Source organism: Notolepis coatsorum, assembly GCF_963971535.1.
Source record: "Notolepis coatsorum genome assembly, chromosome: 18".
In the NCBI taxonomy this organism is placed as follows: Eukaryota; Metazoa; Chordata; class Actinopteri; order Aulopiformes; family Paralepididae; genus Notolepis; species Notolepis coatsorum.
Window position 1 is genome coordinate 13,778,474 of NC_140182.1, and position 144,179 is coordinate 13,922,652.

At 43.6% G+C, this 144,179-nt stretch overlaps 1 protein-coding gene across 1 annotated transcript; it reads left to right on the forward strand.

Moving 5' to 3' along the window:
- Positions 1–77,680: 77,680 nt before the first annotated feature.
- LOC311244841 (ependymin-1-like) lies at positions 77,681–79,470 on the forward strand (the record flags this gene model as incomplete). The annotated part of the gene is made up of 5 exons (XM_084334524.1): positions 77,681–77,761; positions 78,025–78,165; positions 78,549–78,735; positions 79,102–79,207; positions 79,344–79,470. 5 exons carry the CDS (start codon positions 77,681–77,683, stop codon positions 79,468–79,470), a joined length of 642 nt encoding a protein of 213 aa, XP_084190650.1.
- Between the last annotated feature and the right edge of the window lie 64,709 nt (positions 79,471–144,179).

Sequence of the window (144,179 nt, forward strand, 5' to 3'; positions counted from 1 at the left end):
TGGAATTTATTGTGCTTGCATTGGTGTATAACGCTAAACATTTAGTAACGTGCATTTTCAATTATGTAGCCTATTAGCCCGGAATCATTGAATCTCGTTTTTCTGTTATTTGTTATTGTTTGTTGCATTCCAATTCATTGGCACCTGCTCTAAACAATCCAGCCCCCCCGTAGCTCCCCCAATCACAATTATCTGGCGCCGCCGCTGCCGATAAGGTCTTCTTCACAAAAGACATGTGCGTTTCAAGTCAACTCACTTTTATCACTTGTTCAACTTCGCAGTGGTGGAAAGTAAACGAAGTATTTTTACTCAAGTACTGTACAATTTCGAGCTACTTGTGCTTTATGTGATTATGTCATTATTATTATTATTTTTTTTACTAATTTCAAAGGAAATATTGTACTTTTTACTCCACTACATTTATCTGAACCCATCGGTTACTACAGGTAGTTACTTGCCTGTCAACTTCAAGAGGACGTAATCAGAGCAGCATAACTGGACCACATACCACTTTAACATAACCTTTAATCAGAGGAGCATAACTGGACCACATACCACTTTAACATAACCGTTAATCAGAGCAGCATAACTGGACCACATACCACTTTAATATAACCGTTAATCAGAGCAGCATAACTGGACCACATACCACTTTAACATAACCTTTAATCAGAGCAGCAGCACTGGACCACGTACCTCTTTAATATAACTTTTAATCAGAGCAGCATAACTGGACCACATACAGTACTGTACCACTTTAACATAACCTTTAATCAGAGCAGCATAACCTGACCACATACCACTTTAACATAACCTTTAATGAGAGCAGCATAACTGGACCACATACCACTTTAACACAACCTTTAATCAGAGCAGCATAACTGGACCACATACCACGTTAACATAACCTTTAATCAGAGCAGCATAACTGGCTGCTTTTTTTTTATATAACTGGACCACATACCACTTTAACATAACCTTTAATCAGAGGAGCATAACTGGACCACATACCACTTTAACATAACCTTTAATCAGAGCAGCATAACTGGACCACATACCACTTTAACATAACCTTTAACCAGAGCAGCAGAACTGGACCACATACCTCTTTAATATAACTTTTAATCAGAGCAGCATAACTGGACCACATACCACTTTAACACAACCTTTAATCAGAGCAGCAGAACTGGACCACATACCACTTTAACATAACCTTTAATCAGAGCAGCATAACTGGACCACATACCATGTTAACATAACCTTTAATCAGAGCAGCATAACCTGACCACATACCACTTTAACATAACCTTTAATCAGAGCAGCATAACTGGACCACATACCACTTTAACATAACCTTTAATCAGAAGAGCATAACTGGACCACATACCACTTTAACATAACCTTTAATCAGAGCAGCATAACTGGACCACATACCACTTTAACATAACCTTTAATCAGAGCAGCAGAACTGGACCACATACCACTTTAACATAACCTTTAATCAGAGCAGCAGAACTGGACCACATACCTCTTTAATATAACCTTTAATCAGAGCAGCAGAACTGGACCACATACCACTTTAACATAACCTTTAATCAGAGCAGCATAACTGGACCACATACCACTTTAACATAACCTTTAATCAGAGGAGCATAACTGGACGACATACCACTTTAACATAACCTTTAATCAGAGCAGCAGAACTGGACCACATACCTCTTTAATATAACCTTTAATCAGAGCAGCAGAACTGGACCACATACCACTTTAACATAACATTTAATCAGAGCAGCATAACTGGACCACATACCACTTTAACATAACCTTTAATCAGAGGAGCATAACTGGACCACATACTGTACCACTTTAACATGACCTTTAATCAGAGCAGCATAACTGGACCACATACCACTTTAACATAACCTTTAATCAGAGGAGCATAACTGGACCACATACCACTTTTACATCACCTTTAATCAGAGCAGCATAACTGGACCACATACCACTTTAACATAACATTCAAGCAGAGAAGCATAACTGGACCACATACCACTTTAACATAACCTTTAATCAGAGAAGCATAACTGGACCACATACCACTTTAACATAACATTTAATCATAGCCAAGCTCAGGGACCTGGGCTTGAACTATGACCTCTGCCAGTGGGTCTTGGACTTCCTGACTGGCAGACCCCAGGTGGTGAGAGCAGGCAACTGCACCTCCTCATCCATCACCCTCAACATAGGGGCCCCCCAGGGCTGTGTTCTGAGTCCCCTCCTCTACTCCCTGTACACACACGACTGTGTGGCTCAGCGGAGTAGCAATACAATCATCAAATTTGCTGACGACACAGTGGTGGTGGGCCTGATCTCTGCCAACGACGAGAGGGCCTACCTGGAAGAGGTCAAGGTCCTGGCGGGATGGTGCCAGGAAAACAGCCTCTCCCTGAACGTCAGCAAAACAAAGGAGATGATTGTGGACTTCAGGAGGTCGGGGGTCAAGGACTACAGCCCCCTCAGCATCGACGGGGCACCGGTTGAGAGAGTCAACAGCTTTAAGTACCTCGGAGCCTACATATCCGAGGACTTGACATGGACCACACACATTGACAGTGTTGTGAAGAAGGCACGACAACGCCTCTACTTCCTCAGGCGCCTAAGGAAGTTCCAAGTCAGTCAGAAGATCCTTAAGAACTTCTACTCATGTACAATAGAGAGCATCTTGATCGGCAACATCACCTCCTGGTTTGGGAATAGCACTGCACAAGACCGAAGCAGACTACAAAGAGTGACACGTTCAGCCGAACGCACAATTGGAGGGGGGCTCCCCACCCTCCAGAACATTTACAACAAGCGTTGCAAGGGCAAGGCTAAGAGAATCATTAAAGACTCCAGTCACCCGAACAACTGCCTCTTTGAACTGCTGCGGACAGGCAAGCGATACCGGAGTCTCAAGGCGAGCACAGAAAGACTCAGAAGAAGCTTCTATCCCCAGGCCATCAGGCTGCTAAACGAACAATGAATGAACACTACACAACAACAACCACCAAACGCACATAGCACACACATCAACACGCACACACTCACTTTAAACAAACACACTGTAGCACCCACTCCACACACTTTATAGCACACACCCACTTTAAACAAACACACTGTAGCACCCACTCCCCACACTTTATATTAATTGATGAAGGATTGCACTACAACTCGTACACCTTACTGTAAATTGTACCTAAATTGTACCTCATCCCATTTCTGCTTTGCACTAGATAGTACTGTACATTAGTACACTGCATAGTATTGTATATTATATGGTAACTCAGAACATTGTACATATGTCTATACCGAACACTGTGACCTCATTTTCTTCTTCTAAATTACATGCTATACTATGTTATTTGATACTATCTTGTCTAGCACAGTCTCTGGAGCGTAACAGTAAAAAGCATTTTGTATGAAAGTATTCTGTACTTCTGTATGACAACTATTAAAGAAACTTGAACTTGAAACTTGAGAAGCATAACTGGACCACATACCACTTTAACATAACCTTTAATCAGAGCAGCATAACTGGACCACATACAGTACCACTTTAACATAACCTATAGAGGTCAATGGATCGAGGGTTGAATGCACCCAAGCACTGGGATACACAAACATATAGAATATAGAATGCATACTTTTACTTTAGATTAGGGATGTTCGATATTGGCTTTTTTACCGATACCGATATACCGATATTGTCCAACTCTTAATTTCCGATACCGATATCAACCGATACCGATATATGCAGGCCCCCCCCCCCCCAAAAAATGGAATAATTTCAGGTAATTAACATTACATATCTCTTGTTGTGGAATTAACACAACATTATGCATACTTTTAACAATAAATAAAATCAGAATTTGTTCTTACTTGCTTAGTTGCTTGCCTGGGTAAATAAAGGTTATAGAAATGTAAAAAAAAAATAAAAAATTATATATATTCTTTTTGAAAACCGATACAGATATTTTCCGATATCACATTTTAATGCCGATATCGGCCGATAATATCGGACATCCCTACTTTAGATACTTAAGTACATTCAATAGCAAATACTATTACTTAAGTATAATTTTAATGGAGGACTTTTACTTTTACCAGAGTACTCATTTATCTGAGTATTTCTACTTTTACTTAAGTAGAGGGTTGCCAGGTATCTCCTGGGCCTTTCTGTATGGAGTTTTCTGTATGGAGTTCTGTATGTATGGAGTTCTGTATGCGTCCCTGGCGAAGACGGACAAGAGCACTTGGATTGGTCCCCGGGCGCTGCCCCACGCCGCAACCCATGCCTGCTCTCGGCTTCCCTTGGGGGGGGGGGGGGGAGGACGACGGGATAATAATAACTTAATTTGTATTCAGATTCAGATTCCTTTATTAAGCTATATGTGTAACCACATTGGTAATTGTCACAGAGATACAGTGTATGCATTTTTCCATACATTTTCTTTTCACATAACAACAAGACACAGGACAAATACAGTACAGTGCAGGATTTATCATTTGAATAAGTATATATATATATATATATATATAAGGTATGTAAAGTGCAGTGCAGAGTTCCAGGTCAGTCCCAGTGCAGAATTCTTGCCAGTGTCATTGATATTATTGTGCCAGTGTCACTTGGGGGTGGAGGGGGGGGGGGGTCCTGAGTCATTGATCAGCCTGGCGGCTGAGGGGAAGAAACTTAGTCTATGACGAGCTTTCACAGCCTTTCTATAGCACCTTTCATACAGGGGATTGCAGTTCAAAGTGATTTACATCAGTAAGAAATAAGACATAAATTCAGTGTAAAACAAGGAGCAAGAGCAAAGGTTAAAGTGGGATAAAATAATGCAGATATATATATATATCAGAACCTCACGTTCCAATAGGCTTCTTGAATTTCTGTAATCTGTTACAAAACAACAAAACGGTTATAGTATGCACCCAGCGGATAGTGGAGCGTAAAGATAAGAGTAAAAATAAGTCAAATAATAGCAAGGGTAAAATGAGCAGACATATACAATCACAGTTTTTCACATTAGGATCTAACATCCCAACAGGCCACCTTGTTTATGGTTTGATTCAGTTTTAGTAGAATATAAAAAACATGAATGATGAAATGAGCACATAAAGTGCAGACATACTATAAAATCACAGTTTCTTTACAGTGCAATAAAATAGTTCTGGATTACTGATGTACACTTCAAAGTCTTTACCTTCTGTTTGGTATCCACAGTTTAAAACCTGACAGTCTTCCCTCTTGTTTGATACCCACTTTGACCCTTAGAACCTCCCACTCAGGGATGGGTCAAGCGCAGAGACCCAAAATAAATGTGTGTGTGTGTTCTTATGTGTCGCCCATCGCATGTGTGTGTTTGCTGCATGACTACGTTGCAATGTGTGCTACGAATAATGACTTCTTCAAGTCCAGTTTAAGCTTAATCTTAAACATTTCCTGTGTTTTTGGAAACGCTGTGATTTACATGACTGCCACGTGTTGCTTTACTGTCCATCTGTCATTTTTCATACTATCACATGTGAAACTTTGGCTTTTACATTATTAAATCAAATGTATTATATAATAATAATGCAGGATAATGGAGGAGGGCCCGACAACACACGTTAATTTGTAAGGCCCGACAACACATGTTAATGTCCCCATGGGCCGGACACGTCTTCTTTAAACAAGTCAAGAAGAAACATCACAATGAATCAAGAACAAAACAAAAACACCATGAAGTCCAAAACATTTAAAATAAATTAAATAAATGAATGCAACACTCCCAGACATACCCCACGCGAAGGTAAGGAAAAACTCACTAAAACCTAGCAATAGGAAAACATGCACCACAAGCAATGTGGAGGAGAGAAACCTTAGAATGGCCGTTCAAGGGGGGATCTCCCTTCTTAGATGTCGGTGATAGTAGTGTTGCAATAAAACAGGCGAAAACTGTTGGTAAGTATGCACACATACGTGTAATGAAACACAAATAAGTGCATGCAATAGCAACTGAACATTTTGACAGATTGAAAATAGAGCGGATGGCAGATCCATTTGAGGTATGGGGGGCGGCGTAGAGAGGGTCGCATCCTCCCGGTCATCATCACGGGACGTCCACCACTCCGGTCATCACCACGAGACAGACAGCCAATCACAGGGATGACGGGACAGGCGTTAGACAGTTATATGTTATTATCACACATAGTGCCATTCGTCACGATCGCACAGGATAATAGTGAAAAGTTCCATGCGCTTCATGGAAACTGAAGTTGAACATTTCTCACATCAGATCGATGTGTCTTTTCTTGTGAGGGGATCAGGCGATCGACCGCTTGCCTGGCGAAATTGGTTGAAGCGTCGCTTATCGATAAAGTCAAGGGGGCTCGTCTCCAGCGTGTTCTTCTGTTCATATTTCATGCAGCACCTAACAGAGATTGGATTGTGCAGACCACTACGTTGTTGTACCTTGTACAATGCCCCAGCACAGTCTGCATACCTTCCATGCTGCTACACACGCACACAGAGTAGGCCAACAACAGATCGATCAGGGCCTGTGACCTTTCTGTGAATTCATAGTCTACGGATCACAATGTGTGCGCGCCGCTGGTGAATTTCCAACTCAAGTTTTGTGGGTTTCATACCACAGTTCAGCCTCATTCAAGAATCACTCAAGGGGTACTAGATGTAAATTTGGAGCGGCAGGTGGTGTGTGCTGTGTGTGTTTGTGTGTGCGTGCGTGAATGTGCTCGTGTGTCGGTGATCTCGTGGGACATGTTTGCAGGGACAAGCGCTGAGTAGAGAGGGAACGAGAAAGTAAGCTTGTCGTTATTCTGCGAGTTGCTGGAGGGGCCGCTTGGGCTGTCACTGAGACTAGACTGACCCGCTGCACCCAGCTGTGATGCCTCTGGCTGGGGCTGAAAACCCTCCCTCTTCCCCTCCTACCGTATGTGCTCTCTCTTTCTTTTCTCCTTCATCTTACTCAAGGATTTCTTATGTGCCTAGTTATTATTTTAACTGTCCTACTTTAAAGGATCGATCCTGAATCTCCGGTGTCGCTGGCAGTCTTAGTTATGCCAAAACATGCAGCAAACAAATTGATTAAAGGATACGTGTTTGTTCGGACGTGTTTTGAGACGCTTCTCAGCGATGACCCACAAAATCTGCCAACGCAGATTTATTATATATCTCACTGTGTGCTTTAGATTGCTTCCAAACTCTTTGATGTCTGAATTAGCAAGTAAATATAGTAATTTTTTCCCTAGGAGAGACACAATAAGAGGCATTTCCTTTTTTTTTCTTTTTACTTTATTTTTTAGAGTTTATCGCTTTTCTGGTCAAGCATGACCGACAGAAACAGGTTGAATGGGATGTAGAGTAGGGGAAGACACTCTGAGAAAATACGGCGGGTCCGGGAATCGAACTCGTGTACCCCAGATCCGTGACGAGCACAGTTGTCCCCGACGCAGAAATGGCGCCGAGGTACTCGGTGAGCTACGGGAGCTCGCCCGAGGCATTTCCTTTCTAACCAAAGACAGATTCTGATCAACTGTAAATGAGCAGCTATTTAAAGGAATAGTTCAGATAGTTTTTTTTTAAGATTAGGTTGTATGAAATACTTTCCAGTAGTGTATAGGTGAAGCAAAGCTATTCGCTATTTAACGTATATTTAAAGCTATTACCGAGTCCCGTGGTGCAAGTTCTGGCTGAGTTCCGAGCAAGCTGGGAAGCTTCAGACAGGCAGCAAACGGCAGAAATAGGATCACAAAACGCGGGGAAAAAAGGTTTAATCCACATCACAACAAAACCATGGTCCTCCATCTTGAAACAGCTGCATTACCGGTGAAACGGCACCAGTGCATAATAATACACCAGCCTTTTCTAAACTAAATTAGTGCCAAGTGATTGCAGGATCCATAGTGGTGGAGGATGACTTTGTGTTAGAAATAGGAAACCCTTTTGCCTGCATGTTTTGGTTTGGATTCAAACCTTTTTGGTGTCAAGACCTGTTTGCTTTCGGTTAGCTCGGAACCCGAAAAGCAAACTGTCCCTTTAAAGCTCCTCAACATAAGGCTACCCGTATGATGTACTGTAGGGCATTGATTATCATCCTTTTGCATGTGGAGAACCCCCAAATACCCCAAAGTCAGCGGACCCCCTGTTTGATTTTGTCACAGGGAACTTCATCTGAGCAGATTTTTGTTGTTATACTGTATGATTATGTCCAGAATTCCATGTATAATTGTGTTGAGGTTGATTCCCATGGAGAAAGTAAAACCTATGCTTAGAATAATCACTCTTAAATCCTCTCACTGGGCAAACTTTTACTGAAATAGTTACATTTGACAACCGTATTCCACATTCTTCTTGGGCCCCCTGGAACGGCCGCAGGGACCCCTGGAGGTACCCAGACCCCACATTGACCCTCACTGCTATTGGTATAGGGCTACTACTACTGTATGTGCATGAGTGTACCTGTGGGGGCAGGATGCCTAGAGCAAGGCCGACCTGTAACTGAAAGATCCCGCTAGTTAGAGCCCCAATTTGTATTCCAGCTGGTGACCGGAAGAGCTATATCTATTTAGCCTCCATCTCTGCCGACGTGCCCTTGAGCAAGGCAATTAACCTCCAAACTAGCCCCGGAGTCATTGCGCTATATGGCTAACCCTGACGGAATGCATACATGTAAGGTGTAGGGGGGGGGCTCTGTGTAACCTACGCGTGTTTAGGAGGGATATTTCGCCTCGTGTTTAAACGATGATAAAGTAATCCTCCTCTTCGGCGCGTTCCCTCCTCGTATGACAGCGCGATGCGTCGACGTGAGTCCGCGCAGAGGGCACACCTGCTGATAGGCTGTCTTATTAATCACAGATTACTCAACCTTTTCGCTGGGGTCGCGGGCGTGCCCTATAGGCCCTCTCCGAGGGATTCTTGTCACTGTACCTAGGCCGCATGTCCACCACACGACCACCCCCCCCCCACCCCACCCCCCGCCGTGGGCCTGGGACCGGCCGCCGCTGACACCCACATCCATCACCCAGACTGCAGGTCTGCACTCCAACTAGTCCCATTCTGGAAGCTCAGCTGCCGGGGCGACAGGCTCGACCCGCCCGCCTGCCTGCCTGGGTGTCTGGGAGGGAGAAGGGAAGATGTATGCTGCCCAGCGGTGTGCGATCTATTAACATGTCATCTGCGGCGTCCAACGACGGACGATCCACGGCGGGCATATTTTCCTCCTCTCTGCAATTTGCGTGGGTAGAATAGCATTATGCATAAATGTTTTCTGTCCGTGTGCGGCTTGGATATGGATGAGTCTGATGTATTTAGTATTTTGTAAACGTCTTGGAAAGTACTATGAACTAGCCTAAAGATTATTATCAGTCTAATGTGAAGACTATTATAGTGCTAAATACGTCGGATAAACATATTACATCCATATTACCAGGGAATGGCTATGTTATTATCTCTTAAATGTATGTAAATCTGGTGCGCCACTGCGCCACGGGATATTAGCCCCCATACATTTAATTTCCATAAATTTATGCCATTCCCCTTTTGCCAATATGGGAATGTTATTAGCGTTCCTTTTTTTTTCTTTTTGGATCAACTTTCTCAAAACCTCCCTACTAGTGAGGATGACCGGACAGAAGTTCTCCACCCCTCCTATCATGAACTTCACGAGAGCAACGCGCGAATAAACAAAACGTCCCAAGAGGTGAGAGTTGGAGAAGAAGAGACAGGAAGCAAGAAGCAGAGACATCAGAGTATCTTTTCATTTAAGTAAAAGAAATAAATAAAAAAAATCATCTGGAATCACCCGTGCACTCCCCCCCGTGGAATTGAACGAGGAAAACCGATCACAGTCCGACTTGGGATGACGGGATGGGAAGCGCAGAGACAACATGTTATTCCTGTGTGTCGCCCGTCGCATGTGTGTGTCGCTGCACGACTACGTTGCAATGTGTGCAATGAATAAAGACTTCTTCAAAGTCCAGTTTAATCTTAATCAATCACACGGCATCCTGTGGAGGTGGTGACAGAGCTGTCATCATTAGATAGGGCTGTACGTTGCGTCGCTGAAGCAAGGAGAGAGGTTGTAACAAGCGAATGGTAAACATGTCGTCCCCGACCAGTGATGCAGCCCCCCTTCCCCCCCTTGGATCAGTCAGTGACAACAATTTCAACGTGGTAATCATTTGGGGAGGGAAAGCTGATCCTAGACCAGGGGAGGGGGGCCTTTATGGCTACATTCACACTGCAGGCCTTAGTGCTCAATTCTGATTTATTGCTCAGAATCAGACTATTTTTGCTGATCAGGCTTTAAAAAATATTTGCACTGTAAATAAACGTTTCTCTCATTTTAATGTAGTGCTAGACTATTTGTATTATCATATACCGGTAATAATCAGATATGATAGCCTTGGTAATACGGAGATAATCGTTTTTTAACTTTGCAACCTAACTAGCTGTAGATTTCTTTGTATTTTTAAGTTTGCTATATAAATACAATGAATTATCATTTTGTATTATTAGTAGGCTAGTAGCAAGTTGTGATATATGCAATTATATCCACTCTGTCTATACTTCCTTGTGTTAAAACGCCACCTTGTATAATAACCGAGCACACGTCTTCACATTGTATTGTCTGTAGTTAGGATGTCTTCCCTTGACGTCCATAAAATAATAGTAAATATAGTTCCAAATGAAAGTCCAACCGATGTCCTGGTCGTGTTTTTAATAAAGTACAATAACATTTGTATTGGTATTAATTCATCTATTTGATCCATAATAAGATCATAAAAGGTTAGCGCTAATCATTGCTAATAATGCATTGCGCCAGTCATGGTTGTCACTTGCAATGCTAAGATATATAGCATTGAATGTGATTTGACCGCTTAAAAGTTGTCAGGTTGAAAATGAATCCACCTCGCACAGGTGCAATGCGAATCAGTGAACCGATATGCAGGCACTTGTATAATGGTTTCACAGGAAGTGATTAATAAATTGTCATAAAACAACAATAAGGCTATGCATCTGTTAGAACATGTGAATAATTAAACCACAATTTAAACAAGTAGCATGTGTGAGTTATTAAGCAAAACACATTAGAATAGATCCATACACCCCCCCCATTATTAAATTATTAAATCTGTACTTTGTAACACTCAAATTGAGGGGGAGAGGTCATTCATGCTTTTTAAAGATTATTTTATTGGGCATTTCTGCTCTAAATGGTAAATACAATTATAAATTGTGCATTTATATAGTGCTTTTATCCAAAGCGCTTTGCAAATTTGTTCCTCACATTTGACCCATTCGCTCACACATTCACACACCGACGGCGGAGGCAACCATGCAAGGAGCCAACCTGCTCATCGGGAGAAATTAGGGGTTAACCGTTAAGTGTCTTGCTCAAGGACACTTCGACACGCTGACCGAGAGGAGTGGGAATCGAACCGAGAACCTTCTGATTACCAGACGACGCCACTGCTCTATTGGACACTGCTCAATGACAGGGAATACATGTTATGTGGAAGAGAGGGTGGATGGCTGAACAGTATCATGGGCCTGGGTGAATGCATTATTTGTAGGGGCCTCTTTTTGCTAACGTTAATCATTTCATACGGCCACTCTTCACTACTGGCAGGGGACTATGGGTGTAGCTGCAATAGCAGCAGGAGAGAAGCACCTGCATTATCTCACATTAATTAATTCATTAATTATAAGCTACAGTGATACGCAGCATTTGGTCCCTTTGTCGCAAACACGCGGCTACCAAAGAACATTGTTACAACCGTTAAATCAAATAAAAAATAACAATAACAGACAATGGCGTGGCCAAAACCCCTCCTAGTCAAATACCTGGATGCTTTGAAAGGAAAACTTAATTTAGGTCACAGCCTCCCCCCTGGTAAAGAGGATCTTCTGGCTGCTGTTTCTAGAACAGATTGTGTTGGGATTTCAATGGGACGCTTCCATAGCAATAGAGATTAGGCAATTAACCTTGATGTCACTGTAATTATTAAGACACTTTAGCAAAAATGAATTAATTTCCCAAAAGGTGCCGGAGAACTGAGCATTCTTCCGCTCCGGCAGAGAGGGATATAGAGAGAGAGGGACAGAGAGAGAGAGAGAGGGAGAGAGAGAGAGAGAGAGAGGGAGAGAGGGAGAGAGGGAGAGAGGGAGAGAGGGAGAGAGGGAGAGAGAGAGAGAGAGAGAGAGAGAGAGAGAGAGAGAGAGAGAGAGAGAGAGAGAGAGAGAGAGAACACTGTAACGGCTAATTCGAGAGTAAACAAAAAGCAACAGGGAGGGGGAGGGGGGTCCGTCTACTCTTTTTTTTGTCGGCGCAACCCAGGAATTCGTAGGATTGAGGAGCGATAAGAATGGAGTTCTCTTAATTATGCGGAAGCCGATACACTCAGGCCTGCCGTGATCGGTTTCTCTCGCCGTCAAAGGGCTCCAGGTGACAGGTGTAACCAAACAGCACCTGGGTCCTCCTCCTCCATCAAAGGGCTCCAGATATAACAGGTGTAACCAAACAGCACCTGGGTCCTCCTCCTCCATCAAAGGGCTCCAGATATAACAGGTGTAACCAAACAGCACCTGGGTCCTCCTCCTCCATCAAAGGGCTCCAGATATAACAGGTGTAACCAAACAGCACCTGGGTCCTCCTCCTCCATCAAAGGGCTCCAGATATAACAGGTGTAACCAAACAGCACCCCGGTCCTCCTCCTCCATCAAAGGGCTCCAGGTGACAGGTGTAACCAAACAGCACCCGGTCCTCCTCCTCCATCAAAGGGCTCCAGGTGACAGGTGTAACCAAACAGCACCCGGGTCCTCCTCCTCCATCAAAGGGCTCCAGGTGACAGGTGTAACCAAACAGCACCCGGTCCCTCCTCCTCCATCAAAGGGCTCCAGGTAACAGGTGTAACCAAACAGCACCCGGGTCCTCCTCCTCCATCAAAGGGCTCCAGATATAACAGGTGTAACCAAACAGCACCCGGGTCCTCCTCCTCCATCAAAGGGCTCCAGGTGACAGGTGTAACCAAACAGCACCCGGGTCCTCCTCCTCCATCAAAGGGCTCCAGGTGACAGGTGTAACCAAACAGCACCCGGGTCCTGCTCCTCCATCAAAGGGCTCCAGGTAACAGGTGTAACCAAACAGCACCGGGTCCTCCTCCTCCATCAAAGGGCTCCAGGTAACAGGTGTAACCAAACAGCACCGGGTCCTCCTCCTCCATCAAAGGGCTCCAGATATAACAGGTGTAACCAAGCAGCACCCGCGTCCTCCTCCTCCTCCATCAAAGGGCTCCAGATATAACAGGTGTAACCAAACAGCACCTGGGTCCTCCTCCTCCATCAAAGGGCTCCAGGTAGCAGGTGTAACCAAACAGCACCTGGGTCCTCCTCCTCCATCAAAGGGCTCCAGATATAACAGGTGTAACCAAACAGCACCCATGAGGTCCTCCTCCTCCATCAAAGGGCTCCAGGTAGCAGGTGTAACCAAACAGCACCCGGTCCTCCTCCTCCATCAAAGGGCTCCAGATAACAGGTGTAACCAAACAGCACCCACGAGGTCCTCCTCCTCCATCAAAGGGCTCCAGGTAACAGGTGTAACCAAACAGCACCTGGGTCCTCCTCCTCCATCAAAGGGCTCCAGATATAACAGGTGTAACCAAACAGCAGCCCGGTCCTCCTCCTCCATCAAAGGGCTCCAGGTGACAGGTGTAACCAAACAGCACCCGGGGCCTCCTCCTCCATCAAAGGGCTCCAGATGACAGGTGTAACCAAACAGCACCCGGTCCTCCTCCTCCATCAAAGGGCTCCAGGTGACAGGTGTAACCAAACAGCACCCGGTCCTCCTCCTCCATCAAAGGGCTCCAGGTGACAGGTGTAACCAAACAGCACCCGGGTCGTCCTCCTACAGTTGGGCCTGGGTGTACGTGAAGCGCTGATGAAGTGCGGAGCGTGAAGTTACTTCAAAAGCACTTCACGATCCAACGCAGCACAGACGAGGACCATCGAGGGGCCTGGATAATAATAGCGATAGTAGTAGAGATCTGGCGATAATGGTGAATTAATATTAGATACCGTGTATTTGACAGACACGTTTGAGGGTGGAAGATATACGCACGAGCCCCGTTCCCCGAGTCTCTGTGATACATAATGTATAGTTAAATCAGGCAGATTTACTCATTTGTTAATTATGTTTGAGTGCTCTGGAGATGAACGAAATCAATGTCATCATCGCAGCAACGGGGGTCAAAGATCAAAAGAGATATTATTTTCCCAGGGACCCCTCTCAGGGTGTATGAGTGTGTGTGTGTGCGTGTGCGTGTGCGTGTGCGTGTGCGTGTGCGTGTGTGTGTGTGTGTGTGTGTGTGTGTGTGTGTGTGTGTGTGTGTGTGTGTAAGGGCGGTGGGAGTGTGAACATGAGAGTCTTTGTTGGGGGGGAATACTGTATATGATTATATTATTTCAATTAGTATGCACATTTCAAACTTGAAATGTTTATACAGAGCGTGTCTCTGGTGGCATCAGCCATGAATATATTTTTTAAAACTTTTTTTTATTTATTTATTTATTTTCAATGGAGGAATTCCATGGCATGTTAATTGGAGAGCGGGCTCTCCTGAGTTAACGTTGCTGTGCTTTTTTTTCATTCTAAAACTAGCCGCCCCAGTTATTGCTGAGCAGTTGGCATGTGTATTTGATATTTCTATTTCAATCGTTTCCTTGTGTTTGTAAATCGGCCCATGTGACTCCTCTTCATGATGAAGGGTGGTGATAGAGGATGCTTTCAATAATTACTGCTCAATTTCCAAACTACCCTGCTTAGCCAAAATCCAGGAGTTCTTTGTAAACAATCAACTCAAGTATTTTCTCTCAGTTTTAAATCCACACCAATCTGGATTTAGAGCTATTTCACTATTTTAGCTGTTATATTAGTTACAAATTACATTGTATCTGCATTTGATGATAAGAAGCCACCTTTGTGTGGGTCTGTCGAAAGCATTTGACACAGTTGATCATTATTTGTATTCTTACAAGAATGATGTAATATGTAATGAAGTAGAAAGGTTTGTGACTGGTTTCTGGATTATTTGTTTCATTTATTTGTTGTGTGAAGTCCGGCAATGCCAAATCAGAGTTTGTGCAGATAACAAAGGGTGTTCCGCAGGGTTCCATTTTAGGTCCAGTCCTCTTTACCATTTACATGAATTATATTGTCTCCTAATTGAAAGGTTTATATATGTACTGTATCTATTGTGTGGACGACACATTGTGTATTGTATAGCAGACTCTGTTCAACTAGCCATTGAGAACATGCAGCTTTCTTTTAATGCCCTCCAAAAAGCTCAAATATGAACAAAACTAGAAAATCCCAAAACAGTGACTATACGGTAATCTGCATGTCTGTACTGTAAATGGTTGAAATATCCATTTGATGTCTAGAAAAAGGATTGTTGAATCAACTTTCCTGGCAATTCTGGACTATGGGGATGTAATCTGACATGCTGCTGCCTCCACGCTCAGGCCTTGTTTACCACTCAGTCCTGAGGTTTATTACTTTTTATATTATTAGGTTTGTTGGTCTTCTCTGGCTGACAGGCGCAGTAATCATATCTGTATATTTATAAATCCCTACTTGGTAAATGACCACCTTATATCATCTCTGCTGCTCTGGAACACCGGTCCGCGCCTAACGTGCTCTAGTTCTCCAGGTTCCCCCGAGCTAGAACTGATCTGGGAACACCGGTCCGTGCCTAACATGCTCTAGTTCTCCAGGTTCCCCCGAGCTAGAACTGATCTGGGAACACCGGTCTGCGCCTAACGTGCTCTAGTTCTCCAGGTTCCCCTGAGCTAGAACTGATCTGGGAACACCGGTCCGCGCCTAACGTGCTCTAGTTCTCCAGGTTCCCCCGAGCTAGAACTGATCTGGGAACACCGGTCCGTGCCTAACATGCTCTAGTTCTCCAGGTTCCCCCGAGCTAGAACTGATCTGGGAAGGACTGCTTTTTGTATTGATGCGGCAGAATCATGGAATCTTGGAATCATGACTCTTTTGGACGTTTTAGATTTTTTTATCAATAACCGTCCTACGTCGACTAGTAATTGCTTTCTCTGATGTGCTATTGCATACAGTATGAGCTATTTATTTTTGACTGTGTTGGTGATTATTAGAATTTGTTCTGTTTTCCATATTTCACACAGAATGGCATACTCTATGAAATACCAATCAATATGGAACTTCTCTGCAGGGCATCTGGACAGTGGAGAGATCTAAGCACTCATCTACAGTACCACAGCAGAGACCTAGCTGTGTTAAATTTCCAGCAATGGTACCTCAGCAATGGTCCGTATACGAACACAATATTGGCAGTGTTCACGGGTGGGAAGCCAGTGGGGTATATGAACCTGGGAGTTAGTAATAGCGACTCCTACTGGTCAGTCGGGGTACCTGTTCAGTGGGGGGGGGGATCTGGGGGAGAGATAGCGTGAGCCTCCTGGCTGAAACGAAGCGGCTGGCGACTCCACATGTATCAGAGGGGGCATGTGGTCGTCTACACACCCTCCCCCAATTCGGGATATGGGAGAAAATGAAAAATGAAAAAAAAGAAAAATAATAATAATAATAAGTATTGGGGGTGAAGGTGAGGGGCGGTTCTCTCAATGGTTTCTGGCCCTGGGCTGAAGAGAAAGCCCTGCAGCACCAAGCTACAGTACGTGGCCACATAACAGAGATCTTCTAAGCAGAGTCTTTACTCGGCTGTGTAAGACCGCGCGGCTGCTGCACGGCTGACCCTGGTGTCTGCCCAAGACTAATTGCTCTGTAAATTGGCTCAGCGAGAGGCCGTGGTGTATATCGCAGGCTCAGCCGGCGCTCTGCCGGTGGTTTGCGTCTTCCGTTAATGGGCCGAGGCCAGCGGCAAGGCCGGTAAAGCGGAGGCCTCGTGGGTCAGCTCCAGACAGGTGAGTTCAAACCGGGAGGAGAGGTGAGAGGCGCCTGGCGTTGACCCCCCGCCCCCACGGCCAAAACATGCCGGGGTGCCTCATAAAACATACCCAGCCACAACGCCGGTTTGCCCTCATCCCAAAACCTGAAAATCATCCAGACGGCTGAAAAGAAACAGAAACAATTTATAAAAAAAAGCTTTTCCAACTGATAAAACTGTCTAGATATTTTCAAGCAACAAAGCAACACTGTTGTTCTTTTTCCAACTACATAGGAGTGATTTAAAGTTGATATGTTCAAAAAATGTACATATCATATCTATTGCATATTGTTTTGCATTTTTATTAATTTTAGTTTTGTATATTTTGTATAGTGTTTGGTCTTTATTCTTTAACTTTCTACTGTATCAAGCACAATCTCAGGAGGCTCATACAGATCCAAGCATTTCATTATAATGTACCTTATATATGACAAATAAAACAAAACTTGAACTTGAACTATCCTGTTAGCTGTTCCAATGTAAAAGGTTGCTTAAAAATGTCATACAATATAATATATTTTTTTACAGCGTATAGTGGATCAAATTGTTTGCACTGGATATCTGACCTGGGTCAAATGCCATTTACACATCACTCAGGCGAACTTTAGGTGTTACAAACATTGAATAGGTTGTCAGAAAGGAGATCAGCTTATAGGCCATGTCCGCCCGTACACAGATATTTATACTTCTTTTTAATAAAAATAAAAATGTCCCTCAAATTTCTTTAATAGTTGTCATACAGAAGTACAGAATACTTTTATACAAAATGCTTCTTTCTGTTACGCTCCAGAGACTGTGCTACACAAGATAAGTATGAAATAAAATAGTATAGCAAGTAAAAATAGAAGTCAAAATAGAAGTCACGTACGTAGACACAGTGTTCAGTATATACATATGTACAATTATATACTATAACAATTAGGGATGCTCGATATTGGCTTTTTTACCTATACCGATATTGTCCAACTCTTAATTTCCGATACCGATATCAACCGATATCACATTTTAATGCCGATATCGGCCGATAATATCGGTAGGCCGATAATATCGGACATCCCTGATAACAATGCAAAAACACTCATATGAACTGATCTGATGGTAGTGTGCAGGGAGCTCTCCATGGACCTGATTGCAGAGAAAATGTTTACATTTACATTTAGTCATTTAGCTGACGCTTTCATCCAAAGCCACTTACATATTGTAAACAACAAGTCACCAGGAGGGGCACACCTCTGGCAGCTGAGGGTCAGTGGCATCGTTCATCAAATAATGTCAAACTTGAGTGTTACGCTCTGAGTGCACGGTAGTATAGACATTATTAGCACAATAGGTAGTAGTATAATAGTGAGGTACATAATAGTAAAAAGAAGACGTTTTATCTAAGGGGCACTTTAATTCTGTACACTAGTCAGCTATATTTATAAACACAAGTGCTACTGTACGTTACTGTATGTGCAATACAATGGGGGCCATGACAGCTATGTAAACAGAGGTAAATATTTATTTGAAAATGTAATGTCACACAAATTAGTGGCAATAATTCTCCTAATCGGCACCTCCAGCCAATCACTTGGTGACTGATATCAATGGGGGGTACAGCGGTACTGCTACAACAGCCAACAGAGGTACAGGGGTACTGCTACAACAGCCAACAGAGGTACAGGGGTACTGCTGCAACAGCCAACAGAGGTACAGGGGTACTGCTGCAACATCCAACAGAGGTACAGGGGTACTGCTGCAACAGCCAACAGAGGTACAGGGGTACTGCTGCAACAGCCAACAGAGGTACAGGGGTACTGCTACAACAGCCAACAGAGGTACAGGGGTACTGCTACAACAGCCAACAGAGGTACAGGGGTACTGCTGCAACAGCCAACAGAGGTACAGGGGTACTGCTGCAACAGCCAACAGAGGTACAGGGGTACTGCTGCAACAGCCAACAGAGGTACAGGGGTACTGCTGCAACATCCAACAGAGGTACAGGGGTACTGCTACAACAGAGGTACAGGGGTACTGCTGCAACAGAGGTACATGGGTACTGCTGCAACATCCAACAGAGGTACAGGGGTACTGCTACAACAGAGGTACAGGGGTACTGCTGCAACAGAGGTACAGGGGTACTGCTGCAACAGAGGTACAGGGGTACTGCTGTAACAGAGGTACAGGGGTACTGCTGCAACAGAGGTACAGGGGTACTGCTGCAACAGAGGTACAGGGGTACTGCTGCAACAGAGGTACAGGGGTACTGCTAGAGGTACAAGGGTACTGCTGCAACAGAGGTACAGGGGTACTGCTGCAACAGAGGTACAGGGGTACAGCTGCAACATCCAACAGAGGTACACTGTAAAACATTAAAAAAAAATCACAGGAAATTCACTATTATTTTACAGATTACTTTTGTTTTTCTACTTCAAGTGTAAATGCCATACAAATACAGTAAATTACCTTTTTATCAAAATATTAACGATTAAATAAAGGTTGTAATCTGTAAATGTATTTGATTTTACTCTAATTTGACAGTAAGTATTTGGAAACCATTGATGCCATACATTTACTGTTTTCTTGCAGCTTTTTTTCTTACAGTGTACAGGGGTACTGCTGCAACATCCGACATCAGTGGCTAGTTGTTCAATATCCAATCATATACATGCAAATTTAGCAAGAAACACTTAACAGGGTGGTTCTCTGAACCTGCAGTGGTGTGATAATAATAATAATAATAATCAACTTTATTTGAATAGCACCTTTCATAAGAGAACTGCAGCCAGAAGAAGTGCTTCACAGCAGTGAGGTAGACACAGAATAGACACATAGGCATAACATTTGCATAACATTTGCATAATTATAGACATGGGCATAGACTCTGTGTGTCGTGGGCTTCCACCCAGGAGTCGTCCTGAAGCTCAGAGGTCTCTCCAATTCCTCCTCGTGCACCTATGGGAGACTCTGAAAAAGGCGTGGGCGGGTCTTCCCGCAATCAATCAAAACTCTGCAACACTGTGCCCACTCATCCACCAATCAGTCCATTATCACAGTCTTGGGCACACAGCCATGGGGAAACCATAGGGTCAGTCGATCAAAACGAGACATTTTACAGTCAACAAAAACCACTCAGGAAAATACAATATATATAAACAATATATTCCCGTCAACCTGTGACACTGTGTTAAGAAAGACTACTCTAGTACTGTTCACAGGCTTGCATTTAAAATACAAGAAGCTGCAAACCAATAATCTGTAATTATAGGGGATAAAATAAGCAGCTCTGAGCACTAAGGGCTGTCGCATCATTCGAACCTGGTACAATGTAAAATGTTTGAAATGTAATGATGTGTTTGAATGCTTCTCGACTGCTGGAATGAAGCAGATGTATATTACTGCATGAGACAGTCTACCACTATCTACAAACTATCCAAACTAGATTGTAGACACAACACTTGCTAGTAGGGATGTCCGATATTATCGGCCTACCGATATTATCGGCCGATATCGGCATTAAAATGTGATATCGGAAAATATCGGTATCGGTTTTCAAAAAAAAAATAATATTTTTATTTGTATTTTTTTTTACATTTCTATAACCTTTATTTACCCAGGCAAGCAAGTAAGAACAAATTCAGATTTTATTTATTGTCAAAAGTATGCATAATGTTGTGTTAATTCCACAACAAGAGATATGTAATGTTAATTACCTGAAATTATTCAATTTTTGGGGGGGGGGGGGGGGGGGGGGGGGGAAACCCTGCATATATCGGTATTGGTTGATATCGGTTGATATCGGTATCAGAAATTAAGAGTTGGACAATATCGGTATATCGGTATTGGTAAAAAAGCCAATAATCGAGCATCCCTACTTGCTAGAGAAGCGTATCTGCCATTAAGAACATAAGGATGTCGTTCTTTATCAACTGTGCAAAGTGCAGCTACATCAAAAGGCATGGGACATAATTATGGCATGTTGTAATGCAGGATTATGAATACAAGATACAATACAAAATACAATATACTTCCACACAACCAGGTTGGTGGTATTCATATTCGGTACAGAGTGGTTGAAGCTCTAGATATACATGAAACAGGAACATGGATACATTTACCCGCCTTCCCAGCAATAAATACATAAATACAGCACAACACAACGCGACATAACACACGGAAGAGTCAGGAGCTTGGTTACTGTAAGGGGGAAGGGGGAGAGGGGGGCCAAGGCTGTTGGGAAGAAGCTGTCCTTGAAGCGGGTGGTTTGATTACATAAAAGTTTTAATTCATTTGAACAAACTATTAAACTTGATTTTGGGAAAGGGTACCTACTGTACACTGGTTCAACTATATAGCTCCTAAAAAGGGTCCTATGTTCCCTGGGTCCCATGTTCCCCACTCCTAAAAAAGAGTCCTAAGTTCCCCACTCCTAAAAAAGGTCCTACGTTCCCAGAGAAATGTTGTTCACCTGAAACCAGTGGTGTAGTTGAGTCACTAAATCTCGAGGTCGAGACTCGAGTCCCCAGTGTGCAAGTCAGAGTCCATGTCCAAGTCACCAAAGAAGAGCCTGAGTTGAGTACGAGTCGAGTCCCCATTACCCTAGTCCGAGTCCAAGTCATCGAGGTTGAGTCCACTCAACAGATGTCTGTTGAAGTTTGAGGTTGTCCCGGTCTTCTCTTCAATAGTTTGTTTACCAAACATCTAGCATTGGATCTTGTTGTGTGGGTTTCATAATCAAGACACAAATGGGTCAATATTGAAACAGAAACATAAAAGTTAAGGTAAAACTCATTTTCGGGGAACCGCCATCTTGGAAATATGCTAATTAGGGGTCCAGACACACCCAATTAAAAATATAAGCATTCCAATGTGTTTCTAATGGCCAAGAAACATAATATAGACACCAAGTTTTTATTTGAAGCTCATTTGGTTCAAGCGGCTAGGTGGCGCTCGCCACCAACGCAGGAGATGCTGGGTTCGAGCCCAGCTCTCGGCGTTGCTACCAGTGTTAATTTTGGCAGCTATTTTCATTTTAGTTTTAGTCTTAGTCATGTGTCAAGTGCTCCTTTTTCGTTTTCATCATATTTAGTCATCTTCATTTATTTTTCGTTCAGTCAGTTTTAGTCAACTAAATGTCTGAGCATTTTAGTCTTAGTCAGTTTTTGTCTAAATTTTGTCTTTTTTGTTTTAGTCTAGATTTAGTCGACGAAAACGGATGACATTTTTGTCTATTTTTAGTTAATGGAAAAAAAACTTCAGAAAGTCAGAAATAGTCAACATGGAACATTTTCTGATTTAAATTGCGTATTTATTTTTTAACCTAGGGGAATCTGAGTCGGCGGCACAAGTGATACACAGGAAGTATATGTTGGTGTAGACATGGTCCAATGTATTGTTGCTCCTACAGTATATGTTGGTGTAGACATGGTCCAATGTATTGTTGCTCCTACAGTATATGTTGGTGTAGACATGGTCCAATGTATTGTTGCTCCTACAGTATATGTTGGTGTAGACATGGTCCAATGTATGCATCAAAGAGAGCATTACGGATGTGGTGACGTTGTTTCTGACCAGAGAGATGACGCTGAACTCTGTCTGTCTTCTGTTTGCTGTGTCTTTCCTTTCTCTCTGCTGTGTCTGTCCTCTCTGTCATGTCTGTCCTCTCTCTCTCTGCTGTGTCTGGCAGCGGTTTATTCTATAACAGGATACTGTAAACTAAGTAAACAGAACACACAGTAGTACTAGTAGTAGTACACACTGATTGCAATCTGCTTGCATAAACACATTATATAAAATCACATTCTGAGGTCAGTGTTAAAGTGCCACATGGAAGACGTCTGGTTAGTGGTTAGAGTTAGAGGTGGTCTAGGTCTGGTTAGGGTAACTTAGGGGTAGTTAAGCATTCATTATAATTTATTATTATTATTTAGATAGATGGATGTAAAGGGCTAGACCAACTCTTAACCCCTATCCGGACCTAGACCACCTCTAAGTCACAACCCTAACTTAGGGGTTAAAGTTAGAGGTGGTTTAGGTCTGGTTAGGGGTTAGAGTTAGAGGTGGTCTAGGTCTGGTTATACTGATCCGATACCAGTGCATACATAAAAAAAAAAAATTATATTATATAAATTATAACACTTTTTTTCTTTTCATTTTTACAGCTACTGTTTTATATACTGTTTTTTAGTAATAACTAGAAAGTAATGGTATTTATTCAACAACAGGTGATTGTATAGATTAGTATTAGTATCATTAATTGACAACTAAGCTCAATGAGTTCACCCACGGAATGGTTGTTGGTACATTGGTTCCACACGGACGTTAAACGTTGTTGCGCACTTCCTATCCAGCAGGCTCCGGTTCAGTTAACTCCTAGCAGAGGATCTGTTGTGATTTTTTATGCAAAATAAATATTCAACATTCTCTTTTGAGACCTCAGACTCTTATCATTTGGCACTAAAAGCTAAACATTGTCACCGGTATGGCTGTCTGCATTATGTCATTAATTGTGTGCGAGAGTTCGATCAGTTAGCCACGTTAGCGTGAGCTAGCTTAGCCACTAGCTAACGCGAGCTAGATGGAAATACAAACAATGTAAGTTAACGTTACTGGTGAAAAAGTTATTTAGCTTGGAATACTCCTTTGCCAACTTGCTGTACTTTGCTTGCAGGTCTGCAGCTGGATTATGAATAGTCCCAATTTTAGCCAAGGTAACGTTCAGCTAAAACTAGCTTTTAAAATAGCTCCAGCTAATGCTAATAACACAGAGCTCCCGTCAGCCGTCACACTGTTCTGTCCGGACGATGGCATTAAGAAAAGTTATAATTAGTTTGTCTCGTCTTGTTTTAGTCAACAATATCAACATACATGAAGAGAAATTTCGTCCTGGTTTTTGTAAATTACATTTTTGTGTGCTCAGTTGTGGTCAACGATATTTAATAAACTATTTAGTCTCGTTAGCGTCACATGGTATTCAATAACGTGACGTCACGTCTCGTTGTCGTCATGAAAAAAAACTTCGTTGACGAACATCTTTCGTCATCAATTTAGTCAACAAAATTAACACTGGTTGCTACCAGCTTGGCTGGTCGTTCATACTAATACAATTGGCAGTATTAGGGGGTGGGAAGCAGTATTAGGGGGTGGGAAGCTGGTGGGTGGGGATCGGACGTTGTGGACAGCGACTCCTACAGGTCGGTTGGTGCGCCTGCGCAGTAGAATCAGGAAGCGACGGGGGCGGCGTGTCCCTCCCATGCAGACCCTCGCCGCTGAGAGATCGCGCTGTGCAGGTGAAAAGATGCGACGGCTGCCTCCTCGAGTACCGGAGGGGACATGTGATGCAAGGCTTCGTCCACATTGCAGCCGGCTTGTGGGAGGCATGGCCTAACAACGTTCGAAACAGGGGAGGGTAGAATTGGACGTTACGAAATTGGGGAAGGGAGAAAAATAGAAAATGGGGAGAAAAAGTAGATTAAAAAAAAAGCTCATCTGGTTCAAAAGTTTTAGCCGAAACCTTTTTCGGATGGCGGCCATATTGATTTGGCCACCAGGGCGACCCCGGTGGTCGCTGGCTCGGGCGCCCTGGCTTTTATAATTTTATAACTATTATAATTATTTATCAATGAACAAGTCATCGTCTGCACCTTCCGAATCCGAATGCAGTCAATGCTCAAGTCCAAGTCCTGGACTCAAGTACTTCTACAACACTGCCTGAAACAATGCCATTGGTGCATGTTAAACTCTTGGAGGAAAGTTTATCAGCTACAGGAACAGCTGTGCTCTAGAGTCACTTTCACATACCGTACAGAGCCTGTATGAGGTCAATTGAACAAAAGGGACAGAGAAGAGACGTGCAAAACTTCAGCGCATCATTAACTCATTCAGCGCCACCGCTTAATCCACGAGATGGCGCTAGTGCGCCACCGCTCTAAGTCAATGGGGGGACTGTGAGATTTGCGAGTCCTTAAAATATATCTTATAGTATAGCTATGGGTCTAATACACCCGTCGATTATTATCCATCTAGTCAACATGTACAAAACGGATTGTTTTTTCATAGGTACTTTTTCGTTTTATAGCCTTTTGAATATGAATATCTGAGTAATTCCAGAGAAAGACGGATAATAGCGTTTTAGTGGAATACACTAAACACGTTGTAATTTTTCGCCTGATTATCGTCTCTTCCTGAAATCAACGCTAGATTATCAGTATTATCCTTCCTCGTGCATACATGAAAAGAGCATTGGACCGCGGGGCTTCGCGGGAGCCTCCTCAACACACACACACAGCCACACACACACACACAGCCGCGATCGCGGTAGAAAGACATTAACGATCAAATTTATATATAGTTTTCTTACCTTGTATCTGATGTAATGCAAAAGAAATAATCCAATTATCTCATCGCCATTTGAAGTACTGGGCGCGGAGGTCCGTGCCACGTTCAACAGCATTGCATATTGAGGGGGGGGGGGGGCCTCGCAGATGCTGCATCGGTGTGTCTGCCTACCTCGCCTGAGTATTTAAACCACGCCTGCACGGCTTGGATTGTCCCAGAATAGAAACTAGACCATTCCCAATGGGGTGCAATACCAACTGGAAGGCGTAAGCGGCGGTATTTGCCCTTTTGCGAGCTCAGACCCATTCCCAACGATAACATCAGGCTGGATGGATGAAAATGAATGGATATCGCTAATAAAAGAAATAACGACCAAAACCCGACTATACTCGTGATTGACGCTCAAGCAATGGCGGGTTAACCCGACTATACTCGTGATTGGCGCTGAATGAGTTAACAAGATCTCCAAAATCATAGGGTGTTACCTTCCCTCCCTGGACTCAATCTTCACCTCCCGCACACACCACCCGCGCCAGAAAAATTGCTAAGGACCCCTCACACCCCCTGTTTCAGCCCCTGCCCTCAGGTAGGCCCTTCAAGTCATCCTCTCAAAAACCACCCCGCTTCAAGGACAGCTTCTTCCCAACCACCATTCGGACCCTGAACTCCCTTGGCCCCCCTCTCCCCCTCCCCCCCTTACACTAACCAACCTCCTGACCTGATGGACTGTTTATGTTGTGCTGTGTCGTGCTGTATTTATGTATTTATTGTGTCATGTTGTGCTGTATTATGTTCCTATCCATTTATGGGAAGGGGGGGGGGGTAAATGTATTTATGTTCCAGTTGTATGTATTGTAGAGCTTATTACACTCTGTACCGATCACGAATACCACCAACCTGGTTGTGTGTCAATAAAGGAATCTTGTATCTTGTATCTTGTAAAATGCAGTGCTTGATCAACAAGCATTGTGTCTGCTTCTCCAGTTGCAAAGCGCTTGTCATTTGAACACCCACTGTTGTTCCTGTGGCAGCCTTGTCCTTTTAAAATGAGCAAACAGCGTCTTTAACACAGGCTAATCCCCTCCGCCCCTATTTGGTTCGAACCTACATTGTGCAGAATTTCCCCCAGGGCTGTCACTTTTTCCCCCAAGAATCAAGTTTGAATGAATCCAAAATAGAATAGTTCTTTCTTGAAAACGAATTATAACTTTTATGTAAAAATCCGAATCCTCTATTATAATGTGCCATTCCCCTTAGGTAGCCCCACCTCTCATGATGACAAACAATCACCATCCCTGTCATCAATTCTGTTAGTTTGTAGTCGTGAGAGACTGAGAGAGAGAGAGAGAGAGAGAGAGAGAGAGAGAGAGAGAGAGAGAGAGAGAGAGAGAGAGAGAGAGAGAGAGAGAGGAGAGAGAGAGAGAGAGAGAGGAGAGAGAGAGAGAGAGAGAGAGAGAGAGAGAGAGAGAGGCCTTCCGCACTTGAGAGACGGAGCTGCGGCTACCTGGCAGACAGAAATTATGAAGTCAAGAGAGAGAGCATACCAGGCACCCCTTGTTCCTTGTCACGAAACATGAATGCCACTTTTTGAGCACAAGGCAGTGTTGTAGTCGAGTCACTAAATCTCGAGTCCAAGTCGAGTCTCGAGTCCCCAGTGTCCGAGTCCAAGTCTGAGTCACCAAAGAAGAGCCTGAGTCGAGTCCGAGTCGAGTCCTACCCAAGTCCGAGTCCAATTCATCAAGGTTTAGTCCACTCCACTCTGGCAGTGTCTACATTCAACATAAATGACACAGCGGTCACCATTTCAAAGGGAGTTTATTTACTTTGTGACACAATAGCCAAACAAATGCACTAGCCATCAATAACTTATGCCAAATGATTAGGGCCTATTACAAAATATAAAAAATAAATAACTGTTTTTTTATTTTTTTTATCTACTTTTTCTCCCCCCATTTTTCTATTTTTCTCCCATCCCAATTTCGTATTATCCAATTCTACCCTCCCCTGTCTCGAACGTTGCTAGACTATGCCTCCCACTGGTCGGCTGCAATGTGGACGAAGCCTTGCATCACGTGTCCCCTCCGGTACACGAGGAGGCAGCCGTCGCATCTTTTCACCTGCACAGCGCGATCTCTCAGTGGCGAGGAGTAACGCGTGGGAGGCTCACGCTGCCCCCGATACTTCCTGATTCTGCTGTACAGGCGCACCAACCGACCTGTAGGAGTCGCTGTCCACAACGTCCGATCCCCACCCACCGGCTTTCCCACCCTCTAATACTGCCAATTGTATTAGTATGAACGACCAGCCAAGCCGGAAGCAACGCAGAGAGCTGGGCTCGAACCCAGCATCTCCTGCATTAGTGGTGAGCGCCTTGCCCACTGCGCCACTTAGCCGCCCCAAAATAACTGTATTTATCAACTAACAAGTCAGAGTCCTCGTCTGCACCTTCCAAGTCCGAATGCAGTCAATGCTCGAGTCCAAGTCCAAGTCCGAGTCAACAGTGCACAAGTCCAAGTCGAGTCACAATAAGTCCTGAAAATCAGTCCAGGACTTGAGTACTACAACACTGGCACAAGACACGTTTACATTAGGGGACACTAGGAAGCAGGTAGAAAGAGCGATCTGCTTTCCAATTTAGAATTTGAACATGTCATTACAGTTCAATGATTTAGCTTTTCATCAGGTTCCACTGATATATGAAAACAAAAAGTGATAGCCCCTGATTTCCGCTTTCCCAGCTTCTATAGAGGAGGTTGGGAAGAGGTTACTTCCAGGCACCACGGCGGCTTGGCATGGCGGGACACAGGGACATGCATGTGGGGGAGTGTGAACAGAAGCTGCCATGCTGCCTGGAAGTCTTCCCCAATTCCTCTATAGGAGTTGGACAAGGGGAAAAAACCATTCGAATATCTATTATTGCGCATTATGTAAACAAAATAAATTACCTTTAAGATCAACATACCTACACCAGCATAGAATAATGTATTCTCTATCTCTCTCTCTCTCTCTCAGTGTATGAGGAGAAATTGGTGCTAGATTGAGAAGGGGCGCGAGATAAAATGGATGAAAATTTCCGGTATATAGATCGGACATTCATACACAGCAACGCGCCTCCGAGCAAGGTGTGATAAACATAGAACAATATATTTTCCTTGATATGAAACGGGAAATAGTAATGAAACCATTGGGGACCTGCATGCCGCTTCTGCCTCTATTCATTATTCAATATCTAGAGATTCTACCCTGAGGGATGATTTACAATAAATGTACACTATACTTACACATTTCTACACCCCTCAGGACAAAAATCCTATCGTTAGAGGCTACACGGAAGTGGTATAGGCATATGTTCACGTAAGACCTTTTTTTATAGTCACATAGTCAGTGCTGCTAATGAGATCAGTCAGGTATTGGAACAAGGAAACTATTCACACAGCAGTGTTGTAGTCGAGTCACTAAATCTCGAGTCAAGTCTCGAGTCCCCAGTGTTCGAGTCCGAGTCCAAGTCCAAGTCACCAAAGAAGAGCCTGAAAATCAGTCCAGGACTCAAGTACTACAACACTGTTACACACTGTCTCACACTGTCTCACACTGTCTCACACTGTCTCACACGCACACACACACACACACACACACACACACACACACACACACACACACACACACACACACACACACACACACACACACACATACACACGCGCATAGGCGCCTACGTATAAGAGCAGGCGAAGCGGGTGCTCTACCAGTATTGAACTTGGGGGAGCAAACTTGTCTCTTTGCTCCCTCACTTTTTGATCATTGATATATCCCCCCCCCCCCCCCCCCCCCCCCAATATATAAATATTATCTAACCATAACTACGTAATTTCAATCAAATTAATAATACGCAATGACACTTAATAACAAGTTTTTAAGTTTCCAAAGATTGCGAACCCCCCCCCCCCCCCCCCCCTGCCCCATTATGGTTTGATCCAGTGCCTCCCATCTCCAGCGCGTAGACCTTGGCGCACTCAAAGCCCACAGAGTGTGTCATATTGGTGGCAGGCAGGCAGGCTTTTCCAGTAAGTTGTTCAAATAAAAGGATTATGTTAGACATAAGTTACTATTGAGTGGTAGTAGAACTTCTACGGTTCTACCACGCAATACAATAAAAGTGTTTCACGGTCCCGAATTGCGATCTGGTCATACGGTTTCCTCGAATAAATAATAATAACGTTTCCCTCTCTGGTTGGCGTTAGCTTTAGTGCTAGCCGCTAGCTAACGTTATCTAGATATGTGGTGTGAGCTGGATGACGTTGACTTCATTTGCAAACGTTAACGCTATCTATATGGCAGACGAGCAGGGCCGGATTAACGACGGCCGCGGCCCGTGGGCCTATAGTGACGAGGGGCCTCAATTTTTTTTTTTGAGATCGATGTCATGATTGTGCACTGCAGACTCAGGGAGGAGGCAGAGAAGGAGAGAAAGAGACACAAGATTTACAGGTAATGGAAATATATCTTTTTTCTCTTTCTTATTAAAACTTGGCCTATTTGAAAGGAGATTGATTTAATAAAAATGAATGAGCGAAAAATCAATATACAGTGTATATACAGTATATATATATATTAATATATTATTATTATAGTAATTGGCTATCATACTGCAATATAAACTGAGTTTTATAGTGAAAAGAGCAGCTTTATTGGTCAAGATTGAAGTCAAGTCAAGTCAAGTCAGTTTTATTTGTATAGCACATTTCCAGGCAGCGGCAGCTGACACCAAAGTGCTTCACAAGCAAGTTGATAAAAACAAATTAGTGTGAGGCAAGGTATAAGATTAAAAGAAAGAAAAAAAACCACCCCCTCCAAACCACCCCTTGCCTGTCCAAAAAAAAAAAAAAAAAAAAAAAATTAAATAAAAAAAAAATTAAATAAAAAAAAAACCTTGCACCCCCACTTTCAACTATAACTAGGCGGCCATGCCGACGGTGACACGCGCGCACGCGTGCGCACAATTACTGGATTGGCAACAGTACATTTAAGACAATGATTTACCCATGATCATTCAACACAGCAACATCCTCAAGCTGTTTGTCCGGGCGGCGGGCATACTTGTTTGTAATCCTGTCCCCTCCAGGTTTGCTAAGGAGAATGTCCTCAATCATCTCTACAGTAAGAAAAGCCACAAGGAGAAGCAATTACAGACTACAGCACAACAACAGAGAAAGTTGTGAAATTGGATAGAAGCAGGACTGGAAACATTTGACATCTGAAAGTAACTTTCTGATCGTAAGATTTTAACCTAAAGACAGACCTTTTTATTCTAAAGTCTATCTGGACCAGTTCATTACTGTTCACGGCTCGTTACATACAGCTGGAATTAGAGGTGAGGACACTCAGTGTTATGAACTGTATCATCCTGTTGTAACGTCTGGGCAATCTCATGTGCCCAGACATGAGACAAAGTACCCCAAAATACTACAAAGTACCCCAAAATACCCCAAAGTACCGCAAAGTACTTGATTAGCAGTTATTTTGTAATGTTCATATCATCATCAATAGAGGCTTTTAGTTTGCTTTCTTCAATGATGACTGCCTGTAACATAGCAACCATTATTTTGTGCAAACGGTTGCTATGTACAAAACAACGATTGCTATGTGTTGATTTATGAGAAATATATGAACAAGAACATACAAATTTGGTGTCTTATTATCTAGCTTTTCCGGTGTTTTACCTACTCTGCCACTGTACAGAAATGTGTTATTTTCTTTCTTTTGAAAGTGGTTACCAATGGTTACAGGCAGCCGTCCTGTAAGAGAGAGAGCTGCACAGATGGGGTCTCATTAGCTGCTGGATATATGTCTTTACCTTTTCATCGTTCGGGACTGGAGACAACGAAAGCTTGAATATAACCATCAGATTTAAAGCTGCAATAACTATTTTCTGACAGCATTTTTCACATGTTCAAAACTTCTTATGACCACCTGCTATCAGAAGGTCTCACTGAGTCATGGTGTCCTACTTGATCAACCCTACTATCAGAAGGTCTCACTGAGTCACGGTGTCTTACTGTACTTGATCAACCCTACTATCAGAAGGTCTCACTGAGTCATGGTGTCCTACTGTACTTGATCAACCCTGCTATCAGAAGGTCTCACTGAGTCATGGTGTCCTACTTTATCAACCCTGCTATCAGAAGGTCTCACTGAGTCATGGTGTCCTACTTGATCAACCCTACTATCAGAAGGTCTCACTAAGTCATGGTGTCCTACTTGATCAACCCTACTATCAGAAGGTCTCACTGAGTCACGGTGTCCTACTTGATCAACCCTACTATCAGAAAGTCTCACTGAGTCATGGTGTCCTACTGTACTTGATCAACCCTACTATCAGAAGGTCTCACTGAGTCATGGTGTCCTACTTGATCAACCCTACTATCAGAAGGTCTCACTGAGTCATGGTGTCCTACTTGATCAACCCTACTATCAGAAGGTCTCACTGAGTCATGGTGTCCTACTTGATCAACCCTACTATCAGAAGGTCTCACTGAGTCATGGTGTCCTACTCAATCAACCCTGCTATCAGAAGGTCTCACTGAGTCATGGTGTCCTACTTGATACTATCAGAAGGTCTCACTGAGTCATGGTGTCCTACTTGATCAACCCTGCACCAGTGACCTGTCTGTTGTTAATTCATAATTTATTTTCTTTGGTGACAAAACCTTACCTGTGATTTAGTTACGCCTATTTTATAAACCTATACATCAAAAATCCTGAGTTTTTTCCAAAATCTCTTAATTACATCAATATTGTGCTGTGAAGTATTAGTACCTACAGGCGCCCCTGACCACAATTGGCAATTTTATTTAAATTTTTTGAGGACTGCATACTTTTTTTGCAAGCCAAAATACTATACTTTATACTTATAGATACAATAAAGAAAACAAAGAGTTTTGTTCTTGTGCTTTCAAGAATCCTTCGTTTGTTGCTTGTGTTTGCTGCTTGTGTTTTGAGATCCTTGTTTCGGTTCCATGTCTCCATGTTCTCTGTGCTGTACCTTGTTCTCCCGTGAGTCTACTCCCTTGTCAGTAAGTGTTAGTATTTTTGTTTGTTTCCACCATCTTTGTTTTAGTGTAAAGTTCGTCTCGTTTTGTTAGTATTTATTTGTAGTCAGCTTTTTTTTCCTTGCCTGCTTTGCAGTGTTTTTGTTATGCCTTTGTACATGCTCATTTATGAGTTATTCTTTGTTTTGTAGTTTGCCCTCTGCCGGCCATTGCTGTGCCATCCTTTTGTGCCATCCTTAAAGCATTATACTTTTGACTTCACCCCTGGCTCCTTGTCTCGTTGTTGCCTATTGCCTTCACCTCATCCTGTTCTGCATTTGGGTCCTCCACCAACACTAATCCCTAACACTTTTAGTGCTAATGAAATAGAGTAACATAGGTCTGAACTTGAGTTGTAGAAAAACTTGTTACTCACATTTTTCTGCAGTAGGCTTACGAGGTTAAAGATGTATGATGTGATATTTCTGCAACTTTGAGTATTTGAGTAATGTAGTCAATTATGGTAATAATGTGGTCAGCTAATAAATGGACTTGCTATTAATGTGCTTTTTCTGGATTGTCCTCATCTCACTAGAACTCAGAATACATGCATGTTTTGCTCTAAACCTTAGCTCTGACAGAGCTCTCGATACAAGGAATTACGGGATTCGTTTGTATTTCAGAGAGATGAAGCTGTCAGCAGCAGAAAAACAGACTTGATATCGGGCAAGGACGCTGACCCTGTGAAAAGGGAAGGCATGCCGACCAAAAGCCTGAGAGATGAGAGAGAAAGGACAAGTGAAGACCATTAAGGATCTCACAGAGAGAGAAAGTGCTGGAGGACGTCTCAGAAACAGAGCAGGCGTAGGAAGAGAGTCTGATTATTTCCATGGTTTAATATCAAGCTGTGCTCAATTCTTCTGTTGGTTATGTTCTCCAGTGCCTGAAGTTCTCTTGGTTTTTTTTATTAAAATTTGTTTCCCCTCCTTTTTCCGATTTTTCTCCCATCCCACTGTTAGTCGTTATGCCAATTCCCAACCACGTTCCTGTTTGTTGTGCACCCCCCCTACTGTTGGTCCGGGAGGCCGGAGACTGTCACATGTTTTCCTCTGACACATGTACAGCCAGCCGGCAGCCAGCCTGGCAGCGCAGATTCTCACCGGGAGAGTGTAACGTGTGGAAGGTCACACTACCTTTCTCCAGATCCTACCCTCGCTGTGCAGGCGCCCCGACCGAACTGTAGGGGTCGCTGTCCACAACGCCCAGGACCCACCCACGGCTTCCCTCCCTCTAACTCAGCCAAACGAGTTAGTATAGCGATCAGCCCAAGCCAAGGCAATGCTGACTCTCCGGGAGTCGAGACCGCAGCCTCTTGCATTGGTGACGAGCACAATCTCCGCTACGCCACCTGACCGCCGAAGTTCTCTTGGTTATGAGACTGTCTCACCATTATATTTGCCTGATCTATTGTTTGATCTACTAAGTTTAAAATGTGCCTTGATAAGTCTTCCTGAATGAGATTTACAGATTTGTTGTTTTAAGATAACCAAAGTCCAATTGTTTATGCATGCAATATGAAATGTAATTTAATTTAAAACAGAACGATGAATTGGATTAAACAAATGTATTACTACCTCAATGAATTGTTCTTATTGTTGATGTCCAATCAACTATGTTACCCATGTCAACTAAGTTAACCATGTGTTGACTGTTACCATTACATTTCTTTCTGAAAAAATACTTAAATGTTTGTTAGACTGCAAGCAAATTGTTAAGATGTTTTTAGCTTATACTTAATATCAATATAATTTGATTACAAACATCTTAATGCATGGGGTGTGAGTGTCAGTATTATCAGTAGTGTAACGTGTGCATGAGTGATAGGATGGTGTGTGCGTGTTACAAAGTGCATAACAAGTCAAGTCAAGTCAAATGTATTTATAAAGCATGTATTTATTTCATACACGGAGGCAATCCAAAGTACACAAAACATATATAAAAAGAAGGCACAGTATAAAAAAGAAAGATTCTCTGGAATTAAAAAAGATAAAAAGGAACACAGAAGGGTACAGTATAAAAGCGGTACATTCTCACAAATATATTTTCAGTGCATTAATAAAACAAACAAAACGAAAGAAAAAAGTGCGGTAAAGTGCAGTGGTTTAGCAGCATCAGTTAACACAATCTGCGCCAACAACAAATTAACTCGTTATTGCCCGCCATGCGTTCAGCGCCAGAAAGGAGTTAACTCTTTTGTGATCGTTATTTCGTTTATTCGCTATATCTATTCATAATTCATAGCTGCAGCCTCTGGTATACCCTTCAGACCCTGTCTGAGCTGGCAGATGGTCAACACCGCCCTCTACTGCCTTGCAGAGCTATTGCATCCCATTGGAAATGGGCTGGTGTGTTTTAGGAGCCGATCTGAGCCGTGCGGGCGGGATTTAAATACTCAGGCGAGCCAGGGGCTTACAACGACGGCATGGAATACTAACCCTGCCCGCCCGTCCGTGTGTAACGCTTGGTAATGTCGGGGACATGATCGCTGTGGATAACTGGAATGGCGATCAGATAATTGGATTATTTTTTTTGCATTACATCAGATACCAGGCAAGGACTCCATATATGAAACCTTGCGTTGATCTGATATTTATTTCTACCGCGATCTGTGTGTAGGTGTATGTGCTTATTACCGTTGACTGCGGTGGGGGGAGGGGGGCGAGCGCCCCACTACGAGGGTCATTTCATGTATGCACAACGAGATATAATAATGATAATCTAGCGTTGATTTCAGGATGATTAGATAATCAGACGAAAAATTACAACGTGATGACTGGATTACACTCAAATGCCTTTTTCTCGTCTTTTTCCTGGAATTACTCAAAAGCACCCAAACCATACTCTATTCAAAACGGTATAAAATGGAAATGTACGGATGAAAAAACAATCTGTTTTGGGCATGTTGACTGGAAGCAACTCACTGACAGTCAACAGCGTTATTAGACCCATAGATATAATATAAGATATATTTTAAGCACTCGCAAATGTCGCAGTCTAAAACTATATCCATTGAATAAAGACCTGGCGCTGAAGGGCGATCAGCGCCCCCTGCTGCTGGCGGTCAATGTGTTAACAGCAGAAACAAACATTCTTAAAAATAGGCAGAGTTGGGGCAGAAAGAAAACTGTAAAGAAAACTAAGGCAGCAAAATAATCAACAGGGTTCCTGTGAGGGAGAAGCAGAGAGAGAGAGAATTAGCTACAGCCAGAAGTTTCTAGCCTGGGAACACTGAGGCCCAGGTGTTCCCAGGTGCACTGATGACCCACAAAAAGCCCAGACAGGTGAGTCATAGGCGTACCAGCACCCAGCAGACAGCGGGGGGTCACCACAGTGATCACTTGGGGCCAGTTGCACTAGTTAGACATAGCCCTGTCCACACAAATACGGATATTTAGCAAAACGCACATTTTGTTCTACGTTTGGGCCTTTCATCCACACGTGAACGGCATTTTCGGAAAAGAAAACAGAGATTTTCGAAAACGCATTTTAAAACCCTGCAGTGTGGAGAAGGATTTTTTTTAAACGGAGCCTGAAAATATCCGTTATCCATACGTGTGGACAGGGCCTTAGACCTGGTTGGAAGACTAGGCTGGACGTAAAATGTGCCTTATTAAGCCCTACGCTGAATGAATAACTCATGTTGCACCATCTCTGTGTAGTGTCCTGAACATGTAAATATAATATATAGACAAACTACTAAATAAGGTAGGCCTACGCGGAACAAATATACACATTCTACACAAATACATGCATACATATGTAAGATTCTGATCAAACTGGCCAGTATCACGTCTTCGTCTGTTTGGCCCTCCATCCAATTCCTCTGCGTTGTGTACTTTTAATGGTCCTGACGTCTCCGATACTGGTAGATAAGATCCTTATCTTCCCCCGTTAGTGCAATCCATAAACCATAATACTTCCCCACCTCCGTAAGAATTCGACACTTCGACAACGTGAAATACCTTACAAGGAAAAGCGTGGTTTTATTTCTCTAAACAGAAACCTCAGCTCAGATGTTAACAGATTGTATTGTCCTTGAAGAGTATATTTCTAATGATCTTTCGGTGTGTTCATATTATCGTCCTTTTGCTGTTCAGTCCAATAGTGTTCAGGCCTGTTCGTTAGCCTAAGACCATCCTCGTGGTAGCCGAAGCTACTGGTGATGTGCCATTCTCCCCCCCCCCCCCCCCCTCTCTCTCAATGAGAGGAGAGAGTCTCTTCTGGTTTCTTCCCTCTTAGTCTCAGTCAGATTTTAGTCTGCTCAACACCCGGAAACACTGTTCGACTTATAGATGTTCGTCGTCGCAACGACGGCCCCGCCTTCTGGTTGTCATGCGACGTGTTGTCATGACAACTGCATAACCTTTAACACTAATAAACTCACGTTTCATTAAGATGAACCTCTCTCCCTCCTGGGCCCTGGGAGACAGTACACTCTAATCTCAGATGTTCTTCTAAGGAATTCATAACAAAACCCTCGCTGACGCGGCCTGTGCCTGTGAAATCACTGGTTCCACCACCGTCACCGTCTTCCATGCACATTTCAATCACCGTTTTAGCTGTGGTCATCTCTCCCCAATCTATACATCACATACATTGAAAAAGCACCGTTTTCTCTCAATCCCCCCTTGATTCTTATAACCCCTTCAGAATCATAAATCATTATTTGGTTTTTCAATTAATTATGCCAAAAATAGCCTGTGGTTGAAGCAAACCAACCTCGTCTCTCGTGCACAAGAAACGAAGACGGCCCACGGTCAACCCAGTGATCCTGCTGCCTGATGTCTGTTTGCGCCCCCCTTCGTGCACAAAGGGAACCGAAACCGACCACCAAAACCAACAACATCCAACGACTCATAACCATTGGAGCCCCCCTGTCTGCTCCCAATAATTATATCCTGTTGTTCTACTGTTCTCCCTCTTATCTACCTTCTATATATATATATATATCCTTCTATACATATATCTTATATATGAATCCTCCATTTATATCTCATACTCCTAATCAATGAACACAGGACTTCTCGCTGTTGTCTCGTCTCTCGATCTCCTGATTGACTCTGAAAGGAAGTCCCTGTTTGTTCATGATTCACCGCCCGTGCTCTGTTGTTTCAAAACGCTCTCTAAACAGCGTCTCCGCAGGGAAACCCCCTCCGATGTCCGCCTCGTTCTCCCCTGGGCAAACACCGCCTGCGACCGCTGGACTCCGCCTCGTCGGCCGTCTCCGCCCCGTCGGTCATCTCCGCCCCGTCGGTCATCTCCGCCCTGTCGGTCATCTTGGTTGAGGCTCATCTCCACCGCCGTCGGCCCTCTCTCTCGTCGTGGACGATCTGTGTACCAGGCTGCCGTGCCTGGCCCCTGCGGCTTCCTCCTCCTCCAGTCTGTCTCCTGGCCATCTCCATCGCTGTCGGTGTCATTCCCCCCTTGAAAGCAGAAACACAACACCGGCAGTCTTTCTGTACACTCGACCCTGTGTTTTCTATTAGTCTACCGTGGCTTTGGGCCTGCAGCTCGTTCTCTATATATTTTTTCCTCTGCAAGCCCCTGCCATGGCCACGCCCTTTCAGACTGTTGGACGGTGTGAGTGTCCTACAGCCCATGGCGCTATTTGTTCTCTATTAGTCCCCCACCTTCTCAACACCCATATCTAATCCTACAGGGCTGTTCCCTGTTTTGTTGTCTTCCGGCGTGACACCAGCAGCTAAACGATACCCACTCGGCGCTCTACGTTTGTCCCACGGGTGACCCCCAGCGCGCGCCAGTTCTTTCTGGTGACGTGTCCCCTCAAGACTCTGCCTATTTATTAGGTGTGAGAAGGCCCCACTGGAGATCGAACTCCCTCTTATTTCATAATTAAACTTATTTAATTAACCTGTATATCGATCTTATTATTATGATAATAACATACAACCGAGCATCGCTCTAACATACAACAGAGCAGGTTGGTTCCCTGCTCCTAACTCACATACGTACTCGTACTATCATCTAACATACAACAGAGCTGTCCGTCGCCCTATACCCTACGGGGCTGTCTACCGTCGCCCTGGAGCTGTCACCGTTGCTCTATACCCTACGGCAGCGTTTCCGTTAGCCGGTAATTACCGGTTTTTGACCGGCAAAATCTGTTGAAGTCCGACTTATTTAATATCTCCGGTCTTAATGTCCGGTGAAAATAATTCCCTGAGTCTAAGCACAATTTGATTATTTGAATTGTATTAAAATAGGCTAAAATTAAATAGCCTATGCGATGAACGAAACGATCATTACATTTGTTTCCTCGTTGCTTCTAATAATGACAACGACGTTGTCAGCGAGAGCTTAGTGCTGGGTGTGCGAGTGCATGTGAAGCTGCAGAGCCAGAGAGGCAACGGCACAATGCAGTATTCCATCAGTACTCCAATTCGGCCATTTTCAGCCAATGTTGGGTGGGGGGCGCTGTTGTGCGGTTCCCAGAAAAGAGCCAATAACAGCTGAATGAGCTTCTCTGCAGCGCCATACTCTTTGCAAATAAGTTGTTGCGAGGTGGAGAGAGTCGTCACGCAAACCACGATAATGTTGCCGCCTCTCTGCTTTCTCAGTTCTTCGCTTGATATAATTAATACAAATGTCCAATATAACGGAATTCGTTAGCTCATAAAAATTTGATTATAACAGACTGTTTAGTGTCGGACCGACTGCCCACATACGCGGTCTATTTTAGTTCAAGTCAGCAGCAGCACGGAGTATCGAGGGACTTATTTTATTTGGAATATATTAATTAATGACTGTATACGCAAAAGTAGCCTAGTTTTAAGTAATAATATTATAAATCTACATGCCTTGAGGATGACATTCTTTATTCTAAACTATGACCGGAATTAATCTCATTTGTCCGGTAGATTGAAATCTTGCAGGTCACGGAGACCGACAACAATTTTTTCTAACGGAAACCCTGCCCTACGGGGCTGTCTACCGTCGCCCTGGAGCTGTCACCGTCGCTCTATACCCTACGGGGCTGTCTACCATCGCCCTGGAGCTGTCACCGTCGCTCTATACCCTACGGGGCTGTCTACCGTCGCCCTGGAGCTGTCCCGTCGCTCTATATACCCTACGGGGCTGTCTACCATCGCCCTGGAGCTGTCACCGTCGCTCTATACCCTACGGGGCTGTCTACCGTCGCCCTGGAGCTGTCCCGTCGCTCTATACCACACTTTGAGTTCCTTTACAAAGTTCTACATACACCACCGTGTATACACACAAGCAGTTGGTAATCTTGAAAAAATTAAACTCCTTAATTAACTTAAACTCTAAATATTCCCCTATGGGTAATGGAAACTCCCCAGCACTACCCCCCCCCCCCTCCGCAATTAAACTCCTTAATTGAATTAAACTCTAAATATTCCCCTATGGGTAAGGGAAACTCCCCAGCACTACCCCCCCCCCCCCTCCGCAATTAAACTCCTTAATTGAATTAAACTCTAAATATTCCCCTATGGGTAATGGAAACTCCCCAGCACTACCCCCCCCCCCTCCGCAATTAAACTCCTTAATTGAATTAAACTCTAAATATTCCCCTATGGGTAATGGAAACTCCCCAGCACTACCCCCCCCCCCCCCCCTCCGCCACTAGGTGGCGACCTACTCCTCCATTTGCCTGTATTATCCCACTGCCCCCCTAGATGGCGGCCAAAACTCAGTCTAGAGGATTGTAGGTGACGTGTCACTTCCTGATTCTAAACCCCTCGTGGCTCTGCGGCCATTTTGACTCGGTGCAAATGGCTACTCTCTCAACAAACGGCCGCTGCCCTTCCTTCCAAGGCCTGAAAACACCGCTGTTTTTCCTCTCTTTCCTATCCATTATCAGGGGACGCTTTCTCAGACTAATACTCTTGCCTGATCGGACATAATACACACTGGTACAATCTCCTTTCGACTTTCCTTCTGTTATGAAAACAGTCCCGCCATAACAATTTTTCGATCTGATTCAAGCGCCCCCCCCCCCCCCCCCCCTTTCCTCATCTCGCATTTACCCTCCTTAAACCAAAACTGTGCAGCCTGCCTCGTTTGCTTTTCATTCTCTGTAGATAACACCCTCGATTTTCACCATGGTTCTCTGCTCATATTATTACAGCTGGCATTCTCTCTCTGTGTCAAACTAGAAATGTTTACGTTTACGGATTCACTATCTGTTCGTTTTTATTTGGCTTAAAATCAAAACAACCGTGTGCACAGTGAACTCACATTTTTGATCGGAGCGCTGTTTCCCCTACAGCGCTGGTTCGCCTCCTGACCGCTCGACTCGCCGCTCTCTCCCAGGGCTGACCGGCCTTGCTTCGATCATGATTCTCCCACACATTGATGACTGTTGTCCACTGTCGCCCCATTATTGAAAAAGTCTTTATCCGTTGTTCTTATCTCTTGCAAATCCGGCTGTCATCAACAACCAACTGTTCCCGTTGTTTTAATCTCTTGCAAATCCGGGTCCCAACGGCATCAACTGTAAGATTCTGATCAAACTGGCCAGTATCACGTCTTCGTCTGTTTGGCTCTCCATCCAATTCCTCTGCGTTGTGTACTTTTAATGGTCCTGACGTCTCCGATACTGGTAGATAAGATCCTTATCTTCCCCCGTTAGTGCAATCCATAAACCATAATACTTCCCCACCTCCGTAAGAATTCGACACTTCGACAACGTGAAATACCTTACAAGGAAAAGCGTGGTTTTATTTCTCTAAACAGAAACCTCAGCTCAGATGTTAACAGATTGTATTGTCCTTGAAGAGTATATTTCTAATGATCTTTCGGTGTGTTCATATTATCGTCCTTTTGCTGTTCAGTCCAATAGTGTTCAGGCCTGTTCGTTAGCCTAAGACCATCCTCGTGGTAGCCGAAGCTACTGGTGATGTGCCATTCTCCCCCCCCCCCCCCCCCTCTCACTCTCAATGAGAGGAGAGAGTCTCTTCTGGTTTCTTCCCTCTTAGTCTCAGTCAGATTTTAGTCTGCTCAACACCCGGAAACACTGTTCGACTTATAGATGTTCGTCGTCGCAACGACGGCCCCGCCTTCTGGTTGTCATGCGACGTGTTGTCATGACAACTGCATAACCTTTAACACTAATAAACTCACGTTTCATTAAGATGAACCTCTCTCCCTCCTGGGCCCTGGGAGACAGTACACTCTAATCTCAGATGTTCTTCTAAGGAATTCATAACAAAACCCTCGCTGACGCGGCCTGTGCCTGTGAAATCACTGGTTCCACCACCGTCACCGTCTTCCATGCACATTTCAATCACCGTTTTAGCTGTGGTCATCTCTCCCCAATCTATACATCACATACATTGAAAAAGCACCGTTTTCTCTCACATATTACACTTACAACAAATCGGTACAAACAAACATGCAATAAGTATTTAGAATATAAAAGTTCAAACCCATGTTCAAACCTTCTGTCTAAATACATTCTGTATTGTATACTGTATTATATTACAACAATAGCAAAGCCTTTCACAAAACGGGTGACACGGTGGCCTTTAACACATTGAGTGCCACGGACGCATTTTGTCGTGAGTGCCCCCGACGCTATATAGCGTTTGTTTGTCTTTTTTTTTTATTGGCGATTTGAATTCATATTTCATCAATCGAGCCTTGTGTTAGTGCTGCAGAGTCTCTCTGAGCTCAATTGGGAAGATACCGCCCCCTATCGTCTCTCCCTGTGTAACTGCCCCCCATTACTTTACACTGATGCAGGGGGGGTGGCCAGTTTGCTAAATAAAATTTTCCGTCAAGCCAACTGAAGGATCGATTGTGCTCGCCGGCCCGGAAAACGCGTGGATTATGTATTTACAGGACCCAACACTGTAATCAATAAGCGTGATCGATATTTGGAATGGCGATCAGGAATTGGAATAATCTTTTTTGATAACATCTGATCTCAGGTAAGGAATTTATTTTACCAGTCTTAGGATAATCAGAGCTGTTTTCACAGAGATATAAGCGTTTGCCCTATGTGTGTGTGTGTGTGGCTGTGATCGCTGATGAGGAAATGAGAGAATCGATTTTTCAGCCCGCCTCTATAGCGTGCATAAGTTCACATATACTATCGATAATCTAGCGTTTATTTGAAAACGATTAATAAATAGGCAGAAAAATTACAACGTTTTTGTGTATGCTAGAATATTCCAGTAAATGCCTTTTATCACGGAATCTATATATTTTCCTGAAAAACGAGGGCTTTTCAAAATGCTATAAAACGAAAATGAACCGATTAAAAAACAATCCGTTTCGACAATGTTGACTGCAAACAAGTAATTGATAAACGACAGGCAGATTAGACACATAATTTAAGAGAGAGATTATGCGTTCACAACGCTATCATTGAAGTGGGTCCTGGCATTTAACCATGTTTCCCATGTTAATGGCTGGCACTCAAACTGTTAAGACACATTTCAGGTACGCTACACTGGATGCCTATGGCAGTGGTTAATAAAGAAAAATAACTTCCACATTTCCCAGTGGTAAAGATTATGTAAGGTCATTTGTGTCTTACTTTTGTGTAAAACATGATTGATCTACATGTCAAAACACTGGTTTTGTACTTTAAAACTATCTTGAAGGTTAATTTAGTATACTTTTCTTTACATTTATATTTAGTCATTTAGCTGACGCTTTTATACAAAGCGACTTACATGTTCTGTACGACAAGTCAGCAGGAAGGGTACAACTCTTACTGCTGAGTAACAATGTTCATCAAACAGTGCTGAAACTTGCTGCAGTGTTGAGTGCATAGTAGTAAAGACCAGTGTTGTTGGCCTGGACTGGCCATCTGGCATACCTGGCATTTTCCCAGTGGGCCGACGCATCTTTGGGCCGTTATGATTTGATAAAAAAAAAAAAAAGTATAAAAAAAAATATATAGGGCTGTCAGTTGATCGCTTTAATTAGATTAATTAATTACACAGCAAATTATCGCGTTATGAAAATTAACTCAAAATTAATTACAATTTTTTTTTTTTTTTTTTTTAATATTTTTTTTTATCTCATTCATTCCATAAGAACGTAGAATACACATTACAGACTTTTTTTTATATGGTCCATTTGCATGTTCTTGCTATCTGATTCTAGGGACATCTATGGATCTCAGGGAATGTATTCCCAGTGTCAGAAATACTGTGTCTGTTACTAGGCTTGAGTAAATTGTAATGAACCAAATGAGAATATAAATACAAATATTTATCTTTGACTGTGAATAACACTATGCTCAAATTGACCAGACCTGAAAAATCTAAGCAAATTAATAGATGGAAGATGATTAAACAGAAGGTTTTGTAGATACAGTACTGAATTCTGCCATCCGGACACATGCAATTTGAAATATGATTATAGAATATAGAATATCAGGCATAAAATGGTTATGCGATTAATTAGATTAATTCATTACAAATCCTGTAATTAATTAGATTAATTTTTTTAATCGCCTGACAGCACTATATATTTTTTTTTAAAGTTTGGTCAACGACCGGCCCACTACTAGGCTGGGACAGCGGCCCATTGGTACTGACTGACACTGGGCTGGCCCAATCACATCTCCTACTAAGCACTCCCCCACCAGTCGTGCAGGTACATGACTGGTTAAACCATTAAAAAGTTAATTTCCACGGCAGCCATTTTGGATTTTGGTCTATCACAAATTTTCCCCGCCTTTTAAAAAAATACACCCCGGCTAAATTTGTTTATTAACCCTCCTAGATGACAAATCCATTGAGAAACGAAGTGCCACAGATGACCCATGAATTAGGTCCATATCGTATCATCATATTATTTAAAAAATCATTAGGATAATAGGCTAAGGGTATATATTATAAGGGTTCCCTTGATAAAGAAGCATGAAAAGGCTGTATAATATAAAACAGACCTGTAGCTCAACTGCAAAAACTTTTGATTTGATTTAGATTTGTATTTGGAAATTAAAAACACATCATAAAAACAAATTATCTTGACCAATTTGTATTCCTGAGGATATCACCTAAAAGCATTCATTAAAACACTTATTTCCAAGGTGGTCCTCGATGGAAGACATAAAAACACAGCACATACTGAGTATAGCATACTCAACTGCAAATTTTTGCTCAACTGCAAAAATGTATGCCTACTTATGTATTAGCCTACAGGGAAAAACACATTCACAACAGGCAGCAGAGTTTATTTTCAGCCAAGTATGGTAATAAGGTAACTGTTAGGATATATGTGGTGGATTACTTACTCTTATAACTTATCTGACTGTGGTGGTAGCTCTAGTCTCCACCTACACAAATAGTTTTTGTGCAGTCCATTGATCATGCACCCTCACGTGGTAGGCACATTAACTATAGGTCAAACTCCCCAAACAAACAATTACACTAGGGATGTCCCGATCCGATCATGTGACCGGGATCGGGGGCCGATCATATGATTTTCAGAAGATTGGGATCGGGAAAACAAAATCGGGAAAAAAAAAATATATTTATATAATTTTCTTTTTAATTATTATTCAACAAACATGACCATGTTCACATCTTAAACTCATACTGAGGCTTTAGTTTTGGTTTTAAATTACATATCATCATTAATTTATTTATTGTCACATAGAGCAGAAGAATTTGCCAAAACAAACGGCTGCTTTCACTTTCTTTTTAGCGCCGTAACGTAACGTAGTGCTGTCATCAGATCAGAGAGTGGGAGCCTCGTGTCTGAGTCAAGATGGATAAGCTAACAGATAAAATAGTAAAGGGAGAGCTTTTGAAAAGTTCCCAATGTGTCTGGGAAAGCTGTATTTTCGAAGCATTTGACCGCAGGGAGAACGCTCGAGGAGAGGGGAACAGCGCTGAAGCCATCAACGGTGGATGATGCAATTATTTTCATCCACAGCGCCCGCGAATGAACAGCAAACCGAAGTGGTTCATTTGTTGTTTGTTCTTTGATTTAGCCGGTTGGCAAAAGTTTGTTTGTTCTTGGATTTAGCCGGTTGGCGAAGTTTTGTTAACGTTGTTCAACGCAAGAGTTTTTTGTTGCTGACGTGACCAATGTTCCCTCTAATTTTTTTTCGGTCTGAGCAAACACTCAACCCTCCTGAGCAGACATCAGCAACTACTGAGCAACATACGTCACCTGCCGATTAACCGGTTAGTTGATAAGCGGCGGTTTGTAAAAAATCTGAGAATCTTAATTTCCCTTAATGTCTAACATAAAAATATATACATTTTGCTGATACACAGAGAAATAATACAAAAAGGCATATTATATTCCTTAATCAAATATTTATTTGACCATTGATTGATGATACAGAGCATAGTCCTTACTTTGGCTGGGTTGGCGGCGGCGGTGTGAGTCGTGTCACTAACTTTTGTCTTTTTAGGAGGCTGACTCGTCATTATTTTATTAAGTGAATTATAATGCGACTTCAAGGGTGACCATATTGTGATTTTTTTTAAAGAGGACACTCTGCTTTCAGCCTCAAGATACTTAATCAAAGTTTACTCAAAGATGTCTTATCATTATAATATATTTAAAGTAACCTCCTCTGTATGGATATAAAATTATTGTTTATATTCTTTTATATAACAAAATAATATCTCTCTATAACCAAAGTTACTCAACATGCTGTATTATGCCTAAAGTAATCTATCTGACAAATCGCAAGAAAATAACTAAATCAACCTATGACAAAATAATATATATTTTCAAGTCTTACTGGACAAAATAATTAACAAGAAAAATATGATGTAATGTTCTAAATAATACCTCTTCTGTATTAGAAAACCCAGCTTTAAAAAATATATCTTTATCTTTTCAATGTAATGTAAATTATAAAACAGTAACCTCACAAAGATACTAATTTAAAAGTGCACTATGCAGTTTCAGATTTGTTGCAATTAGTGTACTAAACTAATTTATTACACACATAATCCTTAGAATGATTGTATCATAAGCATCTTATCAAACCAAAACATAATTTTGAAGCATCAAAATAGTTTTAAATGATTTTCTTTCTCTCTCTGTATAGCTGCATTCTTCAATCAATTCGGTCAACTTTGCCATCAAACTCTCGCCTTGCACTGCTTTGTTTGTAATGTTTTGCTGTGTCCATGTGAGCTTTGAGATCGCCAGCACCTTTATTAGACACATAAACATATGGTCAAGCTTTGCACGCGTTGCACTCCGCTTCCAATTAGTCTCGACCGGGATGATAAATTGGAAGTTTTCTCTGCAGTTCATCTGTAATGTACATTTTCGCGTTTGCATTGTGAGGAGCCAGCAATGCTGGTCGGATCTGTCCACTTCCTCATCTGTTGTGTGTGTCTGTGTGAGCGTGCAGTAGCGCTGCCCACAAAGCACTGAAAGCGGGGCTTCTCTTGGTAACGTCACACGCAACAGGGTTAGGTATGGTTAGGGATGTCCCAATCACATTTTTTTGCTCCCGATCCGATCCCGATCATGTAATTTTGAGTATCTACCGATACCGATCTTTCCCGATCCGATCAAAAAAAATCAAAATGTTGACGTTATCCAGGTGAAAAGTTTACTTCATTCAAGCGAGGCATTGCAATCCTTGACATAAATCATTTGATGTATAATTAAATCAAAGGAAATGCGTTTGGGTCTGAGAGTGTGGCTGGTCTGCCGTTCTGATGCTGGATACTATTGGTTTGTTTTGGCAAAATTATTCTGCTCTGTGTGACAATAAATAAATGAATGATGATATGCAATTTAAAACCAAAACTAAAGCCTCGGTATGAGTTTAAGACGTGAACATGGTCATGTTTGTTGAATAAAAATAAATAAAAAAAAAAAAAAAAAAATTTTGCGCGACCGATTTCAGATGTGCGCGGGAGCGTTTTGCCATGTGCGCGCGCGCACGAGCGCACCTTAGGGGGAACATTGGACGTGACGTTCATCAACAGCGAAGTGGTGAGTCCTGATTTACTAAAATGTATTGGCTGCTCGTTTATGAGTGTTTTCGGTATGCTTTTGTGTCATGAATCATGATGACATTCATGTTTTAGTCTGTGTCTGCAGTGTGGGGGCATTTAATTGTTGCTGTTCAGCTGTTGTTAACCACGGAGCTATGTCGTTATTCGCTTTGTGAGGATTATCGTCGGCATTTCAGACCAAAATGGAGCAAATCATTACATAAGTCAAACACCTGTGAATGTATACTAATGTGCAAACAGATTGAAACTTTTAATATTTCTCGTATGAAGCGTATGAAGGGGCTCAGGATGAATGTAATGTGAGCCACCGTGCTCGAGGCGGGGCTATTGAGGCAACACAGGGGCTTGTCTCGCTTCACCAGTTTCTGACAAAAAATTCGTCAAATTGGTTACTAATGTGAAAGATCGGATCGGGAAAGATCGGTATCGGCAGATACTCTAAATCACATGATCGGGATCGGATCGGAGCCAAAAAATGCCAGGGCAGATTTTTGGTCCCAGTCCAGCCCTGGTGTTGTAGTACTCGATTCCAGGACTCTGGACTGATTTTCAGAACTCTGATGACTTGGACTCGGACTAGGGTAGTGGGGACTCGACTCGGGCTCTTCTTTGGTGACTCGGACTCAGACACTGGGGGACTCGAGACTCGACTCGGACTTGAGATTTAGTGACTCGACTACAACACTGGTAAATACATATTAGTAGGAAGAGTGCATGATAGTATAAGACAGTAAGAAGGTTAGTGTTTTCTTTGTTTTTTTTTGTGACAACTTACCTACAAAGGATCCTGTGCAGTTATTAACCCCACAACTGATACCCCAACCAGATGAAAACAAGCAACAAGAAATACTTGACGCAAGTCTGCTGGATATGAGATGAATGTCATCATTTTTATTATCTATGCCAATGGAAAATTTACATTCCCACTTGTGACTCAAATAATTGTCTCATTATCAACAATATTATCATCAACATTAACATAGGACGACACAGCAAATAAAATCAACTCATGAGATTGACATATCCATACAGTCTATATAATACAGCATTTTTTATAGGTAATGTTTTTTTCCTTCATCTCATTTGTTTATCTTGGTAATTAGACGGACGTGTCGATGTTGCTCATTAAATGCTGATATGCTAATGAGGGAGCGCCTCTGTTCGTTTTAACAAACACTAATTATAGTCCCTCATTAGACCCAAGGAATGGATTTCTCTGACATTAAAATTCACAAAGGCCTTTTGAAGATACCCTAGAATAGACGAGGAATCAACCAATGTGTACTGGAGTGCACTGCTACAAAGATAAAATGCACAGAAATAGTACGATGCCTTCTAGTCATGGATCCCTCGGAAATATGGAAGATGAACAAGCCATCAATCAGATCTTCTGATTAAGAGCATTGGGATTGGTGTGTGTGTGTATGTGTGTGTGTGTGTGTGTGTGTGTGTGTGTGTGTGTGTGTGTGTGTGTGTGTGTGTGTGTGTGTGTGTGTGTGTGTGTGTGTGTGTGTGTGTGTGTGTGTGTGTGTATGTGCGTGTGTGCGTGTGTGTGTGTGTGTGTGTGTGTGTGTGTGTGTGTGTGTGTGTGTGTGTGTGTGTGTGTGCGTGTGTGTGTGTGTGTGTGTGTGTGCGTGTGTGTGTGTGTGTGCGTGCGTGCGTGCGTGCATGCGTGTGTGCCGGGGAGTGTGGGACACGAGACTTTGCTTCGGCACTGTGTTTTGAGATAGTAAACAGATCTACTTTTTAACTTTGAAAAGATTACATGTGAACATCTGTCGCACAGCATTAAAATACTGTAAACATGAAACTATTTGCTTTGATCAGAGTACAAAGGAAAAACTTGATTTGAAACTTGGAAGCTTGATTTTTACACATGGAATTATTACGGACATAGACCACTACACACACATCCATCATCCAAAATGTGCCGCTTTTTCTTAGATATCCACACAGAACTTAAACAACTTACGTCATTGGTTGTCAATTGTTTTCGTGTCAGGGATCCCCAAGTTGACACACAATAGGCCAGGGACCCCCATTTCACAAGATTTTGTCCCAGGGACTCCCATCTGAGAAGATATGTGTTGTTGTTAGACAACTGTCTATAATGTACATGATAGGTTGGGAATATAACAAAGGAACGTGAAACCTATGATCAAAATAGTCATTCCTATACATTCTCTCATTGAGCTAACTTCTAGTGAATAAAATGTCAGTAAAATTAAACTATGACTCATTTGTCTGGGGACCCCCCCGGGACCCGCTCAAGGACCCCTGGAGGTCCGTGGACCCCACTTTGAGAACCACTGACTCAGGCGATTTAACCGCTGCATGTCGGTGTGTGCGAAGCAAATAGGATTTAGTCCGTCTCATCTGTGAGCTACTATACTACTGAAGCTACCACTGTAATAATAATAATAATAATAATAATAATAATAATAATAATAATAATAATAATAATAATAATAATAATAATAATAATAATAATACACTTTATTTGTATAGCACTTTTCATACAAAAATTGCAGCTCAAAGTGCTTCACAACAGAAAATGAGCACATAGTTGACAAGTGCAGACATATAAAATCACAGTTTTTCACATTAGGATCTAACATCCCAATAGGCCACCTTGTTTATGGTTTGATTCAGTTTTTAAAATAGACAATAATAAAAAGAGTAAAATAGAATAGACAGAGTAAAATAGTGCAATAGTGCAGTGCAATAAAATAGTAGAATAGAATAGACAGAAACATTATGCAACAATGCAGTGCAATAAAATAGTTCTGGATTACTGTACCGTACTTTTCGGACTATAAGCCGCATCTTTTTTCCCCATTTTTCGACCCTGCGGCTTATATAACGGTGCGGCTTATATGCGACTCGACGTGACCAAACCCGAAAATGTAAAAATCTAAATATTGCTTTTTTGACTGCATTGAAATGTTATTTATCTGTTCCCTTATTTGCTAAACTTAATACAACTTGTAAATGAGTTAATTCTTGTTATTTGTCCGACAGTATTGTGTCCCAATGCTAATTACATATGGTAATTAAACATTAAAACACCTGCGGCTTATAGTCCAGTGCGGCTTATCAGGGACGTGCACAGGACTTTAGAAAGGCAGGTGCCCGTAATCATAAAAGGGCATTAATTATTAAATGTGATGCGAGTGCGCGCAGCGCGCAAGCGCGATTTTTGGGGTTAATACAAGTCTATCATGGTACATTCAGTTTCACCGATAGATGTCACCAAAACTACATAGTGTCCCTTTAATAACACAATATGCGCTCCAGACCAACAGCTGCTGGAGGGAGAGAGAGAGAGAGAGAGAGAGAGAGAGAGAGAGAGAGAGAGAGAGAGAGAGAGAGAGAGAGAGAGAGAGAGAGAGAGAGAGAGAGAGAGAGAGAGAGAGAGAGAGAGAGAGAGAGAGAGAGAGAGAGAGAGAGAATGCTGCGTGTTTTCCTGCACTAGCAGCAGGGAGGGAGGGGCTGGGGAGGGCTGATCTGGCGACGTGTTTCACGAAAATATACAGTGCACTGCAAACCCGACATTTTATTTTGTTGGGCAAATACCTTACCTGATGTGTACTCTTGCTTTGTTTTAGTTGAAATAGTAACTGTAAAAAAAGAGGTCTCGACTCGAGTGTGAGGGCACTGTGAGCTCAACAACAGCTGGATATCAATTTCCTGTTCAGTGCACTGCTGGCCCTGCGCGGTTTACATGTCTCATTGATCATCACACACCCACGTGCTATGCCTATGCGTAAGGCTGGAAGGACCTATTATTTACGAGAGGGGTGGCATTTCTCTCTCTTTCTTTACCTAATATTTAGATTCTATCGTGACATCTTTCATTTGGAAGGGCAGGGCAGTATATATATATATATATATATATGTGCAACAGTAAAAAAAAAAAAAAAAAAAAAAAAAGAGGGTGGCATAAAAAGGGCACTTTCTAATGAGAAATGAAAAAGGCAGGTGCCCGGGCACCCCTTCACCCCTATGTATGCACGTGCCTGCGGCTTATATATGTACACATCATTCAATTTAGCTGCTGCGGCTTATAGTCAGGTGCGGCTTATAGTGCGAAAAGTACGGTAGTTTAAGTCGTCCTTACTGTACCTTCCCTGTTTGGTATCCACAGTTTAAAGCCTGACAGTCTTCCCTCCTGTTTGATACCCACTTTGACCCTATCAACCTCTCTCTCAGGGCGCAGTTGCATGTAGATCACTCCCGTTGCTATCTGCCACTGTATCTTCTCTCGGTGGTGCAGTGGTTAACACTGTCGTCCCACAGCAAGAAGGTCCTTGGTTCGAATCCTGCTCGGGGACCAGGTTGCCGGATTGCCAGGTATACCCAGGTGGGGGTAGCTCCCAGGCCTTTCTGTGAGGAGTTTGCATGATCTCCCCCCGTGCTCCCAAGGCCCAAGGGTTTCCCCTCCCAAAAAAAAAAGAGATAAACCCAATGGAAAAAACATGCAGAACAGATCACTACCGCTGTTGCGTCCCTGACGAAGACGGACAGGAGCACTTGGATCGGTCCCCGGGCACTTCCGGCTGCCAGTTGGGGGGGAAGGACGGCGGGATGGGTCAAGCGCATAGAGGATATTTTTCCTGGGTTTTCCTTGGTCTTCGTTTCCCTGGGTTTTCTTTAGCAGCTAACGTCGTCCCTCTATCTATACACTTTGTGTTCCTCTTTCTAAGTGAAACCAAGAGGTGTTTTTTTTTTTATCCTCTCCAGGATCTACTCAGTCTGGCTTAATTCTGTATCCACCGCGACTCCTATTTTCTCCCCCGCTCCCCCTCTCTCTCTCCCCCCCTCTCCCCCTCGGCTTCAGCTCTATCTTTGGGAGGCTGTCCTCTAGGCTGGATGCACCTGCACATGGCCGCTGGTAATGAAATGTTGTATTTGGCTCTTGCTCTCTCTCTCATCTGGGTTAGCCACGCACTCAACTCTGGGAAATCTGCCTCACTTGCAGGTTTCTCTCCCATTGTTCTGAAAGCTATGGCATTTGCTGAATTGCCTCCATTTATAGTCTTTATTTAACATGGAAAACATATTTCCTCGCATTCGGCGGAACCACGTGTTGGAGCGGACCGATGATCAAAGAACGTGCATCTGGTCGGTTAATCGGGGGTGACAGTGGCTCAGGAGGTAGAGCGCTTGTCTGGTAATCTGGAGGTTCCCGGTTCAATTCCCGCTCCTCCATGGGCAGTGTGTCCAAGTGTCCTTGAGCAAGACACTTAACCCCTAATTGCTCCCGATGAGCAGGTTGGCATCTCACATGGTCGTCTTTGCCGTCGGCGTGTGAATGTGTAAAGCGGTTTGGATAAAAGCGCTAAATAAATGCAGCCATTTACCGTTTACAGTATAATTGCATGACTCATACATACATACAGTATACAATAATCACAAAGCATTAAGAGCGAGAGGCAGAGTGATCTACACACTGACCATAAGCCAGTGGCTCTGGAAAGCTCAGGAACAGAGAGTACAGAGGGGAAGGTGTGCATTTGCTCTGATTAGATTATTAAATAAAATATATTGTCATTATACAGCACAAGTACAGTACAAACTGTTATGTTGTACGTACGTAGTATTTTTTATGTATGTAGAGGTGTAGTAATAAGACTCAGGAAGCAGGTTACTCTTTAGCCTTTTAGTCAAGCATAGCAGGGTACAAGCATGGTCTATCTCATGCAGCGTGGTATAGCAAGGAAGGACTCTTCTTCTTCTCTCCTTCTGTATGCATAACATGGCATTGTATCAACTACGCCCCATGTGGAGACTCTTGGGAGTACAGCTTCAACATGTAATGTTAGAGGACACAACACAAACGAAAATAGGGTTGGCATCCAACCAGAGTGCAAATGTAGCAGTAAAGTGCAATAGTAATATACAATGTACAGGTGATTAAACTGGGTACAAAATATACACATTAGTACTACTGGGTGTAGTGCTAATCAGATGTATGTACAGAGTTGTAGTATTGATATGTACAGTGATACAGGTATAGAGACAGTATGGTAGTGGTCATACTGGCCAGCAGTGTAACTAGTACAAGTAGGATATATAGATATAGTATCTACAGATTATGTAAAAGCACTTATATACAGCATACAGTATACATGCTATCATACAGTGCTACGGGTATATGTATATATACAGTACATATGAGGTAAATATATGAATATTAATGCAAATATAAATATGCAGTATATACAGCACTGTTGTAGCTACATGCTATCATACAGAGTATATGGGTAGGCTATAGTATGAGGTGGGTAGTTAAGATTATCATGATTACTATGATACAGTGTAGGACAGTTGTAGACAGTGAAATCAGTAGGTATACATCGAGAGAGATCTCCCGCAACCCTGACAGAATAGAGATAAGCTGCCCATTTGTCTTATCATTACATTTATCAGTAATGCTAAGAATCCATTTAATCTACCTCCTAACTGACAGTGGGAGCCATGGTTAATGCATAGCCGTATGACCTGGGTGGGCAATTAAGTCTAAGCTGTACATGAAGAGAGAGGGAATAAGCCCTACGGACAGGCTGACGATAATTGAGGCGCAAAGACAGGAATGACTAATGTGGGAGCCGGGGCGAGCAGCAAAGGGGAATTAGATATATACACCCACACACCTCCACTTCCACCGGCTCTCCGATGGCCACTAATCTTATACGCGCTGCACGGTCACGTGGATCTGGTTCAGATGAAGTTGCAGCACCACTAACCGAGAGAGAGGTCCGCACTGGGGGAAATAAGCCTCCAGGGCTTCACTGTGCTCCTCATCCTCTGTGATTTTTTTTCTTCGACGTATGTAATGACTGCAGTGCAGTTGTTGTATGCGATTTTTAACCGCTTCAAATTAATGAATGAATTTGTTCTCAACCTTGAATGGACTTTTCCCTTGAGTATTTTTGTATACGATATATATATCAAACCAAAAACAAATGTTAAGTTCAGTATCAAGGGGAGCTCTAGGAGGTATTTTCCCTTGATTTTGTATATGCTAGATTATATTATGTATATATATACTGTATATATATATTTATATTTATATATATCAAACCAAAACAAAGTATTTTTCCTTGATTTGGTATATGCTAGAATATATATTTAATATACTGTGTGTATATATATATATTAACCCAAAACAAATAAATGTAACAAAGTCCAGTACCAAGAGGGGCTCTTTTGCCTAGAGGTTGCTGTTTGACGCCATTACAGCTACCTTTAAGTTCAAACCAGTTTACACTCTCGTTGGAGGTGGAGGTAGAGCAGCCTCTCGTAACGGTGTATTACAGCGGTGATGCTAACCCTTTCACTACCACGCTAGCAAAGGGTTCTGTATCATAGTCGGTTCCGCTCGGCGTCACTCATGCACTGTCCTCGCACACGTGCACGTGCACTGAATAAAGACCACAATGTACCTTTAATCCCAATATTTGTCTGACCACACCCCTATCAGCTCACCTACATAAGCAGGGGTGTGGTCACCTGCTCTCCTCCTTTCTCGCTTTCACCACAAGGAAGTGCCTCGGTAGATCCCCACTTGACGTGATGTGATGGTAGGAGAAGAGTTGGAAAACGAGATACGTTGACATCATATCTTTATTTTCTCTCTCACTATATTCGAGAAAATACGACGATATTGTCTTCGTACTGGAGTGTCTGGAAGATGATGATCATTCTATAAATCCTCCACCGGTTTTCGTATTGGGAGTTCGCGCCGCTACATGCTTTCCAACTGCAGTCCTTGCTGTGTGCTGGTTGCGGTAAAGGCACAGCTGGACTGTAGGACGCGCCGCTGTTGTGAGAAGCGGTGGGTTCCAGGTTTGGTGAGTTATGTTTTTGCTGGCGAGCTCCACTTGTCTGTTAGTGCTATGGGGGCTAGTTGACAATGTTTATGAAAACCGGCCCCAGACTAGGGTCTTTTGTTCAGCCTCTTAGGCGACGGCGGAAGACCTTGGTCTGAAGCCCATTATAATTAACTAGTGGGCCACGACCAATAACACTGGTGATCCCTGTGTTTTCTGGACGAGTGGTTGTTTCTCTGTCACTGTGAGGCCCCTTCTTTCATAATACAAATGAGAGTATTCCCTCACAAGGAAATATGGGCATGGATGTTCGTTAGCGGAAGATCTGTGTTCAAGTCAGCTACAGGCCAGTTGGGTATTGTGCTGGCTCCGTCGGGTGTTGGTAAAATCACCGTTGTAAAACTGTGTTAACATCTTGTTTCTCTTCTCTCTTAAACAGTGAGAAGGGTTTCAGAACGGCGGCCTGTCTGAGTGATTGTTATATCATTGTGTACAAGTTCAGGTGATAGCTGCTTAGCTTACGTGCTAGTGGTGGCCTACTGTTAGCCAGTCAGCTGTTAGCTGCGGTGCTAGCCTGTTGTGATCACTAGCCTGTTGTGATCAACTGTTACGACCCTGGCTCAAAGGCACGCAACCTATGTGCAAACCAACACCAAAACCCTGTGCTCTAACTCAAAATGCTACTATATCAAGGAACTATTAGTGTAAACCAAAGAACAAGGACTGGAAGAACGTGACAGCTCTTCCTCTAAGCACAGACTCTCTAATGAGTAACACCCTTAAAGCACTCAAGGCAGTTGGCTTCAAACGTTTCTCACTTGCAGTAAGCTCTACCCTGTAGTGTACAGCAAGTTCCAGAAGTTGTTCTTTGGAAAACTTCCCCAACATATCATGAGACGGGTGATCAACAAAGTCCTTGATGGAAGCCATCGTTACTGTACCAGTCACCACAAGCTACTCACTTTACTTCACAGTCACGAAGAACCACTAACGAACCACGAAGAACCACCAAAGAACCATGAAGAACCACTGAAGAACCACTGAAGAACGCTAATGCCAATAATAACAACCATAAAGGGACGCGGTGGAAATGTGTGCCCTACCGAGCGCACCTTTCTAATTTGCAAACAAAAAATAAAATAAAAAAACAACCACCCTGAAATAAATAGACGTGTCATACACGCAGGGTGTCAGGTGCTAACCGGTATGCTAACCAAACACTCACAGCAAATACAACAAACAAATTCAAACAGGTGGCCCTTCTAACCTGATATGACTACTTATGCTTCTACATCTAAACTGCAAACCGGCCCACCACATGTCTACCCTAAGAAACACTAAATCAAGCCCTACCACACTACCTGTGTTTTCTGGCCCCCCTAACCTACCTACCCTTAAACTAATGCCCTGTAGACCTAACCATCTTCAACCACACCTGCTACCAGTCAAAGATCATACTTGACCATCCACCCGTCCAGTACATGATACGGTACCAGACAAGTAGATGGTGCCAATCCCTTCCCTGACTGCCCCAGGAGTATGTGGTGCACAGGAAGCTAACCAACAACCAGAAAATAATGTCCCTATCTACATGTGGTGCCCACTAAACTATATATTTTAACAGCATAAGTAGTCACATCAAATTACAAACAAATAAGGCATACTCACCTGTTTGACGAAAACGGCTCAAGCCCCCACGTTACACAATATGTAACGAACACCACCCAAACCATAATACCATGACACCCCGTGTAACACAAAAAAAAACCACCAAACAAATTTCTAGGGGTCAAATATCCCGGACGAGCGCCCAACTCCCCGGAGAGCCCTAAAACCAAACTTTTACATGGCTCAAGGTGCAATTTATTCTTTTCAATCTGTACAGCTCGCGTGGGAAGTCTCTCTGGGGATTTCCGTCTCCTCTCTATGGGAGGGTGGTGGAATGTAAAAATGTAAAAAAAAATTACCCCCAGCCGTGTAGACTGGGATACATACTGTTGGTGCTTCCTTCTTTTCTTTTAAAAAGAGTTGGAGTTAGGAAGTATCACACCCCTCTTGTCGTTCCCCTGGGCGCCTTGGGGATTCAATGACAGGTCTAAATAACCTGTTCATTGATGTGGTTGTGTCCCGACGCACGCATAGTGCTAGCTCGGGGTGTTCTGTAATCAGGCGACTGACTGGCACGCCTTGGTTGCTTGGGGTTAAAACGGCGTTTTTATAAAGCAACTGGGATGGAGGTTTTTCCTCTTCCGATGACCTGTTTTGGTTGTCGACGGATTCTCGTTCATATCTGGGGGATGATGACGGAATGGATCTGAACATATGTAGAGGGGTCTCACACCCTGGGGGTGGGCCACCGGACTCGGTTCACCCCGAACGTCTGGGTGGCGCCTTCTTTTCAAGTTTAAGATCAACACGCATATCTGCCCCTTCTCCTGGAGTAGGCATGTCGGCGTGGTTAGGGCACGGGACTGGTTCTGGTCACGCTGGTCCGGATCAGTTGAACCCATTGTCCGCCGGGGATGCAGATCTGCTGTTCTGGTACCCTGAGGGACTTGGGCTTTTTTCAGGGGGAAAAATGCCAGGTCGGTCCGGGTGTCACAGGGTTAAGCGCTATGGAGACCCTGGTTGGGTAAATTTTTTACTCAGCACTGTCGTAATGGCTTACGGCCATGCCAACCTGTACACGCTCGATCTCGTCAGATCTCGGCCGCTACACAGGTTGGTCCTGGTTAGTACTTGGTTGGGAGACCGCCTGGGAATACCAAGTACGGTGTGCTTGGGGCTGGTTCTCCATTCTTTTTCGCTCCTCTCTCACGCATGGCGAAGAGGGGCCTGTTGGGGTGGTCTTTGACCTCCTCTGGTGACCCTGTGCTTCCCGTATCACCGGGCCCGGTCCGAAGTAATGTTTCGTCGACCCGTAGGCCTGGGTTAACCCTTTTTTGAAAACTGAAACACTTGTACTGCGGTATGGCCGGTGTATACCTGCAGGTGTGTTTTGGAGTATTTTCTTGAGGGGTTATAGGAACAACCACCGCATTGGGTAACACCAAGGTGGTTGATTCCCTGGTGTGTTGGAGCAGTGTCAACTCCCGGGTTCACCGGTTGAGGGTGCCCCTGCACGTTCATGACGTCTGCCAATCGTGTCAGTCTTCTCTGCCTCAACCCCTCTGGGTGGGTTTTTTTTAAATGGAGGCTTGGTCATGCAACAACGCCAGCATACGCCCCTTCCGCCGGGGCGGCTGTGTTCAGCTGTCCCCTCTGGTGCCTGTCTCGTCCGCAGTCTCCAGGCTAGGGTTAACAGCCTGTTGCCTGGTTTTTTCCCCGGTGCGCTGCCTGCTTCCGTTGGTTAACCTTTTTTGTGTGCTTACGGCCATGCTGACTGCCTGTTCTGCAGGGTCAGTGTGCCAGGCGGTGTACTATTGGGGGGACAGGGCCCGCTCGGCTGAGGGGCCTTTGTCCGAATACGCTGGCGATGTGGGGGGCGGGGTCACTAAGTGCCCACCTGGTGGGGTCTTGATGCTGGCATCATGGACTTCTCCGGGCCCCCATTCCAGGGGGTCCAGTCCCTTTGGTGGGTCTGGGCCTTCCTTCGCGCTCCGTTGCTACGGCCTTGCCAAGGGGTTGGGTTTGCCCTTGACCCCGTGATTCTGGGGGCAGTAACGAGGTTGTTCCCTCCGTTCGTTCCCGGGTGGCATGCGGGTTGTGCGTGTGTGTAGTCGTGGGGTCAGGCCACGGCCTGCTCACCCTGTGCGTTGAGTTGCTTGAGTGCCTCTTCGCACGGTCGGATCCGTCGCCCTCCCGGGAAACCTCCAATAGGGGGGGTGCCCTCCATTAGGGAGGGTCGGGGGGCCTCGGCCCTCCCTGTTCTGATGGTTGTGGGGGGCCTTCAGCGGGGTGTATTTGTCGGCCGGTGGCTCCGCTCGGCCTCCCTATGTGCATGAGTGACGCCGAGCGGAAGCGACTATGATACAGAACGTTAGGTTATGACTATAACCAAGTTCTGTTAATAGTGGTGACGCTCGGCGTCTGACGCCGCTGCAGCCCTTGATCTCACCTTGTGGTGAAAGCTTGGGAAGGAGGAGAGCAGGTGACCACACACCTGCTTATGTAGGTGAGCTGATAGGGGTGTGGTCAGACAAATATTGGGATTAAAGGTACATTGTGGTCTTTATTCAGTGCCCGTGCACGTGTGCGAGGACAGTGCATGAGTGACGCCGAGCGTCACCACTATTAACAGAACTTGGTTATAGTCATAACCTAACGTTAACCATTTCACTGCGACAAGACAGAAGGTTAACCCTTTCACTATCACACGACAACGGGTTAACCCTTTCACTACCACACTACAGACAGTTTGGTAGTGAAAGGGTTAAAGAGAACAGCGTGGTTTTATTTGAAATCCAATACTACATCAGAAACTACATGGTGCACTCTGAGAGAAACACACAAAGTGTACTGTGCCGGTGTTGCTCATGCTGGCATGTAAATACGAGTAGACGCGAGTGGAATGACAACCACATTGTGATGTTTTGTTTTTTTTGGCGCTGGGTTTTTGGCTCCTCTTTGGCTACTGGTTCACACCTGGAGTTCAGGACGGTGAACTGTCACAAGACCAGATGGCTCCTCCATCTATGAACAGCAATTATGTCAGGTCCATCTGCCCACGTCCCGCTCCCTCTTACCGTGGGCCCCGTGCCATACTGGGGGGGGGGGGGGGGGCGCCATGGCCCCCATTGACCCACTTCCAGTCCACTGTTCCTGGGTCGAAGCTCTGACAACAGCCCGTAATATTGCGAGACTTGGATAAATGTGAACAAACCGATTTAGCGATCCATGTATTCTTACAGCCATGTAATTATCGCTTATCGTTAAACATACATGTTATTGTACAGTCGTCAGCTCAGCTGTCACCGTCGTGTTAAAGTACAATCACTATAATTGTCTAGCCAAGCGAGGCTCATGGCAGGGTTAACACGTAAACTCCCACAGTAGCCGCAAATACTTCTATCACAAGGTTGAATTTCATGTTCTTTGCTTCCCTATTACAGTAGTTTGGGTGTACTGTGCTGACAGTGGTTCCACTACCTGTGGGATTTGTGAGGAGCTAGGTGTGATTGGATCACAGCGGGACGGGAGGTGGGATTTAGTGGCAGCAGGAAGACCTGATTGGAATACTCTGCGGAGCCCCTCCCCCGCTGCGATGGGTCTCATTCAGACCCCCAAAAATCTCCCGCCTCTGTCTTTCTACCTGGTGTGATGTCTGCTGACTCACGCACTGTCTCTTCGCTTCTCGCCGTGATCTCTGTGGATTAAACTATTGGATTAACCTAAACTGCGTGTATCACAGACTGCCTTGCTGGTTTTGCTCTGCCAGACTGAGTGAACTACTACTACTACTACTACTACTACTACTACTACTACTACTACTACTACTACTACTACTACTACTACTACTACTACTACTACTACTACTACTACTACTACTACTACTACTACTACTACTACTACTATTACTAACTACTACTACTACACAATTTTTAACTGAGGATTCACAGAAATGGACAAGGCTCATACTATCTATTACCCAGTTGGGGTAATTTAAAGGAAAACACCAACATTTTGCGAAATTACCTTACCGTCTTCTCCAGAGAGAGACAAGAAGTTAGATACCAGTTTCCTCTCTGTGCGTTCAGTAGAAAGCTATCTGGCTGCATGTTACTGTAGCCTAGCTTAGCACAATGAATGGAAGCGAACAGTGACGGGTAGAGTTCGGGAGAGGTGTTAGTTGGACAATGCCTAGGCTACCCGTCACTGTCCACTTCCATTCATTGTGCTAACGTGCAGCCAGATAGCTTTCTACTCAACGCACATAGAGGAAACTGGTATCTATCTTCTTGTCTCTCTCTGGAGAAGACGGTAAGTTAATTTCCCAAATTGTTGGCGTGTTCCTTTAAGCGGTTAGCCCATGTTAGCTGGTGACCGCATTTCCCCTCCCAAACTCAGCCTATGAATATTTGCCTACCTAAACTGCATTTTATGCATCAGGACTGAATCACCAAGCTCTCTACAGTACATGCTGTACAGTATAATAATAATAATAATAATGCAGGACCTCTTTAATAATCGGCATGCAACGAACTGGACATGCAATTGGAGCGGCACACACACACATGCATTGTCTTTTTCTCAGTCGCCGATGCGATAGAGTCTCTGCGCCTAACCCATCCCGTCGTCCTTCCCCCCATGGGCAGCCGGGAGCAGATAGGGCGTCAACGTGAGCCGCGCCCCGGGGACCAATCCAAGTGCTCCTGTCCGTCTTCGTCAAGGACGCCACAGCGTTAGTGATCTGTTGTTGTGCATGTTTTTCCATTGGATTTATCTTATCGGGGGGGAAACCCTTGCGAGCACGGGGAGAACATGCAAACTCCACACAGAAAGGCCTGGGAGATACCCCACCCATGGGTACCTGGCATCATGGAAACCTGGTCCCCAAGCGGGAATCGAACCCTGGACCTTCTTGCTGTGAGGCGACAGTGTTAACCACTACACCACCGTGGAGCTGCAGTATCTGTCCCAAGCAGGATCAAGTCAGCAATCTTTGACGAGATTTGATGGATTAGTTCGAGAAACGTCGGAGCTCAAACACACCGTGCAATTTCCCCCAAACTGAGCCTGATGACCTGAAAAATAGAAAAAACAATATCACTGTTTTCAGATCAATATGTTCAAAATGATGACCTTCATCCCAATCTGATCCCACGTTGAAAAACAATCTCCGTAAATAACATAATCATTGATGGAATCATATAGATGAAAAAGTGGAATTGTGGAAGAACACAGAGTAAAAAAAAAAAAAAAAAAAACGAATCTCAGAACATCTACAATTTGACCCAGATCTGATTGAACTAGAAAAGTGCGCTCAGTCGAGTGGTATGTGTATATTCCTATGCCTGTAGTCAATACATGGCTTTCACAGAATGCTTAGAATGCCCATTCTCCTGGGCATTCTAGAGGATAAAGCATTATATGAACTTTTAATCCTTGGTATCAAACAGAATAATGGATGTATCCAAGGGGGGTCCGGTGGGGGGGGGGGGGGTAGAACGAGCAAGAGCATTTATGTGTTGTATTGTATTGTAATTAATCTGTGTATATCTTTAATCTTTAATCTACATCTATTTTAATTAAAAAAATCGGGCTGTCATTATTGTTAGTATTATGTCGGTAATAGCCCTGTGATTTATAGTGGATTTCTACTGTAAATGTTTGTATGTCATGTCAAAAATAAAAATAAAAAAACATTTGTTCAAAAAAAATAATGCCCATTTTCCCTCCATGTTGGACGAAACAACGGTTGATATGTGCAAAACAATTATTAAACAACTATTATCTAGTCTAACCCAGTCAGACAGTTTGTTCAATGAGCCTGACTCATCCTCTGAACATTGCAGGGTGAACACAAGATAGCACGATAGTAGTTCAACACTCTCTCTCTCTCTCTCTCTCTCTCTCTCTCTCTCTCTCTCTCTCTCTCTCTCTCTCTCTCTCTCTCTCTCTCTCTCTCTCTCTCTCTCTCTCTCTCTCACAGAGCAAACAAACATGCCTACAACAAGAGAGGATGATAATCTGCTGGTGCAATCTGACATTATTGCCGGAGCTTTGACGCGACATGACCTACCGAAGTCAGCCTAATGTATGTTACCCCACTTCTTAGGGACCTGCACTGGCTCCCCATTGCTGCACGTATCCGCTTCAAGGCCCTCGACCTAGCATACCGCGCAGCAAAGGGAATAGCTCCCGGCTACCTCCGGTAAATTATCTCTAACTACACACCCTCAAGACCCCTACACTCTGCATCTTCTGGCCGCCTCAGACCCACTCCTATCCGAACTCCGGAGGGGGGGTCATCAAGGAGAAGCCGGCTATTCTCAGTCCTTGCTCCACAATGGTGGAACAAACTTCCCACCAGTCAGGACAGCCAAAACCTGCACAATGTTCCATCGTCGATTAAAAACACACTTCTTTTTAAACAATATCTGAAGTGAAAAAACAACAACAACCTTGTAACCTTTTACTGTCTTTTACTAGTATGCACTCTCCTACTAAGGAATCAACCTTGCCTATTTACCTACTATGCTAATATACACTCAGGTCTGTAGCACTCAAGTTCAACACTGTTTGCCACTTAGCTGCCAGAGTTGTACCCTTCCTCCTGACTTGTTGTACAGCACTTTTCTGGTCGCTTTGGATAAAATTACAGCTAAATTACTAAATGTAAATGTAAATGTGACGTGTTTGTTTAGGAATGGTTATTTGAAAGTGGCATGATTGTGGCGTGGTTGGTGAAGCAATGTGCCAGTGTTTCCTGGGGAGCGTGTTCCCACAGCCCTACTGTATGTTCCCACAGCCCTATCTTCCCACAGCCCTATGTTCTCACAGCCCTATCTTCCCACAGCCCTATGTTCTCACAGCCCTATGTTCCCATAGCCATATGTTCCCAAAGCCCTATGTTCCCTCAACCCTATGTTCCCAAAGCCCTATGTTCCCACAGCCCTATGTTCCCAAAGCCCTATGTTCCCACATCCCTATGTTCCCCCACAGCCCTATGTTCTTACAGCCCTATGTTCCCACAGCCCTATGTTCCCACAGCCCTATATTCCCACAGCCCTACTGTATGTTCCCACAGCCCTATGTTCCCACAGCCCTATGTTCCCACAACCCTATGTTCCCACAGCCCTATGTTCCCACAGCCATATGTTCCCACAACCCTATGTTCCCACAGCCCTATGTTCCCACAGCTCAATGCTCCCACAGACCCCGTTTCCTGTATGACGGCTGCCTCATAGTCGCCTCGTCTCGGCTCCAGAGTGCACTGGGCCCCAGCTAGAACTATTGCTACAGGCTAGCTGGCCGGGCAGCTTGTGTTAGCTGCCACTCAACTCAGTGAAACAGCTTTTTCACGTGGATACATGCTTGCAGGGCGATCACTTGGAACACAAAATACAATACAAGAGGGATTTATGAACAGATCGGATAACATACGTGATGTGCAGCTAAACATCTGCCTGCTAGCTAGCTGGTTAGTTACCGGTTTGGCTTGGCTGTGCTCTGAAACTGTCATGGTTTTTGCCTTATTTCACCTTTCTGTGAGGGACAGCTGTCTATTTTTGCTTTATTTCACCTCTCTGTGAGGGATATATAGCTGTCAATCCCTGTTCCCTGTGGTTAATTGCCTGGGTCGGCAGGTGTGTGGGCTTGATTGCACCTGATGCAGTGTAGCTGTGCCTATGGCCATGTTGAGTCTATTTAAGTTTGGATCTTGCAGTGTCAACTGCTAATAAATTTTCTTGTGCTGGCTATACGTTTGGTCAGGCTCATTATATTTAAGTGTAATGCTGCTGTCGTATATTTCTAAATGAAAACATGAATAAATGCAAGTGAAATGTACAAGGAAAATGATTAGAAAGACAAATGCTGATTGATAGAAGGGCCATTTAGAGTACCCCATGTGAGTTATTTTTGTGACCCTAGGCTTGAGAGGGAGATCACCCCACACTCAGCCAAATGGAGGACAATCTGGAGGGCAAAAGACTGTTTATGATGTTAATGCACATTCCACTGGTTGGTTAGCAGCTGTGGTTTAGGCCACCTCCAACTGACAAGAGAGGAAATCATTATCGTTGAAACAGGAACCAAACTCAGAATAACCGTTGCATATTTACCCTAAGGAAGGAATTTCAGGTTACAACACGGCAGCTGCTGACGAAGACCCAGAGGTCAGAAAGGTGACACAGACTATTTGGAAATCTCCCCTTACACAGTAGAAGGACACCAGTCACCCATTAACTATAGACTAAGTAACAAGTTAACCAGGAGTAAGACAGAGGTAGTAAATAAGGTTAAAGAAAAAGGTTACTACTAAGAGAACAGACAAACCATCAGCAGGATGGAAACATTTAATAAGGCAATTTCATAGGTTATATGTAGGCATAACTCTTAGAACTACTAGAATAACTTAGTCACAATAAAGAATAAAAACTCTTAAATACTAGAAGGTAAAACTATACAAATATTGGTCACATGATTTAATCAGGAAACAAAGTATTCTATTAAAGGTTCCTAGTTACACTATGTAAACATTTTGTCACAAGCATGAGGATGTATTATTCAGTGAAACGGATCCCCTCATCAAGTAAAGTGTCAGCAGATTCAAACTGTGAAAACCGTTGTCAGAAGACCCAAACGGTTGTGTCAGCCTAAATTGTGTAACATGTGGTCACAGGACACCAGCAGACAAGTTTCTGCTGGAATGTGACCAAAATAAGGCAGGCAGGGACTCGCTCTCTCTCCCCCCCCCTCTCTCTCTCTCTCTCTCTCTCTCTCTGATAAAAAGGGCTGATGGCGACACACTGAAGGAACTCACACCCAGAAGGGACCTGGGGAAGCGCTGACACAGACCCGGACACACACAGGGGACGGACCCCTGAGAGGCGAGCCACACAGAACTCGAGAGCGAGCCTGAGACACAGCGAGAAGGGACCTGGAGCATGGAGACACAGAGCCATTGACACCAGATGACAGAAAACGATCGCTTCGCAGCAGGAGAAGCCTACCACCAAAGGAGAGACGAAAAACGAGCGCTCTCTGCTGAGCACCGATACTCACGGAGACCAGGTTGTCTTGACAACCAGACCAGCGAACCACTAAGAGAGGACTCGGTGTTGTCATGGGAAACCCGAGAGACAACAACACCACCACCGGAGAAACGGCTCTGATCGGCCCTAGCTGATCAGATCATGGACAAAACTGCCACATCAAAGAGACAATTAGATTGAACCAAAGAGACGATGTACTTGTTTTAATTCCTGAGCTGTGGTATTAATAAAACACTGCAGTTGTATTTTGACCATGTTGTCAGCTCCTCTCTTCACTTGAACCGAACATCTAAAATACCTAACCAATGCAGAGGAAAAGGGAAATAGAAAACTATACGATCACAAATAGAGATGAATGAAGCCAAGAAAGATACTTCAATTGGTCCGTGACCCGTGCTGCATTCGACCAGAACCGGTTGACAACGACGGCGGCCACTTCTCAAGGACGCAGAGGGGTTCTCTCCCCCTCATCGATGCTCTCTACGACTGAGGACTGAGGATCGTCACCATTTCGACCGTGACCAGTGGGGATAGGTAAGTAGTATTAATGGCGTTTAAGATTGATAATGGTCGAAGCAGTCTCGCATTTTGGGGTTGCTATTGCATTAGGTGGAAATGAGATGGATCAGGTTATGTTGGTGTTGGAGGAGTACCGGGGTCCAGGTTTCACAACCTGGCTCTGGTCTCAGCCACACACCGGCGCTGCACTTAGGAAGCGTAGGGGTTAGGGGATGTTCAGTTAGGATGCCTATAGTTGGTACAAGGCCAAGTGAGGAGAGGAAATAGATGTCTGTATTTAGTTATATCAGTTTAGGGGATAGGCTAGGGATTAGGTAAGATATTTGAGGGGACCGGCGTAGGAGCAGTAGAATGGAGATTAGTCACAGATAGCGGGAAGTGGGACTGTGCGTGACGTAGTGGTTCATTAAAGGGTAAAGAGGAGTAGTCAGATCTTAAAGAGTAGAATAAGAGAACCGTGGTGAAGTACAGGGGTAGCCTGGTTCCGCGAAGAGAGACAGAGAACAGGGAGATGAGAAGAGGTTAGGGTTCGGGCTAGGATGCTGTAGAAACCACACTTAGAATCGGTGCGACGGAGTAATGGACTTTGGAAGACGTTCCATAAGCGAATTGCCACTTCTAGTCCGACGTCATTTAGGCTCAGATTGGCTAAGGTCGATATCTGAAGAACATCAGCCGCGTGGAGGAATGAGGGAATGTAGAAGACAATGGGCGCTACTAAAACTCTTCACGGGCTACTATACATGAATGGAGTGGGTTTTCTCAGGGGTATAGCAACGCGGACTCAGTAGATATATGAAGCACTTTGGAAGTAGATACTGCACATGTGATTAGAACATAGGAGGATATTGTGTGAAATGGGCAGCAAATGCGTTTAGGATAAATGTGTGCTAATGAATGGTATGCTTATGAATGAGACATTGTTTTGCTGAGTATATGTGTTTGAATGGATGAATGTTAGGAGCTCTGAGTGAATGTCAAGGTATTTTTTGTATTATCATGAACCAGGTGGCCAAGGCTGCAGCGGGGAGAAACCACACCCCTGTCCTGCCAGCATTAGCTGAGCGCGACGGGACTAGCGTGTGGTTGCTGTGTTGCGTTGTCGAGTGAATTGAATGAATGGCATGTGTGATGGAACCTAGATGATGTGAAGTGTGCGTTGAAATTTTTCAAAAACGGTGGTGTGGAAGTCTAAAAGTAATGTAGTAACGATCAAAGAAAACGGGGATTTTGGAGCTGATGACGTCACTAGGAGCGTCGGAGCTTAGTATAGCAGTTTGATATACTGTGTATTTCGGTCAGGCGGGGCCAATCGGGCGAGCGTGCTAGAATAGGGATAATGATATATGTTCTGTGAACGGGGGCTTAATAGGATTAAAGTTATGTTGTGGGGGAAAGCAGGGGTTGTGTAAACGTTGCGATGTGTTGTGCCGCTCGGATCAACAGGTGAATGGGCCATTTAGGAGGAGTGATGTTGGATGCTAAGCTAAGCTGGTGCTAGCGGTACTGAGCTAACGAAGCTAAGATGCTAAGCTACCTGTGCTAACAAAATAGCATGATTGAACTCTCGGGGAATCTCGCGTGTTGCTACTCTTTGCTGGCGCGGGATCTTAGAGAGACGGTGGACAGGGACTTCCGGTGTAGAGGATTCTGGGAATTGTTGTTTTGTGGTTGAGGTGGAACGTCAAGTTGACGTCTTGGGGTGGTTTACGTAATGACGCACTTGCGGGGGAGGGCGTGGGCGCCTCCTACAGGAAGTGGTGAGTGCTGTAGTGCAATGGTGGTGATGGACAAGACGTTCCAGCGGAGGGCGCTGTTGCCTCTTTTATAGTTTCACCTTTACAGGTGGAACGAGGTGCAGTAAACAATAGAGAACAGTTGTGATTATTATAGGTTTTGAAGCGCGGCAATCTGTGGGAATTTGTGAGTTCTTTTTATCGGTTTTTTCTGTTGTTGATGATGGGTGTGTTTACTGGTTTGATTATAGGTCTGTATTTGTTATGGGCCAGGGGTAATGGCGCTGGTGGGATAATATGGGATAGATGTGTGAGTTTGTTTGTGACTTTGGTTGCGTGAAACCCCCCCCCCTTTTTTCCTCTGTCTCTTCCTCCCTCGTTCACACTCTCCCCTTCCTCCTTCCCTCCCTCCCTCCCTGTCCCTCCCTCCCTCTCTCCCTCCTTCCCTCCCTCCCTCCCTCCCTCCTCCACCCCCGCCCCCCTCCGCTCCATCCCTGTCTCCCAGCTTAACTTTGTGAGATGACAGGTGCGCAAGGGGAGTTTTGTATAGGATAGATTGCCTGATTGATTGATAGATTGAAACATTTTATTAACAGATTGTAGAATGGGTACAATACGGTACAGCTCAATACACACAATTGTTAAGGGGATGCAGACCAGAGAGAGACTTTCGTCTTGTTTACATCAGGGTCCCCCATTTTCAATTCATCATGGGCGTGGAGTATTGGTTATATTAAAATTGGTTATATTGGTTATATTAGAATAATGTTACTTGCTAGAATAGGATTGCGTAAGGGTAAATAGGATATTCATGGTTATTTTGGAGCCCTCCCCCCCTCCCTCTATGTCTCTCCATGCGGACTCTTTTAGTCTGATTGAAGTTAAGGTTGATTTAAGTTAAAGTTGGCAGCAGATGATGGTGATAGTGTTTGAAGTCCTGTGGGTAAACGGGACCAGGCAATACGGGGTATTCTGCTGATTGAGTGTAGACGGTTTTGGTAATAGTTAATGTTGCATTGTGTGCCCCCCCCCCCCCTTTCCTCCCCTCAGTCCCTGGATCCCTGTATCCCTCCCTCCTTTTTTCTTTTCCCTTCGCCCCTCCTCTGTCTCTCCTTGTATTTCGCCATCCCTAGATTGCGGCGTGTGTTGGGGGCATTTGGTTGTAGGTTTATTTGAACTACGTTGTTATTGTGTATGTGAGGTAGGTACCGGATGGGCGCTGGCCTGTCTGGGTGCAGGTGGTGGTAGGATGATTTGTGATATTCTTGGGGTGATAAGGCTTGGGATGTTTCCGTTCAGGTTCGAAACTGAAGGGAGGACGCTTTGGGCTGTGAGTTGACGGTTCTTTGTGTATTCAGGGAACTGGAGGAATATTGCGGTGGCATAGTGCGGGTGTCCATGGATTTATTAACGTGGCCAGCTGTGCTATGTGTCGGTCAGGGTTTTAGTGATCTAAGTTGCTAAAAGTTTATTGTTTTCCCTGATTGGTGGTTGGTAGCAGTAGCAACACTGATTAATTTTTATTAAGTGTTGTGAGGGGGTACAAGTGTGTGTAAGGAGTGAATGAAATTGATGTTGTATGAGGAGTGAAGCGAAAGCGAATAATACATTTAGTCAATACGCTAATCGGACATTTAAAAGTAAGAAATAAGGTTAGGATGAACAGATTCATCAAGCAAAGAGAGGTTAGAATCAGATGAAGGACCAGGTTTACAAAGGATTATTAGACAATGGATAGGAAGGGGATTAATGATTATATTTCCCAGGAAATCAGGTGGAGAGAGCACACAGGGGATTGGAAACCTCCAGTGTTCCTGTTGAGGGAACGGACAAAAAACAAGATAAGCTGTATCGTTATTTTTTCAAACAAATCACACTGTGTCTCTCTAAATATATTAGTATAGTGTTGCCCGACATTTCCAATGCATAACGGAGAGTGGGAATAATAGGGAAATGCCACTGTATTAAGTCTGGATGTTTTTGCTTTCTTTCTGTACAGGTGCTCGGCCGGACAGGAGCTCTGGACGATTTCCATAAGCCAACTAGGGAAACGGCTGTGTTTAGCCTTGGTATAAGTATGAATGATAAGCCAGTTATCAATCCTTGTCTGCGCAGTAGAAATTTGACAGTGTGAGTGTTTTAACTCAAGTAAGTAGAAAATAGTGTAAGACGGAGAAACTTGTTTTTTCAAACGGTGATTACAGGAGTGGTTGAAAGTGGAGTGAATGACAGTGACATAGGGAGTTCACTTTAGTGGAACATTGATAGGAATAACTGAAGCGTTAGATGCAATAACAATAGAATAACAACAACAACAATATGGAGAAGGGCCTTAGTGATCGGGCCATTGGGGGGAGAAGGCCGAGAGCCTCTGCAGACATTTCCCAGATAGACTTTACCAGTGATAATCTGATTGATTGGAATATGGACTTCTCTCATGTGACCAGTACGACAGAAGGACTTGAAATGTTGACTTTGGTTCCGATACAGGGGAGTGAACCAGTGACAACGGTGTTACTCCAACCAGAACCGATTCAAGCTGGAGTGTCCATTGCAGGCGACTGCGGTTTAACCCAGGGGCAGAAAAAGAGACTGAGGTTACAGCAGTCCCACGAAGTCCACTCTGGCCGGATGGCTGGAACTGAGACCGACAGCAGGTATGGAATACACGAACAGTTTCTACAGCCCACCCGTTTCCCATGTCCACCCTGCCCTCAGCACCAAAGCCAAGATGAGAGGCGGAGCCCAACGATGGGAAGTCAAACCGCCAGTGCTGAGATGGGGGAAGAGGCAGCATACTATAGACGACAGAGAGCGTTTGTGACAGCGTTCAAACAACACGAGGCAGTTCATCGAGATCTGATGAAGACACAGCTGGAGATCGGTCAAGCCGCACACGAGACTCAGAGATTGGAACGAGAACTGGCAAGAAAGGCTGCGCTGCTAGAAGCGACAGCTGTTGAGATCATGCTTCGGGCGTCTGACCTAGGCCGCCGTGATCAAAGAGTGCCCTGTGCTCCGTTGCCCGGACAGGGAACTGGGCCGCGACAGGGTGAACAGAACCGCAGGAGGGGTGAGTTTCCAGGCCCCTCCCAACAAGAGAAGGCCCGAGGAGAGGCAGCAGAAAAGGACAGGTATGCCCCTCTCTCCTCCAGGCAACAGGACATGCGACCAGAGGACAGGAGAGGGGTGGACCTGGCGAGGACGGTGGGAGGCCAGCCGAGAGACTGTGGGAGTCGTGGTAAACTGGGTAAACTGGAACCCCTGGGATGGCCGGCGTCGGCTGTGTGCTGGGATTGTGGGGAGGTTGGCCATTTCGCTCGGTCATGTGACAAAGGGTGGCGGACTCAGCGAACGTCCAGTAAGAAGCGAGAGTCCAAACAGGGTTGCTGGGAATGTGGAGAGTTGGGACATTTTCAGAGGGGGTGTCTGCATAGGTCATAGGTTAATTAAGAGTAAAGCGGAAATGCACAAACAGCCTTTTGGGTGCTCGAGTAAATAGAGTTATTGATAAAGTAAAATGGAAATGAGACTGATTAGAATAAGGATAGAGATGAGGATACATAGATAAGGTTTGATTAGGTGTGCGAGTTACTAAAATGGTTTGGAAGACTAACCAGGGTAAGTTGGGGCTATAGAGGGATGAAGTAACTGGGAAAATTGCATGGATTAATCTAAACTAACAAAATTTATGGTTTTAGACAGGAACAATGGAACATATAATATTAGACAGAGTTAGAAACAAAGGACTATTTATAGTAGTGATTACAATACTTGATCAAAGGGTGGTCAAAGTTGAATTAAGGAATTAAAAAAAAAAAAAAAAAAAAAAAATATATAGAAAACCACAATTATTATTTCATTACTTATTTTATTTCTTTTTGGATTTCTAATTTTGCTGTCTTAGTTTTGCGGGGGTATTTATGCCTCTAGATGATTGTTAAGTTCTGTTTGATGGGTGTGTAGCATGTAGGCACTCACAATTTTTTTTGTTAATTTGTTTGTTTTTGTTTGGTACTCTAATAGTTATAGGAACTGGCTGGCTGGGGGAGTTCTCTCGCCGGTCAGGGATAGCAGGTGGTGGTGACACAGCGAGGCTGGTAGGAGGTCTGATATAATGAGCTGGAAACTGGGAATGGACGGGAGCTGGTTCATGGTTTGTTTTCCGCTCATTAAGAGTCCAGATGTAGAATCTGGAGGGTTGTGTCACTTTTTGGGTTATGATAAGTGTTGGGGAAACATATTTCTCTGTCTATAGAAAGCTCTGTAGGTTTTTGGTCGCAAATTGGCCGAAATAGTGTTCATGTAGGGTGCAGACATGTGAATTTGATGATTGACTTATGGAAGACTCTGCACCGGCTTGTTGAAAGCTGGCGGAGTGTGTGTGATGTGTGTTTAAAGGGACTGTGGTTTGTTGACCATGCACATAGGTTCTGTTGGTGATTGGCCTCGTCTAGAGCTGACTGTCCGGACCGAGGAGCTGTCGGGAAACAAGGTATTTGAAAGTGAAATAATGGTTATTCCACTGTCAAGGGTGGAAGTGGTAGTTGTGTTGATCTTGAGATATTGAATCTAGTAAAACAGTACAGCACAAAAAGAAATGAGACAAAGATGATTTGATTGAATGCTAACGTAAGAAGCTGTGAAATACATAGATAATTAATTGGAGAAAAATGTATTGTCAGAATGCAGAACAGTAGAGAATGTATCTGCGAAAATAAAAGTTTCCAATCTATTGTGTGTTTTGTAAATAATAATCCAAAATGCAAAAAGGACAGAGGGAAAATCGTTTCCTTCTGTGGAGAATCGGAGCAGTACCAGAGACCTGCATACAACGAAGAAAGAGGCGGTGATTAGCACAAGATACAACAAGAAGAAAACGGTCAAAAACGAGTTAGCAGTAAAGGCCTTAGGAGGTTGGAATAGGGATAACTGACAGGGATGAAAGCGAAGAATAATTGAGGCCTCAGTGGTCTTTTCAAGGAGAAGAAATAATTTATGTTGCTTGTTTGAATTTCCCTCAAATGTTTAGAGAGTTAATCTTTTAGTGGTGTGATGTATTAATCTTTTCTTGCAGAGTCCATTACACAAAATAGACATTTAAGCTAATTACATGGATAAAATAGTCTAAACAAAAAAGCTATTATTGAAAGAGTGTTTCTTGTAAAAACAGGAACAGCTTTCTTAGACTGGATGTCATAATAATAACTGATAATGTGTATAAACTGTGAAAGGAGGAAAAGGTAGGTGAAATGATGATTTTGTAACTGTACAGATGGAAAAGGGTTTTGTAGTTCGATTTGGGTCAATTTTTGATTTTTTTTGAAATTTTGAAAAATATTAGCAAAAATTATGATTATGATTTTTAACATGTTTAATTTAGAAAATTAATGTTGTATAGTGGGTTATTAAACCCCCTAAGGGTGGATTGTCGTATATTTCTAAATGAAAACATGAATAAATGCAAGTGAAATGTACAAGGAAAATGATTAGAAAGACAAATGCTGATTGATAGAAGGGCCATTTAGAGTACCCCATGTGAGTTATTTTTGTGACCCTAGGCTTGAGAGGGAGATCACCCCGCACTCAGCCAAATGGAGGACAATCTGGAGGGCAAAAGACTGTTTATGATGTTAATGCACATTCCACTGGTTGGTTAGCAGCTGTGGTTTAGGCCACCTCCAACTGACAAGAGAGGAAATCATTATCGTTGAAACAGGAACCAAACTCAGAATAACCGTTGCATATTTACCCTAAGGAAGGAATTTCAGGTTACAACACGGCAGCTGCTGACGAAGACCCAGAGGTCAGAAAGGTGACACAGACTATTTGGAAATCTCCCCTTACACAGTAGAAGGACACCAGTCACCCATTAACTATAGACTAAGTAACAAGTTAACCAGGAGTAAGACAGAGGTAGTAAATAAGGTTAAAGAAAAAGGTTACTACTAAGAGAACAGACAAACCATCAGCAGGATGGAAACATTTAATAAGGCAATTTCATAGGTTATATGTAGGCATAACTCTTAGAACTACTAGAATAACTTAGTCACAATAAAGAATAAAAACTCTTAAATACTAGAAGGTAAAACTATACAAATATTGGTCACATGATTTAATCAGGAAACAAAGTATTCTATTAAAGGTTCCTAGTTACACTATGTAAACATTTTGTCACAAGCATGAGGATGTATTATTCAGTGAAACGGATCCCCTCATCAAGTAAAGTGTCAGCAGATTCAAACTGTGAAAACCGTTGTCAGAAGACCCAAACGGTTGTGTCAGCCTAAATTGTGTAACATGTGGTCACAGGACACCAGCAGACAAGTTTCTGCTGGAATGTGACCAAAATAAGGCAGGCAGGGACTCGCTCTCTCTCCCCCCCCCTCTCTCTCTCTCTCTCTCTCTCTCTCTGATAAAAAGGGCTGATGGCGACACACTGAAGGAACTCACACCCAGAAGGGACCTGGGGAAGCGCTGACACAGACCCGGACACACACAGGGGACGGACCCCTGAGAGGCGAGCCACACAGAACTCGAGAGCGAGCCTGAGACACAGCGAGAAGGGACCTGGAGCATGGAGACACAGAGCCATTGACACCAGATGACAGAAAACGATCGCTTCGCAGCAGGAGAAGCCTACCACCAAAGGAGAGACGAAAAACGAGCGCTCTCTGCTGAGCACCGATACTCACGGAGACCAGGTTGTCTTGACAACCAGACCAGCGAACCACTAAGAGAGGACTCTGTGTTGTCATGGGAAACCCGAGAGACAACAACACCACCACCGGAGAAACGGCTCTGATCGGCCCTAGCTGATCAGATCATGGACAAAACTGCCACATCAAAGAGACAATTAGATTGAACCAAGGAGACGATGTACTTGTTTTAATTCCTGAGCTGTGGTATTAATAAAACACCGCAGTTGTATTTTGACCATGTTGTCAGCTCCTCTCTTCACTTGAACCGAACATCTAAAATACCTAACCAATGCAGAGGAAAAGGGAAATAGAAAACTATACGATCACAAATAGAGATGAATGAAGCCAAGAAAGATACTTCACTGCCCTATTCAGCATTTAGCCTTCTTTTGTAGCCATCTTGTTTTCGGCTACTGGCTTAGTTTACACTTTACTTTATAGAGGCTGAGTCCTTTATGGTAGTGTTTTCTTTTGTTCTTTTGGAACCTTGGTGGAGGTTTATTGTTTTATGTTTTCAATATAAACTCTGGTTTTAGGAGTTGCCTTTGTGGCGTATTTATTCTTTCTACAATACCTCTTTAATGAGTGTTGTCATGTTTTTTTGGACTTTACTTATTTTCTTAAATACTCACTTTGAGGCTTTCACCTGTAAAGGTTGTTTTGTGTTGTTTATTTTTCCCCTTCTCCTAAAACGTCTGTGTAAGCAGTTTTGTGGTTATTCGTTTGACGTATAACTTGTCGTTCTATTGGATTCTATTATATATTATTATTGTATTATGCACATCGTTGCGGGCAAGACCACCCGCATTTCATTGTATACTTGTATGCCGTGACAAATAAAACTCTTGACTTGACTTGACTTGACTTTAAGAGTCCCTATTATCTGCTAATGACCCACACACACACCCACAGCCCTCACAGAAACCCGGAACGAGGCTAACAGCCTTTATCCAGGAAACACTGCCTCCTCACTTCCCCCGACCCCTTGTCTTCACACTATGCCATCTTTCAAGTTGTGTGTAGTGCTGAAGCCCTGACAATGCTATGTTAAAAGCAAATTTTAGCTACATTATGTATTTGTAATCTTGAGGTTCCCGGTTCGATTCCCACTCCTCCCGGGCAGCGTGCTGAGGTGTCCTTGAGGTGTCCTTGAGCAAGACACTTAACCCCTAATTGCGCCCGATGAGCAGGTTGGCACCTTGCATGGTTGCCTTTGCCATCGGTGTGTGAATGTGTGAGTGAATGGGTAAAATGTGAGGAACAAATTGTAAAGCACTTTGGGTAAAAGCACTATATAAATGCAGCCATTTACCATTTAATCTTCAAGTGCAGGTGTGTCCAGACTCATGCTGCTCTTGGCTTCTTACCAGAGTCATATGGATAACTAGTGGTATCTCTCGGGCCTGAGGAGGTCATCTGTTACGGCGCGACACTGTGAAGGGCCCACCCAGGTGGCCAGCATATTCGGGCCGATTCCGGCTACGGGTCGGCACACTCGGCTCAGTCCCGGCACGTCACGCCAAAGCTGAGCCGGCTCTGGCCCGGTAATAGTTGATTATTGTGATTACTATTATGATTACTGTTCGCATCACTCGAAAGTCTCTTTCTTCTTCTTCACCAAATGGGTTGGGAGTAGCATAGCGGCTTGGAGGTGAAATGCAGCCTATTCTACAACATTAATTACTTGGTTCTTTTAAAAAGTGAAAAGAAAAATATGATCTATTAACAATTTATTTAGGTAACATAAATAATACTAATTCGTACATAAAAATGTGTACATTTGAGAGACCGCCACAGGGGTTGTTGACTATGGGGGCCCAGACTCTATCTATGGGGGCCAAGCCGCCATTGTGCCCCCATAACTCGAACCCTGACTACAATGTTTGAGAAACTACAATAGTTGACACAGAATGTTTGAAAAAACACAGAGCCAAAGCACAGTCAGGGTTTTGTCAACTGTTACGTTCCAGCATGTGGTTGTTGTATGTTGTTTGTGTCTCCCCTCCTCTCTCTCTCTCTCTCTCTCTCTCTCTCTCTCTCTCTCTCTCTCTCTCTCTCTCTCTCTCTCTCTCTCTCTCTCTCTCTCTCTCTCTCTCTACCTGCTAATCTGATCCGGGTTCCTGTCATCAATCAAGAGACCAATTGGAAACCAGCCAGTCATCCCAGCCATCAATCATATCACCAGTTAACCAATCGGAAGCCCTCCCCTTGTTTTAAAATCCATGTGGCACTTCCTGTTTCTCCTCTTCTTTTTGACTCTGTTGCTGTGGGCTAAATGTAGGTATGTGACTTTAGTTAGCCAACTTGGTAAAAGTGTCCGTGTGTGTTGGGAATTGGAGCAGGTAAGGGGCCAAATGCATTTGGTGCTGCACGTAGGGATAGTATTGTGTAGACACACTAGGTCAGGACTTGGGAGTGATGCCACTCATTGTATGTTTTGGACATATGTTTGGTTAGTTAGTGTAGGTAGTGAGGAGTAGTTTTTATTTTACCGTTTGTGTATAGGTAGATAAGAGATTCCTTAGTTAGTTTTGTTTTTTGTTTAGTTTTACTCTGTTCATTCCTTTGGCATCATTCAAGCTCCTTTTTCATACCCCCCTTCCCCTTGGGTTGTGTGTCTCAAATCCACCATTGTCATTGTATATTAGTCTTGTGTTCGTTATATAAAGGCACAATATTTTCTTTCACCTAAACTTGTGGGCATTGCTTTATTTTTCCTTTCATTTATCACAACACAATTATCATTTGTTATTCACCCCTTCCCCTTGACATATGGGGTTGTAACATAAAAATAATTTTTGAGTTTGTTTGTCAACTCCAATTGTGTTCTCTGAATAGTGATCATCTCCACTCAAGAAAGATGTATGCAGCTGTCGCCACCTTCATCTTCATGTGTATCGGTGCCACCACCCTTGCAGACCACCAGCCTTGCCGTAATGATGTTTGGTTTCAACTTGTGTGTAATTTGTAATGCTTAGTTTGCTGTATCTTGTATGTATACATGTATAGCTACCTACAGCTATCTCAGGTATTCTTGAAAAATAATTCATCTTTTCTTCTAGATTCACCCAGTATGACAGGAATATTGTCAGTGGTGAGTTTCCCTATTTGGAATTCCAAACCAGATATTGACAGTCTTGATCTTAACTCTTTAAAAAAAAAAATTTTAATGCTTTTTATCAAATTCCCTCCCTTGTGTTTCAGTTTAACTTGAGGGCTGGGAAAAATACAGCTGGTAATTATACGTACGATCATGTGGCCAAGAAGCTCCGGCTCAAATCTTATGAGCACTACAACGTCAACAACCTTACACTGAGTTTGGATGTGCTGATGTTTTTCAAAGAGGTAATGCTTAAATATGTATATGTATATCCACATATCTCTGTACATACCTGTATATAATCCTTTTTAGATATCTGTACAACTTACCTACTCTTACTAGTTACGCTGCTGGCCAGAAGCCTATGACTTACTACCGTAGTGGCTTTATACAGTACCTGTATTACTGTACATATTGCTACAACTCTGTACATCTGATCAGCACTATTAATCGGTAGTACTAATTTATATATTTTATACCCAGTTGAATCACCTGTGTATTGTATTGTATTACTATTGCGCTTTACTTTTACATTCGCACTCTAGATGGACTCTTTTCGTTGTGCTGTATGATCGAATTATTATATTTGTGTTTCTCAGAAATTCTGTCTGACCATTATCCCCGGCAGGGGTTTTTCTATGTGATCGACGGCAGTAACCAGACCTGTGAGAAGAGATCTCTGCAGTCAGGCCTGCATCCTCTGGAGATTCCCTCCGATGCCAATATGTTTGCCGAAATGTATTTGGGGAGTCCAACCATTGCAGAGGACGGGCTTAAACTCTCCATATGGACGGGGGCAGTTCCAGAGGCCACCGGTAAGACGAGGCACATTGAATCATTCAGGTGAAACACCACAGGAGTCCGTTTTAAAGTGAGTAACATTCACCAAAGGGCACTACGTTTGAATATTGTGTTTTATTCATAGCTAAAGACGGAGTGATGTATAACGTTGATTGATCCTCTAAATGGTTTGAGTTTAATAAACTGTCGTTATGTTAACTGCTTTAAAAACAATTAAGCAATACAATTAATCGACAACTATGATTCTTTGTCTGGAGGTTTCAGATGCCAACAACAGACAATTTGATCGATTTCTTCTCAGACAAGTGATGGGAGACTTGACAATAGATCAACAGTGAAACAGATCAGTGATAATGTGTTTCTTTGTCGTGTTGTTTCAGCTACTTATTCCATGTCTGTAAGCGTGGGATGCTTGCCTCTCAGCACACTCTATATCTATAAAGGAAACACACTCAATATCTATAAAGGAAACGCACTCACTATCAGGTTTGTTTTTTGTAATTATTACCAGGAATATTATTGGAACAATTGTTTCCAGGATCCGCTGGGCTGCTGTAATAGTCAGTCCAGGAGAAACGGGTTGTATTGTCTGCCCCAACGGTAACCTATGTCTCTCACACAGCAACTTGAACACCGAGACTGGTATTAAGGACCCCGCTCTCCTCACCCTGCCACCTTTCTGCGAGGGCGTAGCTTTGGAGGAGACACCTGAGGGGACGGTGAACAGTTTCTACAACCTCTTCACCTAGAAGGAACCTCACCAGCATGTCCCTCCTTCTTAAATCTTGAGTGTTTTGCATGATACCTTTGGTGTGTCATACACACTACCCTGTGAAGAGATGGAATGTGAATGAATAAATTGGCACTGCTTCAAAACCTGTAAGTTAAAATCAACCAAGAAGTCTTCCTGTTTTTGTATTTTCTTCAAAATTAAGACAATATATTCCTTTATTGATCCCCTTGGGGAAATTCTGAGTCATTGCAGCCTGTAGGAGGGGGGGGGGTACAGGTATTGGATAGAAAAAAGACATACCGGAAAATATAGGAAATATAAAAGTACGAGTTAAACTGTGTAAACAATATAATTAACTCTAAATAGAAAAATAAAACTGTGCAGATGAGGGTCTGCCCCAATAAATATAGGCAATGCAAATCTGAATATATATATACTATGAGTAAGAGTGCTTATTCCCTAAAGTAAAGGATTATCGGTAAAATGTGTACCCTCTGCCCTTACCAGACTGTCCCAGTCTTTAACTCGTTTTGTGTTTACAGTTGTTTTAGCGTATCTCAGCCTAATTTTATAGTCGTTGATGAAGATGTTTTGTCATTTGTATTCACCCGTGAGAAAACAACTACTAAAACCAGCCAAACAGGAGTAGCGTATATATTTATAAAAAAAACATCAAAAAACATGACCAGTCCCAAGTCCTAACCTTTTGAGTTTCGAGTCCTAAACAAGTCAGAATGCGCGCTTCATCAAATGTAGTACCCTTGCAGTGCCACAACCATTTCATGGATAGGCAGGTAGTACTGTACTGTGTGCTTTCTGGGCTGTTCTCACTCACAGCAGAAACTGTACTACAGGGACATGGTAATGATGTCTGTGAACTCCTTCATTCTAGAGCAGGGAGGGGCAACTGGCGGCCCGCGGGCCGCATGCGGCCCTCACCGACGTTCCATGCGGCCCCAGGCCAATAAAAAAAAAAAAAAAAAAAAGTATAATATTTTTTTGTATTGTATTCGACTAAGAAGAGTTGGCAGTCAACTATGGCTCCTTTCGATCGATTAGTTGACTAATAGGGGTCAGCCCTAGTGTGCACATATTCAACGCTGTTGAAAGTGCCGTGCAGCAATATGGGGGTTTTGATAAACTGTCGGCTGTTGTTACCGATGGATTCGCCGGGCTTCTAAGGCAGAGTGGCGTTGAGTGTCCAATACTGCACTGCACTATACATCAGGTAAGTTCGCTAACATAATTTCCATCTATTGTGCATCACTATAATGACCAATGCGAGTCGAGTGTAGTCAAATTATATGAGTCGTTAAATCGTTTTTTTTTTTTTTTTTATCTGATATAGGAGGCTCTCTGTGCCAAGAAGCTTGAATACAGCCATGTTATGGATTTGGTTACCAAGGTTACCAATCTAATTCGTGGAGGCAACAGGTCACTAAACCATAGAAAGTTTGTCTCCTTTTTGGAAGAGATGGACACTGATTATGGCGACTTGCAGCTACACACAGAAATCCGATGGCTGAGCCGTCGGAAAGTACAGGAGCGACATTGAAACACTGCAAATGCAATTCAATGATCGGTTTGAAGATTTCAACGGCATGCAGTCACGGATAGCGCTGTTTGCCGGCCCCCTCACCGCTACGGTGTCAGAGCAGCCCCCACCGTTGCAGCTTGAACTGTGCGAGCTACAGTCAGATCCTTTTTTTCAAGCAAAGAGAAATGAGAGGGGAATTTCGTTTTGGAAACTGCTACCTGAGCCCCGCTTCCCACTCCTCAGGGACTTTGCCCTCTCTATGGCCAGTATGTTTGGGAGCACATACATACGTGAGAGCAATTTCTCAAACATGAAGCACATCAAGTCAAAGGAGAGAAACAGGCTGTCGGATGAAACATTATTTCATCTGATACAGATTGCATGCACAAACATTGAAGTTGACATTCCTGCTATTGTGCGCCAAATGGAGAGACCACAAGTGTCTCATTAATGACAGGGGGGGGAGGAGATGATGAAGAGGTGTAGAGGGGAGGAAGGAGATGATGAAGAGGTGTAGAGAGGGGGGGGGAGAGATGATGAAGAGGTGTAGAGAGGGGGGGAGATGATGGAGAGGTGTAGAGAGGGGACCATTATTATTATTATTATTATAACCATTATTGACCCACTGTGGGGCGAGGGTGAATGTCATGCCAGTTTGATAAAGGGTCAATGGGAGGCATGTAGTATTGCACTTTACTTTACTTGCACTTTACTTGTTTACTTTTGTAGTGTTCAGATAACACTAATAACACAAACACAAAGCAGCATTCCTGCTGCATTTCACTACAACAGTAAATCAAAAGTGCAATAATAAATGATTTTGTTAAATGTATAAACTTGTATCCTGCTACTAAACAAAACATTCCTGAGTGCTTCATATCCATAACATGCATTTCAGTGTTATAATGTTTTGTTTAGTAGCAGGATAAAAGTTTATACATTTAACAAAATCATTTATTATTGCACTTTTGATTTACTGTTGTAGTGAAATGCAGCAGGAATGCTGCTTTGTGTTTGTTGAGCAGTGGGCTTTAAGTTCATACATTTATTTTATTAGAAGCCTTAATTATAATTGATCATTTTTGTATATATTTGGGGTTACAGCAATACTTTTAAATTCAGCTGTTTATAAATTCATAAAGTTGAAATTGCATTACTAAATGCATTTGAAATGGAATAAAAACAAAGTTACAACACATTATAATTGTTTATATACCTTATTTATCACATCTGTGACTATTATGGGCTATTTGAGTGATGGGGTACTACTGGCGGGACTGCCGATAAACAATGCGGCCCCCCAGATTGATTGTGGACATTTTGTGGCCCTCACCATATACAAAGTTGCCCACCCCTGTTCTAGAGGGTGTGTTCTCCTAGTATCAGCCTCCTGCTGTCTGGATTCCAGAGCAAGAACACCCGTAACAGACCCTTCTAATAGAGCACCATGCTCTTCATCGAATCCACAACCCGTGTACAGATGAGTTGGGTCAAGAGCAGGCTCCAGTTGCTCATTCTCTCACCATTTCTCACAGAGGCATTGTCCAACTATACACCTCTCCCGAATGCTAACCGGCACTGTCCGCTTCCATTCATTGTGCTAAGCTAGGCTAACGTGCAGCCAGATAGCATTCTACTGAACGCACAGAGCGGAAACTGGTATCTATCTTGTCTCTCTCTGGAGAAGACCATAAGCTAATTTCCCAAAATGTTGGGGTGTTCCTTTAAGGTTGAGGCAGTGCCAGCTGGCACATCATTCAGCAGAAGTTTGTTGTATCGTCCAGCGATTGGTTCCAAAGTTTTCACCATAGCATCAACAACTACTGCTGTGTTTCTTGTCATCTTGAAGCAGATCAGAGGGAGGCTGGTCACTTCTGGACTCCTCTTTCAGGATCTTCACTAGGTTTGCCTTGGTACCAGTTCTCATACTGCCATATTCCTGGGGGAAAGGGATTGGGGGCCACTTCACTCATGGTTGCCTATGAAGTCGACAATGTTGATTTCTCCACCACTGGCACCACTCCTGCACAGAAGGGTGGTACCTTCATTGCTCTTGCCAGGTGTAGAAGTGTTGTTGCTTCTTTGGTGTGTTGTTTTGTGTGTGGAAGGTGTTACGCTTCACACTACTGGTCTCCTTCTTGCAGCAGGGTGGATTATCCCTGCTTCGTGGGAACGGTTGCTGGCAGTCACAAGGTAGCTGGACACAGTAGAGCTCCGTCTGACTGCACCCTCGTCTTTGGGCCTGGAGCGTCAACCTGGGACCCGGTAGTGGGAGTGAATGGGGCCCGGGATTTACCAACCTGGTTTGGTACTCTGGTCCTCCTAGCCTCTCCGGGGCGGTCAGCAGTACTCCCCAACTCGCTCTCACTTCCCTGATTACCTCCTTGGGCCCTCCCACACCTAGTGACTGATATGCCTATATAGATTCATCCCTCCCACAAGCAGTACCCTCCCTTGATGACCACTAGAAACCTTACAATGAAAAGGGGAGAGTTGGGTAGGAAGGGGTTAACTGTATTAACGTTACCCACACCAAAAGAGTTGTTAAATGGCTCATGAATGGACACGCACACAGAACTCCCATCTAATTCTTTAATGCTAATTGTACTGGTTAATTACAATGATTTAATGAGAGTGATCAAACGGACTGAAGTCCCACTATAGTTCCGTTCGTAACTCAATACCTCATAAACACGTATATTATACACCCACCTCTGGGTTAGTATCAGGGATAATATACCTCAATGTGTTTGACTCATCACCCACGTCTGGGTCAGAACCCTGTATAATACCTCTGACAGGCTTTAATTATACGGCAAGAATAATACCTCTCTAGGCTTTATTTATAATGCACCAGGTCTGTAACCTCCCCACAGGGAAAGGGTTAATTAGATGGGAAAACATTATTAAAGAACAAACACGTTATCACACTTAAAAGGAAACCAAAAATGTGGGCCCACCAATACCTAACAAAGTCCTATGCTAAATATGCCGGCATGTATTGTTAATGGGGTACCCCTAGAACTGTGGTTAGCAACGTTAGCTTCGCCCGCAGGCTGCACCACACGGTGTACTGTGTAATAGTTCCGGAGCGTAGATGCTCAATTGTACTCAACCAACATGGCGGCCGCGCCGCACCACCACCGTCCGGGTGGCAAGATGGCGTTGAACGCTCTCGTCGCAGGTGCTAGCAAGCGGAGCTGGAGCAGGAGCAGTAGTGAGCTGAGAGAGTGTGCTGGGTGTTGGCGACCTCTGCCGGTCGGGACGATCTCCCGTGTTGGCCTGAAGTCAGCCGGTGCAGAACGGTTGTAGACAGCCGGAGCAGACTCGACGGCGCGCATCCATAAGCTTGCCCTCACTCATACTGAAGCTACACTCTGGGTCCCAAACAGCCCACCTGCTACACGATTATACTGTGGCGCAACGTGGTTGACTATACCACCGGTCGTCTTCAGCGCCTCGCGCTAGGGTTGCACTGGAGTCGATATAGCCGTTAGCCGCATGCTAATTATACCGTCACTCTGCTACTGTAACCCGATAACTATGGACATCAGTCCTGTGGCTCAGTCTCTCTTACTCACGCACTATCACGGATACTCCTATGATAACCCGTCGCTCGCTCCGGCGGGGCTCTCTGGGGGTTCTTTAACGGGGCTATTCCAAAGCACCTCCCGTTGCAGCTGCGACCGTTCACAACAACATCCAGAAGCAGAAGCAGAAGAGGCTCGCCTTCCCTCTTCCGTCCCCATTTACTTGCTCCCCCGGCTCTCTGGTACGCTCTCTGCCTGCCACCGCCCCCTGCTGGTCGCCAACTAGCCACACAGGGAGGCTGGGTGAGTGAATATGGTCCAGCGATACTGTTCATAATCCATATTCCAGCGAGTAGGACAAGGAGGAGCCTGCGTCATTGTTCGAGGGAATATTAATAGAAACTAATTAGAATGTCTTGGTGCACAAAGGGGAGATAAAAGGCAAGTCAGCACATCTGAATAATAGGCATATTTTCAGGTTGCTACATTCTGATCACTGGACAGTGGTTCAGACAGTGCCTTCAGACTCAGTTCCTTCACACTGGTTAGGTTGTGTCCAGTTGATATGTTGACCAGGGATGGTGTGGCTGCTAGCCCTAGTGTCTCAATAGTGTGAATAGACCACATGAGGGAAAAATAGGAACATGCTGGTGTAAGCATTGCCACATCGCCAGGATGTTGCTAGCTAGTTAGCTAGCTAACATTAATTAGTTGGTTGCTGGTACGGTAGCCTACTGATGTTACTGTAGTGTTGCCAAAGACAGTATGGCAATGGCTAGAAGGCATCCACATTACAGCCGGCTGCCTCAGACCGTGGGAGAACAACGCTCTGTGAGCATTGCATTGTGAACTCATCACATTACATTTACATTTTGTCATTTAGCTGACGCTTTTATCCAAAGCGACTTACAAGTTCTGTATGACAAGTCATCAGGAAGGGCACAACGCTATCATCTGAGTAACAATGTCCATCAAAGTGTTGAGTGCTACAGTGCGGTTAGTATATTAGGACAAGTGCATGACAGTAAGGGTTATTTTATTTTTTTATTTTTCTATTTATTAGTATTTATTATTATTGAAGCGGATTCGTGCGGCAATGGGGAGCCAGTGACATTACATAATTTTTTTCCCTCACTTAATCATTGCATATATAATGTATTTCTGTGTCTTTCTTACATGTGCAAAATAAATATACCATGGATCCATCAACTTACATTTAGGACTTAATCAAATGGAAGGGTAAACAATCCTAGCATCGGAAAAAATGATGACCCGCAATCATCACTTATGAATAATGAACGTATAACAAGCATCCATGCAAACAAGACGCACGGCAGACAGGAATACCTTGTTTAACTAAAATACAAACCAGGGGTTACATTCCCGCACAGGTAGCCCACTTGTGGGACAAATACCCCTAACTCCCTCACCAGGAGGGAGTTTTATATTTTATTTATGTATATATATATATATTGAAGGGTGAGGTGAGGGAAACACTAGCAACGAGAGGGAATAAATAGCCTGCTGCACATATGCACAGGTACAGAGCAGGCAGTGAAGCAAACGTTTGTACAAACAGTAGGTGACTATCTTGTCAACCACCCATGGATACAAGATTCCATCACACTCCAGCGGCAGCAGCACAATCAAACTGAACAGACAAAACACACACACACACACACACACACACACACACACACACACACACACACACACACACACACACACACACACACACATGCATAAACACATCTCCAAAAACATGCATAAACACATCTCCAAAAACATTGAACATGATTGGAATTTACACCACCACAACACTTCCACCACTATCATCATTATCATCATCATAATTACCTACTCCACACAATAAACAGTCTCACGGTCTCGGTGTCTCCTCAACCGGATCCACTGGAGAGATCCACGGCCATGCCGGCTGAGCCGAGCCGCGCCGCGCCGCGCCGGACCCCCGTGGCTGTGTTCAGTCGGACCCCGCTGTGGGTCCCCACGTATGTGGCCCACTGTGTTTGTACAGAGCGCCGCCAGTTAATTAGGATCACGCCCTGTGTGGGTAACGCGTGTTGATTACTGCGAGCTGACCAGTGAGATGTGAAGGGCAGTGAAATGAGAGAGAGGCCCGGCAGCTGCTGCCAACCGGTCCTTCACCAGGGCTACCTGGAGAGAGAGAGAGAGCAGAGGCGGAGAGGAAGAGCGAGGGAGGGAGGCGGGGGGGGTAGGAGCTGAGGGGGCGAGCATGAGAGGGAGTGGGAGAGAGAGAGAGAGAAGCTAGGAATGGAGATGAGAATAGAGGAGGCTATATGGGAATTATAGTTTCTGAATATGAATCCCATTAAAGATTCATTTTAATTTCATATATCATTGTACACCATTATGATAATTATACAGTGTGTCATTGTCCAATTCATTTTATTAACACTTTCACTACCACTCTACCAAAATGGTTAACCCTTTCACTGCGACAATACAGAAGGTTAACCCTTTCACTACCACACTACAGACGGTTAACCGTCTGTAAAGGTTAACCGTCTGTAGTGTGGTAGTGAAAGGTTAACCGTCTGTAGTGTGGTAGTGAAAGGTTAACCGTCTGTAGTGTGGTAGTGAAAGGTTAACCGTCTGTAGTGTGGTAGTGCAAGGTTAACCTTCTGTAGTGTGTTAGTGAAATGTTAACGTTAGGTTATGACTATAACCAAGTTCTGTTAATTAGGGGTGACGCTCGGCATCACTCATGCACTCCCTCGCGTATGTGCACGCGCACTGAATAAATTCCACAAATGTACCTTTAATACCAGTATTCGTCTGACCACACCCCTCGTTAGCTTACCTTCATAAGCAGGTGTGTGGTCACCTGCTCTCCTCCTTCCCAAGCTTTCACCACAAGGTGAGGTCAAGGGCTGCAGCGGCGTCGGATGCCGAGCGTCACCCCTAATTAACAGAACTTGGTTATAGTCATAACCTAACGTTCTGTATCATTAGGGGATCCGCTCGGCATCACTCATGCACATAGGGAGGCCGAGCGAAGGCCCCCCACAACCATCAGAACAGGGAGGGCCGAGCCCCCCCGACCCCCCCTAATGGAGGGCACCCCCCCTATTAGAGGTTTCCCGGGAGGGCGACGGACCCGACCGTGCGAAGAGGCACTCAAGCAACTCAACGCACAGGGTGAGCAGCCGTGGCCTGACCCCACAACTACACACACGCACAACCCGCATGCCACCCGGGAACGAACGGAGGGAACAACCTCGTTACTGCCCCCAGAAACACGGGGTCAAGGGCAAACCCAACCCCGTGGCATGGCCGCAGCAGCGGAGCGCGAAGGAAGGCCCAGACCTACCAAAGGGACTGGACCCCCTGGAACGGGGGCCCGGAGAAGTCCATGATGCCAGCATCAAGACCCCACCAGGTGGGCACTTAGTGACCCCGCCCCCCACATCGCCAGCGTATTCAAACAAAGGCCCCTCAGCCGAGCGGGCCCTGTCCCCCCAATAGTACACCACCTGGCACACTGACCCTGCAGAACAGGCAGTCAGCATGGCCATAAGCACACAAAAAGGTTAACCAACGGAAGCAGGCAGCGCACCGGGGAAAAACCAGGCAACAGGCTGTTAACCCGAGCCTGGAGACTGCGGACGAGACAGGCGCCAGAGGGGACAGCTGAACATAGCCGCCCCGGCGGAAGGGGCGCATGCTGGCGTTGTTGCATGACCAAGCCTCCATTTAAAAACCCCCACCCAGAGGGGTTGAGGCAGAGAAGGCTGACACGATTGGCAGACGTCATGAACGTGCAGGGGCACCCTCAACCGGTTAACCCGGGAGTTGACACTGCTCCAACACACCAGAGAACCAACCACCTAGTCGTTACCCTATGCGGTGGTTGGTCCCATAACCCCCCAGGAAAAAACTCCAAAACATACCTGCGGCACTGCCGTAGTACCCGTGTTCCAGTTTCCAACAGGGTTATCCCGGGCCTACGGGTCAACGAAAACATTACTTCTGAATATGATTTGGGAATGGGCAGGGTTATATTAGACGAAAGACAGTGTAAACAATATAATTAACTCTGAATATAATAATGACGAAAAATAAACAGGATACACAACACAACAAGGTGCACTACCCTACCCTGTTTATTTTTCGTCATTATTATATTCAGAGTTAATTATATTGTTTACACTGTCTTTCTTCTAATATAACCCTGCCCATTCCCAAATCATATTCAGAAAGTATCACAGAGACTTATATTAACCGCGGAATTAGTTATTATTAGTAAGACACAACATTTCCGTAGTAATTGACCACCAGACTCTTTCTCTTAAGGCATTAACTGGGTTAATTAATATAAATGTTATATTGTAACTGTCTAGTTACAATATAACCCCCCCCCCCCCTCCCTGCCAAGACGTTCTAACGGCTCGGCCCTGACTGGCTCAGCAGAATGAGATAAAATCTCCTAAACCAACCAAGTGGGAAGGAGGGGTTTATTCGACACCCCCTCACAAAAAACCCTTCTTTCCCTACACACAATAACAAATGTAGCATTTTGAAACCTCCGGTAGAATGCTAATGTAGCGTAAGCTAATACAATGCCCGCTACCCACAAAATGTGAACAGGATTTACAACAAAACAAGTCGTATGTGTGTGAATCCTACACCCGTTGACTATGTCGTACATAGCAAACGCTGACCGAGAGTAATGGCTAGGCCGTGGAACGTGTGTGTACGAGTATTACTGCAACTAACACAACAGCGTTGTGGAACACATATACTTTGTTTAAGCAATGGAATACCACCAGTTTCTACCTGCATGTGGAGCGTCAGGCTAATAGTACCTCCTACGACTGAGTGTATGCTTGCAGACCTTGCTTAATCTCGTAACACAACATGACTCATCTCTCAACGTAATAGTGCAGATTCATATTTACGCAACCCCATCATATGATTTGTTGAAGAAACACACAGTTTGTTTGGCCAAAAACATAGTTCCCCTTATATCGGGGAACTTTTTTATTTTACATGGCACAAAACACAATCATAAGGGGCCGGGGAGGGTGTAGAGGAGAGGGGACACAGAGGGAAAAAGTCACTCTTAGCGGCGTCTGCCACCTCGCGCCGCTCGAGTCTTGCCACCCCGAGGAGCCCCGGAGGGACGATAGTTAACTGTCTGCTGGTCTCGACGTTCCCTACCGTCTCCTCCGGTCGTGGATGGGTCGGCGGTAGCATATATCTCGCTTCAGCATATATACACTGAATAATTTCACAAATGTACCTTTAAATGCCAGCATTCATCTGGCCACACCCCCATCCGCTTACCTATATAAGCAGGGATGGTGCCACACACTCACCTCCTTCCCAACAAATTTCATCACAATGAAAAATCAAGGGCCGCAGCGGCGTCCTGGTGCTGAGCGCACCATAACTAACAGAACTTGGTTATCTACATAACCTAACGTTCTGTATCGTTATGGCTTCGCTCAGCACCAGTTGCATAACAGGAGCTGAGCGGGAGCCATAGCTCGACAAATACACCCCGCTGAGGCCCCCCACAAACCATCAGAACAGGGAGGGCCGAGCCCCCCCGACCCACCCTAATGGCGGGCACCCCCCCTATTAGGGGCTCCACGGGAGGGCGACGGACCCGACCGTGCGAAGAGGCACTCAAGCAACTCAACGCACAGGGTGAGCAGACCGTGGCTTGACCCCACGACTACACACACGCACAACCCGCATGCCACCCGGGAACGAACGGAGGAACAACCTCGTTACTGCCCCCAGAATCACGGGGTCAAGGGCAAACCCAACCCCGTGGCAAGGCCGTAGCAGCGGAGCACGAAGGAAGACCCAGACCCACCAAAAGGACTGGACTCCCTAGAATGGGGGCCCGGAGAAGTCCATGATGCCAGCATCAAGACCCCACCAGGTGGGCACGTAGTGCCCCGCCCCCCACATCGCCAGCGTATTCGGACAAAGGCCCCTCAGTTACTGCACCTGGTATTCCCAGGCGGAATCCCATCCAAGTACTAACCAGGCCAGAACCTGCTTAGCTTCCGAAAACGGACGAGATCGGGCGTGTTCAGGTTGGTATGGCCGTAAGCCGAGCGGGCCCTGTCCCCCCAATAGTACACCGCCTGGCACACTGACCCTGCAGAACAGGCAGTCAGCATGGCCGTAAGCACACAAAAAAGGTTAACCAACGGAAGCAGGCAGCGCACCGGGGAAAAACCAGGCAACAGGCTGTTAACCCTAGCCTGGAGACTGCGGACGAGACAGGCGCCAGAGGGGACAGCTGAACACAGCCGCCCCGGCGGAAGGAGCGTAAGCTGGCGGTGTTGCATGACCATGCCTCCATTTAAAAACCCCCACCCAGAGGGGTCGAGGCAGAGAAGGCCGACACGATTGGCAGACGTCATGAACGTGCAGGGGCACCCTCAACCGGTCAACCCGGGAGTTGACACTGCTCCAACACACCAGGGAATCAACCACCTCGGTGTTACCCAATGCGGTGGTTGTTCCTATAACCCCTCAAGAAAAAACTCCAAAACACACCTGCGGGTATACACCGGCTATACCGCAGTACAAGTGTTTCAGTTTTCAAAAAAGGGTTAACCCAGGCCTACGGGTCGCAAACATCACTTCGGACCGGGCCTGGCGGTACGGGAAGCACAGGGTCACCAGAGGAGGTCAAAAAACCACCCCCACAGGCCCCTCATCGCCATGCGTGAGAGAGGAGCGAAAAAGAATGGAGAACCAGCCCCTAAGCACACCGTACTTGGTATTCCCAGGCGGTCTCCCAACCAAGTACTAACCAGGACCAACCTGTGTAGCGGCCGAGATCCGACGAGATCGAGCATGTACAGAATGGCATGGCTGCAAGCCATTACGACAGTGCTGAGTAAAAACGTACCCAACCAGGGTCTCCATAGCGCTTAACCCTGTGACACCCAGACCGACCTGGCATTTTTCCCCCTGAAAAAAGCCCAAGTCCCTCAGGGTACCAGAACAGCAGATCTGCATCCCCGGCGGACAACGGGTTCAACTGATCTGGACCAGCGTGACCAGAACCAGTCCCGTGCCCTAACCACGCCGACATGCCTACTCCAGGAGAAGGGCAGATATGCGTGTTGATCTTAACACGAAAAGAAGGCGCCACCCAGACGTTCGGGCGAACCGCACCTGGTGGCCCACCCCAAGGGCGTGAGACCCCTCTACATATGTTCAGATCCATTCCGTCATCATCCCCCAGACATGAACGAGAATCCGTCGAAAAACCAACCCAGGTCATGGGATTTGGTCGTCGGAAGAGGAAAAACCCCCATCTCAGTTGCTTTATAAAAACGCTGTTTCAACCACAAGCAACCAAGGCATGCCAGTCAATCGCCTGTTTACAGCGAGCTAGCACTATACGTGCGTCGGGACACACCCCCATCAATGAACAGGCTATTTAGACCTGTCATTGAATCCCCAAGGCGCCCAGGGGAACGACAAGAGGGGTGTGACACTCCCTAACTCCACCTCTGGAATAGAAAAGAAGGAAGCATCAACAGTATGTATCCCAGTCTACACAGCCGGGGTAAAAATGTTTCACATTTTTACATCCCACCACCCTCCCATAGGAAGGAGACGGGGATCCCCAGAGAGACTTCCCACGCGAGCTGTACAGATTGAAAAGAATATATTGCACCTTGAGCCATGTAAAAAATTGGTTTTAGGGCTCTCCGGGGAAGAGGCACTGAACCCATACACACTCAATAATCGAATTGAATCGAATACATATACAATAGAATAGGACCCTTCTAGAGGGTCCACTCACTTTGACAATCTGAGGAGGAAGGCTCTGTACTCTGATGGAGGCTCCCTCACATGGAAGAAGGAGTCCGAACTCACAGAAGGCCCGAATAGGCGCTTGGTGAGGAGGAGCCCTGACCACCCCCCCGAAACAGATCCATCACATGGACCTGAACAGCACACGGAAGTCCTACCAACAGAGACGCGCACGGTGACGTACTCTATGGCGGGGGAATTCCTGCGGTGCACACGCCCAATATACCAGGCCGTGGGACCAGGAAACTCCCTCCCCCCCCCCCCCCCCCCCCCCGTAACGTGCCGAACCGCCACGTGACGGGAACCTTGAAGGACAGGGGGTGTACCCCTGACCGACAGAAACAAGGGGGAGAGGAAAGGTTACCAGTTCACCCCTTTACGACCCCACACCCATGATACGATGTAATGACAAAAAGAGAATATGACACAGTCATAGTCAGCTCTATGAAGCGTTTGACAGCTCCACACAGCGCATGAGCTAACCTGCTATCTGATTTTTACTAAGGAAAAAACACAGAATAGAGAGGGCTCTAAGAGCCCCGGTCCAACATACACATGTGCTTCTGTGGCCAGTCCAACCCAGTTGTAGGTCGCATGACACACACAACCCATCATCACCTACAAAAAATGGCAAAAACACTCAACAGAGGAACGCCGTTTTTCACAATGAGAGAATACATCATTCTCGATTAGTATCGGCCACAGGCCTTGCTAAGCACACACGACAGCGACCAAACAATTTTTTCTTTTAGGAAAATAAAGTTTCTCCAGCAGTTTTAGCACAACCTCAGCAATCAAGCTAAGAGTTACATCGCATCCCTACCACACAAAAGACACAATAGTGTACAACATGTCTGATAGGAGGATGAAAAAGTCCCCAGGGAACCGGGGGGAAACACAATCCTCTTATTTTACCCTCAATACGGCCAGTTAAAACAGGAAAACCTGTTAATATGTGAACACACTGTTTATTGTCATCACAGGCTGAGAAAAGAACATTACTTTTACTCACTTGTCATTAAGCATAGCTTCATAGGTTAGTTTCCTTAGTTGTGAGTACACGGTACATAACAACACACATGATGTTACTCACACAACAACCAGATCATTATCACATCTGTAACAACAACCCGATTTGCACGGAGAAGCTAACTGCCAGTGACAAAAACAGCTCACACATAACCCGCGCCGTATCCCAAATGTATTGCAGCAACACACGTTTTGGGAAAAACATCGTTATTCACAATACATTTAGAAAAGTAAAACCAGAAAACGTGTTATAAGGTCTGGTCAAACCTGTTCCCACCCGGGGCGTAGATCAGCGAAGTGCAGTCACAGACACCGTAGGAACACAGCCGCTCCTGTGTTGGTCGAACTGGGCAGCGTCACCGCTCCAACCCGCACTACAGTCCTCTGTTGATGCAACCTTGCCGTCCTGGCTCAGGGCAGGGTCGACGAAAACATCCCCTGTCAAGGATGACGTCGTAGTCAAGAGTGTAAAACATGTTAAAATCAAAGCACGTTCAACAGAATAGCATCAAGCTAACGGCCGCGACCAGAAGCAAGCTCACAGCGGCGCGCGAGAAGCTAAGCTACCCCGCGCCAGGCCATGGCCTATAGCAGCAAGCTAACGTTACCTAGCGAACACGCCATGCTAGCACCGCAGCTAACAGCTGACTGGCTAACAGTAGGCCCAACCTAAGCAGGCCATGCAGCGATCCAGCAGGCTAACGCAGCAGTTAACAGCTGACTGGCTAACCGCAAGCTATGAACATGTAAACAATGACATAACACTCACCCAGACAGGCCGCCGTTCTGAACCTCTCCTCACTTTTTAAGAGAAAAGAGAAAACAAGATGTCAACACCGCTTCACAACGGTGATATTACCAACACCCGACAGAATCAGCACAATACCAACTGGCCTGTGTAGCTGACTTTGAACATGAATCTGCCGCTATCGCACATTCATGCACATATCCCCTCGTGAAGGAATACTCTCATTTGGATATGAAAGATGGGGCCTTAACACGGTGACAGAGAGAATCCACTCGTCCAAAACACACAGGGATCACCAGTGTTAATGGTCGCGGCCCACTAGTTAAAACTATAATGGTCTTCAGACCAAGGTCTTCTGTCGCCTAGGTGGCTGAACAAAGGACCCTAGCCTGGGGCCGGTTTCCATAAACATTGTCAAGTAGCCCCCATAGCACTAACAGACAAGTGGAGCCTGCCAGCAAAACACTACTCACCCAACCTGGAACGCACCGCTTCTCACAACAGCGGCATGTCCGACAGTTCAGCTGTGGCCTGACAGGTTTCACCCCAACAAACACAGCAAGGAACTGCAGTTGAGAAGCATGCAGCGGCGTGCTCCCAATACGAAAACCGGTGGAGGATTTTTAGAATGATCAACATCTTCCAGACACTCCAGTACGAAGACAATATCGCCGTATTTTCTCGAAAATAGTGAGAGAGAAAATAAAGATATGATGTCAACGTATCTCCTTGTTCTTCCTTTCCTCCTATATATATATAAATTTCTCCACGTCAAGTGGGCATATAGCAACACGTTGCTTGTGATGAAATTTGAGAAGGAGGTGAGTGTGTGGCACCATCCCTGCTTATATAGGTAAGCGGATAGGGGTGTGGCCAGATGAATGCTGGCATTTAAAGGTACATTTGTGAAATTATTCAGTGTATATGCTGAAGCGAGATATATGCAACTGGTGCTGAGCGAAGCCATAACGATACAGAACCGTCTGTAGTGTGGTAGTGAAAGGTTAACCTGCTGTAGTGTGTTAGTGAAAGGTTAACCTTCTGTAGTGTGTTAGTGAAAGGGTTAACACTTTTTCTAAATCTCTGAAAGACACCTTTCAGTTCTGAATGCATTTAGAAAAATGATTAAAGGGGCACTTCACAGAAAAAACCTACGCTGGTTTATTTTGCACGTACTCTCAAAAACTCGAAACAGTTTTGCACACATTCATTTGGCGTGACAGTTATTGAGAGTAAATTAGTTTGAATATGGCCACAAGTTATTGAAATTGAAATTGAATCCTTGTGTTGTGTTAATTACAGCTCCATGAAATGATGATGTAGCAGTTCCCTACAAGACAAGGTATTGCCATTTTGTCATCTACATCATTTCATGGAGCTGTAATTATCACAACAGAAGGATTCAATGTCCCCGGTGACCTCACTGGTGGCTATATTAAAACTAATCTATTCTCATTAACTGTCACACCAAATGAACGTGTGCAAAACTGTTTAGAGTTTTTGTATGTGTGTGACATTATTTGCAAAATAAATCACCATTTGTTTCTTCTTAACACAAGGACTAACTATGAGACAATAATTCATATGATTTTTATTTACATTGTTTATGCTGGAAGATATTTGTTTAGGTTATAGCCAAAGTGGCAGGGATGACAAGGACAACAACGTTTATTTACACTTACACTTACATCTTGTTACAGCTTGGAAAGATTTTCGAAAACACCTGCCACACACATACACATGATGTACTGTATTGATTAGTTTGATTTGCACAATGGTGGCAATGCCCAATTAAATGATTGTCATGGAGAGGGTGGCTAGACTGCTCCTGTGTCGTTTGCTTTGCAAGGCTATTGCACAGCTCCAGTGAGAATAAATGGGAAAAGTTGAGACCAAGAGAGCACCCAAGGGATATAGTTATGTAGGTCAGGCCAGTTATTCCTGCTATAAAATGAAGCTCATTAAGGTGTTAAGTCTCAAACAAACATTCTGAGTCCATAAGGTAAATCTCCCATTTATTCTAAATTAAACAGTTTCAGGTTGTGCATTTGATGACATGACAGATCAGTCTTGGCTCTGTCTTTTCTAGCTTTGGGACAGAGTTGTTCATGTACCCAAATATTGGTTAAACTAGGGCCAGAAAGAAATGTAAAGTATATATATATGACTAAAGAGCTTGTGTTGTAGATTCTGCAGAATATGCTTTTAATATCCCCAACTGATCATTCCTGAAAATATAGTCTATTTTACTGCATTATTACAAACATTGCCAATGTAGTTCTTATAATATAGTTACATTATATAATAGTTACATTATAGGTCTGTGTTAAACAAGGATCAATACTGACATTAGGTTTTTATCTACCGGTTAGCTAACATCATCTAATCGAATTTGTAAAATGTTAAGCCTTAAGTCCAATGTCAACTTGAACACCAAACTCTCACCAGGGCTCTGCCAGGGCTGCCTGTGGTCCTGGCATAAGCCAAGGAGCCTACAGTACATGGGCTTCACAGGAAATGTGTAACTGTGAGTTGGTCAACATGGTTGTGACTGGCCCCCTTGCCTTGGGCCTTGCATTTCTGTATTTACATTGGTGTATTGCCCTTGTGTGGGAGGTATGCCTTACCATGTATATGTACAGTATATTTGCAAAGATTACAAGATGCCACACGATTCACTGTGAGAGATAACACATCCCCAGAACATTGGTTTGGACACCTTCGGAAGGTATCCTGACTCCTGTATCTGTTACCCGTGGTTGTATGTCCTGTGTTTTCATACTGTTGCTTATTCCCTGTGGTTCTTTGTTTCTTTGTTCATTTGTTTTGCTCATTGTCAGCGTCTTTGGGTTCCTGAAAAGCGCTTCATAAATAAAATGTATTATTATTATTATTATTATTATTATTATTATTATTATTATTATTATTATTATTATTATTATTATTATTATTATGCAAAAATGTACAAACCTTCAGATGAAAGAAACTACAGAAGAAGAGAATGGCAACAGGGGACAAATACTTAACCACTATTGTAATGTAACGCAGACTCCACATCTTGCTTCGCCGATTAGACTGCTCCATGTGCCAATAGTGCAGCAGCTTAAATTATTTTACCAATGCACCTATCACTGACCAGGGCTACGCCCCCCAGCATACATTCTCCCTTCTGTTCATTTCTGCTGAGGAGTACACTTCACACAGCACCTTCTACCACCGCAAGAAACTCTTCTCTTCTCTTTGCCTCTCTTCCCGACGATGAATCCATGCAGCTGCTGAGCAATCCGCTCCAACCCAACGGCCCTTTGCAGGTTCACCTGCTGCCACTCCTGCCCAGCCAAGCTTGATGCCCAAGACGCTCACGTCTTTTGCTTCAGGTACCCACTCCCCGGATTGGCCATCTTCTGTAGCTTGTCACTCTGACTGTCTATTCTTCTGATGTTTAATCAAAGATCTCCGAAACAAATATACGAATTAAAACGGTTGGACTTGCGAGATTTGTACTTTGTAGGTCTGCATTTTAAATGTAAGGAGTAAAAATTATGTTTTTTTTTCTCTGAAATGTAATTGAGTAAAAGTACATGTACAAACTGGCTCAAGCTCGCAACAAGAATGGGGAGACACAGGCACAATTTTAGAAATAACAAAGAATTTATTCTAATTAAACTAGATGAGCAACCAATATTATCAGTGTGTCAGCAGTGTGTGGAGTGGATGAGTGTATGTGCAGCATGAATGTTGTAGGTGTAAAAGCAAAGAAAGCAACCAAAAACAAATGAACCAAAGACGGCAACAAAACAACCAAAGAACCAAAACCAAAGTGGGGAGTTCACCAGCGATCAGAGGCAGCCTCTCTCTAATATCATGACTGGGACACACTGGCCCAGGTGTGCCCCAATTAACCTGACGAGCCTCTCCCAGCTCTGCTCTGCCAGCCAGAGCAGAGGAAGCAAACACAATGTGGGGGAGGGTCGTCACAGTATACAAACCTAATAATACGCGAGTAAAGTACAAATCCCCCAAAACAGTACAGTTTAAGTATTGTAACTAAGTACAATTACTCAAGTACTTTACACCCCTGCAAAATGGTACCTGCATAATTTGATGTCAAAATGCATGCCTGCTATGCAAAATGTGTACAGGTTGGCAGGTCTGCAATAGGGGTCAGGTGGACAGAAACCCATACCCCCACATCAATGTGCTGGAGCTCAGAGCTGTTCTGCTAGCCCAAAAACACTTTCATAGCCCGGTTAGGGGTTGTCATGTTGTGGTCAGGACAAAAGAGATGAACCTCAGCAGCACTACATAAACAGACAGGCTGGAGTGCACCCCCCCCCCTCCCCCCCTTCTTCACTAAACAGCAGTGGAACTGTGGTTATGGGCTTCGGTCCACCTGCACAGTGTCAGTCTGTCTCCATGGCCGGAAGGGCTCCTTCATGAGTTTCCCCCCCATCCATATGCCTCTCTTCAGCCATCCCAGAGTTAGGCGCTTTTTGCAAGGCAGGTGCCATCATCAAGCGCAGTTTAACACCACGATGGGACTGTGCTCATTGGTACTGCATAACCTAACCCTGCCTTCATCCTCAAGAACATCAGGAGAACATTCTCATTCATAAGTTTCCTCGTAAATAACCTTGTAAGAGGAAACCTACGATATTCCTCCTCTGGATACCTGAACGTGTACGAGGTGCTCGTAAATAGCCAAAATGATCGCAGCTGAATGAAGGGCCCTCATTTATCAACAATTCTTAGAAAGTGTTCTATTTTCGTCCCTAAGCACGGAATTTAGAATGTATCTACGCACAGAAAAATCTGGATTTATCACACTTGCGTACACGGGTTGTACGCACACTCCGTGTTGATAAATACCATTTGTTCTTACCGTCAATGCTTGTGCATGATTATCCATATATGGTAATGAAACACCCCCATGGGATGTGAAATAATGGACTAACTCGAGCGAACTCTGAGAAACTTCACGAGCGAGATTGTTCACGGAGGTCTAAGCAACTAATTTAACGTGCTAAATAATGGACTAACCTGGATAACCCCAACTAACGTTAATGCCATTCAGAATTTATTAACATAGCTACAACAACACAGTAACGTTAATATAATTACATGCACGGTGGGGCTAATCGAAAGGACTGGACACGGACAAGTTAAACAGCAATCAATTAATTGAATACAACAGCTAACGTTAAAACCAACAAACACAGAACCGGACACACAAGCAGAAAACGACGCATCATTTTTACTTCAGGTCCGGGGGAAAAGTTAGTTTAGGTTCGTGTTAACGTTAGATAATGTACAAAATAAACGTATTTCCGGTGCTTTAGACGTCGCTCTTTTATTTTGAAACCCCCCGACCGGAAATAAAAATGATGCGTCGTTTTCTGCTTGTGTGTCCGGTTCTGTGTTTGTTGGTTTTAACGTTAGCTGTTGTATTAAATTAATTGATTGCTGTTTAACTTGTCCGCGTCCAGTCCTTTCGATTAGCCCCACTGTTCATTGTAAACAATGATGCATGTAATTATATTAACGTTACTGTGTTGTTGTAGCTATGTTAATACATTCTGAATGGCATTAACGTTAGTTGGGTTACTTGGGTATGATGGCATTGAATAGCATCAACGCTAGCTGGATTTGAAGGCGTATGCTATGGAAGTCCCCTGCGGCTCCACTTTGTTGAAATGTACATATAACTAGGGCTATAGGATAACCACCGGTTAATTCGCGATTTTATATTGGTTTGTCATGACAAACCAATTACATAATCCAACATTTGTGTAAGAAACTAACATATTCCAGTTAACGGTATATTTATTTTAATGATTAGTTACGGCGAAATCAATACTTCCATTTGTATAAATTACGTTAACTGAGGATAGTAGAGCAGAACTAGGCGTAACGCAATTGGCGCAGAGAGAAACGTCAGTGGCCAATCAGATCGCAGAACCCGAACGCGGAATTCAAAATACTAATAAAGACCGTTAACCACTGTTTGGCGTTGGTGTGTCATTATAACCAATGCTGGAATATGAATGCCTTTATTCATTTCGTTCGATTGGCTACCGGGTATAATATGATTTGTAGAGGCATACAATCTATTTTGTTGTCGGTATTAGGTAGCCTATATAAATTAGATATAATAGCAGCCATAGCCTACATTATGCAACAGTAACTTGCGCATATATAATAGCACATGGCACAGCCCTGCGAAGCCTGCATACAGTAAACTAACTTGATCGTTAATCTAGCTGTTATATCTTTACGCTTATGAAAATATTAAATAATATGTATAGGCGATAGGCCGATGGTTTTGCCTTAATAGCCTATATTCTCAAATGGCATTTAATGGCTATCCACTGTGGGCTAGCCTATCTCCTCGCGGACGGACCAGTATACCTTATATCATATCATATTCTTATATGTCTCCAAGGAATCGTGGGGCTCTGGGGAATAAAGGTCGGGAACCCCTGCTATAGCCCATATCCTTTATAATGATAGGCTATTTTATTTACAGTTTACTCTATCAGCCTACCCAGCATGTAATACGTTCTTTGTTAGAACTCAACTCGTTATTATTTTGCGCATAGATTGCAGAAATACGGGAACGTTTTGATTATATTTAAAAGGCTTTGACATTGTAAAACGAAATAAGTGGAATTTCGAAGTTGTAAGTTGCAAAGCCTTTTAAATATAATCAAAACGTTCCTGTATTTCTGCAATCTATGCGCAAAATAATAACGAGTTGAGTTACGCGGAGCCAGTACACCCCGTAGTATTCCGATAACGCTATATATAAACCATGCTGCATTCATTCTGAAAGAAAGACCTATTCCAAATGCTATTTATAGGGTTTTGACAATAATTACACTACTGTCGCTATTTTACAATTAACTATAATGAATTACGGGGGGTCATACCAAACACGTCAGTGAAACTAATGCACAAAAGCTTATTTCCGCGTCTGCAGTCTCCATATTCTACCGCTGGGCGCCAGGTACGCATGGTCCAAGCTGTGCGTATATATACGCACAAAGTCAAGCACACGTTCAAATTGATAAATCCCACACTTTGCTTAGAAATGATCGTACGCACGGGTTACGCACATATCTGTGCGTACGCACTATTGATAAATGAGGGCCCTGGTCTAGGATAGGTACATTGGTTAGATTCTTTCAGCTGCTGCACTATTGGTCCAATAGGTGAAGCAAGATACTTTGCCTGGATTGATTGATTGACATTTTTTATTAACAGATTGCAGAGTGGGTACAATACAGTACAGCTCAATACACACAATTGTTAAGGGGATGCAGACCAGAGAAAGACTTTCGTTTTGTTTACATCAGGGTCCCCCATTTTCAATTCATCATAACATATATGAAATACATGACATACAGATAGACAGTACTGTTACATCTAGAGATTTATGACATACCAGATCTACAAATATACAGTACTGTTTACAGTGGCAGCCGGTGTGAACTACATTTGGGTGGGCGCAGGGGGGGGGGGTGAAGGGGGGGCAAGCGGACAGCTGACCAAGCGAATACTGACTCATAACCAACGTTAAGTCGAGTTCATTCATACTACACTAGTACACGTATGATCAATCCAATAATGAACACATATATATATCTTGTCATTTTAAACAAGTTACCATTCATTCATCCATTATGCGTCACCTGCGGCGAAATTAAATGTTATAGTTCAACAACCACACGCTGTGTTGAGAGAGAGAGAGAGAGAGAGAGAGAGAGAGAGAATTAACTCACTTTGTTTAGTTGAAACGTGGTCCAGGAGGGCTTGATAAAGTGTATATGTCCACTGTCCCAGACTGTTGATGTATATCCACTGTCCAGACTGCATCCAGCTAGCCAAATAGCTTCTTGTTAGGCACCACAACACAACAGCATCGAACAGCCTGCAAACTACCTGGCGTTCTATCGCCCTGCTCTAAGACAAACTCTAACCTTAACCAACTTTGAAAGAGTGCCTAAGCTTAACCGTCAAAAGAACTTACCGTCATGCTCTAAGACAAACTCTAACCTTAACCAACTTCGAAGAGTAACTAAGCCTAACCAGTGTAGAAACTGGCGTCGGCCATTCAGAGCGTCTCCGAGAAATGCGGCTAGAGCGTCTCCGAGAAATGCGGCTACGGAAAGTATAGACGCTGCTTGCTTAGAATGATATAGATCACTTGAAAACGCGCCCGGCTTCCATCATATTACATCATATTTCTTTTTTTTTTATCCACTTTTTCTCCCATTTTTCCATATTTTCTCCCATCCCAATTTCGTATCATCCAATTCAACCCTCCCCTGTCACGAACGCTGTTTCTTGCCTCCCACAAGCCGGCTGCAATGTGGACTAAGTCATACATAGCACAAGTCCCCTCCGGTACTTGAGGTAACAGCAGTCGCATCTTTTCACCTGCGCAGCTCGATCTCTCAGTGTCGAGGAGTAACGCGTGGGAGGCTCACACTGCCCCCGACACTTCCTGATTCTACTGCGCAGGCGCACCAACCGACTTGTAGGAGTCGCTTGTTCACAACGTTCGATCCCCACCCTTCAGTTTTCCCTCCCCGTAATACGGCCAATGTGTATTACTGCGGACGACCAGCCAAACTGAAAAACAATGTGGAGAGCTGGATTCGAACACGCGAATCCTAGCGTCTCCACACTGGTGGCGAGTGCCTTGCCCACTACACCACCTAGCCGCATATTACATCATATTTCAACGCACAGTGCGTTACGTGCGTTTACCTATTTGATTGGCTGCGAGGATACAGCGATGAAACCAGTGCACGCCCTGCTGTGCGCGATATGTCTCGCCCCGGCCTGAGAGGTAGTTACTAGTGACTTCCTGTGAATGAAAAACTATTATTTATATTTGATATATTAACGTTATATTGTGCATTGGAAACACAAACATACTTAAAATGAGTAAATATTATTCATTTTAAACATGTTTATTTTATTTCTAGGGCTCTAAAAATATATATATATATATATTTTCTTCTTCTTCTCTCTTTTAACCAGGGAGGGCGGCGCTCTAGCGCCCACTATCGGCCGGCCGCCACTGACTGTTTATGAGTACAAAAAGAGTCTAAAAAGAGAGTATATACATTTGAGGGGGAAGAAACTGTACATTGGAGGAGGTTGGGTAGGTGGGGTGGCGGGGGAGTTGGGTAGGTGGGGTGGGGGGGGGGGGGGGGGGGGGAGACTGTACATTGGAGGTGGTTGGGTGGGTGGGGTGGATTGGGTAGGCGGGGTTGGGGGGGGGGGGGGGGGGGGCGGAAACTGTACATTGGAGGGGGTTGGGTTTGGACATTTACAGGGGCCAGTTTCAAATTGCAGTCTCCCATAGGTGCTCTTTGAGAGTGGTTTTGAAGGAGGTGGGTAGTGATTCACATTCCTTTACAGCTGTGGGTATACGGCATTGATGTGGCATAATTGCAAAATGTGTTTAGTCCCTTGTTTGAGCCGAATCTGGGTTTAACATGATTTGTGCATTCATATAATAATAATAATAATAATAATAATAATAATAATAATAATAATAATAATAATAATAATAATAATAATAATAATAATAATAATAATAATAATAATAATAATAATAATAATAATAATAATAATAATAATAATAATAATAATAATAATAATAATAATACACTTTATTTGTATAGCACCTTTCATACAAAAAATGCAGCTCAAAGTGCTTCACAACAGTAAAAGTAAAAGGGTGCAATAGTGCAGTGCAATAGAATAGTATAATATAATAGACATACAATTAGCACATAAAGTGCAGACATACAGTATACAATCAGTTTTTTACAGTGCAATAATATAACTAGAGTTATATTTCATAACTATCATTTCCTCAGAACTCTAAGACGTTCTAACAACTAAATAGTTACACATGCTCTAGGGTCGGTGTAAATCATAAAATGTCACAGCAGTTTCTTTCTGCCACACAGCATAATGTCTTCATTAATTGAATGCCATTTTGCAACACAGTAACCCATAGAGACGCAATTTATTGATGTAATATTTCGATCTATGCTCATGCCAGCCAGAAAGCTAATGCGGATGGAACTCTGTGATTGTTGATTGGCTTAGTTATGACTTTTTACATCCAAACTAGGTTATGCCCCAAGTAATTGTGGCACAACCAATTCTAGTAGCTGATTTAGTTACAAAATAACTAGTAATTACTAAACGTGTTGACTTTACACCCTGATTTAGGAGAGAACACAGCTGGTGCAACCCAGTGCTGGATTACAATTACCATGATGATGACAAGGTAACTGCAGCTCTGATGTACAAAGCGCTGATGTATCAACTGTTGTCAGATTAAATCTACTCTTTCGGATTCATTTTAACTAACAAAAGTTTAAAACAACCTCTAGTGTTGGTGAAAGTAACTGTTGCTGAATTGTGAGGTGGAAAAGGAGCAATTAAATTGCTGGCCGCAAAATGATTTCTTCCATTTTTGTCATAAGCATCTTGTGATTTGAAGTTTAAATTAAGAATTTTACTTTCTAAATTACTATATGTAATTATTTTATATTTGGTTGCTGGGTCAATACAATCAACTGTGTAATCTATCTATGGAAAAATAACCAATTAACCAAGCTAGCAAACTATACTTTGCTGTTATCGTAGTTCGACAGAACTTGTTAAAATAGGTTAATATAGCAAATTATTTCTAAACACAATTAGCTAGCCAGCCAGCTATTCTATTCAAACTTAATACACATTGTTTAGACTTTATTATATTCAACTGTGTATTTTTTATTTGTTTGTGTTAACCTTTAATTCAACTTGGCGGAAACTGTCAACGGTCTTTGATTTTGGCAGTGACTGAAAAGGTACAGGCTGAAGCATAATGCTCCAAAACAAAAACAAAGAAATACCAAAATAAAAACTATTCACATTTGTAACCCTCAAAAACAGGGTTTATTTATATCATCATTGTTCCACAAGTTAACCCCAACAATAGAAATATATCTAATTTTAATCATTTCATGTTGTGAAAATTAAAGAGGCCTCTTAACACAATCTCTGCCACGCTTATATCCATCAATGTTTGATCTCTGCCACCACTTTAAGTCTATGGAGATGTTCACCTTCTTTGCAGGGCTATACATTTTTAAATTGTATTGCTAAATTGACATTACTATGGCCCATTCAACATCGATTATCTATCGTTCAGGATGTAGGAACGTTTTACTTTTTCATTCACACATTCATACGAAAATACCGTCTAGAGTATAAATATGTTTTTATCGTTTTCTGCAGTATTTCCCAGAATGTGAGATATAGGCACAATGTGTGTGTCTTGAGTCCCGGGACGATAAACGAGTGGCCGGACGGAATTAGGGGACGGACCGAGCTGCAACGGGCATTTCCGGTTTGGCAACTCACCGATCAGCCACCAGGTGGCAGTATTGAAGCGTTGCAGAGTTGTGCTGAGTCCCGCAGCATCTGACAAGCCTCCGTGAGTGAAATATGAATACCATGGCGAAAATATGAAATATGATCAGAATAACGTTGTACGCCGTGATCTGGCAGAATTTGCATGAACTTGAAACCCGTCTTAAGCCGTTTCCGGCGGAGAAAGGGTGAATGTAAATTCTATACAAGAGGGTTTATTAGCATTAATATGTGACTGACAATAATTGTATGAATTCCTTTGTCATAACCTGCCATCTGAACCCCATTGTGAACCTCTTTATTGTTTCCCATTTTAATTTGAAAGACTTAATTTCACAGGTTGTTGCACTAGTAGTGTGACATGGGCCACGACATCATCCAAGGGGTGGACTTTACTTTAAAAACACAGCAATTTTTTTTACATGGTATTAGTATCTGAAATTATTGGTTGAAATGCAAAAAAATTTAGTTCAGTGAATTGACCAATCCCAAGCTCTTAGCTTGGCTGAGAAAAGCGACGGTTGCGATTGAAAGATATAGAGCGGGAAAAAGCTCAGTGGGCGGAGCTCTGGCTCCGTCAACTGGCCTGAAGCTAGTATAGTAAAGTAGTCCAGGCTAGGGCATGTTGACACAGTCACAAATTATAGTTAGCATGTCCCTGGTTGCTAGTGTTAAACTTTGTCAGGCCAGATTCACACTGACCTAATTCAGGTGTGTGGGGGGGGGGGGTTGTTGAAGCAAGAAACTACATGCCAAAAACAGTGGTTATTCCGAGGCCAACACGAGCTAAAACAGCACTATAGTTAGTCGCACTCACATTAAGTGGTCAGTGTAAATGCATGCATGTTAGTGAGAGTGACGAGAAGAGTGCATAATGTGTTCAGGTGTGTGTGTGTGTGTGTGTGTGTGTGTGTGTGTGTGTGTGTGTGTGTGTGTGTGTGTGTGTGTGTGTGTGTGTGTGTGTGTGTGTGTGTGTGTGTGTGTGAGTGTAGGTGTGTGTGTGTGTGTGTGTGTGTGTGAGTGAGTGTAGGTGTGTGTGTGTGTGTTCTCATGTCACTGTGCCAGGTCCGTTCCACCCCCCACCCCAACACACACACACACACACACACACACACACACACACACACACACACACACAGGGACACACACACACAGGGACACACACACACACACACACACACACACACACACACACACACACACACACACACACACACACACACACACACACACACACACACACACACACACACACACACACACACACACACAATTCCTCCTTGAACCCTGTCCAACAGCACCATATGGACAGGTGTGTGCCCGCTTGCCCCCCCCCCCCCCATCCCAGGACTCGTTCGGAGAGTGCGGGGCTGGAGGGTCAGGTGCGCTCCCTGCGCTCGTGTGGCAAATAAGTGGGGTGAGCGCGGGTAGGAGGCTCACATCAGTGAGCATCAGCAGCCAGGCGCGGCCTCGGCAGGCCCACTGACATGGGTAAAATAAGAGCAGGCCCCGGGGCGGTACACCAACCAACACACACCTGACTTGCTCCAGTAAAAAAAAAGAAAAAAAAAACCTGTGCTCTTTCCGGCCCCCTCTGCGCCAAAACAAAACTATTTTTAATTATTATTATTATTATTTTATGTTTCTCTGTTCTTTGTTTTGCTCAATGTCAGCGTCTTTGGGTTATTGAAAAGCGCTATATAAATCAAATTAATTATTATTATTATTACTGTACATTTAATTTAGCATCACGCCACATGGCTTTAATACAAAATATATATTATATATTTTATAATATATATATATATATATATATATATATATATATATATATATATATATATATTTTGTATTAAAGCCATGTGGTGTGATGCTAAATTAAATGTACAGTAATAATAATAATAATTAATTTTATTTATATAGCGCTTTTCAATAACCCAAAGACGCTGACAATGAGCAAAACAAAGAACAGAGAAACATAGAACCACAGGGAACAAGCAACAGTATGAATACACAAGACATAAAACCATGAGTAACATAACAAGCGACAAATACAAAAGGCCATTAGGGGAACAATCAGGGAAGTAAGGAAACCGAGGGGAGGGAGGGAGGGGGTGGGGGGCAGTATTGTCAAAGGCATTCTAATCACAATCTACTGCAGCATCATACCCAAATGTTATGCTGGGAATTTTGAAAATGATATATAATATATGTGCGCAGCATTATATAGGCTACTATATTGTGTGTGTGTGTTGTCGCTGCAGCCCCCTGGTGACACGGCTCAGGTTAAATAATGTAGCCAATCGCATCCTGATTCCACCGCAAAGCATAATACATTTTTTGTAAACATCTGCATTCCGAATGTCCACCCGCCAATCGCTTTCTAGCGAACACCAGCACGCTATTTTGAGTACAATTTCAAAAAGCACAATGGATATACAGTCAGTCTTTTGCCAAGGCAACATATAAACAAAGTATTTCAGAAGCTGCCAGCAGCAGCACCAGCTACCACACACCTGCAGCCACAGCGAGCCCTGCCCGGGCTGCCCCTGGGCATAACACCGGATCACCTGAGGCTATTGTATGTTCATCAAATCGTGGACACTTTTTAGAGCTGCTGTATGTATGTACACTGTTTTCAAAGCATGATGAGATCCAAATGACGAAAAACGTTTCCTTCATTGCCCGTCGGCACCACAACTTGTGAACGGTCTTTCTCAGCAATGAGGCGCCTCCGGAACTGGCTAAGAACAACAATATGCGCCAGGAGAGACAGTCAACTCGGAGTCTGCTTCACATTGAAAGTGATCTCACAGACAAACTTAAAGCAGAAAAGATCATTGATGCCAAGACAAAATGTTGCATTTTGCTGCATTAAGGTAAGACAATGGTTAATCATATTGGATGCCTTCATTTGAACACGTAATTTAATTTGCACTATATATTAAATGAGTGGGGCTCTCTGTAGTAGCCTAGTGGGTGTGTGTATTGTATGAATTCAGAACCATGGACAGCACTGTTTGCAGCGTGCACAAGCAAAAAAGAAAAGATTTAAAATGTTGCACGCTTGCGCGACTCCCAATAGCCTCCCCTAATGTTCGGCTCACCCGCATGTGCAGCATCAATTTAAGAATAATAATTTATGACAGTAGTAGCCAAAGTGGTCTCAGAGAATCAAGGCTGGCCATAGGTCATGGCAGTGTTGTAGTCGAGTCTCGAGTACCCATTACCCTAGTCCGAGTCCAAGTCATCAAGGTTGAGTGCACTCCACTCTGGCAGTCAAAGAGCTGACATACAAATAAAAAAAAGTCTACATTAAACATAAATGACACAGCGGTCACTGTTTCAAAGCGAGTTTATTTACTTTGTGACACAATAGCCAAACAAATGCACTATATCTTATGCCAAATGATTAGGGCCTATTACAAAAAAGATTATACAAAAATAACTGTATTTATCAATTAACAAGTCTGAGTCCTCGTCTGCACCTTCTGAGTCCAAATGCAGTCAATGCTCGAGTCCAAGTCCAAGTCCGAATCATCAGTGCTCAAGTCCAAGTCGAGTCACGAGTCCTGAAAATCAGTCCAGGACACTGACTCGAGTCAGAGTCCTGGACTTGATTACTACAACACTGGGGGTCATGGATTATCAAAGGACATACAGCAGGACTGCCGAATATCAGTGGTCAAGACTTGTGTTTGTTGTTACGAAGCAGGGAGAAGGAGGCTGACGACTACATGGATGTTTTGTTGACTATTTCAGACAAAATGACCAGTAAGGAAGAGATTTTCATTGCAATTCTCTGTGTAGAGTTGATGATTGATAAGGAGGACGATTGATGGGCCTATTATGATGATGGTGATGGTGATGATGATGATGCTAGATATGGCATAGGGCAGTGAAGGTCAGTCAGTCAGTCAGTAAGGGACATTTTGTTATCGTATGCTGGCTATTCGGGGTCCAGGAATTTTCATCAGTGTAAAAAAAGAAAAATGAATAAAAAGAAAAACCAGCTCCCTGTTGAGTGGAAGTTTGATCCCCGGCTCAGCTGGAGTCCTTACTCTCCATCATCTAGTGTCAGTGGAAAGTGCACTTCTAATATTCCTAAAGACTTTCTTAAAGACTTGAGCCATGGCAATGGGCTTGTTAATATTCCCACCAGGACATTCTTTAAAGATGTGATAAATGATAGGGAATGCTTTGGCTGACATCACAGATTAGCTAACATTCATCAAAACCCCAACCACCCCCTGAAAGGGAGCTATTAGAAATTGCTTCCGGGCAACAAAACACACATAATAAATGTAGTCTTCCATGATAATAATTCATAAAAAAAATATAAAAAATGTGTGCAAGTTCAAACGACTGGCTGAAACCGCCCCTGTGAATTTCATAATGGTCGCTCATCGTAAAAATGATGAACTCAAGATTTGTCACGACATGAAAATATTCGTCTAAAATGGACTCGTAAAGGCGGAGTCTGAATGTGATGGCTTAGTATAACTAATGAGCTTCAATCCCCTTTAAAAAAAGAAAGAAAGAAAGAAAAAAACGTTATGAGAGAATTAGTGCTAAAAACGGAGCTCAGAGTAAAAAGTCTGATGGCAACCATTTTGGCCACATTTCCCAGCATTCTGCCCTTGAGATGTGATTGATAGCCTCTGCTTGATCCACCCAGGGGCATACAGTACGTTTAGCTTTTAAAATAACCACGCAGCCGAAGTATTTTGAAATGGCTGGCCTCAGAACTTCTTATACAAACATTTCAAAACATTCATTCCCCGGGTTGGACTTTGGCTCCCGCTAGGCTGCGAACACTAGTATCTGGAAAATTGCCTGAAAAGAATACAGGGGGGTAGATCGTAACTTACCTTAGTTGCCTCTGCACAATGGACTGCATTTATATAGTGCTTTTATCCAAAGTGCTTTACAACTTATTCCTCACATTCAACCACTTACTCACACATTCACACACCGACGACGGAGGCGACCATGCGAGGTGCCGACCTGCTCATCGGGAGCAGTTATAGGTGTCTTGTTCAAGGACACTTCGACACGCTGCCGGGGCGGAGCCAGAATCGAACCGAGAACCTTCTGATTATCAGAAGACCCGCTCTACCTCCTGAACCACTGTTGTCCCGACATTCTCTTGTGAATGGTATCTTATTGAAAAGTAAGTAAGTCAGTAAAACTTTTTTTTATAGCGCCCTTCTCAGCACGAGTGCACAGAGAGTGCTTCACAGCATTTTAATAAAACATCAGTAAAAATACAAGAAATAAAACATGTGAAGAGAAGAAAAAAAACATTAAAATGAGCTAAAACAACAGAATACACAACAAAAAATAGGCGGTCAGGTGGCGTAGCGGAGATTGCGTTCGTCACCAAACGCCGGAGACGCTGGATTCGCCTGTTCGAGTCCAGCTCACAGCTCCGGCGTTGTCACCAGCTTGGCTGGCCGTCTGCACTAATACAATTGGGAAAGCTGGCGGGGTGGGTCCGGGTCGTTGTAAACAGCGACTCCTACAGTTTGGTCGGGGCGCCTGCTCAGCGCGGATAGGATCTAAGGGGGGTAGTGTGATCCTTCCACACGTTACACCCTCTCAGTGAGAGTCCGCGCTGCCAGGTGAAAAGAAGCGGTTGATTGGCTAGACGTGTGTCGGAGGAAGCACGCGATAGCCTCCACTCTCCCAGACCGACTGTGGGGGGTAAGTGCGCAGCGACCAGGAAGGGGATTGGGAATTGGCATAACGACTAACATTGGGATGGGAGAAAATCGGAGGAAAAAGGAGGGGGAAAAAGACCAATAAAAAAAAACAGAAAGAAACGACTATGGGTGTTTAAAAAGCCTGCCTGTAGAAGTACGTTTTTAGCTGCCTTTTAAAAAAAAAAGCTCTGAGGGAGCGGTTTTCAGGTCTAAGGGGATTGAAGGCATGGATAAAGGTGGCAAGCGGACGACTCACACTTAGTTCATTAAGCTATAGGACATCTTTGTACTAATACCATGCCACGACATCTGTGCACGTAATGGGTCTGGATGCCCCCCATCCCCCTCCAACCCCCTGAGCCATGACACCTTTTAATCCAGACCTGCTTTTAGTCCAAACCCTCGGAGGGCCCTTCCCCCAGTTCTGGGTCCTGGGTAGTCAGTTCCACACTACCCATGCACCGCCTCCCCCTAACGTCCCAGGGGATGCTGTCTGTTGGAGAACACCTGCTCCCGGGACAGAGGGCCATTAACCAATGCCAACTAAATATGGGTGCTATTCTTTAAAACATTTACTGGACCAAGACCTGAAAGATACATCAGATAGATGGGCCAGTTGTGTTCACATTCATCCAAGCATTTTGGGAAAAACACGGTCCTGCGGCAACTCGCTGAGGAAATGATCCTCTACCGTGAATTGAGAACCGCTTTGGCTATACTTTATACGTGGCAGTATATTTATTATATAGTATATTAATACCGCTGTATTCTTTAGAGAAAAGTGACATTATCGGTTTGGCCAACAGCACATGCGATGCAAGTCTGTTGCATCCCACAACGGTATCGCTGTAATTATATTGGTTAATGTAGCATTAAGGATTTACATATTATGCGTTTTAATGTAATATTCATAGTACTGTACACCAAGCTGACATACGTTTATGTAATCAAAGCACATTTCAGATCCACGTACACGTGAACACGTGAATAACTGAGCGTCATCAAAGACATGTATGTGGCTTTAAAAATGTGTATTACATCTGCTGTGACACTATAGGTTCCCAGATATTAAAGGCTTGTTCTTTGGAGAACAGTCTAGCAAGATATAATAAGGATTCCTTATCTCAAGAAAATAAATTCTGTAAGTGGTATTTCTTTGTTAAAATAAGTGTTGAATAGCTCTACATTCCAACAGCCACGTGTTGTGGTCAGTAACATGGGTCTCCCTCCAGTCCCTCCACTCTGCAGTAAACAGGAAATAAATCTTCTGGTATCCCGGTCCATTTTATCCAATCTGGAGAGAGAACCATAGATATTTTATTTTTGAGAAATCTTACTGTACCAAGCCAAATTATAGCTTACTGCACTGGCAGGTTATTTGACTTTTCTTTTCATTAAAAATACAAAATAAAGTGGGAACAGGATTCCAGAAAACATGTACTGTAGAGTGGAGGGACTTGGAGACCCATGTGAGAGTGCAGCTGAAAAAAACTACACTTATGACATTAACATTCCACAATAAACTATTTATGACTGAATTAAAACGCAATTGTACTGGATCTTTAATTAAATGTTTAGGTCAGAATACTCTATTATAATAATAATAATCATGGATATAATGTGTAAATGATGAGAAATAGCTATCCCTATTGTAATCCTTATCAAATCTTCATCATTTCATTGAGTTGTAATTAATTCAGTGTCCTCTGATGACATTATCTTAACTCATTCACTCTCAATAACAATGTCAAAGTAAATAAATGTGTGCAAAACAGTTTAGAGCCTTGGAATATGTGTGAGATTAAATATATCTGTGTTGTTTTTCGGTGAAGTGCCCCTTTAATAACGTGGCAGTCAGCGCACACAACTTATGTATGTATTACCACACATCTTATGAAAACTTGATTTAATTGCATGTCGAAACGAGTTCATAAGCCGATTTTAAAATATAAATGGCTCATCATTTAAAATGGCATATCCAATTGAATCGGCTATACTCGCTACTGAATGCATATTTATGTTGCAAATATGCTTTCGCAACTTTCATCAAGTGCAAATTGGCAATAGTGTTATTTGTTCTCAAATATTTCCCCCCAATGAATGAAGACCATGACTAGCTCTGGGATCCGCTCAGCTCCCTCTCTCTCCACAGCGTCAGCTGCTAGTTTGGCCTCTAAAGCCCAAGATGAACCAATAGAATTAGCTACAAATGGACGGCCAAATGCACACTAGTCTCACATTGCCAGACCTATCTCCACAGAATTTTAATAGCTTTGGTCGAGACGAATGTCCCTCCCTCTCAAAGAGTGCTGTCACCATGCGTATCTCTAGAGAGGAGGAGAGAGAGAGCTATGGAAAGGCTTTGTACAAGTCCTGTTTCAGAGTCTCTCGCTCTCGCTCTCTGCTCTCAGAAGCAGGCACAAGTTATTGTTTTAAAATATCATCACAGCCTATGCCTGTGTGTTTTTAAATGCTAAATGATAATCCATTTTTAAATCTTTGTAATATTTCATCTATGAATTATTTTCATTGAAATTGTTTCCATGGACTCATTCCTCTTTGCTCAGAAGGGCCAGGAATGGAATTGAATTCTGAAAATTGTGTGACTAGTTTTTCTGCTAGAAAATGATGGTGTGTAGCTTTGTTAAAGTCATGTTATTTATTTGAAGAATTGTAGTGCCGTGGGGAAAAAAACACTGCAGCTCGAGAGAAGCCGTGCTACAATCTAGAACACCGAGCCAAGCTCACAAAGTCCACTTCCATATTCTGGGAAGGTACAAACAATGGCATGTAATCACACAATAACGCTGCCTGGGGCTTAGTTAGCCTATACCGCCAATTGCCAGAGGCGCTCCCCTAAACCGTCCTGGCTACCGTGGAGCCTTAGGTAGTCCGACTTACACTAACAAGGAAAACACACACAAGGGGAAGACTAAAATACTACATTAATTACACTGTCGTAAAAACACAAAAAGTGACGGGAAGTAAAGGCACAGACAACAGAGGGGACAAACTAACGTAGGAGATGGGGGGATTAACTGAGCTGACCCAACGTCAGCTAAACCAACCCCAGAGGTAGAAATAGCCACCGCTATAGGGAGGTGTAGTGGTTACTTCCTGGTCTATAGGGAGGTGTAGTGGTTACATCATTGTTGTTTCCGGCCGGTCCACCTGGCTTGAAATTGCAATGTATTTCCAATGGACACATTTGTAAATCGTCTCGTTTAATAAAACAAATAAAGCATGAACATTGGCATGGTGTACCTTTCTGTGTGTATTCATCCACAATCTATAGCTCAACATGAAACAATTAGCAATTCATCGTAAAATAATTACCTTGAATTGTATTTCAACCAAAAATGCTTAAACAATAATATTAGTGATAGAAGGGAACTCATTTTGTGCAAAAATGGAAAGCTTGCCAATGTTCATGAGGCAGAATTATTACAATAGCCAATAATACATTTTCCCAATGATAAATCCCTAAACGGTTGGACCGTGCGTGCGGTCCAAAGTGACGTCAGACTACACCTCCCTATAGCCCACAAGAAAAACTGGCTACCATCAGTATGAGGGGAACGGTGTGTGTGCGGGGGGGGGGGGGGGGAAGCAACCGGGTTGTTCTGCATCCGGAACCACTCTTCTCCAGTTGTTGTGAGGGATATGGGTCAACCTGTCAAAGGAGAGCCGAGTGAGCATTCATTCACAGTTCAATATCCAACATCAAACAGGCGAGCAGGGAGGAGCGCTATAGCTAGCTTGGGGAGGTGCAGCAACGTTGGCTCCCAAGCCATGGAGTCACGTGGTTGGGTTCTGCTCTGTAGTGTAGCCCCAAGCCATGGAGTCACGTTGGGGTTCTGCTCTGTAGTGTAGCCCCAAGCCATGGAGTCACGTTGGGCTTCTGCTCTGTAGTGTAGCCCCAAGCCAAGGAGTCACGTTGGGCTTCTGCTCTGTAGTGTAGCCCCAAGCCAAGGAGTCACGTTGGGCTTCTGCTCTGTAGTGTAGCCCCAAGCCATGGAGTCACGTTGGGCTTCTGCTCTGTAGTGTAGCCCCAAGCCATGGAGTCACGTTGGGCTTCTGCTCTGTAGTGTAGCCCCAAGCCATGGAGTCACGTTGGGCTTCTGCTCTGTAGTGTAGCCCCAAGCCATGGAGTCACGTTGGGCTTCTGCTCTGTAGTGTAGCCCCAAGCCAAGGAGTCACGTTGGGCTTCTGCTCTGTAGTGTAGCCCCAAGCCAAGGAGTCACGTTGGGTTCTGGGGAAATTTGGGCATCATAGCAGCATGGGGAGGGGGGGGGGGGGGAGTACAGGTATGGGCCGGGTAATAGTAGAAGACCTAATAGGCAATACAATTATAGTAAAGTGTAAACAATGGTCAATCAAAGGTGCAGATGAGGTTCTGTATGCCCTATCAGTTATATTATGTGTTACAATAAATATGGGCAATAAAACACATTATTGTTGACTCCTCCTTGTCTTCTGCTCCTAGAATCTGAATATATACTATGAGTAAGTAAACAGTATACACAGGTGCAGTATACATAAGGTATACCCTAACTGGCATGATATATGTCATATTGTAACAACTGTAACAATGACAATAAAGATCTATTCTATTCTATTCTATATCATACGTTATACGCTGTAGTCCGTGCAGGTTTGGTGGTACTGTAAGAGTCAGACACACATAGTGGTCAGACATTCCTCATAGTTCTCGAGTTCTGCTGCCGTTAGTTCTCCGCCTGCTGGCAACGGTCCCTGCCCACCTGCCAACCCAACCTTAGGCCCATGATGTCACGGTCCTTCCTATAGGAATGCTCAGAGAGACAGCAGAAGGAGGAGAGAGGGGCGGACACAAAAACACACCAACCAATCCAATAATGTGCTGGCAAGCTCTCCTCAATTAGTCCAATTACACAGTCCAGCTGCCAATCAAAGTCTTGTTCCTAGTGGGGCGAACGGCAGTTCACACAGTCTTTTATCAAAAGGAAATATACTGTCCACCTGTGACATCTCCCCTATACCCAATCAAATCCGACCCACACAGCTTTTTTGCCTACACTGTAAAAAGACAAACTGCAAAAGAAATGGTAAATGTCTGGCAGCAACGGTTGCCAAATTCTTGCTGTCAAATTACAGTCAAATCAAATACATTTACAGATTACAACCTTTATATCAAGCGGGCAGAAAAGTGGCAATTTTTTTACTTGAACTTGAGGACTGCATACCTTTTTTGCAAACTACTATACTTTATACTTATAGCACATGCATGAGCCTGGTCTCTTTTGAACGATAACATTCTGAAGTTTCTGAATCCAGAAAAGAAATTCACTTTTAGTGCTAACGTAATAGTCACAAATACATACAGACCCATAGCCTGAAGCCTTATGTAGTACATGTCCAAATTTCATAAAGATCCATTCAGAAATGAGTGATTAGGAGTGATTTTGGTAAACTGTGTAGAAAAGAAAAACTGAGTTTTCTCATAGACTTCAATTCATTCGGCTGTTTTTCTCTTCCTGTTTTCGCTCGTTATTTTTTGTTTGTTTTTTAGATTCATACATCCCTACGTGGTGTTTCATTGGTAAGCCGCACACGCATTGGCTACAACGATCCACAATCATTTTTGAGATCGGATCTAGATTGACGGAACTACTGCGCAAAAAGTCGGGAGTGGTATTTTGCACAATACCGTGTACTTTGCACAAGCCTCAAATACCGGCATGTAACTCGAGAACCGCTGAACGGATTTTGTCGGATTTTGTCGACAGGCAACATATTACAAAATATGCACACCCGAGCCACTAGGGGTCGCCAAAGTGCCGGTGGGCAAATTGTCCTAAAAACGTCCCATATGCGGGTCGGCACATGCTAAGATATGGTTCATATTCTTGATCAAAAGTAATTTACCGTATTTTTATGGCATTTACACTTTACACCCATTCAGTGCCAACCACGAGTATAGTCGGGTTAACTCGCCGTCACTTGAGTGTCAATCACGAGTATAGTCGGGTTTTAATCGTTATTTCTTTTATTAGCGATATCCATTCATTTTCATCCATCCAACCTGATGTTATCGTTGGGAATGGGTCTGAGCTCGCAAAAGGGCAAATACCGCCGCCTATCGTCTCCCGGATGGTATTGCACATCTTTGGATTGGATTGGCTGGGAATGTGCATCAGAAAAAAAAATCTGCCCGGGTTTCCCTTCTCGGGCAAGCAGTATCGTGTTACCACATTGACTGGGGAGGCTGGGAGGAGCGTGGATTATGTGGATTAACGTTGGATCAATAAACGCGATCAATATTTGGAATGACGATCAGGAATTGGATACATCTTTTTGCATTACATCAGATACAAGGCAAGAACATTATATATAAATGTGATCCTTGATCTGTATCTGTGTGTGTATGTGTGGCTGTTTTCCATTGGGTTCAGGAGGTGGGGGAGGGGGGGGCGGGGGGGGGGGGGGGGGGGGGGCGCCGCGCTATGAGGGCCATTTCATGTATGCACAAGCAAGGATAATAATAATGATCTAGCATTGATTTCAGGAAGATTCGATAATCAGCCGAAAAATGACAACGTGTTTTGTGTATTCCACTAATGGGCTATTATCGCGTTTTCTCTGGAATTACTAGAAATCTCCAAAACTATACTCGTATTCAAAACGGTATCAAACGGAAATGTACTGATGAAAAAACAATCCGTTTCGTACATGTTGACTGCAAGCAAGTCATTGATAAGCGAGGGGTGTATTAGACCCATAGCCATAATTTAAGATATATTTTAAGCACTCGCAAAATTTCCCCGTCCTCCCATTGATTAAAGCGCTGGCCTACAAGCCCTAATTTGGTCATATGCGGCCGGCTTTGAATGTGTTAAAGTAGAAAAACAAAAGTAATCTGTAAAATAACACAGTGAATTTCCAGTTGAACATTTTTTTTATTTTACAGTGTAGAGTTCGGCGACATTACAGATTCCAATAACCCTGTGACTATCTCCAAATGCTACACAGAACAATGTCCTCAAAATACTATCATTGCTTTGGAAGATGGGGATCTGAAAATGTTCCAAGGAACTGAACCGCGACTACCTTTCAACATGCCCGCCTGCGGTGTACAAAGCCAATATCAAAGACACAAGCGAGATTAACATTGTCGGCGGAGATATTGTGAAACATTTTTACTCCCCAAAAAAAACATTACATTGGCACTGTACTGTATATAGCACTGTTTAATTATTATAATTAAAATGATTATTATTTCTAATTACATTAATGTCAGTGGCACGCAACACAATTTTGATACTTCACTTCAAGCAGTGGCAGATGAGCAAATTGGCCCTGTTTCATTTTATGTTCCCCTCGTTAATTCCAAAAATAGACGCTTCTCTCCTCTTTACCCTCTTCTCCATTGCAGCCGGTGTCTCTGTACAGGCAAAGCTATGGTACTCCGGTGCAGTTCCTCTTGGTGGAACGACAGGGTCGAAGTGCAGCTCAGCGTGGCGCTGTGTGGTGTGATAGGAACCCACTGGTGCGACAGCAGTAGATGAATGCCTTTGTTGGGTAAATGCCTGCATGTTGCATGACTTCCCTGCATGCTCGCTGCTGGTACACAACACACAAACGCACATAATACTACACACACACACACACACACACACACACACACACACACACACACACACACACACACACACACACACACACACACACACACACACACACACACACACACACACCTACACACACACCTACACACACACCTACACACACACACACACACACACACACACACACGCACACACACACACACACACACACACACACACACACACACACACACACACACACAGACACACACACACACACACCTACTACTCCTGCACATACAGTTAGGCCTACACTGTCAGCTCATACGCATGCACCCGCAAACACACTGTAAGTGAAAATATACCTTTAAAATCACAACCAACCTTGTGTCGTCACTTGGCCAAGCTGCAATGATAAGATAATGATACGATAAGTATCATAATCTTCACTTAAAAAGGTGTTTATGAACTATATAAATATAACACTTAACTCAACCTCAACCTTAACGGAACATGCCAACATTATGAGTCAGAGAAGAAGATAGATACCAATTAGACTCAGAAGAAGCTTCTATCCCCAGGCCATCAGGCTGCTAAACGAACAATGAATGAACACTACACAACAACAACCACCAAACGCACATAGCACACACATCCACACGCACACACTCACTTTAAACAAACACACTGTAGCACCCACTCCACACACTTTATAGCACACACCCACTTTAAACAAACACACTGTAGCACCCACTCCCCACACTTTATATTTATGGATGAAGGATTGCACTACAACTCGTACACCTTACTGTAAATTGTACCTAAAATTGTACCTCATCCCATTTCTGCTTTGCACTAGATAGTACTGTACATTAGTACACTGCATAGTATTGTGTATTGTATATTATATGGTAACTCAGAACATTGTACATATGTCTATACCGAACACTGTGACCTCATTTTCTTCTTCTAAATTCATGCTATATTATGTTATTATGTTATTTGATACTATCTTGTCTAGCACAGTCTCTGGAGCGTAACAGTAAGAAGCATTTTGTATGAAAGTATTCTGTACTTCTGTATGACAACTATTAAAGAACTTGAAAGAACTTGAACTTGAATTACCTCTCCTGTGCGTTCAGTAGAGAGCTATCCGTCTGTGTAGGAGCTAGCCTATAGGCGTTGGCCAACTAACACCTTTCCCAGAGTTTTAACACTTGGCTAGTCACTACGCATCCTCCTCCATTCGTTTATGCTAAGCTAGGTTGGCTTGCAGCTGGAAAGCTACAGTATCTACTGAGCACACAGAGAGGAAATTGGCATCTATCTTCTTGGATAAGATGGTAAGTGTGTTCCTTTCACCTCAGCGGACACCTCATGCTCCACCCTAATCTAAAAAAGACAATGTGTGATCATCAATTTGAAAAGTTACGAGCAACTAGGGCGCTGGGGGAAAGAAATTATAGACCGTAATTCCGGGTGAGTTATCACATTCACAGTAAAAATTACATGGTTGTCAAAATGGACGTACAGTAGATGGTTCTTCGTCCTCAAGGGTTCAGTTACTCACCATGCATCGTAGCCTACATAATCCTAGAGCGGTGTGGAGATAAGTTGGGCAATTTGAGACTAGTGTGTGTTGTAGATCATTCTGCGAGTTCATCTTTGGCTGCCAAACTAGAAGCTGAGGCTGGGGAGAGAGAAAGACAGCTGAATGGATCCCGGAACTAGTCGTAGTCATTATTCAAATATGTTGACACAAACGAGACTCGAGCGGGACACGCTATTGCCCATTTGCGTTTGATGAAAGTTGAGAAACTATCTTCGCAACACAAATATGCATTTCATAGACATTTCAGCTTAGCCTGTTTTTAATAAAAAAGTATTTAAACATTCACTTTAAACATTAACTTTAAACACTCACAGGGCGGCTACGTGGCGTAGTGGGCAAGGCGCTCGCCACGAATGCGGAGACGCTGGGCTCGCCTGTTCAAGCCCAGCTCTCCACATTGCTTTCAGTTTAGCTGGTCGTTCATACTAATACACATTGGCCGTATTAGGGGGTGGGAAACTGATGGGTGGGGATCGGGCGTTGTGGACAGCGACTCCTACAGGTCGGTTGGTGCGCCTGCGCAGTAGAATCAGGAAGTGTCGGGGGCAGCGTGAGCCTCCCACGCGTTACTCCTTGCCACTGAGAGATCGAGCTGCGCAGGTGAAAAGATGCGACTGCTGTTACCTCAAGTACCGGAGGGGACTTGTGCTATGTATGACTTAGTCCACATTGCAGCCGACTTGTGGGAGGCAAGAAACAGCGTTCGTGACAGGGGAGGGTTGAATTGGATGATACGAAATTGGGATGGGAGAAAATATAGAAAAATGGGAGAAAAAGTGGATAAAAAAAAAAACTTTAAACACTCACTTTAAACATTCACTTTAAACGTTCACTTTAAACATACACTTTAAATAAAGAGAGTTGTCTCATTATGTCGAGATTATGAGTTAATTGTGAACATCGAAAAGTGTACCTTACTGTACATTGGAATGGAACACCAATCTCCCAAAACAAATGCCATTGACAATACCACTTCTCCAGCTGCAAGAGGTACACAGGGATAAACAGCAGGATGGCTAGAACACTCAGAAAGACAGACATATAGAGCAGACATAAATGTACAAGGTGCAATGTCAAGAATTGTCCGGCAGGTGGAGGAAGTCCATGGAAAAGTATGTGCAAAGGTGGGGGCTGTTGAGGAGGACGGAAAGGAGGGGAGGGTCCTAGGACAGGTGGACCCTTACAAAAAGGTGGCAAAGATTAAAAGAGGTTAAAAAGTTAAATTTATGTTCAGCTCTGATATACAGATTACATGTTGTGCTCTTTGAAAATCACGCACCGCGTTTATGGCTTTTTGTATTACGCCTTTCTGCAAGAGAAGCCAACCAACATTATTATACAAGAAACAATGGTGAGTAGCTATCTAAGCTATCTGTCACAAGTAATGAATCTGAGCAGAGGGCAGAGTAAGAGACCGAGTCTAGGGGTATTAGAGTGGGAGCAGCAGCAATATATTACATCACCATAGTCCAAAACTCAACAATCCTCCTCTACTAATCATAGGAATGCTGCTCTGTTTCTGTACAAGAAGCCAATTATCTGTCACGGCTTGCTGGCAAGGTTGTCTATATATGTGCTATTTAAATTAAACATTTTCACTGTTGAAATCAAGTTGAAATTGCTGAAGGTATATTGCTGAGGTAGTTTTTCTTTTTATTATCATCCACCGTACATAATTACCGCTTTTGTTAAAGATACAAATTAAAGTAACTAAAATGGTACATAATTACTGCTTTTGTTAAACATACAAATGAAAGTAAAATGCTGACCACAGTCATATGCAGGCACGTGCACACATAGAGGCCAAGGGGTGCTTGAGCACCTGCCTTTTTGAACCTCATCAAAAAAGTGCCCATTAAAAAAAAATAATAATAATAATAATAATTACCGTTACGCATATAGACTGCCCTTCCAACTGAAAAATGTCAGGATAGAATCAAAATATTAGGTAAAGAGAGAGAGATGCCCCATATTCCATTGCAGTTTGCACGGCCTCCTCACCGTGCCTCTCCGCGGACCTATTTTATGCATAGCGTGGGTGGTGATGATGATGATGATAGAAACCGCTGTGGCGCATACAGTTGAATGCTGGTATTACACTCATTGAGGGACACGAAGAAGTCAAGTCCGATGGGATTTGGGAATCTCAAATACAAATCGGGATTGGAATAAAAAATGCATTTATATTAAACAATACAGAATATACAGCACTTCTTGGGGTCTGTAGGGTAAGCACTTATTCCCTCCCCCCTGAACATTTATAGAGATGTATGGGCCTTTTAAGTCAGTGATAAAAGTGTCTTTCAAGGATAAGTGAGCTAAAAAGGGGGGCCCCCGCCCGAAAAGGGCCCTTAAAAATCGGGCTTGCGCTATGCGCGCTCGGTTAATATATACACACAAGTGTAGTGCCCTTTTCAGCCTTTGAGCACCTGCCCCTCTAAAGTCCTGTGCACGTCCCTGGTCATATGCAAAGTCAGGCATCAGACTTAGGCTAATGCAATATTTTTTTATTTAATTTGATCACCATCAGTATTTCAATGGTCGTCTTGTTGTGAAAATAATGAATTTGAAAAGAAAATACTTTTAAACTGTTAATGATATTCACAAAATATGTTTTTGAATTGTCACTTTTGGAACGTATGACTTCAACTAATGCTGTTTTCTATATATTTCTTCTTACTTGTATTTCTAATGTGGGCATGCAGGCAGGCAGACTGACTGAAGAATGTGGCCGGCGGTGAATCAACAATCGACTACCCTTTGAAGACGTCTTTGGTACAGCAGCTGGTGCACCAGGAGGAAGTGGACATGGAGGACAACACATCCAAGACATGTCAAACCTCACATGCCAGATGGCTGGACTGGCATCATAAATGTTGCAGAGGCATGGAATGCACACATGTGGGTCGGATTCATTTAATCTCACTGGCTGCATTACGAGCATGCCTTGTACAGTTCAAGCAGTTTAAATACAGTTTAGCCATTCTATTGTAGATTTCAATCTGGAAATTGGATTCACACACATTTGAAGCTCAAAACTGTAAAGCCAGTACTGACTGAAATCCACAGTATAGGGGCAGATTCAATTAGTAAAACAGGTTATTAGTTAGTGAGGTCTGAATTATTTGGACGTTTGGCAAAGTTCTTGCTATTTTAGCTGATTACCACAGGATTTTGGAGTTAAATGTACAATAAATAATAATGTGCTCAAATAATATGTGCAGACTTTCATCTTTAATTTGAGGGTATTTACATCTAGATCGGGTGGATGTTGTAGGAACGACAACCTTCTGAATGCCACCCAATTAATAAAGCACTAAACTAATTGGACAATATCATTAATCATAATTAAAATCACAATTTTTAATTATCTGTCGCAGTCAGCGACTGACCACAGGATAATAATAATAATGATAATAATAATAATACATTTTATGTTGGGTGCCTTTCAGATCACGTTATAGTAGGGGTGTAACGGTACTACACAGAAGCCATGGTTTGGTACGTACCTTGGTTTTGGGGTCACAGTTCGGTACGAGTTCAGTACAACAACAACAATTTTTTTTTATAAATAAATAAAAATAAATCTATATTCTCCTTTGGTTTATTACAATTTACTCAAGCATATAACAGACACAATATTTCTGACATTGGGAATTCCCTGAGGTCCATATGTGTCCCTAGATACCAAGAACATGCAAATGGACCTTGTAGAAGTGGAGCAATCTTCCATTTACTTGGGTATGTACTTGGGTATGTAATTTTCTGAAAACATGGCTAGGGCATACAAGGTTAAATCTCACTGCTCACTTCCCTGTCTTGCAGGGAAGGGGAGAGCGAATGAACGGGCTAAAGAAGGGTGTCATGCTAAATGCCCCGAGGACCATGCTGCTGCGGCTGACCTGTGTCAGCAGGACGTGGGATCAGCCTTGAAAAGGGAATCCATTTCCAGCCGTGATCCTATTCCCCTCCGAAGAAGCCTGGACTGAAACTGAGTTTGGTTCTCACTGTGTGACTTGTCATCGCTGTACTGCTGTTTCCCCCGCTCATCGTTGACTGGAGTGACGGTGGTTAACTTTGACCCGAAGAAATCAGTTATTTTTCGACGCTTCATCGTTCAATCAATGGTAACGTATTATTATTGCTTAAGCTTTAGCAGTCTGCTTAGAGATAGAGGCTAGAGCGCTATTTGAAATGGATGCGCGTTAGTAATAATAATACCTCTGTGTGCTCACATGACACAATAGCCAATCAATCATTAGGAAACAGAATTTGTCGCTTGTGATAGGCTAGTTCACGTTTTTTTTTATAATTTTTTTTACGTAGGCTTACAGATAGTGGAAATTAACCCGGGAAGCGTGCAGAAGTGCAATACATTAAGAACGTAAATGTATTTGCTGATATATTATATTATTAAATGTTAAAATATTAAATGTTTACATAATGTTTGATGTTTGATACACCCCAAAGTAGGTAGGGCCATGGCCATACTGGCCCTACCGGTTCCGCGGTCCATGGATACAGTTATGTATCTTATTGATATGATTGATTGAAAACTGTATTAACAGATTGCAGAATGGGTACAATACAGTACAGCTCAATACTAACAACTGAGGATGAAGAACAGAAAAATACTTTCGTCTTGTTTACATAAGGGTCCTCCATTTTTTTTCATCAAGACACTTATGACATACAAGACATACAAATATACAGTACTGTGTAAGAAAAAGAGATCATACAAAAAATATATATATACATCCGAAGGGGAAGAAACTGTACATTGGATTGGAGGGGGTTGGGTGGGTGGGTGGGTGGGTGGGGGGGGGTAATTTTACATTTACCGGGGCCCGTTTCTAATTGCAGCCACCTGTAGGTGCTCTCTGAGAGCGGTTTTGAAGGAGGGTAGGGATTCACATTCCTTTACGGCTGTGGGTACCATGAGGTGCAAGCATAGTCGTATAACCTTTGAATGAGTGCTCCTATTAGAGTCTTCAAGGTATTCTTATTTACCAGAGAGGAGATCCTGTACAAAAATATCATCAGAAGCTGTGTGTGACCTGTTACATAGTAACCTGTGAAGGTCAATGTAGAGGCACTATACTGTACTACCAAAAATAACTGCAAAGGTTGTTTCAATTTAGAACAAAAAGATAAATTGCACTTAAAATATTGTAACTCTGATTGTTTGTAAAAGAAAAACACATCACTTCTCTCAAGTATTTTATTAAAAGAAAATGTTTTGCCTAAAAACTAAGCTCATCATATTTTACTATGAAAACAAATCAGTCTGTTTTAACTACTTTCAGATTCAGATTCACTTCCTTGATTAACAGTGATTTTTTAAAAGATGCAAATTGCAGTTACCAGCTACTGCTCCACTCCAGAATCATCAAACAGGCTTTCAAACACTATAACCACCAAGTAAACAAACTGATGTGATTAAAATAAAATAAAAATAAAAAGCTTAGATTTGCAGATTGTCATTCCAACCTTACACTTCGACAGCCAATTTCACTCGCAAGCTCCTCTTCCTCTCTGAGAGAACTGATCAATGAAATCAACAGCTGTAGCGTTTGCTTGAAATGCAAATCGTGCAGCCTCTGTCGCTTTCCGTCCCCACTTGAAACAACGTTGCACGAGTTACTCCGCTCGTGTCTCCTTGAAAACAGACGAGACAGCAGAGAGAACCTTACCCTGGCCTGGAGTCAAACCCTTCTGCTCTGCACTTCAGACAGCGATCTGCAGTTACCAGCCACCGCTCCACATGTGTCCAGCATCAAACTCACAGCATGCGGAAAACACGGGCTCTGCTCAGTAGAAGTGCATGGTTTTAAACAAAGAACAATTTGATGAAGAAAATAACATTTAATTGTTACTTCGATATAATATAATAATAATAATAATAATAATAATAATAATAATAATAATAATAATAATAATAATAATAATAATAATAATAATAATAATAATAATAATAATAATAATAATAATAATAATAATAATAATAATAATAATAATAATAATAATAATAATACACTTTATTTGTATAGCACCTTTCATCGAGAAATTGTAGCTCAAAGTGATTTTTTATTTTTTTTCTTATTCGTGACTTTTGTTTTTGTCTACCCACATGTATGTATACTGTGAGCGATTTGTAGTGCCAAATTTCCCTCGGGACGAATAAAGTATTTATATTCTATTCAAGTTTCTTTATTAGTTGTCATACAGAAGTACAGAATACTTTTATACAAAATTATTCTTTCTATTACGCTCCAGAGACTGTGCTAGACAAAAATAGATAAGTATAAAATAAAATAAGTATAGCAAGTAAAAATAGAAGTCACGTACGTGGAGTATGTATGTTCAGTATGTACAATGTTCAATGCAGAGTAGAAGTAACTGAGTTACCATACAATATACTAATATACAATATACTATATAGTGCAAAGCAGAAATGGGATGAGGTATAATTTTTACAGTCAGGTGTAATGAGGTATGGGTTGTAGTGCAAATTCTTTACCAATAAATATAAAGTGTGTTTAGGTGTTCTAAAGTGTGTAAAGTGGGTGCTGCAGTGAGTTGTTTGTTTAAAGTGAGTGTGTGCATGTGGCTGTGTGTGCTGTGAGTGCATTTGATGGTTGTTACATAGTGTTATTGTTCATTGAGCATCCTGATGGCCTGGGGATAGAAGCTATAAGATATAATATTCGATTATATTCACAACAGAAAAAAAGACGCACATAAAGTGCGGACATATAAAATAATTTTTTTTTTACAGTGCAATAAAATAGTTCTGGATCACTGTTCAACAGTTCAAAGTCGTCTTTACCTTCTCTGTTTGGTATCCACAGTTTAAAACCTGACAGTCTTCCCTCCTGTTTGATACCCACCTTGACCCTTCGAACCTCCCACTCAGGGCAAACCTCCCACTCAGGGCAAACCTCCCTCTCAGGGCGCAGTTCTTTCTAAAAGAAGAAAATTTACTTAAGGCAATGTGTTGTACTGTACAAGTCCCCTACTGTTACATACTGTATCTGACACATACCTTTACAAACAAGACAGGGGAAGGCGTCCTTACAGGCCGAGGCCATCTGGCATCGCTGCTGTGATTTTTGTCTTTGCAAGCTCAGACAGCTGGTTTACTGTTGAAGTGATGTCTCGGAGGATCCATGGAGGCTTTCTTTAGTTGGTACATTTAGCCAATAACCTCTTGTAGGCACCAAAACAATGCTGATTTATTTCGCACATAATCTCACACACATCCAAAAAACTCTAAGCGGTTTTGCACACGTTCGTTTAGTTTGACAGTTATTGAGAGTAAATGAGTTTGAATATGGCCACCGGTGATCAAGTCATCAAGGACATTGAATCCTTGTATTGTGTGCATTACAACTTCATGAAATGATATGGTAGCAGTCCCTATAAGACAAGGTATTGCTTTTTAATCGACATCATTTCACGGTGATGTAATTAACACAACAGAAGGGTTCAATGTCCCAGATGACTGATCACTGGTGGCCATATTTAAACAAATGTACTCTCAATAACTGTCAAACTAAATGAATATGTGCACATGTAGCAGAGTGAAGTTGTTATGCTAGAATCTTGGACAGAAACTGCTATCTTTTATCTTAAATAAGTATAGGCCAAAACGGAAACACTCTTACTTTGAAGGAACAAAGTGGACCGAGCTCACTCTAGTGTTGTGGAGGGGTGCCTTGGTTACTAGTTTATATTAATTTCCTCACATTGAGTTATTGATTCTCTAAACGAAATCCCTTTTGGGTCTTTTATAATGGGTTTAGAGAAGATAGGATATCTTTCCATTGAATATTTGTTGTATTGTAAATACGTTCAACTAACGTACACAATGGTTTAGCCGGTTTGTCGACGAGAGACACGCCGGCGGGAGTGCTCGCTCTCTTTGTGCTTGCTGAGAACGAGAGCACAGGTACGCACTTTCGGTTACCTAATATGGGATTTAATTGCTTTGTATAACTTGTAAAGTTGATTTATGTTTTGGTTTTGGTACTGAAATACCCTGTTGTGTAATGACATTAATTCGCCCTGTGTACAACAGCCACAGTACGTTCGTGTACTAACTCATACTCTGTTAAACCATGATAGGTGGACTAAACCACGGCGAGGATGGTAACTGATACCATGTGTATATGCTGTTTGTGGTTCGTTAACAGGTATGAACCGTTGTTTTTGTATTTTGGTTTAATTAATGCTTACACACTGCCTTTCATTTCATATTGTTTCACATGTTTTTGCTGAAGCTGACTTGTACTGAGCTACATGTATTTAATGGTTGTAACTGTAGACTGCGCGCTGTTTTGAATGTGCGCACGCGCTCTTTGTGCTTGCTGAGAACGAGAGCACAGGTGGACTAAACCACGGCGAGGATGGTAACTGATACCATGTGTATATGCTGTTTGTGGTTAGTTAACAGGAAATAAACACCATCAACTGAGTACCGTTGTCCGTGTCTACGTCCACCTCACACCAGACACAACGCAGATTCGATCACGCTACAACTGGTGCCGAGACAAGCCGGATCAACGGGTCAGCAGAGGCCGACCACCGGTGTAGCTGGAGAGACGTGGAGGCTTCATGTGCGGCCTAGACGCGTGGATGCTGCTGGCGCGACCTGGTCACGGGGACGCTGCATTCGCCGCCTGTTCCTGAGGTCTGTTCCTGAGGAGGCTGGAGAGCACTGAATCCTTTGAAAAAGATAGTCTCTAATCAAGTTTATTGATTTCGAGTGTGTTACCTAAAACACACTGAAGAGTAAAACGGTAAAAGTACCATTTGATATTGAAAATGACTTTGAATGTAGGAAACACTCCTACAGGGAACTTGACTGTGGGGAGAGGGAGAGGGGTTCTCGATTACACACCGGTTATGCAGTCTACTCCGGGGAGTCCAGGTGGTTCAGGTTCTTCTAGTCCTGAAAGGAGGAGTGTAGAGGGTCACTTAGAGAGAAATGCCCAATCGTTACTTTTCACTCCGGTTGTTCCCTCACCTGGTGAAATTAACAACACTAGTGTTGAAACATCCCCCAGTCAAATGGCCAATTTGATAAGATCCATTGGGTCAGAAATAGGGGAAGCTATTAGAATGACGTTAATGCAGAACACAATCACAGGGATTTCACCTGTATTAGCTTCTCAAAATCCCCAACAGACGTTCCAACCTGACCAATGTGGGAATACTGTGATTGATGCATCCAAAATGAATCTTGTGTTACGTTCAGATGCAAACGCCCCACCCTATTTTAGAGGGGACAGCACAGATAAGTGCTCTGTTTTTGAGTGGGAGGAACTCATGAGGACGTATCTCAGAAAGAAAAATAACTGTACTGGAACTGAACAAGTTGAGGAGGTTATGAACAAGCTAATGGGGAGGGCCCGGGACGTTACCAAAGTATGGCTGCGTAGCAACTCAACTGTCAGTGAGGTGGGTGTTATTTTTAGCATTTTGAGACAACATTTTGGTGATATTATTCATTCAGAACTTCCATTAGCTGACTTTTATGCAGTCAAAGCATATGCAAGCGAGAATCCTCTTGACTATTGGATTAGGCTTAACAAAGCAGCAGAAGCCACAGAGCAGTGTCTTCTTAGTAAGGGGGAATCTCAGACTAGCCTGAGCAAGCATCTAGTTCTCATGTTCATCCGTAACTGCCCCGATAAGGAGTTGTCCTTAGTGTTCAAAAGTAAGCCATCTCGTGAGTGGACAGCAGGTGAGGTGCAGGGACATTTGGATGAATATTTGAGAGAACATAGAGCAAGTCGAGGTCGGTTGACACAACAAGTGGTCGCCATTGAGTCATCACAGGAGAGGGTGGTTGTTAATCACGAACAAATCGCGTCACCTGTGGCTGTCAGTAGTCCAGAGCTAGAGCAGCTGACGCCTGTATCTGAGAATAACACAATGGATAGGGTTCTGAGAGTGTTAGAAATGGCGTTAGGCAACAACACTCAGTCTGTACAAAATGGTCCTTACGTACAAAATGGTCCTTATGTACAAAATGGCCCCCAGAGACAGTTTCCCAGACCTTCTCAAGAATGTCAGGTTTGCGGCAGTTCGGAGCACAATACTAGGACGCATTGTAGGACGCATAGGCTGTGTTTCAAGTGTCTGAGTCCAGGGCATATTGGTATCTATTGTGGGCAGACCACTCCTAGACAGCCCCCTGGTCAGAGACAGGCTGGCCCCCCCCAGGAAAACTAGCCGGCCCTCGTTCAAAGGAGGACAATGTGGGCCCCTATGGTTTTTCCTCCAATTGCAATGATGATATCCAGTCTGTATATACGTCTGTTTGTGAAGCAGCACCCAAAGACAAGACAGTAATTATGCAGAATGTGACCAGAACATCCCAAAGTGACAGTTTATTTTTCACCACCGTATTGACAGGAGACAAGGTTGAGTTACAGGGGATGTTAGATAGTGGATCCATGGCTACTTCTCTGCGCGCTGATGTGGTTCCTCGGCTGAGGGAGGCAGGAGTAGTGACGGGTGATTTAATATCGACTACCAATGTTGTTCTTGTGGGGTGTGGTGGGAAACAAACTAGCCCGGTGGGAACGTGTGAGCTGAAACTTAAGCTTTACGGTTTTGAATACATAGTACCAGTCTTGATAGTGGAGGGTCAGGTAGATGAGCTCATTATAGGCACCAATGTGATGAAGCCCTTAATTAGACAGTTCAAATCCACGGGGGCCTACTGGCGCATACTGGGAAAAGCTGAGTCACCATGTCAGGACGAAAACAGTCAGTTTATCAGGTTCATGGCCAATCTTGAGAGATGGAGGGGGGAGGAAATTCCTGACAAAGTGGGAACAGTCAAGTTGAAACAGGCCGTAACACTTGAACCGATGAGTGAGCATGTAGTGTGGGGTCGTCTCCCACCCAAGACAAAACTTTCTATGGGAAGTACTGTTATTGTTGAACCCAGCGCCTCTCGTTGTGTGCACCGTAACATACTAGTTGGCAGGGTAGTTACACCTCTCTGGGGGGATGGGTGGCTTCCTGTCAAGATAATAAATCCGACTAACAAGGCTATCACCTTGAGAAGAAATGCAAAAGTGGCTGACGTATATCCATGCATTGCATTAGAAGATTTTGACAATGATACGGACACGTCAGTCCACCAGAATGCCGGTAGAGTGAGTAGTGGCAGCTCTCACGGCAGTCTGACAGCTAGGAGTTGTGCTAGCAACAATGTAGCTAGGGGGAACGATAGACTGGCTAGTCTAGGGCTCCAGAACCTGTCAGTTGATGACTGTCAGGTCTCACCAGTCTGGAAAGATAGACTGACTGATCTAATTGAGAACTATGAGGATGTGTTTTCTAGACACCGGTTGGATTGTGGTGAGGCTAGTGGCTTCTGTCACCGTATCCGACTGACTGACGATCGGCCCTTTCGGTTACCTTACCGGAGGCTCTCCCCCGCCCATTACCAAAAGTTGAGAGAGACTCTGAACGAGATGGAGGACAGGGAGATAATTAGGAAGTCGAGTAGCGAGTATGCATCCCCCCTTGTTCTTTGTTGGAAAAAGAATGGGGAATTGAGACTGTGCACAGATTTCAAGTGGTTAAATGCTCGTACTGTGAAAGATGCACATCCATTACCTCATCAAGCAGATGTACTTGCAGCGTTAGGAGGCAATGCCTTTTTCAGTTCTATGGATTTGACATCCGGGTATTACAATGTCCCACTGAATGAGGATGATAAGAAATACACTGCGTTCTCCTCTCCTCTCGGTTTACATGAATATAACCGTATGCCCCAGGGGCTTTGTAACAGTCCAGCTACGTTCATGAGAATGATGCTCACAATCTTTGGTGATCAGAACTCACTGAGTCTTCTTTGTTACTTAGATGACCTTCTGGTCTTTGGCAAGTCGGAAGAAGAGAGCTTGCAGAGGCTGGAGATGGTATTTCAGCGTTTACGAGAACACAACCTGAAGTTGTCTCCATCTAAGTGTCAGTTTCTGAGAAAGTCACTGAAGTTTTTGGGACACATTGTTTCTCGGGAAGGGATAGCCACAGACCCCGATAAGGTGCAGGCGATAGTGGGTGTGACGGAGCGCGATATTATGGAGTCGGATGGGGTCACCCCGTCTGCCAATAAGATCCGGTCATTTTTAGGAATGATGGTGTATTATCAACATTACATTGAGAACTGCTCTGTAGTTGCAAGACCACTGTTTCAGTTGACCACGGGTGTGAAAAAGCCACGGAGAGGCAAAGTAAAAAGCAAGAGAGCTGCCCCCCTCCGTAGGCTTAGTGCAGCAGACTGGACTGTGGAGTGTAGGGAGGCCTTTGAGGCGTTAAAAGCCGCATTGGTGGGACAAACGCTGTTGGCTCACCCTGACTTTTCTCAGCCATTTTTATTGTCTGTAGATGCGTCCACTAGTGGACTGGGAGCTGTGCTTTCACAAGTGCAGGAAGGGTGTAGCACAGCCAGGTCCATAGCTTTTGCTAGTAAATCTTTGAATCATGCTCAGTCTAAATATCCCGCTCATAGGCTTGAGTTTCTCGCCATGAAATGGGCTATACACGACAAGTTTAGCCATTGGCTGCGAGGACATAAATTTACAGTGTGGACAGATAATAATCCACTTAAGTACATCCTCACAAAGCCAAAACTCGATGCATGCGAGCAGAGATGGGTGGCTAAGCTGGCACCTTTTGATTTTGACATTCAGTACATTCCTGGGCCTAAAAATACAGTAGCTGATGCACTGAGCAGGGAGCCGTTTACTAAGCCTAGGGTGATGCACAGGCTGACAAGGACCTCGTATGATGTCTTGTTGAGGGAGGCTAAGGGTTTGGAGGTGGATGACGTGCAAAACATGTTCCGTCTTACCTGTGAGGAACCAGAGGTGAGGAGGAAGGGCCTAGGGTTGTCCACTCAGAGTTCAGTTAAGGCCAGTGGTGAGGTGGGTAGTGACAGTGGGAGCATATCCCGTGAAGAGGTATCTGCTGTACTCCACACACATCGCTGTTGGGAGGATGGCGCCGCTATGAGAGCAGTCTCTCATGTGCAGCAGCTAGAAAGGTTGGTGTCCATGGGACAGAGCCCATTGCCTGTCCTCACTCATGAGGAATTGTACGACAAGCAGTGCCTAGACCCTGTTACTGGTAGAGTCAAATTCTTTGTAGATAGAGGCCGCCGCCCATCTCGAAGAGAGAGAGTTCATGAGTCGAAAGAAACAAACCGCACACTGAGACAGTGGGGAAAACTCACAACAAAATTAGGAGTGTTGTACCGTGTTTCAAAACACGTTGTGAGTAAGAAGAAGGTCTTTCAATATGTTGTACCGAGCGCTCTGAGAGGACAGGTGCTGAAAGGGGTACATGATGAGGCTGGGCACCAGGGCCAGCAGCGCACATTGTGGCTCACTAGACAACGTTTCTATTGGGACTCCATGGAAAAGGATGTCAAAGAATATGTGAGTCATTGTAAGAGATGTGTACTGAGCAAAGCACCTGAGCCGGAGGCTAGGGCTCCGCTGGTATCTATAGTCACCACTGCACCACTGGAGTTGGTGTGTATTGACTTTTGGTCGGCTGAGGATGCCAATAATAAGTCCATTGATGTGCTTGTTATAACTGACCATTTTACCAAACTAGCGTGTGCTTATCCGTGTCCCAATCAATCTGCAAAGACGGTGGCCAGAGTGCTCTGGAATAATTTTTTTTCTGTGTATGGTTTTGCAGCCTGCATTCATAGCGACAGGGGAGCTAATTTTGAGAGTGCACTCATAGCAGAAATGCTTCAGATGGCAGGGGTTGAAAAATCCCATACCACGCCATACCATCCTATGGGAAATGGACAAGTAGAACGTCTAAACCGCACTTTAGGTAGTATGATCCGTGCTTTGCCACCTCGTTCCAAGGTGAAATGGCCTCAGATGTTGAACACTTTGACGTTTGCTTATAATTGCACAGTGCATGAGACCACGGGGGTCCCACCCTTCTTTTTGATGTTTGGTCGCACTCCAAGATTACCTGTCGATGTCATGTTTCAGAGTGTCCTTTTGGATGGAGATACGGTGGATGTGGATAAGTATGTCCAGTCACTGGGAAAGGATCTAAGGGAAGCAATGGCACTTGCTCAAAAGCATGCTGAGAAGCAACGGACCAGGCAAGCTGAGGTGTATAACAGACAGTTAAAGGGACATGCGGTAGAGAAGGGGGATCGGGTCTTACTGGCAAATAAGGGGGAGCGAGGCAAGAAAAAGCTAGCTGACCGCTGGGAGAGTGCCGTCTATACTGTAGTGTGTAAAAACAGTGGGCTGAATATATACAGTATCCGTCATCCTGTCACAGGGAGGATTAGGACTGTTCATAGGAACTTGATTATGCCCGTCAATTTCCTGCCTCTGCCGTCATGGGATGAGCCAGAGATTGAGGTGTCTATTCCTGGCACTGTTCCGAGTGAGGAAATGACAGATGATTCTGTTGAGGATGAGCTGAGGACTGCCCGGTGGGTTGCTCATCTTCCTGAGTCCAGTGTGGAGTGGGTAGTAGATACCATGACAGGGATGGGTGTATCAGAGCCAGCAGAGGAGCAGGTGGGGAGCATGACTAGTGATCAACATCATAGAATTACACTTGAGACACATAATGGTGAGGAGCAGGAGTGTAAACTGAAGAAACCACGCCACTTTTGGATGGAGGGACCAGATGCAGATGTTGAATCAGAGGAGTCGTACTCTGTAATTGTTTATCAGGATAGTGATCAGTCGTCAGACACGACAACTGTGGAATCATTTACTGGAGACATGATGGCTTTGGAGGAGGCCCCTTGTAGTGCATCCGTATTTGTACCAGTGAGTGAACCTGAGTCGGTCATGTCAGGCACTGAGGACATGATGGCTCCGGGGAAGGCCCCCTGTAGTTCATCCTTATTTGTCCCAGTGTGTGAACCTGGGTCGGCCATTGTCACTGTCAAACCGAGTGTAGTTGGGGTGCCTCAAGGGGTTTATACTAGGCTGGGGAGGTTCATCAGGCCAGTTAACAGGCTCATTCAGACGATGGCTGTACAGAGAGTCAGGACTCTGCTGTCATCTTAAAAGGTGATTCAGATTTTACTTACGGTTGTCTATTGCATTATACATGATTTGGTAATTTTGGTGTATTCCATGGTATAAATATGTACATGGCATGTTTTTTTGCCTGTGGTTAGATGAGGGATTAGCTACCCTTTATTTTTCCTGATCCTTCATCGGATAGCTTTTGAGCTGGTCAACCTATTTTCTAGGTTTGGAATTAAGGGAATACACTGAGTTACATGTGACGCGTTGACTTATTGTAATTTTTATTATTTTCTGTTTCTTTGGTTTGTACTTACGCTGTTGAGTTGATTGAAGGGAACACTGTCCATGATCTGGCATAAGTCAGTAGGGGAGTATGTAGCAGAGTGAAGTTGTTATGCTAGAATCATGGACAGAAACTGCTATCTTTTATCTTAAATAAGTATAGGCCAAAACGGAAACACTCTTACTTTGAAGGAACAAAGTGGACCGAGCTCACTCTAGTGTTGTGGAGGGGTGCCTTGGTTATTAGTTTATATTAATTTCCTCACATTGAGTTATTGATTCTCTAAACGAAATCCCTTTTGGGTCTTTTATAATGGGTTTAGAGAAGATAGGATATCTTTCCATTGAATATTTGTTGTATTGTAAATACGTTCAACTAACGTACACAATGGTTTAGCCGGTTTGTCGACGAGAGACACGCCGGCGGGAGTGCTCGCTCTCTTTGTGCTTGCTGAGAACGAGAGCACAGGTACGCACTTTCGGTTACCTAATATGGGATTTAATTGCTTTGTATAACTTGTAAAGTTGATTTATGTTTTGGTTTTGGTACTGAAATACCCTGTTGTGTAATGACATTAATTCGCCCTGTGTACAACAGCCACAGTACGTTCGTGTACTAACTCATACTCTGTTAAACCATGATAGGTGGACTAAACCACGGCGAGGATGGTAACTGATACCATGTGTATATGCTGTTTGTGGTTCGTTAACAGGTATGAACCGTTGTTTTTGTATTTTGGTTTAATTAATGCTTACACACTGCCTTTCATTTCATATTGTTTCACATGTTTTTGCTGAAGCTGACTTGTACTGAGCTACATGTATTTAATGGTTGTAACTGTAGACTGCGCGCTGTTTTGAATGTGCGCACGCGCTCTTTGTGCTTGCTGAGAACGAGAGCACAGGTGGACTAAACCACGGCGAGGATGGTAACTGATACCATGTGTATATGCTGTTTGTGGTTCGTTAACAGGAAATAAACACCATCAACTGAGTACCGTTGTCCGTGTCTACGTCCACCTCACACCAGACACAACGCAGATTCGATCACGCTACACACACGAGTTTTAGAGTTGTTCAATGTGCGTGAGATTATGTGCAAAATAAATCAGCATTGTTTTTAGGTGAACGTGGTCCGTAATTTGCTTTGCCCATTATTGCTAACATTATGGCAATACTGACATTGTCCAGCCACGATAGCCGCGGACTATCGAGCAAACAGTGCAAGGGTCTGATGTGTGAAATAGGTGTTTTATTCTATTTATTTTTGGGCTTTCTGTATTTTTCACCCATCCCAATTTTAGTCGTTATGCCAATTCCCTTCTGGTTGTTGCGCATTGCCCCACTGTCAGCCTGGGGAGGGTGTAGAACTTTGCACATGCCTCCTCCGATACATGTGGAGTCGCCAGCCGCTTCTTTTCACCTGACAGCGAGGAGTTTCACTGGGGGAACGTAACGCGTGCGGAGGTTCACGCTATTTCCCCCTAGATCCCCTCCCTGCTGAACAGGCAGCAGACCGACCAGTAAGAGTCGCACATACCCCACCCGCTTCCCACCCGCTAACACTGCCAATTGTGTGTAAAATAGGTGTTTTACGTTACCAGTGGACATCCATAAATCAATGCATGCACTGCCAGCATTAACACTGAAAGCCACATCTGTGAATGAGTCAGCGGTTGTTTGTTTTGTTTATTTTTTTTTGCTTTTCACTTAAAAATAGTTTCCTTACAACTCGTTTGCGGTATAGGCCTACCATTCTCTTAAACGGCTGACTCCACTCACTCACTGCTCTGCACGAGACCACACTCTGGCACCAGAAACACAACGCACAGTATCAGTGATGACGTTCTAGAAGTGTAACAATGTAGAATTCAATGAAAGAGAATGGACAAGTTAGTAGCTATCCTGTAAACAAATCTAGTGTTTTAGTGCAGTGGCCAGAAGCTCAGGAGCTTGGCACGGAAGTCAACTGACTGATTAATCACCTTGCAACAAATGTTTCCAGCTATGCAAAGCTTAAGCATAATGGTAAATGGACTGCATTTATATAGCGCTTTCAGTGTTTCCCCTACGATTTTTTCAGGGGGGGTGGTAGGCCCCCCGAAACGACTAGTGTTGTCGCGGGGCGCACGTATCACGGATACGTGGTGTCAACAGTGTTATCAAAGACGCCCAAAGTAAGGCGGTTGTTAGTATCGGTGCATTTCTCTACACTGAGCTGCTGAAATGAAATGATTGCACATAAATTAGGTAAATAAATATTAACAATTAACTTATTTACAATTATACATAAATTAGTTACAACACACAATACAGGGAGGCACAAAATACAACACTCATAACTATTTACAACCCTTACAAAGCCAATGGTTGCACTTGATTTGATTTTCCTAGGTTTCCTGAAAAACATTTCAAGGGCCTCCTGGTAGTGGAAGTCCCTAACTGGGGGACCATTGATGGAAACTCTCATGCAGGCTGCAAGATCCTCCACCTGCAGTCTGTTGCGAAGTTCTGATTGAAATTAAAACAGACATGACATACCTTTCATCAACTCCACGTGACGTTGCGTGGCAGCTCTATGGTTGTCAGATGATGCGTGTCTGTCTAACTTGTCCGTTCGGTAGGACTGGCAGGGAGACTCAATGAATGCACGCATCTGGCTATCCCTAGTAGCTGGCTTCTTATGTTGCCGACATATCCTACAGAATATTCCTTAAAATAGAAAGAATTGATTTGCTTGTTAGCCATGTTGATCACAGCTAAAAACACAGCTCCGATGCATAATGGCGTTAGCTAAACACATCTTGTTATAAGGTAAATTGGCTTTCAGTGTGTCAGAGCAAGCTCACTCAAATTCTGAGGGCTCAGAGTGATTGATTGATTGAAAACTTTATTAACAGATTGCAGAATGGGTACAATACAGTACAGCTCAATACACACAATTGTTAAGGGGATGCAGAACAGAGAAAGACTTTCGTCTTGTTTACATCAGGGTTCATTTTCAATTCATCAGGACATATATGACATACATGACATACAGATAGACAGTACTGCTACATCTATACATTTATGACATACCAGATTTACAAATACAGTACTGTTTGTGATACAAAAAGAGTCCAGAAAAGAGAGTATATACATTTGACGTAAAAACTGTACAAGCAAAACTGTACATTGGAATATTGACAAAACCATACTAGGTAATTTACTGTACATTGGAGCGGGTTGGGTTAGGACATTTACAGGGGCCAGTTTCGAATTGCAGTCTCCCGTAGGTGTTCTTTGAGAGTGCTTTTGAAAGTGGGTAGTGATTCACATTCCTTTACAGTTTTGGGTAGGGCGTAACACATTGATGTGGCATAATTGCGAAACGTGTTTAGACCCTTGTTTGAGCCGAATCTGGGTTTAACATGATTTGTGGAGCTCCCTCTGGTGTTGTGATCGTGGTATTCACTGACCTTTGGGAAGTATTTTGACATGTACATGGGTACCTTGGTCGTGTAGTGTATCTTGTAGACCAGGCCCATTGCAAGTTGCTGTACTCTGTCGTCTACTCTAAGCCATCCTAAGTTGTCAAAGTGGGCAGGGGTGAGGTGGGTTCTAGGAGTAAGGTCAAGCAGTAGTCTGACCAGTTTGTTTTGAGATGTTTGTAATTTAGTTTTTAGCGCCTTTGAGGTGCTTTGGTACCATGAGGTGCAAGCATAGTCGTAGTACCCTTGAATGAGTGCTCCTGTCAGAGTCTTCAGGGTATTCTTGTTTACCAGAGAGGAGATCCGGTACAAGAATTGAGTTTGTTGGTTGACTTTTTTTATTACATTGGATGCCATTTTGTCACAGGAAAGATTGGCCTCTAGGATGGAACCCAGGTAGGTAATTTCATCTTTCCTTGTGACAATATTGTCACCCACTGTAACTGAGAAGCCGTCGGTCTTGCTGAGTTTGTTATTTGAACCGAAGAGAATGGACTCTGTTTTGCCCATGTGTAATGATAGTTTGTTATCAGCGAGCCATATGCAGATTTTGCCTAGTTCCGAGCTGAGGGTTTTTTCAACCTGTAACTTGTTCTTGTCAGACCCGCAGTGCACACTGGATGCTCTGACCGAAGTGTCAGTTTATCAGAGCAGAGCAGATTTTCAGAGTAAATTTATTAACCCGCTTGTCGTTGTCAACATAAATAATAAACATAGCCGTCTGTGGCAACGCTAGCTCACTAGCTTGCTAATGTAAAAAAAAAAAAAAGAAGAAAGCTTGCTAACGTTAGTTAGCTCGCTAACGTTACTGGGATTAAAGCAAGCTAGCTAACTGGGTTAACTGTTGTTTCAGGAGGGGCAGGGGTTCCCGTTGACGGGGCGGGCCGCACCTTCAAGGTAATGGTAGGGGAAACACTGGCTTTTATCCAAAGCACTTTAAGTGCAAGTTTTGTTTTATTTGTTACACATACAATTTAAAATTTGTTCCTTACATTCACTCACACATTCACACATCGGACGGCAGAGGCGACCATGCAGGGTGCCAACCTGCTCATCGGGAGAAGTTAGGGCTTGAGTGTCTTGCTCAAGGACACTTCGACACACTGCCCGGGAGGAGGAGCGGGAATAGAACACACACCGTACCATAGCTCCCAACACACACCGTACCATAGCTCCCAACACACACCGTGGCTAGGGGAGTGAGATGAAAGCAGAAGGAGAACAAGGAGCTGTGGGACGACTCAGGAGAAACAGAAACACAAGGCAGAGAAACAGACACTGCTGGGCTCAGATACATGGAATGGAGTAATAAAAAGTAGGATATTCCCTTTGAAATGTAGTGGACCTATAAAGTTTCTTAAAATAGAAATATTCAAATAGCCTAAAGCAGGCTACCTCTGAATTAAGTACAAAAGTCGAGGAGCTACAAACTGCAGTGCATGCAGGGTTGATGCATCCCACTGCAACTTAACAACAAACTGAAGGAAGGATTATAACGTATTTGCAGGTTACATCCCTTGTAAAAAGCTGTCTGTATTCCTGAATTGGCATACTGTACATACGATGAGTATTACCAAACAACATTTTACTCTGGTGCATTGAGAGCTTTATAAACACAAGTATCGTGAGTATCTATTATCGATCGAACAGATGAGTCCTTTTCTATTCATATTTCACATTGTTGGTGTTAGGTCTGTTTTTTATTTATTTATTTGTTCCAATACTGTAATATGTCAACAGTATTTATGTTACACTAACTTTGTGTTCACGGTACGGACTCATCTTTACTCTATTTATAGATACCATTGTGTTGATACAAACCAAGAGCAGTAACCAGAAATACATCAATATACGTGAACCAAGCCTGGATGAGAATGCAGGTAAGACATTAGTCACACATTTGAAAAATGCAAGGAAATACAATTTATTTAAAAATAAAAAAGAAGAAAATAAAAAGAGTGATAACACCTGCCAGCGACCGTTATTATTATTTCAGCTGGAGAAACCGAAAGTTTCCACCAAAATAAAAGCCCTATAGAGTATCGGGAATAATACTTTCATGAGTGACAATAAGCTCATTGCATGGATGTCCAAGTCAATATGCGATTTCCTATCACTATACCAAAGCCCCTCTTTTGAAGATCCCCATACAGCTCTACGCCATTAAATCTTCAACATTCAATACCATGGACTGAAGTTCCGCTTGTTATTTCCACCACAGCTTTCATCAGGTTCTCCATCCCAGCCGCAAGCGAAGGCGTCAGAGTTTACTATGAGACAGGGACTGAGGTGGGATGCCGACGCCTTTGAAGAAGCGGCGCAGCATCTCAACACCGGTCTATATCCACAATCAGATTGGACAACGGTAGACTTTTCCCCCTTGATTTCCGTTTCTGCTTTCATGCCGGATCTGTGTAGGTCCACCCCGGTACAGGTAATGTTGCCTAAGACTGAGTCACAATATTGAGGTGTGGAAAAACCCACAGAAGCCTCAAGGTGTAAGCAAGGGCTAAAAGGCTAAAAGGAACACGCCAACATTTTGGGGAATTAGCTATACCGTCTTCTCCAGAGAGAGACAAGAAGATAGATACCCGTTTCCTCTCTCTGCGTTCAGTATAAAGCGATCTGGCTGCACGTTAGCCTAGCTTAGCACAATGAATGGAAGTGGACAGTGCCGGTTAGCCTAGGCATTGTCCAACTAACGCCTCCACCGAAGGCTAACCGGCACTGTCCGCTTCCATTCATTGTGCTAAGCTAGGCTAACATGCAGCCAGATCGCTTTCTACTGAACGCACACAGAGAGGAGACTGGTATCTATCTTTTTGTCTCTCTCTCTGGAGAAGACGATTAAGCTAATTTCCCAAAATGTTGGCGTGTTCCTTTAAACATAGTCGAGACATACTGCATGCAGACCCTGGACTCTGCTGTGGTCTGTGTGGACTCAAATGATGCAATAGTGTAACTCAGCATTTGTCTGCATAGACATGTCTGCGCACCACTTAATAATCTTTCCTGCGGTTTGTGTACAATATGGCTCGGCAAGTGTGCTGATACAGCTGGTACATCTGGACTACAGGATGAAAGGCAAACCTGTATTTCTAGACTATGTCTGAGCCTTAATGTCTGAGCCTTAAGGGTCTGTTTAGTCCCTGAACCATGGTCTTGTTGATACATTTGAATTAATTAAAGCCATCTTCATACATTTACATTTTGTAATTTAGCTGACGCTTTTATCCAAAGGGACTTACAAGTTCTGTACGACAAGTCAGCAGGAAGGGTTCAACTCTATCAGCTGAGTAACAATGATCATCAAACAGTGCTGAAACTTGGGTGCTGCAGACTATTGAGTGCATAGACATAAGACATAATAGTATAGTAGGAGGAGTGGTAGTATAGGAGAGTAAGAAGGTTAATGTCTTTTTTTCCTCTTTATTTCAGATATTGATTGAAGAAATGTGTTTTTAGTCTACAGCGAAATATATTTGTATGTATTGTTTCCGTTAAGGTAGGGTTGGAAATATGGCATAGAATTCACATCACAATGTTATCCATATCATTGTAATATATGATGTTATAATGGTGAAAATTATTCGGAACTGCCAAAGTCCAATGCGAAATTGAGATTTAATTGTGAAATAATAATGCAGATTACATTATCATAGTTCCATAACCTTCAGTTCAATCATCAGTTTCTTGATAGTTACTGAGTCAGGAGACACTTATATACATAATGTATACAAAGGTCTATATATGTCTACAGAGGTCTACAAAAATAAATTGCCAGATTTAATAACAGAATCATTACTCTATGAAGCTAATTGCTATAATGTTACGATATTAATATCTTATATATGCCAAATGATTAGAAATTAATAACTGTATTTATCAATTAACAAGTCCGAGTCCTCGTCTGCACCTTCCGAGTCCGAATGCAGTCAATGCTCGAGTCCTAGTCCAAGTCCAAGTCATCAGTGCTCAAGTCCAAGTCGAGTCACCGGTCCTGAAAATCAGTCCACAACAACACTGGCATGGAGACTCTAAACCATCCAGAGGATGATGAATTTAAAATGGGGGACCCTGATGTAAACAAGACGAAAGTCTTTCTCTGGTCTCTATCCCCTTAACAATTGTGTGTATTGAGCCGTACTGTATTGTACCCATTCTGCAATCTGTTAATAAAGTTTTCAATCAATCAATCAAAAAGCGCTTCGTCAGGGAGAAGAGGGTCACTGAGCCCTCAGCCGACTGGGGGGCCGACAGCTAGCAGAGGTTCTTCATTTAGTCCTGAGATGACCCCGGGCGAAGACCAAAGGAGATTTCTGTGATGAAACATTCCTCTGATGATGCCACTATCAAGCGGAAAATACCGACGCAACATGGTCCTCGACCCAGAGAAGTCTTCTGAAGTCTTGACAGAATTTCCTTTGGTTCAAAGACATTAAAGGTCTGGAAATGTAGTGTTTTATTGCGATGTTGAAAATACTGTCTGTATACCCGTCATTGTTTTAAACAGACCCAGATATCTACATAATTTTGATAATCAGTAGTTACGCCCCCTTCTCCCCCACAATAAACATGAATGTGAAGTAATGAACGACGAAATAAATGAGAGACTAGCTGCGTTCCGTCTTATCAAACAACATGGTTAAAGGAGGCATTCTGTTCCACTACGAGGACATCCACAGACTGACATGGCTCTCGCCAAATTGGAAAGACAAGAACCAGATCGACCATTTGATGATCAACGGCAAGCGGAGACAGTCTGCATGCTGAAAGAAAATAATCACAATACAAGTCCGGAATAGATATCAAGCCCTCTCCAATACTCCAAGGGAGGATGATGAAGAGAATGAGATTGACAGTAGGGCTGAGCCCAAACGTTCGAA